The 138815-nt window shown below is 37.9% G+C and overlaps 2 protein-coding genes and 1 long non-coding RNA gene across 4 annotated transcripts; 1 reads left to right on the top strand and 2 right to left on the bottom strand.

Moving 5' to 3' along the window:
* Window positions 1–23723: 23723 nt before the first annotated feature.
* Window positions 23724–30201, bottom strand: LOC139136058 (uncharacterized). Its single transcript, XR_011553079.1, has 3 exons — window positions 29914–30201; window positions 29027–29093; window positions 23724–23874 (listed from the first exon to the last, which is right to left on the bottom strand). It is a non-coding gene; the product is annotated as an uncharacterized lncRNA (long non-coding RNA).
* A 4526-nt stretch (window positions 30202–34727) lies between these two features.
* LOC139136567 (ribosome biogenesis protein BMS1 homolog) lies at window positions 34728–102852 on the bottom strand. 2 transcript variants are annotated; one of them, XM_070704306.1, is made up of 25 exons: window positions 102733–102852; window positions 84833–85034; window positions 82326–82516; window positions 80022–80101; window positions 79345–79676; window positions 78388–78509; window positions 77661–77860; window positions 76055–76188; window positions 72645–72768; window positions 71237–71347; window positions 70022–70574; window positions 69612–69713; window positions 66883–67040; window positions 61355–61436; window positions 55688–55950; window positions 54674–54760; window positions 52000–52101; window positions 46708–46888; window positions 46445–46503; window positions 45001–45123; window positions 41618–41765; window positions 41093–41268; window positions 39815–39985; window positions 38806–38904; window positions 34728–37248 (listed from the first exon to the last, which is right to left on the bottom strand). In XM_070704306.1, the coding sequence occupies exons 2-25, from the start codon at window positions 85003–85005 to the stop codon at window positions 37138–37140; spliced, it is 3882 nt and encodes a 1293-aa protein (XP_070560407.1). In that variant the 5' UTR covers window positions 85006–85034; window positions 102733–102852; the 3' UTR covers window positions 34728–37137. The 2 variants fall into 2 exon arrangements, with proteins under 2 accessions (XP_070560407.1, XP_070560408.1); XM_070704307.1 differs by lacking the exon at window positions 102733–102852 and adding an exon at window positions 101228–101329.
* A 3991-nt stretch (window positions 102853–106843) lies between these two features.
* Window positions 106844–129174, top strand: LOC139136566 (solute carrier family 2, facilitated glucose transporter member 5-like). The gene is made up of 12 exons (XM_070704305.1): window positions 106844–107005; window positions 108816–108917; window positions 109506–109660; window positions 110625–110749; window positions 111355–111470; window positions 111582–111741; window positions 112099–112286; window positions 113983–114096; window positions 114535–114636; window positions 115478–115559; window positions 115897–116024; window positions 125944–129174. The coding sequence occupies exons 1-12, from the start codon at window positions 106922–106924 to the stop codon at window positions 126133–126135; spliced, it is 1548 nt and encodes a 515-aa protein (XP_070560406.1). The 5' UTR covers window positions 106844–106921; the 3' UTR covers window positions 126136–129174.
* The last annotated feature ends 9641 nt before the right edge of the window (window positions 129175–138815 follow it).

The raw sequence follows: 138815 nt of genomic DNA, 5'->3' as shown, positions 1-138815 counted from the left end.
AATTTTGAACACGATTGGAATTAATTTGGGATAATTGGATTTTCATATTTTTCAAATTTCTCAAAATTGTTAGTTGCCTTACTGGATGTCACAATATTAAAAATTTCCCATAAAGACAAATGTGTAACGTAAAAAGAAAAGCAGATAAGCTTACATTTGCAGATTTTAAAGACATTACTTCACCATCCAATTATCCCAAATTAGTTTCAATCGTGTTTTTGGTAAAATTCCGTGTCAAAAGTCTTATTTTTGATGCCGTTTCCACATTTTTCGGCCGAGTGTTGATTGCGGCCCCTCATTTTACAGCTCACATCCTGTCCCCGGCCCCTCCAACTTTGTGACTTTAATGTAACATTCCACATCAGCCTAAACACTTTGGCACTTTTATGTTTGGTCCAGCTCATTAGCAAAATGGCGTCCATGCCTATCAGTGGGGAAGTGTGTGCATCTGAGGCCCGTTTTCAAACTTTGTGAAGTCATTACTCAGTCTTGGCTAAATGTATTAGACTAAACTTTTCACAGGTTACAGTATATTTACAATAGAAAGCCATGGGCTATTGATATCTTTATTATTTTATTTGATCATACTCAAAATATGGACAAATAAAAATGATACAACTGTAGTCCAGTGTGTTCTGAACACATTTGTCACGTCACTTAACAGGCTACTATTATCAAAGTAATTATTTGAAGTCTCCCTCACTTTCACCTAGATGCTATCATTCTTTAACTCTACACTTCTGTTGCCTAATGTATATATTCGCTTATTGTAGAGGGATTTGTCTAAATTCAAGTTTAAGGAGGTTTTATAAAATATGTAAATGATTATTTTATAATTTTCATGTCACGATCACCATTTCGCCTGGCCATTGTCACGTGACTGTATGAAGCAGGAGTGCCACAGAAGTTAAAGGTATACAGTCACCTGTAATCTAAATATGCCCATATATGGTCAAAGGAGCGTTCCTTGGTATTCAAAATGCCCTTGTGAGGGCGGTGTTTTTAAAAAGCGGCCACCCGCTTAAAATCTGTGATTGGTTAGATTCCATGGTAACTGTGGCAAAATTGGAACAGGTGACAGTATACGGACAAGGGCGCTCGGCAGGAAAAGGGTTAATTATGAAACGCACGGACCACAGGCACTTGCGATACTGTCAGAGTTTACAAGCACCAATCAGACGATCAGCTGCGTAATGTTTCTGACTAACTGCGTTCACAATCCCTCTGGAGAGTCAGGGGGACATGTAAACGTTTGGGTACATTCAGAGGACCGAAAAGACTGGGGGAGGGGGGCAGAAAGAGGACTTGAACATGTCATGCTACTGATTTGAAGAACCATAATGGTCCAATCTATACAAAAAGTCCACAAAAATAATTAAAACAAGGCAGTATTGCTGAAGGCAATGAGTACTTGGGCCGTGATAGAGTAATTTTGAGGACAATATATACTACTATTCAAATATGGTCTTGAATTTCCTCCTGTCAATTAGGCATTTGATTAACTGGTTATTAAACGAAGCAATGGCATGACAACAGCAAAATATGTCTAGCAACTTTTGTGGAGTTTGAGGCAGGGGTTCTTTATTTTATGTGGAAATTGCTTAAACTCCTTAAATATTCAAATTACAGCAATTGTTTTTGTTCTCGATGGTAGATGTCTAATATTTAGATGGGCATATTTAGATTTCTACCCTATAGTTATCCCTATATACCAAAAATCCGGACATCCAGCTCTATTGGCTTGCTCAGAATTAGACATGCGCATAATTAATGAGGTACAATATGTGGTGTCATAAGGTGTCCCATCATACCAAATATGAAGGGTGTAGCACTTGTGGTTACTGAGTTGTGGACAAATATATATATTTGAGGTCAAAGGTCATTGAGGTCACGTGACGTCTTGTCAAACAAATCATATCCCTATATACCAAAAATCAGACCTCTAGCTCTATTGGCTCGCTCAAAATAAGATATGCGCATAATTAATGAGGTACAATATATGGTGTCATAAGGTGTCCTATCATACCAAATATGAAGGGTGTAGCACTTGTGGTTACTGAGTTGTGGACAAATATGTATATTTGAGGTCAAAGGTCTTGAGGTCAAAGGTCATTGAGGTCACGTGACGTTTTGTCAAACAAATCATATCCCTATATACCAAAAATCAGACCTCTAGCTCTATTGGCTCGCTAAAAATTAGATATGCGCATAATTAATGAGGTACAATATGTGGCGTCATAAGGTGTCCCATCACACCAAATATGAAAGGTTTAGCACTTGTGGTTACTGAGTTATGGACAATAATGTATATTTGAGGTCAAAGGTCACCAAGGTCACATGATATTTTGTCAAAGAGGTCTGAGATATCTGCGTGAACCGATGGACTCACTGATGGACTCACGGACGGATATGACCCAATCTATAAGCCCCCTGGACTTTATCCGTGGGGACAAAAAACTGTGTCACTGCATCCTTTAGGCAATATGAATACGATGAGAAACTAAAATTTTTATTTTTCTTGGCCTTATACATGGAGTCTATGGAGAACTGCCTTATACATGGGAGTCTATGGAGGTGTAAACTAAAAATTCCTTTAACACGGCCAAATTCGATCGCATTGTGAAACAAATCGACGTGCATCTGTATGGGGTCGGTACTATTCTTGTGCAAAGTTTGAAAGAAATTGACCAGGGCATGTCTGAGATATCTGCGTGAACGGACGGACGGACGGACTGACATGACCAAACCTATATTAAACTCCCCCAGGACTTCGTCCGTGGGCACTAAAAACAACGCAACAGTTATTACACTGCACAGCTACACCGGCGGTAGGTTCATATCCAGAGCCCGTACGGTCTGCCGCCGTCGCTTGAATTTTGTGAGAGTCTGTGATAGACTAAAAGCGCATACGACATTATATTGTTGTAACCAATTATAACCTGTAAATATATTGCTTTGTATGACTTTCCAGCATGTTCAATTCTAGCGGAATGCCGACCACAGTAGGCCTAAGTGATGTTTCCCCAAATGCTCCGTGACTCGTACACACTGAATTGCTCACTTAACTGTAGCAAACATCTCCTGTACACGAAACAGTGCTTGGGCCATATTTCCAAGTTCTTACAGCATTGTTTCGAAGATCATGTCTTTCTGATTTCCTACTTTGATTAATGAGAAGAGCAAATACTTTTGCATTGAGGAGATATCAATTTTGTCAACGGATATTTTTGACAGCAGTACATAATATTTTACGAAAAAGGAAGGATTAAAGCTGCACCTGTGTAGGCAAAAGATATGATATTGATTTTTAATTATCTGTGACATAGAAAATTTACATGCTATACAGATGATATGATGAGACCATAACTCTGCCTTGAAATGTTTGTAATTTGTAGCATCTATAAACATCATATTTTATCGGCTCTTTCAGGGCCGATTCACCTTCCGTAAATTGCTCAGCCGAACTTGTTCAGAATGTTGCGGGTATTTTCAGGTTGTTACCCCCACCCCCCCCCAACACAACAATCAGACTTTCACTGAAGTATATGTGATGGTTTACATTTAGCGTCCTGTATTTTCAATTCCTCCATTTCTTTTGAAAAGTCAGTTTATCGTCTCTATGGCTATAATCATCATCACATGCATGTAAACTGTTGTCCTTCCCAGTTTTTAAAGTATGAGAATGCATGAAATTGCTCACAGTTTTTTCACTGTGAGTGGGTATCCCCTTTCTTGCCATCCTGTCCCATAAGCAAGCTGGATGGATGCTTTAGAGAACCTGGCATTTAAATACATGCTGGATAGTTTGTGCACACATTCACTATGTATAGGATAAAGCCCGAGTACGAGGCTCTTCTGGTATATAAAGTCTAACCCAACGATAAAATGTCGAGGCCGCAGGCCGAGACATTTTATCGTAGGGTTGGACTTTATATACCAGAGGAGCCCGAGTACGAGGGTTTTTTATCCGACTTAAAAACTATCGCCCCTAACTGATATATTTTCGTTTTCAATGTGTTTACGTCAACCGTCCCCTTTGTCAATGTAACATTTTTAGGATATGAATTAAAACTTTTATTTGTGAAATAGCCTTCCAATGTAATGGAACATCCTATAAATGCCCTAGGCACATTAGTTTACGTTTGTACTACCGCAGATTTTGTGTTGCAGCTGGTTTCCGCTGTGTTACAAAATTTGAATATTAGGGAAAAAACGTACCAGATGTCTACAGAATATGACATGCTCACTTTTGATTGGACAGTACTTTACTACGGCGCTGTCATTGGTTTCTGGAATTTGGTGACCAAGGCTTTACGAGTAAATTAAACACCCTGAATTGAGCACTCTGATTGGTCAATCAACAGTAGATAGTTTTTAAGAAGAGTTTCTAGCTCATATTTGGTTTTGTATATGAATACCAAAAAGAGCTTATATGAGGAGTCGGTGGCTTCTGTATTTCTGTATGTGGGTATGTATGTGCGGATGTATGTCCGTCACACACAAAGGCTCCCATACTTCCAAAGCTACCATCTCAGTATTTGGTGTACAGGTAGATGCAGGGGCTGAGATGTGAATTTGTTCAAATGAACATGTCAGTGTCAAAAATGTGCAAATGAGGTAAGAAAAAGGGAAATCCTGCAAATGTGCAAAAGTGATGGCATGCCAGTGACTGAAACAGGCTTGAGTCGTTTCCTGTCATTGTTTATGAACTGTTACATATTAACAGACCTGCTCAAACCATTGACAATTGGGGGAAGACTGTCTATGCTCAAACTAAGAGGGGCTTGTTTCTGCTATGCATGTTGCTAAAGTTGACATCCAGTACCTAAAGTTTCAGACCTTATTTACTTTCGTCATTCTTTTTTTTTCTGATTTAAATATTTCTTGTTGTTTTTCTGGTTGTACTGTGCAGAAATCATTGTCATAACATCAATGCAGAATTTTCCTGCACTGAACAGATAGAAACAATATTTATTGATCTTTGGGTGTTGGGGGGGGGGGGGACTTTAAAATTGTTATGAGTTGAATGGAAGTACTTGAATTGTTTTGTTCCTAGTTTCTCCCTCCCCTCCAGAGGTGTTTGTGAATGCAGCCTTCATCTTCATCACAGCCATCATCTTAAAAAAGATGGCAGTAGTAAAGAAAACGTGGGCAACTGGGATGAAGTAAGAATTTTACACCCCATTTTATTCATTTATCTACATGAAGCGAAGGAAAAATTAACCATCCATGTAACTAAAGTATGACCCTGACCTATATACGAACTCACGCACGCGCAGCAGTGCATTGTCCTGAACTAAGCGGGGAAATTCCCTGCTGAGCATGTTTATACATGTACGGGAAATTCCGTGTGAGTCATCACCATCAACTAGCCTATATAAAGGACCCCCGTTGTCAGTCCGGCCGGCCGGTCGCGGAGTCTAGCTGATGTTGAACACGAGAGTTCCTATCGGTGCGAACTTGTTCACCTGATAGATAAAATTTTAGTAATTTCCTCTGAACTTAAAATGTGACGGAAGACCATTACTTCAAATAATATGAGACGTTTCAGATGAATGGTACTGATATCTAAAGTGTTCACTCTTTTATCTCTACGTACAAATGTAGTTCCTAAGTCGTTCTCTATTCTATTCCCACCAACAAAACATTCAATACTCATTTCCCCTCCCCGATCTTTATCAATACTTATGATAATATCACAAGTTGTTCTGTTATCTGTTTTCATAGCATAATATCCAACCAAATCGTCAAATTCATCTCCAGTAGCTAACTTTACACATCTAATGAGAACTGTACCATGTTGAAGTATTTTCATATTATCTGTCATCTGTTGATTTACTGTCTGTAAAGTTAATTCAGCTGCCTCATCACCGACACTTTTAAGACCCAGTTTCTTTAAATTGTGTCCCAAAATAATCTTACTGGAACTCCGCTAGCTGTATACGAGCAATAATTCTCCCCCTCGTTTATCCACCTTCTTAATGTATTATCTGCCTTCATTATTGTATTAAGAGGACTAATTTTAAGATGAATTGGTATACCAAGAAGTGCAATGTATGGATTTGTAGGAGTAAGCCAACTACGAAAATCTAACAATTTATATTTGTTTACATTGCTATCAAAATAAATCACATTCGGAGTTCCTGGTGGTTCAGCAACACCTCCTGCAATTTCACTATCCAATATATCTAAGATGTTACGCGGCACATTATAAGGCATGAATTTCTGACTAGCTGAATCCCATGTCAGAGCAAAAGGAGTAGAATCATTCGAAGCCTTTGTGGCGTCAATTACAGTTTCATCAATGTCTTTAAGTTCGGAAAATTCTACAGCATGCTCGTGGGGGGTTGCCGCGGCATTGGCTAAAACGAAATATTTTTCGCGGTCTTTATAACGAAGGACGTAATCCTTATTATGATTAGCAGCCATTTTAGTATTATTGTTAACTTTAACATCACTCAGATCTTCGAGCTCAAGATTTTGCATACGAATTGTACCTAGACCGAAGCCACTTGGATCAGACATACTCCGTAGGGACCTATATACAGTGAAAATTAAAATAATACCTTGTAATATACAATACACAGTCATGGCTTCAGCTATAGGAATGACAGTTCTCGGTGCTGTATTAAATGCAACGGCATTCACAGGAGGAAATATTATCGGACAAAAGCTTTCTGGGAATGGTGATGCTCTTATTGAAGAGAAAGTCCGACATGATAAAGCATTAGAAAAATTTGAACATGATCGCAACGTCTGGTCAGAAAAAAGATTACTACAGGCTGATTGGGAAAGAGAAAATCAAGCAAAGGATGCACATGCTGCGGCAGAATTAAGAGATACAGATGCAGAAATCCTGGAAGAAGCAGAAGCGGTGCAAAGCAACTCTACGTCAGACCGTCCGAAGGGGCAGTTCAATTCTCAGATTATTATCAACCCAGCCCTGAGCAAAAGAAATATGAGATGATCTATATTGCTGGAGGATTAGTCGTGGGATGGTTTATCTTCCGATAGGGTTACACCGGCCCCGCTTCGAAACGACTACAGCAATTCAATACAAAAGCTAATTGGCCAGTTATTGAAATCGATCATGTTCCCATCCTGATCTGTTATCCAGATACGAATTGAATTCATGTAATCTCCCCCTTTTCTCAATGGCATAGAAATTGCTCCGTTTTTAAAATCGTAAGTAACCTTTTCACTTATTTCTCTCGTATCCCGGATGGGAAGTATTTGTAAACAGTTCGATACTTTCCCCTGTATGTATCCTCCGGAGGCACCCGAACCAAATGAAACATAATTTCCAGTAACATCGACTACATCTGAATGAACTATATATTTAGTGACTGTTAAGAAATCCACTTTCTTCGGACTCATAGTACTTTTTATAACTGGGTTGTTCTCAGGTTTATCTGAAAAGCCGACGACGTTGGCGAAGCTACCTGTGGCATTGAAATAGACTTTAATATCTTTAGCCAAAGTTAGATAAACATGGTTTGTCGGCAGATGTTTTTCAAAATTAATTTTTTGCTTCAACCCGATTGCTTTGTTTAACGTATCGATATTGTAGTTACCTGGACGTATTGATTTAGTCTTCTTCGGTTGGTCACCTTCTTGATATTTTATTACATTATTCGTCGATGTTATGTTATGCCATGAATTATATAGTCCGCACTCTAGCAGTCTTATCTTCGTAAACTGTGTCGTGTCAATACAAGGGTAAAAATTAACAGTAACAGGTTCACCTGTTTGACTTTCAATCAAATGATCATCGTTGTACGTTGTATGTATATATTACTAAGTATAAATGTTCGATGAATATTATTATTATTCCGAAGGTGCCCATTACGAAGTATAAGGTTCTGCAGGAATAATATTTTTCTGTTCAAGGAGATCTTTGGTCGCAACCGCGGCAGCAGTCGCACCGCCTAATTTTGCCAATCGAGTTAAATTTGGTCGACTTGGATCGCCAACCTCTATTTTAGAAATTTGCTGGAGATCATAAGATATCCCATCGCAAGTCCTGCGATTACAATACCATCGTACATTGTGTTTACAACTGTTTTAATATCCATGATTGCTGACTAGTATATAAAATAAAAAATAAAAATAAAAATATGGGGAGTTAATCCATCTCATACAATGTAGAGGAGCTGGCCCCCGGAGCCGCTACTGGCTCTGTTTTTTCCGCTTTCTTATTTTGGGGAGGATCTTTCCGATCTGGACTCGATCGATTAACGGGACAGGGGGTATGCCGAGCACGCCCCCAATATAGCCCTAATGCAGTCAATGAAACTCCCACAATTCCTAAAACAAGATAACATTTATTATACCAGCTATCGCTGAATTATTATCACACTGTTCTTTCATTGTAGGCGGTAGGTCTGCTACCGCATCACTCCCCTCCCCCCCCTCCCTCTCCATTGCTTTTAGTTTCTTCTCCTTGTTTTTCCTGTTCCATTCCGCTAATTTCTTGCCCGCAGCAACTCTCCCTGGATGCTTCGGCGGTAACGTCACTTTCTCTATGTTGCGCTGTGGCGTAGGGAAGATCGTCCCTGACGGAGTCGTTTGCGGTGTGGGGGTCGTCGGCGGGGCTTCTGACGGAGTCCCTGGCGGAGCCGTTTGCTGAGTCGGCGAAGTTGAATCCATTTATTTCAGGTACTATATTAAACCCGATTTTTTTAAAATTTAAATGTTTACCCGTAATTAAACCGGTGGAAATTAGAGCAATCAGGGGCCCCCACGTGTACCCTATCCGTCCTGATAATCGTTTTATTTCACTGTTTAGAATAAAATCCTTTTTAAGATCAGTGGCATAGTTATCTCGATCATCGATTGGAACTACCTGACTGATTGCGCGGGCTCCTAGATCTATGAAACTTTGAGTGATGGTATCACTTATAAGAGAACTGTATTTCGCTTCATAGACTTTAAAGGCTCGTGTTATGAATTCATCTTTCCACGTTTCCACTTCTCTAACTGTAAACTCCTTACCAAAAAATAACTTACTTTGACCACTTGCGATGACACAGAGTATTTTTTCACGTTTGTCTCTATTATGGATTGAGCGTCCGACGCTGCAGTTGGCCCTTCGGAATGCGCTGTCGTATTTGGCGCTGCCGATGACTTTATTAAATTCTCCATTGTTTGCAGTATGTTATCTATTCTTAGTAAAAAATAAAAAATTCGTTTAAACCTGAATCCGAAATAAAGTATTAACATAGTCTGGAATGTTAGTACCCCTAACGTTCCGACAGGGATTCCGGGAAAATTCTCCTCCATTTAAATCTATATGTATATAGAAACACGAATAATGAGTACAGACTTATTCCCAGTTGCTTTTCAATTGAATAAGACGAGCGTACCGACAGTACAGCATGCTGATACCCCCCCTTCCAAACCGGACGGGGGAATAAAACCTATTCTCATGGACTTAGAAATATATGTAACGCCGACAGAAAAATTTACTTTTCATCCTCGGGATGGTTCAAAGATAACGTAATCACTCATCGATCAGCTAAAGAAAGTAATGTCTGGCTGGGCAGCCCAAAGATGAAATACTGGGACCAGCAACTGAATTTCGCTGTATGGTGTAGCACTACTGGTTGTGGTATATCATTCGCCCATCTCTTTGGTTCCGAAGGGGGGATTTCCTCCGCAAATACGATCATTCTGCCGTTTCCATGTATATTTTACAATACGTCGTATCCTTCAGAAATGGGCGTTGCACTTCCAGACGATACCCCCACCTTCAAAGCGGGCGACAATCCGTACAATCTCGTCCAATATGAACTTCTCTGTACAGAATTTGGAAATATAAGCCCAACGAAGTCCGACTTTCGTTATCGAAAAGGTCAAAATAAAGGTCTTGGTTATGGTTATGAATATTACACTAATCGTGGTCCCGTTCGACAGCCAAAGCGATATACAACGGTCATGACTTTTTCCTCTCCGCCGACGGAGGCGTTTTCTATACACATACCATTTTTGGAAAGAAAAAACATGTACTGTCCGACAAAGACAGACCGCACTACTATTTCTTCCGAAATGATGGATCGGAGGGACAATATAATAGTTTTCATTCCTCTGACAGGAGACTCGGGACTAACAAAGGCCGGTCTCGCCCGCCTCAATGAAAGCCTTGAAGCCTACGTATATTGCATACTTGGCGCACAAGCGAATATTCGCAGTACCATAGTAGGTGATACTGGCAGTGCAGAGCAAGTCCGAAAAGAATTCGGCGTTCTCCTCGAAGATGAAATTCGTAATACCGACAAAGTAATTAGTTATAGGCGATATCAAGACACAATAATGAATACTGGTGTCAAACTTGATATGGCAGTCTCACCAAATTTACTTCTCTTACCGTCTGAGATGGTCATCCTTTCAGGCCCGGCAATCTCAGGTTATAATAATGAACTGCAATACGCAACAGAATCTATGTCCTTCGGGGTGAACGGTGATATAAACACGGAAGTTCGAGAAAGTGCTGTACACGAGATGGAAGGAGGGGAGGAGGGGGGGGATCCCGTGAAGTGGCAGGACGAGCCCGGAGAGTCACCTCACAATGACACGACTCGGATTCCGAAGGCAGCAGCCGTGACCGGCGCAGACCCTATTCACGAATATGGTAAAATTGGTTTGTTATCTTTAGCAATATTCATTACTATTGTAGGTACTGGAATATTCTAACTCGAGCCAGTAACTTAAAAGAACTAGAAGAGATTCATTAATTTACAGTATATAGATCCGATCCGATGGAAATGTTCGCAACCCCACCATTCAACATGATTATAACTGGACCGATAGGTTCTGGCAAAACAGAATTTGTAATGGACCTCCTCACCGGTCCGTACTTAAGGAAATTCGAATATATAGTTTTCATTTGTCCGACATTCATGAACAATGAAACGTACAATAAAAGATTCATTTTTACAGATGACAACGTATTCGTGCTTCCGGTCGAACACGATGCTGTGGAAGATACACTAGCCTTCGTACATAAGGAATGGGCCGGTACAAACACTTTAATAGTACTCGACGACTGCGCCGCGTGCAAAGATATGAAGAAGCGCAGTGACAATTTAGTCAAAATTGCTTTCAGCTCAAGACACGACAGATTATCTGTCTGGGTTCTGACTCAACAATATACTAGTATTAGTAAACCATTCAGGGAAAACATACAGATGTTAGTACTATTTTTCACACCGAGCGAGATAGACATCAACTCTATTATAAAACAATATGGAATGAGGATGTCAAAACAGAAGGCAGATTCACTAATCAGTCGATTGCAAAATACACAATTCAGTAAACTAGTATTTCGATTACGACATCCGTACGGCATAAAATTTTTCGTATAATATAGCAATTATGGAAGCTGAAGAAGGTACTCTTAGAGAATTATATTACAACCCGAAAACTGGTTTTGGAGGTGTACAAAAATTGTATGACGCAGCACGGGCCAGCGGACTGAAAGTGACCAAGAAAGAGGTGCAGGACTGGTTAAAAACTCAGCTAACTTATAATCTACATAAACCGGTACCTCGTTCTCATGCTACGGGCGGCCGACGCGTTTTTGTAACATCGATAGACTCACAGTGGGAAGCGGATCTCGTGGAATTCCCTTCATCATTCGCAAAAGAGAATCGTAATATTCGATACATGCTAACAGTAATCGATGTGCTCAGCAAATATGCATGGGCCAGACCGATACAGTCAAAAACAGCGGATGATACGTTGCAGGCGCTACAAGACGTGATTAAGAAATCCGGGAGAAGGCCCGACAAACTTCAGACAGATGAGGGGCGGGAATTTACGAACCGAAAAATGCAGGGGTGGTTGGAGGAGGTGGGAATTCACTGGTTTCACACCTACAGTGACAAAAAAGCTAGCGTCGTTGAACGTTTTAATCGGACGCTTAAGACGATGATGTGGAAATACTTTACATACAGACAGACACGTGAATGGCTTTCTATTTTACCAGAACTTCTCGAGAATTACAATAACACCGTTCACGGAAGTATCAAAATGAAACCCAGGGACGTAACAGAGGAGAACGATTGGCAGGCATTTTATACACTATTCGGTCCTGAGTTAGCAGCCGGGGGAGTTAACCCTGAATTCAAGCCGGGAGAACGGGTTCGAATTACAAAATACAAGACCACTTTTAAGAAAGGATATTTACCAAATTGGACAGAGGAGATTTTCGTGGTTTCAAAAGTTGTGTACGCAGCTGGACTAGGAACGCCACCAGTTTACAAAATAAAAGATCTGAATGGAGAGGAAATACTTGGCACTTTCTACTCCGATGAACTTCAGAGCGCACCTTCAGAACGCGACGAGCTGTACAGAGTAGAACGAATTTTGAAGACGAAAAAAATTAGAGGAAAGAAATATTATCTGATAAAATGGAAAGGTTATCCAGAAAGTTTCAATAGTTGGGAGCCAGAGGAAAATGTTATTAGAACTTCGTAAGTTCCTGTCCATGGTACTTGTCAAGTACTACGTAAGTACTAACGTAAGTATTTACGAAAGTTATTCAATAAGTACCATGGAAAAAGTCTAATTTCTTGAAAGCCGAAGTGTCAGTTTGCCACCCCACTTCCACCCCCCACCTGGCCAAGTATTTATCATGTACTGTCGTAAGTAATGTTCACTTACTGCATCTTTTTCGGCTGTATGTGGATGAGGTGGTACCCCTCGGTTCCTGAACATATTAAGTTTGCAAGATCTTCAAAACGACTTCTCATGTTACCACAGTCCGTTCTTTCGAGTCCCCCTTTTTCAGCTTTATCTATAAGTTCTGGTTGAAGTATAATGTACACAACTGACATGAGCCATAGACAAGTAACTTCAAAGTCCGGTGTTACAGAACCGTAGGGTTTCATAATGTCAAGTGCTCGTAGGTCAAACGAAGCATTATAAGCACACACAGATTCACAAGCGTTAAGAAGTTTGTGTAGGTTCTTTAGTGAGACTCGAGGTTGTTCTAGTTGTTCTTGACCAGGTGGGAAGTACGCTTTTTCAAGTTCCTCCTCCTTGAAACCGTCTATTAAAAATCCCTGGCTGCCGCTATCGCGTGAGCTGCCCCATGCAATTCCAAAGTCAAAAGCTCGTGGATATTCTACTGGCCCGACTGTCTCGGTATCAATTGTTGGATTAAGTATATTCTTGAGAACGAGGGGGGTAAGAGCGTTCCGAATTACCAAACATGGAAGTCTGTAGTCGTGGCAAATTTCTAAGAAAGTCTGTTTGAACTTGTTGTGAATCTCTTCTAGTTCTTCTAAGGCGGCTATTTCGTACGACCTGGCTCGAGTCAACACATTCCGCCTGCAATAATCCCAAGGCATATCTTTGAATATGATAATGAAACTGGGTAAATGGTCAAATGCTCTAGAAACAATCTTTTTTTCTTCCGACTCCGTGGAAACCCCCGGATTCGAGAAAAAGTCAGATGTTGAATTATGGAAGAGTCACAAATAATGTATTGTTCTGAAGGGAGGGCCCCCTCCCCCTCCCTCCTCCTCCCAGCCTGACATTGTAAACTAAGCGTATGTTCTATAAACTGGTTCTGAAAATCAGCAATCGAAACGGGGGTGACACGCCCATTATAAAAGTCGGCAATGTTGCTGGAAAAACTAGTGTCAAATTCTGGTACGTGATACGGATCCAAATTTACTGCATCGTAACTCTTACCACTTCCAGTTGGTCCATTTATGAATATGTATGACATTTTGGGATACTATATCATAGAAATTTTTTTAAATTTTTTTTTTATTAAGATATATACGATAAGACAATGACAATCCTTTCTATTTCAGATGCAATAAAAATACTTGAAACTGGAGAAAACATCAAAATTGATGATGGAGGCAAATTAGTATTTGGTGAATATGTAGATCCTTTCATATACGTAGACAGTGAGCTAGAAGTAGTTTTCAACATCGGACCTAAATATGGTTCTAAAGATCCAGCTACATGCGATGAAATGTGTATTCGTTGGCAACCGAGTCTTCAAAAGTTTACTGATTTAATAATATTCCGTACCCTAGGTGAAAGTTTCGATGCAAGCGGGCTAAAAGTTATGCTGCAAGCCTGGCCGCTCACTCCAAGAATAATTCCTGCGGATTTTACAATCCATCTAAAGTGTATCAGAAGCGAGGGAGCGAGGGTCTCAGCCAGTTGCGTATTTTAAATTTCAGTTTAAAAGAGGGAGAGGGAGAGGGGCTCACGATTTCGCTACATGTATTGATATGGTTCAAGAAATTGACTGTGCTTTTAAAACAGTGAGCCCGTTACTACCAGTCCGAGAAAATCCTGCTATTGTACCTCGTAATATCCGAAAAGGTAGTAAGATAGAATTCTTAGCATTTAAACCGCGCTTAAGTAAGCGTGCTCTTTCTTTCACTGTTGAGAGATTAATATTTTGTGCTGCGCCTAATAAACCAGAAATTCAAGATGCGGAAGAACTAGTCGACTTAGAAAGATTAGGCGAGATATATAAACAAATAAATGCTGCCAAAAATATTATAGTGGATTTTGATGACCTATCATAGAATAATTATTTTTTAATTTTAAAAATTTTAGGATAGTATATATCATAAAGATGGCCCGTCGATTACATACAGCATTCAAGGGAGCAGTTTTACGAAAAGAATTTCCTGAAGTCAAGCGAGTCAAGGATATCGGGGAGCTGGTGGATATTGAAGGTATGGTCAAAGGGACCCGAAAGATGTACTCTGTTTATACCGAAATGGAAGTCAATTATCGGATCCGAAAACTGGTAATACACAAGCGCGTTCATTGTATGTTAAATTAAATGATACATACACAAAAGATGTAAGAGGATCGGGATTGGATGTGGGGCAACAATTAATAGATCGCTACGATCGTATGCTTGATACAATTGAAAATGTTGAGGGTTCTGGTCTCGTTCTCGAGGAGATACTTAATTTTGAAGTAATTCTAGTAGAAGTTTTACTCGGGGCTGGCCCGGGGGCTGGGATTCAACTTCCCGGATGGTTAAAAAATAAGCATTGTGTGAGCGATCTGGTGCTACCTTCGGGCAGCGAGAACTGTTTTCAATACGCCATCGTAGCAAGTTTAAAGTTGGCCGACCCCGAGTTTCGTGAAAAGAAATGTGGTCAGGTAAGGAGAAAATGGAATACGTACGCCCCATTTATGGCTGACTACTGTTGGGAAGGTATTCCCACGCCCACGCCCGCCGATCTGACTGTATTCAGGCGCTTCGAGCAGCAAAATCCAGGCATCAAACTTCAAGTATTTCAGATCTACGAAAATGATCCCGCTCCCCCGTCCGACATAACTGTGTTATATAGTGCCCCTGGCGGAGCCGAAGGTGAAGCCCGTTCCGAAGGTGATAGGAATCAAATAGCAAATATCTTACTGATAGTTGGTGAAGACGGCGGCCGTTCTCACTTCGTACCAATTACTGCGGAAAATCGCCTTCGTAATTCTCGTACTAATCGAAAGAATGAGCGCAGACGGAAGTGTATTTGTATGGTTTGTAAAAGAGGTTTTAAGTCAACAGAAGAATTAGAAAAACATCAGGTATACTGTGGAACAGACACTGCCCAGCCAGATTTTCCTAAGGAAGTGTGTCAATTTGAAGGACATCGGAAGAAGGTTCCTTCTCCCTACGTCGTCTATGCAGATACTGAGGCAATTATTGAGAAGGGGACCGGCCGGCACATTCCAATTTGTCTTTCGTATGTTATGGTGGAACGGGGCTGGGAAGTTCCTCTTCGGAACGAGGCCCGGGCCGACCCACTGTTTATGGTAAAAGAACATTCACAGGTCTCTCCTGTGTTACAGAATTTCTAAAGGATATGAAAGAACGGGCCGAGTATTATTCGAAATCGTATTATTGGAAAATAATACCGATGAGGGATCCTTCTAATTACCGGCGCGACGGATGTGATCCAGTCTGTATTGCATGTGGAGAGCCGGCAGGATACGGAGTAGTGAAGGAGGAGGCGACCTTCTATTGCGAAGGATGCCGGCCGTCGAGAACCATTCCTATCTACTTTCACAACCTCAAGGGATACGATGGTTCTTTTATTTTGAAAGAATTACATGAAATCGACGCCGGAGGGGGACCAGAGCCTAAAATCATAGCTAAGACGAGCAATGGAGGAATTATGGGTCTCTCGAAAACATTTATTTTTCACGCCTCAATTGTTGTTTCCGGAGGGAAGAGGGAGATAAAGAGACGTTTCTTTTCTATAAAGTTTATGGACAGTGCTCAGCTGATGATGGGGTCATTGGCGAAGTTGGCAACGACTGTGCCGGACCACGGATGGACGACAGTACCACTTACGTACCCGGACATTCAAAGGGCGAAAGGTTTTCTTCCCCTACGAATATTTAGACTCGGTTGACAGACTGGGAGAGGAGGAGCTCCCGGAGAGGGGCAAATTTTATAGCGAATTGACGGAAGAGGGAATTTCGGAGTCCGATTACGAACATGCTTTGCGAGTATGGGTGAAGTTGGATGTAAGACGATCCGTGATTATATGGAATTCTATTGTGAGACGGACGTTCTACTTCTTGCAAATATATTCGAAAATTTCCGTGACACATGTTTAGAAGCATATAAGTTAGATCCGCCCATTACATGTCAGCGCCCGGCTTGACATGGGATGCTATGTTACTTTACACGGGTAATAAATTTAAACTCATTCAAGATGCTGAGCAGATGACTTTCGTACAACGGGAATACGAGGAGGTATCAGCCAGTGTAATATTCATTATTTACAGACAAATCATCCGGCCGTCGCCGGCGGAGCTGGCGGGAATACGATCCAGAGAAGCCGGTGACCGAAATAAAATATCTCGATGCAAACAATCTCTACGGCTGGGCAATGAGTCAGGCAATGCCTACGGGCGGACTTCATTGGATGACGATGGAAGAGTGGGATGAATGGTATGCCCGAGGCGGAGCCGGTGGAGCTGGCGGGGCCGGTTCCGGAGGGTGGGGACCTGGTTCCACCTTTCCACCAAGTTTTCTAGAAGTAGATCTAGAATATCCGGCCGAATTACATGAAGAACACAGCGATTTGCCATTAGCACCGCATCACTATGAATTTCCGAGGCAGGGCGGTCGACTGATTACAAGTGTGATGGATAGAGAGTCCTATGTCTTACACTACAAGTTGCTGGAATTCTATCTTCGGATGGGAATGAGATTGAAAAAGATTTATCGGGTGCTTGCTTTCGATGAAGCTCCATGTCTCGCGAAATATATTGACTTTAACACTAAAATGAGGCAAAGGGGAGGACAGATTTCGAAAGAATTTCTATAAGCTGATGAATAATGCAATGTTCGGTAAGACAATAGAGGATGTTCGAAAGTACAGAGACTTTAAATTTGTTTCGGACTGGAACGGCACGGATAGTGGACGTAAAAAGATTCAGAAGTATAATCCAAAGATGAAACATATAACTTTCATAACTTCCGAAGAGGATGGCGATTCCTGCGACAGTGCCCTACTGGAACTGAAAACGGATGAGCATAGATATGTAAAACCAGTTTTCATCGGCGCCGCAGTACTGGAACTTTCTAAGCTGCTTATGTATGAGACGCATTACAATTACTTTCGGGTCACAGTTCCCTGGAATACGATTAGCCTACATGGATACTGACAGTTTTGTTTACAGTGTACCGATCCCGAACGCCTCCCCGGACCCGGACGGCTCACGCGTCAGCACTTTCAATGATATAGTCCGAGAAGATGTTGAAAAGAATGGTGAGAAGTCTATATATGATACTAGTGGGATGAGTGGGGCCCCCAACTTTCCGAAGATTAATAAAAAAGTGATAGGTAAATTTAAAGATGAGTTGAATGGTGAACCTATTCTTGATTTTGTCGGCATACGCTCGAAAGTGTATGCTTTTCGAACTCCAACTTCGGAGACGAAAAAAAATAAAGGGGTGAAAGATGTTTGTGTTAGAAAACATTTGAACTTTGAAGATTATAAAGATCTATTTGAAACTGGGAAGAAGCCGGAGCCGGCACAGTTTGTACAGTTTGTACGGAAAAAGGCTGGAGAAATCCGTAGTGAAAAGCGTAGTAAAATCATGATGGCGCCAAATGATATCAAACGTGTGCAGCTATACAATCCAGACACAGGCGAATGGTTGGCAGAAACATGGCCGATAGGACGGACGACGGGTCATGGTTAATATTGTAAAGACATTAATCTACTATTTTCAACAGTGACCTGGGCATCACTGATAACATAAATGTGGGCAAATATATTATCATTGTGAGCGTCATCGCCACCCCACGCGGTATCTTTCTTCAGAATTTCAAGTTGAATTCCGTCCTTTGTGTTCATTACTTTTAAACCATTTCCATGAAACTCAATATCTTTAAAGCTACGCAGATCGATAAACAGACAGAATTTATTCTTCAAATAATCGGCCTCATCTATATCAATTTCACACCAATCTTTATCTTCAGCAAAATACCGTCGCACCTCTCGCCAAATTGTCTTGGTATCATCTTCTGAGCGTACACTTTATTTGCAATGCCTTCGATTGATACAGACACAGATTCAATGGATGGGTTAAAGAAAAGTTCACTGTTCAGTTCTGCCTGATTCTGATTTTTAGTGAAGAGTATAGCGATACCTCTAATGCTACGTCGTGGTACATTTATATTTTTCATTGATAACCGTGTCCGATTCTTTGAATGGGATTGTTCTAAAATAATGTATATGCTCGTAAAGGTAACTTTTTCCACCGTTGTAATAACCAGCAGTTGACCTCGCGAGATCGAGGTCAGAAATTGTTTCGTATTCCATTTGAATGTTTTTTAATTTATAATTGGCTGTAACAACCTGATTACTGACAAGTAATTGGGGGCGGGTGCTAACGTAATTTCCCATTCAATATGACTCCCTAACGCTTTTGGATATGCAACTCCATGACCTGTTATTAGGGGATGAGTAAGACGAATAGCATATTTTGTTCTATATGTGTTGAGAAGTAAAATATCACCCACGACGGTAGTGTCTGCATCTTTCGCAACACTTCTCAATTTTCTTAGATTTTCGTTCTGAATTCCGTACAGTGTCATGTTAGTTCTCTCCTTTTTATGTTTGAAGAGATCGCGATAACATTCAATAAGGTTATATTTGTTCAAATCGAAAAGTGTCTGACCCTCAAATGTGAGTTTCATACGCTCCACCAAATTTTTTGCAACATTTTGTACTACTCGGTTATATTCATCTCCCATTACTTCGAGATCAAAAACCAGGTCGAAAGTATCTGGAACTAAGAGTACTCCGCTTTCTAACTTCGGACATCGTATGATAAGTGTCTGGCCTGGATCTGCCTCACTTGGATTATGAGCAATCACGTGATGAGTTCTTTCTGACTTCGTTCCATTCGGTATTCGGTTGGTGAAAGTCGGTGATAATGTTCTATCGTACCCCATTTTTCGTGTAATGTATATAGTAGAAGAAAAAAGAAAATAAATCACATCTTTACATAAATATTCCGTCTGCCTGAAAGATAAATCGATTGCCTGTGTCGCGAATCAATCGAAGAACCCAATATTCTTGGAGATGATGAGCCTCCTGGTCATCCTCAGTATCCTGGAATACAGCTATGAATTCTAATCGCTTAAAGAAGTTAGTCTTCTGACATTCCTTCACGAAAGCTAAAATGTTATGATATAGATTATCATCTTTGAGTCGGACACCTGGATTTGCTCGAAGTATATGTCGATTTACTCGTCGGAGTTTGCACCATTCCAATTCGACAGAGAAACCAAACAGGTCTTTATTTTTAGAAAGAAACTTTGCAATATTCTTTTCACCAAACATGTTGATGCCGTATTAATACATAATTTTATTTATAATGACTAATGTTAATCCAGTTAAAAATATCCATAGCTGTTCTCCAACAAATCCGACCACCGATCCTGCTGTTTTTAATAGAAAACTGACAAGGGAGCCGATTAAACCTGGTATTGCAGCAGCACTTTTTGTGGCCAATGTTTTTAACCATTCGCCAAATTGCTTTACAATTTCTTTCGCTTTTGTATATACTTTGGGCGGACCTGAACCTCCTGCGTTTGCTCCTCCTCCCCCTGCTCCCGCTCCTCCCCCTCCTCCTCCTCTAGTTACAGCCAGGGCAATTGTTGATATTGTCATTCCAAGGGCAGTCAGTATTGCAGCGATTGTTATACCATTTCGTTTAAATAACTCTGTCAGCTTCAGTCTCAGTGATAATTCTGGATCAGAAATTACATCACGAAGAGACCTAGTCGTAGCCAGTCTTTCACGTGCCCCACTGATCATATCATGTTGTACTTCAATTCGATCATCAATTTTAGCTAGTCTTGTTCTGAGTTCGGGTGTAAGTTCTGTCTGCTCTAACAGATTTTCTCTTTCACTGTAAAGCTCATCAAGACGCATATTTGCCATCTTTAATTCATCAACAAAAGCTCTATATTCAGGGTTTAGATTGTTCCATTGGTCGATTTTATTTTCAAAAGCTTTTATTTTATCTGCATTACCAGAAGCATCTTGCCGTAACTCTGTCAGTTTATCTTTGTATATACCCATGTCTTCTGGCGTCATCTTCTCAGCCGGTATTTTATCGTTTTTCACATCTTCAGAATACAATGTACGACTCACATATTCGGGCTCTGCGCTAGAGCGACCTCCGAGTACATCTCTCATAAATTCATGTCCTCCTTTTTCTCTCATTAATGTGGTGAGCTTATAAAATCCACCTCCTCTATCTTTAGACAGCTTGAGGTTTTTATAATACAGCTTTCCATCCCTAATCTCAGATTCCGTAGCCAATACATTTAGTGCATCCGGATCAGTAATTTTATTATAGTCTAAGAATTGTCTAACCTTATATATTTTGCTTCCTACTCTAAGTTCATCCAAACGACCCACCTGCGGGCTATCGCGTGAGCCAGCCTGGAAAGGATCGGCTTCTGCAAGGGCATTATCATCATCGAAAAAAGTTGTTTCAGCAGTAGCGTCATCATCATTTAAATTTGCATCATCGAAATCCTGGAGTGGTATATCTTCTCCTCCTTCTGCCATATTGTCTTTCTATATTACTACAATTATTTTTTATCCTCCCTTACATATACAGTAAAAATGCACATCTCAGTTGTTGAAAGCGTTGAACAATTGGCCGACTATATCGAAAGAACTAGCGCTGCATATCGACGAAGTTACAAATTAATGGGTCGAATTGATATGGCTCTCAATATTACTAAGGGAATTCTTGTAAGTTCAGCTGTAATAGCGGCAATTCCTACAGTTCCAGTTCTTTTAGCTTTAACTCCTATACCAGGTGTTATTATTGATGTAATACAAGGAAAAACGGGTGTAGCAAAGAGACGAGAGAAATATAAACATTATTATGTTCAATATAAACAGCTGCTTACACAAATACAAGAAAAAGGTGCAACCCTTCGGAACGAGGAGGCTCCGGGGTCAGAACTTATCAGAACATATTTCATCAGGCGCTAGAAATACAAAACAAGAAGGATTTAGTCCGCCGCTGGAGCGATATCTACGATATTATGGATTGAATGGATATGAAAGTTAGTTCGTACCGATAGGAACTCTCGTGTTCAACATCAGCTAGACTCCGCGAGCCGCCGGCCGGACTGACAACACGGGTCCCTTTATATAGGCTAGTTTGATGGTGATGACTCACACGGAATTTCCCGTACATGTATAAACATGCTCAGCAGGGAATTTCCCCGCTTAGTTCAGGACAATGCACTGCTGCGCGTGCGTGAGTTCGTATATAGGTCAGGGTCATACTTTAGTTACATGGATGGTCAATTTTTCCTTCGCTTCATGTAGATAAATGAATAAAATGGGGTGTAAAATTCTTACTTCATCCCAGTTGCCCACGTTTTCTTTACTACTATGGCGATTTGTAGACATGAACATGAGTATTACAAAGTGTTTCATCGACATTTACCGAGGATTTTGTCTTGATGCATCTGTTAACACTAGTCTGCAGCTATAGGTCATAAAGGAAAGTAATGGTGGAAGTGTTTGAACTATTTATTCCAAGTTTACCAAGGAACAAGGTTAATACATGAACATTCGCTTGATGAATATTCAACCCACAACCAAGACAAGCCTGTACATACTTTGATTTACGTCTTTATTTTCTGTAATTAAAAGCCTTCGTACGAGTATTTTCTGGTATTAAAGCTTTGCAAACATCTTTATGTAGGCCTACTGTGGTTTCTTCTCTTACCCCGTAATTTTCAATTGCTTCAATGATCTCCCACTTTAGCAAAACGCGTTATCTCTCAAGGCTCTCCAGAACAAGGTCAAGATTAGTCAATTGACAAATGATAATTCTATAAAAAGTAAAGACCTTGACCATCGCGTTCAGAAGGTGAATTCCTCTAATAATGTTGACCTTATTTTTGAAGTGGAAAACCACTCCAACAGAATGCAATCGCCTTTCGTAGGTAAAAGTTTCAACGCAAAGGGGCAACACTTGTAATTCTCAAAGTCACGAGTACGCCATCTAGATCGGCATCTTTTTGTATAAAGTGCAATAGTTCATGCCCTTTGACCTATCGAGGCAAATTGAAGCATTCACCGCTATGAGGGTTCTGAAACAGACAATGCACTGCAGTTCATCTTGACAGTTAGGTTTGCATTTCGAACTGAAGATTTGTACATACGATGGTCAAATAAGTCTTTCACTTCAAACACTAGATGAAGTTTCAACAAGTGCTTTGTCAAAATCCCTTATTTCCTATAAATATTTAAATATTTATTTCGTCCCCGCTCATATCGTAAAGTGCATAATAAAAAGTCCAATCCCTTGCAGTTACCCCCACAACAATGCTCAGGACTTTAGCCAGCTTCTAAAGTGTGCAAAGGACTGCTTTCTGCCCAAGTTATTTATTTTTATTAAATTATCCCAATTTGTGAAACCGCTCAGATTTTCTCACTATCAACAACGACATGGATTTCAAAAATGTCCGAAAGTTTTTTTCCATCGTGGTCAAAGATTTAAACATTTCGTTTTACGTCCAGTAACAGCTTTCAGAGAAAATACGATCCTGCTATATACAACGCAACACAAATGGAAATGGGGTCCTGTATTCCGAAGTCTTGCATTGGAGGTAAAATTCCGGAATTTTTTTTGAGTATCGGTCAAAATTTGACATTAAGGTGTAGAGAGTTTCGAATTTTGGGGACTGAAACAAACACTCGAGAGGGGTATCCAAAGAAGCAGCTTGGGTCTACACGTAGTTTTAAAATTTTATTCGAAATAGTTAAAAAATCCTTTATATACAGGGCTAGGGGTATATTTAATTGTTTTGAGATTTAGGGACATATTTGAAGATCAATTGCTGCACAACAGGACTTTCTAACCCTTACGGGATTGGCTATGTCCACGCACCGTGGATGCTACTCAAAGAACATTAATCTGCTAAATTTCTTAATTAGATAAACACTAAGGATGTGGGTCTCTCCTTTCTCTACATCTCAACCAACCCCGCTTGTTCAGTCTCATATATTCTCCTTTATTTGGAAATGAGAGAATGCACTTTTTGAAGCATACTTTGAATATCTGGTTGAGTGAAGGGCCAAACACCACTCTCCTTGTTCACACCGTACTTGCATATAGGGAAACCAAATTGTGTTCTTTAACATGTACTTGAAACAACAACAACCAGTTAGTGTTTTTCAATTTTTATTAGGAAATCCCTCCCGTAATTACTACTTTCCCTGTGTTACACTTCAACAGTATGCATACTTCTGTGTGTGATGCGTTCCATGATGATATCTGCCTGCAGCTCTACTTGATAGTGTCGTGGTAGTGCTGACCTGAAAAAGTAAAGACATTAACACTGAGAAGATGAAGATGAAATACTAACTTTTTAGACTTTTTATCAAAAATATGTTGAAGGTGGTATTATTTTTTGTAGCTGCTAAACTGGTCAGTATTTTTCCAAATTGGTGAACTCTGGTAATTGATCTTAAAAACTGCTAATAAAAAGACGTACACGTGGTACAATTTAAGGATATGTCTGCGATACAAGGTCAATGCAAGTCAATAGCTTTATTGATGTATGCCGATTTCACCTCCGACAAACAAGACTTAAATCTGGTAATAAATATGATCCAGTTTCTATAGGGCAATCTTCTATTATTGAGCTACGTCTCAAAATTAAGTCCTATGAACAAAAGAAACTACCCAGAAAACAAGTTTACTGTTCGGGGACTCGCAAGTTCTGCAATCTTCTTTAAAAATTGATGACAGCCAACATCGTAAAAATAGTCAAAGTTAACAGAAAACGTTTTAATATGCAATTGTTTTGTGGAATTCCGAAAAGTATCTACGTTTTAGGGTATACTGAATCCCTTTAATTAAAACATTTTGATGTGAGAGTTTTTTTGCAAACAAATCGACAGTGATCAGGAATGCAAAGTAAAACTTGAATCTGGTGGTGCTAAGCAAGACTGTGTAAGATTGTCATCGGCTTTCATTAACATCTCTAAATGACCTTTAAGAGGAAGTCGCCAATAATATGAAAGAGCATTGTGTTTCAAATTGGTGATATGCAAAAAATGTATCCAGTGAAATCATCTGATTTTCAAAAGATTACTACAAAAAATGCAGAAAGTAGAATATTGTATAGCAGTCAAAAAGAACAAATCGACTTTACACAACAAGAAATGGGGTGGAATTCTAACAACTCTTATTCCTAGAACCATAATACAGTGAATTTAGTACATGTGGTTGGAAAATCTTATATGCACAGTCTCTGAGACTTTTTGACTGACATTTATTGATATCATTGCATTGTAGTTTTTGTAATTGACGTGTATGTACCCTCCCACTACTGAGATTGTAAACGATTTTGATGACCTCAATTAAAAAAATGTTTAAAAATGTATCCAGTGTGTAAACAGTCTGATTCCTGGTGTCAGAGACTGTAGGTTGAGTACAATGATGTTTTAATAAACTCGCGTCTAGCCGCAAATTGTGGAAGCTTGTTTGAACTCAAAAAAGGTTTTAATTTTGAGTAAAAGTAAAATTCTAGTAAATGATATCAACGTAAAGAACAGTAGACATGAAGTGTTGTCATCCAGGTATGGATTAGACAAATCGAAAGTCAAATGAACCGAGCTTTATCATGCATTTATCATTAGGGACTTCTAACATTTAGAGCTTCAAAGAGATTTCAGCCTAATCGTCTTAGAGTTTTCCATCAATGATTTTCACAATCGGTTACCTAGGATCAAACTATTTATATATTCATTAAAAATGGTATCTTGAAACTAACGGCTTATTTATAGGTCTTCTTTGTAATTTCTGAACCTCTAGATTTACATCGATATTAAATTCAGATTTAATGCGTCTTCAAGGCTCAACTTTTTAAAAGACCAGTCTGTAATCTTTGAGTGATAATTTTATGCTATGTTTGGTGTTATTGATCACAACTTGACAACACCTGTTCTAGTTTCTGCTAAAAATATATCGCTGTTTGGCAGTGCAACTTGTCTTTGCCTATTATTGACAGGTCATTGCATGAAAGATTAAAACTTCTGGCAAGGAATACAGCACATGATACGCAAATTGTGTAGGTCAGCAAAATTGACTTGACAAGAATTTTCGACAGCCTGTCCGGAAAAGAAGTAAATAGCTAAAGACCAAAATAAATTTTCAAAGGTTGTCAGCTACTAAATCTGTAGTTCGGAAATAATGTTGTGTAGATGTCAAATAGGAAACAGGGCACTCAAATTATTCAATATTCTTCCACCGCATGGCAAAAGGGAACATTGAAAAGAGACGCTGTCCTAAAATATTCTCCCGAAGGGCTCACCGATGAGTGCCTTCGAAAGTTGTTCCGCGCTACTCTGCCATATTCATTATATCAAGCAATCTGTTGCTATATTATGTCATTGGTGATATCTGCTCGGAAACTTCTTCCAAAAAATCTCCAAGATCCTCTCAATAATATCACAATATCCACTCCTAGATCAGGAATGGAAGACTTTCGAAATTGACATCTACACCACCACTCTCAGCTTCCTTAGTCTACACAGCTCTTCATTTCGTTACTATAAGTAGAGAGACAGTTTCATGGCTGGAGTGGTATATTCCGCTTGTACTCCAGTTTAATATATTCGGAATTCAGTACTGAATATATCCACCAGGGCGCACTGACAAGCAAAACTTTTAATATTAAAAAAGATTCATCTTCTCTCAAAAAGCTTGACTTTGAATGCTTTCAGTCTCCCATTCCAAAATCTGTTTGACCATATAGGGTAATGAAAATGGTTAATTACAAAGGCTAGATAACCGCTGCTCCTGGGAAATGTAGAGTGAGCTTCGAATGCCTTGGCTCGTGGACGAAATATTGCAGCCATATCGAAGTATCCAACTCTGTACTCGTGAGGGCGTACTTTGATCAGAGCATCCTGGCACAGTACTACAAATTGCCATCAATTCTTTGATTTTTAACATTTAAGGTTACTTTTATCTTAAATTATTTTCGATTCATCAAAAGTAATGTGAATAATCTAAATTGTTTAATGACGTCCAATTCAGGTGGCGTTGCACTTGACAAACTTTTTTTCAAAGGGATATTTCTCATCTAAGATAAATTTAGTATAGTACAAAATAGTTTGCTCGAAGTTTGCTTGAAGGGTGAAGGGTGTACATATTTGAGGGAGAAAACTAAGTTTGGTATTAATGATAAAAATCGATTTTAAGTCACAAACTTGTACTACAGCTTTATTAAATTTAACATCTCATTTGAAACTACAGTATATGTAGAAAAAAATGACGAGCTTGTTTTGCATTATCTGTACTCATAACTGGCAGGGGTTGAAAAGACTGACATTCAAAAAGTAATCAACATCATGACTTATTCAAAGTATAACAACTTTATTGCCAAACTAAACTGTCGTTTGGTTTATGGTACTTAAAGAACATAATGTGAAAAATTCACGACTTTTGACGCCACCAGAGTGGAGTTACAATATTTGTAAAATGTCGAAAACTGGAGAAAAAAAGAAGCCAGGAAATCATGTGATTTGCATAAATTTACACTTTTTTCTCACCAAACTTACCACTATTAGTCATGCTATAAAGTGAACGCAACCAATATTTTAGCCATGGGTAACAAATTAATGATAATTGAATAAATCTTTGCCAACGGATAATGATTTTTAGCAAAATACTCTGTATTATGAGCAACACCACCTTAAATTAATTTGAAATGGTTCACTTTCGACATCAACATTACTGCTAAATAGCTATAAAAGTCACGGTCTGCGGGTACAACAAATGCCATACCTTCGGAAAGCAATCATTTCCAACTGAAGTGGCCAATCTCTCAGAAGCCATAACATCTAAATGGATTTTGTCACATCAAGTTTCAGAAATCGGTACACTTTCATTTTTGCTCAAATAGCTACAGGTGCACCTAGTCTCCTTACGTTTCAGGTATTTCTATATGAGCACAATTTTGTTGGAAAATTAAAAAAAAACCGGCATTTCTTTCTAAATCAAACATTTTCACCAAACCATTCAAGATGGTGATTAAGAAGAATGGTATACATTAAAGTGAGTTTTCAGCGTTGATAAAACCAGTTTGTAAATGGTTCGATACATGATAGAGATGCTAGATTTCACTAAAATATCCAATGGTACAATTCAGGGTGGATCATGGGATGTCTCCAGAACTGTGTGTGATATACCAACTTAAAAATAGTCACAATAACATTTATTTATTTATTTATTTATTTATTTTACTATTTCTCATTCAACAGGCATTACCCAATTACAGGATGAGGTACCCATAAACCCACAGTTGCAAATGTAGCAATGAGGAGTAAAGTGCCTTTCTCAAGGGCACAACACCGTGATTGAGTCTCTAACTCACCATCGATATCCCTGCATTTAATATTTTTTAAGGACAGATGTATAATAAGCACAGATATTCGGGCAACATTTTTGCAATGTTTCGTAACAAATTGTAAGAACTTGAAGTCAGGCTATGGCAGTGACATTTTCAAGGTGGTGTTTCATAAAATTAAAAAAATTGACCGCTTAGGGTTAATGTGTGAATAATGGCAATCTCGGATACCAAATATCCGTCAATTGTGGACCTTTCTTTGATTCCAAATTTCGTGCAGCGAACCATGGTTTTTATTATTGATTATTAAAGAGAATGTTGTAAGTTTTCTTTAGGGAATTAAGTTTGAGCTTAAGTTTCACACAGTTTTGAGATGAGTACCAACATAAAGAGAGTTGCAAATACAAAAATACAATGTATATTTTTTACTCGTGTCTTGATATTTATATTAATTGACGAAGAAAAGTCGGAGATACTTTGTTTTTTATTTCCCATTCAAGGAACCGATCATATCAAGAAAGCCTATATAGAACTTGCTTTAAAGCTGGTATTCAGACGGCATGTACGGTGAAATGACTTCACAGAAAGAAAATGACTATCGCATCTATTGATATTTTTGTTCACTAAAGGCTGTTTAACAGGGCCTAATTATGAACGCAATGGGGTTTCCTTTGGGGCCTCCAACAGTTTTAAAACTTTTATTTGTAAAATTGTCTAGTGTGGGCGAAGCCTTCTTTAGCCTTACCTTCTGGGTGGACAGTTTTGAAAATCAGGTGACCCCTTCTGTGTTCAAAAGGATAAAAATAATAAATGAAATCGACCCGCCTGTTTACAGTCTCTTTTAATACCAGATGACACCCCTTGATTTTGTCGCCTCCTCATATCGAACAGTCCCTAATTTAGCAAACCACGGCACCCCATCCCTAAAAGACAGACTCGTATATATGTAGGTTATGTTACACTGGGAGGTATAAAGTTAGATGTTGCCAACAAAAATCAAACTAAGAATATTTACTTCGATAAAAAAGTGGTATAATTAAACTATTCTCTGCGCAGACTATACAGAGTTTCTAGTTTCCTCTGTGACGTATTCATAAATGTAATATTACCTTGTCTCAGTGGTTTATGCATTGTCCATCCATTCCAGTGTTCTTAAACACACGAGGCGACTTAACCCTAAAATTTAAACAGACATAAAATTTTTAGCATTCATCGATTCTGGAAAGAGGTAGTATGTTTTGGAAAGATGTAGTCTATGTTTTCAAAATGACTTTGGTGAACCCCGTTTTCAAACGGTTTTAAATTTTTTGCCTTCTCTGCCATTTCGTACTATTTCTATCAGTGTCAATCAGTGCAATTCAAGAGGCCACACATCTACGTACGATAGCTCGTCTCCATCTACAGTTCAAAACATTTGCAGGAGTAGAAGAAGACCATATACAGACCAAGGCTAATATTGAAATTCATAGTTTTACTATCCTGCAAGCTTTTCCTCGTGTTCTGGACTACCTTATTGTTCAGCATTCGAAGCCTAAAGCTACCTGCTATGCATTTTTTATCATGCCGTCGACAATTTACCGAATTGTGTGACAGTCTGAATTCTTGTCTATAATTAGAAAGCGACTTGCAAACATCTCAGACGTAACGTTGGGACCCGCATGTCAACTGACATAGTGTGTTTGGTATCTTTTGCCGTTATACTCAATGTAGAACTACAAATGTCAAAAAAGTTCGAAATTCCTAGCTTTAGGATGCCATAGCTTTTTCCGTGTTGTCAATTGAAATTGCATTATTATCTGGTGTTTGAAGTCCAAACCACCTGCCGCATGTACATATCTCATGCCATCGACAATTTGCCAACTTGTGACAGACTGGGTCCTTTTCGTACCGTATGCCAGCCGGTAGAGTGTTCAGTATGTATTTTCCCTAACAAGCACCAACATAGAACTATAGACTATGGTAGCATTGTGAAAAGTTCAACTCTGTGGACACTCACCTTACTGCAGTACTGAAATCAATGAAAACACATTCGTATGGAGGATCCGAGTGATTCTTGACTTCGGTGTGTTTTTGTACCGTGTTATCGCAAATTTCTGCCAAATTACTTTCCTTTGTAATGTCTTCAAACCTCACGTGTGCTGCTCTTTTTTGTCATTACGGGAATTAGAATCTATGTCCATTATTGCGAGGGACATTAAAGGACGCCTCTCACCAACCATTCCGTCTACACGTCTGAAACACTGCCAAGACTCAAGCAACGTCACCAAAAAACAAAATGCTAATGATAAGACCAGTAACAAATTGAGTCCTCCAATCAATTCTGTTCGTGCTGTATCCTCTACGCATCTGCCATGTTTCAATATTCAAATTTTGAGAGCAAAAAAGGAGAACTAACTGGTACACGTGGACTACCTTGCTACAAGTATTCAACATTGGATGCCTTGCCATTTTATAGGAATTCTTAACTGAAAGATGGAAATTTTAACTATTCGTCCTGAAAACATTTAATTGGCTGACAATTCGGTTAAGCAATAAAAAGCAAATGACAAATATTAAAGTTTATTTGTAAGGTTTGTGACTTTTTAACTCGGTTAAAGAAAGGCCTGCGGTGTCGGCAATTCGCAGCCGAGTATTTTGTCCGACTCGCAGCTTGTTGAAAGATCGTCTAAGAATGAAACATATTAGAACCAATCACAGTCAGTCATGCCGGAGTAGGCCATCCACTTTTTTCACAGAGACATGTGTTGATAACTATCTGAACAGAGTGGCATTTAGATAATCTGTACGACCTCTTTGCTCTACACGACGCAAACGATGTCATTATTTCAACGGACCTTGTGAAAACCTAAAAATCTTGCATGAATTTTTCGTTGACTCTGCTCGACTACTTTCTTTTTGCAGAAGCTGTGGGTGTAAAAGTTAACAAAGCATATCCTCTGCTGGAATCTTCAGATCTATTCATATAAATGTCATTATGGGCTTTTGATACTATGATTTTGCCATCATTGGTTTGGTTCAGAAATCTGAGACTTCCCCGTCTTCCATTCAATTTAACAGAAAAACATGGCAAAAGGTGGTGTTAAGCTTCCTTCCAATGTACATTGAACATTTTGCTTTCCTAAAAGATATCCATATTCTATCCACTAGTTTTCCTGTTGGGCAAATATAGGACCAAGTATTGTTTTCCAAAATCCTGTCAATGATGGTGAAATACCTTTAGACTAGTGATAATGTACACTAATATACATTCAGAAACATGCATTGTAAAAGTAGAAATCGTACTGGGATTGTGTTTATTGTACTTGGGCCTCAGCCCAAGTACATTTGTTTTCATTCCGTGGGAAAAAACTCTGCAAGGTATAACCATTCCTGGCTGAGACCAGGGAGGGCAAAATGTCTTGGCTTCATCTTTCTTGGCATAATAAATGGCGTAATGATGTTAACTGAATGGAAGTGCTGCTCTCAGCCAGTCTTGAATAAGTGAGATGTGAATATTAATGCTTCTCTATCTGAGTTTTTGCCACAAAATCTTCTGAATATCATCAAAATGTGCATCGAAATGCAACAATTAATGCACCCTCCGTTTCCTAGGCGATGGCACGACCTTGCTACACCCACTGGACGAGCCAAAGTGGGAGGGGTAATTTCAGTTTGGTCGAACAAGAGGGCTCGAGACCAGAATTTAACATTTAAACTTGAAACATGTTTAATCGCTGACAAGATGTGGACTAGTGTTAATCGAAGTAAAATTGTGAAAAGGAAAGGTTTTATATCCCGGACACAATGAAAAACATTACGACTGGAAACTGTACCCCCAGTTGAGAATAGTAATGCCCACAGCGATGGAGAACACTTATCCTTGAGCTGAGAAAACCAGACCATCATTTCGAAATAGAGCTGCAGATTCGAGAAGCTCGTTCAAAATAGCTAGGTACACCCCAAAGGGGTGGTTTCGAGTTTTGAGGGCAAATTTCGCCTCCTTCATATAGAAATCGTACGTTTGTTTTTCCAGGAGAACACACCATTTGACACAAAATTTGCATGTAAAGGGGTCGCCAGTAAGCACGTGGTCAAATCTGGCATAAGAAACAATATGAAATGTTGGGTAAAGCCAGTCCAAAATAAACTGATTTGAACTTTTGTGTTTTGTAATTTATACCACTGCAGTAACATTACCTGTTTTTGACAACATCACACAATGTAATACGTTTTGAAACTGAATACTCCGACGTATTCTGTGTCTCCTTTGCTAAAAAATACGGTATGCCGATTACCATGTAAGGAGATGATGACGTCAAGACAGATTTGTAGTGTGTTTGGTCCTGGATGCTGGTGCACGAAGTTTTGTCAAGGTAGCTTGTGTATTTATTTCCTAAATGGGAGAGATTAGGGTCGATCTAAACGAAGGCCGAAGAATGTTATGATCCTCTAAGCGAGCTGAACTCTAACGCGAATGTTGGATAATTTGGAGGATGTCTAGAATGATCTCGTCTCATTAAGATTATTTGGCGGTCAGTATTGAATTTCAACTGCGTCACAAGTTTGAGAAATGAGTATTCCGTCGAACGGTCAACGAACGATATTTTAGAAATCTGGAGACATGGCACATCGCATTTTTATTTTAGTATTTTATATTTTACAAAAGATGTAAGAAGCAATGATTTTGTCGAAAATTCTGAAAAAAATATAGGAAGATTAGATCGCGAACACATTTTCACTTGTGGTCAACTAGCTCTGCGTACGATTCTGTGTGTTCCGCTACAGCTAATCGCCCCGCTCACCACAGCCCTGCAAAGACCCGTACGCGTACGTAGGGTCGGTGACTTCAAATCCATTTTGGGACTTGACGTAAAAAGCCAAATTACTGCCGAAATTCAGCGTTCTTGGGCCCAAGTCGTATCCCAGCCTACCTCAGCTACTCGATCGCTTCCAAAAATGACAGTCTTTTATTCACTTCTCGTAAATAACCGTCGATGTCGGCAACTCTCTCGCTAGCCCTGCGTACGATGCTGTGTGTTAGCTGTAGCACATAGCATCGTACGCAGGGCTAGGGGTCAACATGGGGTCGCAGCCATGTTGCCTCAAAACTTATTTCTGTCTGCACTCAAAACTCAAAATGTCGGATATGAACCTGAAAGATCGATGCAATTTTGTCAAACTTCGGCGAAATTTCAGCATATAGACAAAATTTCATCTAGGTAAGGTAAATTTACTGAAATTTGATCGACAAATAATCCCGAGCTTGAACATGACAGCTCGCCTTCTCCGGGAAGTCAATCATCCAGCTGCTCATACACAGTTGCCCATATGGCCAGGTTTATGAGATTGTTTTCAAGCGACGACGGCAGACCGTACGGGGCTCTGGATATGAACCTACCGCCGGTGTAGCTGTAATAACTGTTGCGTTGTTTTTAGTGCCCACGGACGAAGTCCTGGGGGAGTTATAGGTTTGGTCATGTCAGTCCGTCCGTCCGTCCGTTCACGCAGATATCTCAGACATGCCCTGGTCAATTTCTTTCAAACTTTGCACAAGAATAGTACCCAACCCCATACAGATGCACGTCGATTTGTTTCACAATGCGATCGAATTTGGCCGTGTTAGAGGACTTTTTAGTTTACACCTCCATAGACTCCCATGTATAAGGCAGTTCTCCATAGACTTTCATGTATAAGGCCAAGAAAAATAAAAATTTAGTTTCTCATCGTATTCATATTGCCTAAAGGATGCAGTGACACAGTTTTTTGTCCCCACGGATAAAGTCCAGGGGGCTTATAGATTGGGTCATATCCGTCCGTGAGTCCATCAGTGAGTCCATCGGTTCACGCAGATATCTCAGACATTTTGACAAAATATCATGTGACCTTGGTGACCTTTGACCTCAAATAAGTTAACAATATAATTTGTTTGACAAAACGTCACGTTACCTCAATGACCTTTGACCTCAAATATACATATTTGTCCACAACTCTGTAACCACAAGTGCTACACCCTTCATATTTGGTATGATAGGACACCTTATGACACAATATATTGTACCTCATTAATTATGCGCATATCTAATTTTGAGCGAGCCAATAGAGCTAGAGGTCTGATTTTTGGTATATAGGAATAACTTAGCAATACAATTATTTTGACAAAATGTCATGTGACCTCAATGACCTTTGACCTCAAATATATATATTTGTCCACAACTCAGTAACCACAAGTGCTACACCCTTCATATTTGGTATGATGGGACACCTTATGACACCACATATTGTACCTCATTAATTATTTGCATATCTAATTCTGAGCAAGCCAATAGAGCTAGATGTCCGATTTTTGGTATATAGGGATAACTATAGGTAGAAATCTAAATATGCCCATCTAAATATTAGACATCTACCATCGAGAACAAAAGAAATTTGCTCTAATTTGAATATTTAAGGAGTTTAAGCAATTTCACTATAAATAAAGAACCCCTGCCTCAAACTCCACAAAAGTTGCTAGACATATTTTGCCGTTGTCATGCGATTGCTTCGTTTAATAACCAGTTAATCAAATGCCTAATTGACAGGAGGAAATTCAAGACCATATTTGAATAGTAGTATATATTGTCCTCAAAATTACTCTATCTCGGCCCAAGTACTCATTGCCTTCAGCAATACTGCCTTGTTTTAATTGTTTTTGCTCAAATTTCTTACAAGGACTAAACCTAGACTGAAAGATCCGTCGCTAGAGGGCGCTCTGGAATATAGAGGCATTGACCGATCTTTCAGTCCAGCAACAAGACAAAAGATGCATGTAACTTTGAGGCAACATAAGGATAATCGAAGTTAGACTTTCATGGTCAAGGTTTTATATGGCTATGACGATGAAAAAAAGAATACAATGTACTAGCAAATGTTTTTTCTGGAACTTACTTTAAAAGCTGTCCAACATAGGAGAAAATATACGTTTTGACCAAAAATTGAGAAACTTGCCCTAAAAGTTTACATATGCAAATTCATGATATTTTTCTCAAATCAATATTAGGTCACCATTGAGGAACCTATGAATAACCTTTGAAAGCTATTACACTAGCAGTCTGGGAAAATTTGATGTTTTGACCCCCAAAAAATGACAAAATTGGGCTGAAATATCAAGTATCAAAATTTCATCACTATTCAGACATATGATAATGAGGTTATCTCACAGAACCTACAAATAAAGTTTAACACCTATTTAACCAGTGATTCCTAAAAACAAAACGGTAAGAAATGAAACAAATTCTCAAAAATACAAATATGTGAATTTTTTGCCAATTTGAATAAATACTGAATGGCTGCATGCTCTCTACCAACATTTATACCAAATATCAAAGTAATAATGCAGTTATTAATATCAATTTTTGAACTTCATGAATACTAATAATATAATTGTTTTCTTAATTGTGCAGGTCACATCTCTAAGATTCCACTCAGTTCTAGATGATCACCAAAACATTCAACAGACCAAAGCTGGTCACATGTGGTCTAATAATTTTTAAGATATGAACTCCACAAATTTGGCCGTCTGACAGACTGACACATGGACACACAGACACATACAGACTGAGAGAGTAATAACATTGGCCTGCTTGTGTACCTTTGGCACATGAGTGCTAAATATAATACGCTGCCATAATACCTGATTTACAGCTCAGTCCACAATGCAATGAAGGACAAGTGACAGTCATGTGACACTTTTGACCTTTGAACTACTGCAGACGGAGGTTGATTTAAAGATGGCTAAAGTAGTTTCAGAGGCTACGACTGACTTACAAAGCTTCTAAAATGGAATGCAAGTTACATAGGAGATCGAAGTTGCAAATACAGATTCACTTTATAGATACAAAATTTTCTGAAGAGTGATCTTGTGGCTCAAGTGACATTTAACACTATGGTTTTGAAAGGAGCACCAAATTTTGCATTTATTCTGGTTTTAAATTGAAATGTACACCTAGTTCACTGTACTTGTGTTTTGACACAGGCATTGAAATTTCTGTAATACAACAAATGCAGAGTTTTCTACATCTATTGTATTCTACACTCTATGAATCTAAAATGATTTCACAATTGGCACATGAATATGAAGATAGATGTTTTGTTACACCAGCTGCTAAAAGTAACAAGTCAATCAGCCTTTATGACAAGGCTGGAAGATTTGTTGTTTGAGGGCGCTCCTTGAGTAGATTATAGTGTGTGGTCACATTGGATATGCAAGTCACCAGGGTTGGTCAAAGATTATTGTGAGAATTCGGTTTTGACAGCAGAGCTTCCTTCCAGAAGCTTTACATGTCCATGTCACATTTTTGTTTGGATCAACATTCATACAAAAGATTTACCATAACAACCATATGAAATGAACTTATCCATAAATTTTCGGTTAAATACACCTATCCATTTAATACACTTGTCCGTTACATACTCTTTCAGAAATTGTATCAGTGTGATGTGAGGAAACATTTCTCAAAGCCTAATAAAGGACTCAATGCATTCTCTCTTGCTGATCTGCCAATGTGAAAATTATACTTTCAATTCCTCATGTTGTTCATACATCAAAACCTGTAATATTTTGTTGTCCCATATTTAGGTAGAATTTTGACATGCTGACATGGTTTTTGGAGTGACAGAGGTAGCATCTTTAGATTTGAAAAAACAATTATAAGATGGACATTTACTACTGAAAAACAGTTTTGCTTGTATTGGTAGCAACAAATGCAGGGAAACATGGCAGAATATCTTTGTATGAATTCATCAGATGATTTTCAGTTCAGTACACTGACCCAGTGTTACATTTAAAAATTCTACTAATTTGCATTTTAGTGATGTCACAAAGTTTATAGCTACCAATACCATGTTTGCTTATAAGGTTACACTATATCTAAGGTTACCATATCGCCTGGATATAAGTTCCCCTAGCAACTGTTGCCTAGCAACCCACGCCCTTTGTTGTCCTTTGTTATCATCAGAAAAGAACAACTCTGAGGAAAAAAATTGACTTAATTCCACTTTTATCTTCACATCTTTCATCTTTATTTCCTTGATTTGATTCACATGACACTCCTAAGGTGAGTTTCTAAATGATGTATCCATGGAAGGAAAGTGTATCAGCAAATGATAACCAAGCAGTAGTCTGTAACGTCATGGCAGTATACTTTGTTTACATATAAGTTATCCTGCAAGGTATACAAACAATTCAGAGTGTTGCTTTGCACATTCAATCTCTCTTCTGTTTTTCTTTCTTTTTCTGTAATTTTCCCATCAGTCGGAACATTTCTTTCTTTTCCTTTTTCTGTCTGCTCATCAGTTTGTCTTCATGAACTTTCACCTGAAGATAAAAACATCAATATTAAAAAAACTACCACAGTATATGCACTGAAATAATAAGGGGCAGATTTTGATTTGTATTGGAGTATCTGTGCATGTTTAATAGGATATCAGGTCACTGCCAAGGACAAACATAAACATTAATTCAAGTTCTGTCACAAGAACAATTGCTGACATTGTCATATTCTCCTTCACAACTGCACTGAACTAATGCAGTGACTTCTTGCCGGCTATTTAAAGGGTTTGTTGAAGATGTAGAGTGAGTACTTTATAAACTAATACATGCATCAGTATTTTATTGACATGTGCTGTATACCAGCAATGTATCATTCCAAATGCCACAGTAAGGGGGATTAGGCCCTCCATCCCCCAGGCAAATTCCAAGAGGGCTTTGGAACTATTAAAGGTATACAGTCACCTGTAATCTAAACATGCCCATATATGGTCAGAGGGGCGTTATTCAAAATGCCCATGTGAGGGCGCTGTTTTTAAAAAGAGGTCACCCGCTTAAAATCTGTGAATGGTTAGATTTTCTCTTTCTATGGTAACTGTGGCAAAATTGGAACAGGTGACAGTATACCTTTAAGGAATTGAAAACTATTGTTTTCACAATGAAAATGCACTGAACGAACCAACCTGCTACCTTGAACTGTTAAGGCTAGTAATTGTAAAAGAGTTGCTATGACAACACAGTCTAATTGTGTTCATTCTGACAATGTATTACACAGTAGTCTTTACAACTATCTGATTGTGTTTTAATCAGTGGTACAAGAGTCTGTTGGGAGGAAATTTCAGAAAATAGTAACAAAATCCAAGAAAATTATTATTTTTGGTCAAGAGTTGTAAATAGTATGTTTAATATTGTTGCCAGGCTGTAAGTGGGCACTGGCAAGTGTACAACACAGTAATCATGACGTGGCATTGATAGGTGTTATCCCATGCAGGTTTAATCTCCTTCAGTGTTTGACAAGCAGTGCATGGCTTACTGAATTGTTGGGATCCTGTAATTCAAAAGCAAAGATGAAATACTAAAGAAAGGAGTTGTATGATGGTAGAACTAGAGTGTTGCTCCATGGTTTGACTTCACCATGTATTTCCAACATCATCACACAAAGTAATCCAAGCAGAACTCTTGTACCAGCAACAAACAACATCTCAGTTTACCAAAGACTAGACTCAAATTGTACAGCGACCGTTCACTTCCACATCAATTCCCCTCACTGTAGAATCGTCTCCCAAATGACATCCATACAGCACCCAATTCAGATATCTTTAAATCCAGCCTCAAAACTCATCTTTATCATCAAGCATTTCTGGGAACTCGGAGCGTCATCTTTGCTATGGATATTAGAGGCTATACAAAACTATTAAACAACATGCATCTATTTACTGGCAAAACTGTACTTGACAATCAACAACTATATGCTAAGACCTGTAAGAGCGCAATTGATATTGTTATTCCCTCAACAGATATCTTGGTTGAGCTCCTTTTTAATAACATCCTACTTTGGAGCCAGTGTGTATTGATGTTCAAACAGGTAGATGTCTTTGCACTTACCTGTTTCCTGTGTTCTAACACTCTCTCTTTCATTGCTTGTTTTTGCTTTCTCATTTTGTATTCATTCATGGCTGATAACTGTCGCAAGAGACTTGCCACCTAATTGAAGAAATCAAAACAATGCTTTGTTAACCAGGAAGAAACGTTGGGCATGATTTTCTTCCTTCCCACCCCTACATAACCAGCATTTGGTATGTTCCATGTGTTTAAGTAAGATTAGAGGACCAATGAACAGAGACATAGGGGTGAAATGTTGAGTATGATTCATTTTAAATATGGTGATGATTTTGTATTAAAAATGAGTTAAAAAATAGAGACAACACAAGATCTATCAATAACTTTACACAAACAATTATTCATCACTGACACCAAGTTTATATGACATGTACAATACAATGAAATCAAGGTATAGTAGTCACTCTTAAAAGTGTAGACACAGAGACTACTATGTAGAATGTAGTGAAGTTGGTGTGGAAGTGCGATGTACCTATTGCATTAGTGGTTTACTGACTGGTGAATATGGAAAACAACTGGTTTACTTGCAGATGTGTATATTGTGATCATGCTGAGAGTTGGGATATTTCACATCTGGGACAGCATTTCCACATAGGCATTTGAAAATCAAAATTCAAATTTATACATTGCTTTCATACTGATTCATTCAGTGTGACGTGTTGATTTCTATACACAGTGCCTGCTACCAAACTAGTGCAAGTATCGGTGGCAGGTGATTACATATTGATCTGTGCTGGCTGCTCTGATGAATGTCTGTGACGTGTCAAATCTGGACTGCCTGATGTCGTCTGAAGTGCCTGGAAGTGACCGCTATGGGCAGTTGAGTTTTCTGTACTTCAGAGTAAAACGAGGTAAAACACAGAAAGATTTCACAAAAATAAAGTTGATGTGCTTGCACATCATAAACTCATCCTGGAAAACTATCCAACGTCCATTTGATAGTTTCATTTTCACAAGAAGCAAAAGTCATACAAATGAAAAGAGTATTGCTTACTCTTTGTTCTTGAGGTTCTCTGATGACAACTCTGTGTTTTTCTAAGAGTGGATCTCCTTTCTTCTTCTCTCTGATGGCTTCATTCTTGGGTTTGTTCTTGAAGGGCAATTCCTTTTGTAGTTGTTTTGGAATTCTCACAGGATTGAAAACTCTTGGTTTCCGTGCAATTGGCTGTCAATACATTGAGATTTTGATTTGAGTTCATTCTATCCACATTCCATAAACACTACTATCACTACAACATCAAGATTTTTCACATTTTATATGCCTCTTTGATATAGAATGTTTCAAAGATATTTAATCAATGGTAGATACTCTATTGACATTATGATGACAACCTTGCTAATGTATAGGCTGCAATATACCAGTACACACTAACAACTTTGAACTTAAGGGATTTTCTGTTTTTGTCTGAGACCTTTTCAAAATTGGTATTTGACTTGTCTGACAGTTAGAATGGTTTGTTTGGATATTTAAAATAGATGCGACAGGCTGGTAGGTTTCGTTTCGTTTTGTTCAGTTTTTGGTTTTATCTTTTTATAATTATAATAATTGACAGGAAAGTGAAGATTGACAGGTTTTCTGATGGCCATTGTGATTTGTAAAAACTGAATAAAATGTCCCAAAGACAGAAATATCATTACACATGATTTTGTTTCAAATTCTGTTTCTGAAAGGATTCAAAGTTTTTATCACTTGGACATAGGGAAGAATAAGGGTACTTTATGCTTATTCCAATAAAGTCAGTGTTTTCAAGTCTAACAGTTCCAATAATGTCAGTGTTTTCAAGTCTAACAGTTCCAATAAAGTCAGTGTTTTCAAGTCTGACAGTTCCAATAAAGTCAGTGTTTTCAAGTCTAACAGTTCCAATAAAGTCAGTGTTTCAAGTCTAACAGTTCCAATAAAGTCAGTGTTTTCAAGTCTGACAGTTCCAATAAAGTCAGTGTTTTCAAGTCTAACAGTTCCAATAAAGTCAGTGTTTTCAAGTCTGACAGTTCCAATAAAGTCAGTGTTTTCAAGTCTAACAGTTCCAATAAAGTCAGTGTTTTCAAGTCTAACAGTTCCAATAAAGTCAGTGTTTTCAAGTCTGACAGTTCCAATAAAGTCAGTGTTTTCAAGTCTAACAGTTCCAATAAAGTCAGTGTTTTCAAGTCTAACAGTTCCAATAATGTCAGTGTTTTCAAGTCTAACAGTTCCAATAAAGTCAGTGTTTTCAAGTCTAACAGTGTTCCAGCAAACTAATAATGAATTTTGTGATGAGGAGGACAAAATGCTAACCTTATAAAGGGAATCTTCCTGTGGAAGTCTTGTAATGTTTCGTTCTTTCCTGAGTTGACCGGTTGTTTTCATCCCAATCCATCTATCCTTGCGATCTTTCGGCAATAGCAGTGAAGTGACGGGATTGTAGAATTTAGGTACAATCACTGGGTACCACGTCCTCACAAAGACAATATCTGTTATGATGTAAGAAGGGTAAGATTAGTCTGATACGAGTTATGAAATTGTCTTAAAATATTGAGACATTTTTAAAAATTTTACACGATATATATATATATATAGCATGTATTTTAATAAGCAGTTTCTGCCTTGTCATAGTTTTTGTGTTTGCTTCTCATTTTACTATCTTACTTGATATCAATTTCTTGACATAATCAACCACTGTTGCCATTGACCTTGGGCAAGATTGAAATATACTGTGAAGGATAACACTATGACAGAATTAACAAATCCTGGTCTTTGAAGACAAATTCAGAATGATTTTTAAATCACATTTAACTAGAAACAATATACACCATATCTTACCACTCATTAAAAGCCTGTCTTCAAATGTAGCACGGAAAGCGCCATCCGGTGTCCGCACAGATTTCTTTATTTGTCCTCGGATCCCACTCACAGAACGTATGGCTGCACCTTCAAACTTGACTACTTCCAATGATGAGCTAAACATTCCCTGCGTGCAACAACACAAAAGCAATAATTATTTTGCAATTTTCTTATAAATGTATAAATCTTAGCAAAAACACAAAGTGGCTTAATGGCAGTATTGAAATGGAAATCAAGTCAATCATTAACAAGCAAATCAGATGAAACCAGCTACAAAAGTCTATGGTTGAAACTTTAGCTACAGTTGAGTATGATGTCGTTGCTAGGTGACTGGGTGACGTACATTGTGAGTTTGAATCCTATTGAGAAATTACTGTGGACAGAATTGTCCCCGAGGCTGTCTTTTGCTCAGTTAAGGTGGAGCTGCATGTTGCCAACACAGTTTTTTCAAAGCGATAATTCTCATCAAAGATGACAAGGAAACCCCCTCATACTGGTATGTATTTTCAAAAACCAGAGAATTTGCATAAATTAACACTTCTTTATCACACAACTTACAACTGCTTGGCAAGCTCAAAGGTAATTCCAACCAATATTTTAATCGTGAGTTAATAAATTAACCAAAAGTGAATGAATATTCGCAAAAATAGTGATTTTTGAGCAAAATATGCTCTGTTGGGTGCAGTGCCCCCTTAAGCAGTGTATTAATTTCTTTGATAACGTTTGTGTGCAATGTGTGATGGAGAGTATGTGTGTGCGAGTGCTTCATGAACTCTACAGTGTGTGGAAGGGCCACAGTCACAAAAATTGTAACAGCTCAGCTTGTTTATTGAACCACTATTTTTTAAAGGATGGGGATTTAATGGAGTGGTTTTGACTGTGACGTCTTTGCTATTTGAGTGGGTGCTGTATGTTATGAGTTCAAATCCGATCCAGAATTCACTGAATTTACCATATAATGCACTGTGGTATAAAATTTTGCATTTAGGAAAATGTGGTTACAACGCTGAAATGTACTCAAAAAATTGAGTAACATTTCTGAACTAAGTGTAACCATAGACCTTTGAGGGTCTATGATTGAATATGTCCCTGATATACCGTTATAATGTTTGGTCTTGGCAAGTAATATTTACAAGAAAGATGCTATCAGCAGAATTATTCTGAATTTGACCATAATAAGAAATGCTATCAGCAATACTGACAATGACAATGATCTCAAGGATACATTGCTGGCAGTATGCAAATACTGTTATTACATTGCTGGCAGTATGGAAATACTGTATATGTTACATTGCTGGCAGTATGGAAATACTGTATGTTACATTGCTGGCGGTGTGCAAATACTGTATGTTACATGATGTACATATGTACAAAGCTTTTAGTACAAGACTTTATGTAGATATTAGTTAAGGTTCCAAGACAAGAAATTGACCGTTTTTAATCTAACAATTCTCTGGTGGTTAATAAGCTCATAATACCCGTAAATTATACATTTTCTGAAAGCCTAGATACAGGGGAACATTTGGCTAACCACAGTGTCACCATTGTTTACATAACTATCACATGACAGGTAATTTGCATAATCTTTCAAAAAATCTGTTTTCTCTATGTTTTGTCTCAATACTTAAAAATTTCTGACTCTAACTTGCTGGAGTGCAAGCTGTCACAACGCTCTTCCAAAGTGTGTCTCAGATTTTTTATATCTTGCTCAGTTTTTTTTTTTGGAGTACAATTTTAAAGAAATCAACTAGGCTTAAATTCACCGCTCTTGAAGTTTTTCTGGCATAAAATTTGTTTAAGAAGGTTTAAAGAAATTCTGAGACACACTTTGGAAGATCCTTAGGACAGCTTGCACTCACACAAATTTCAGCCACATATCTCAAAGCATTGAAACAAAATATAGGGAAAACCGATTTTTGCAAATTACCTGTCACATGATAGTTATGTAAACAATGATCTAGGCTTTCCAAAAATATATAATTTACGGGGAGGTCTGAGCTTATTTACCGCTAGAGAGTTGTTAGGTTAAAAAAGTAAATTTCTTGTCTTTGTGTTCTTTCAGTTGGCCATTGAGAACAATGCCCACTGTAGTACTCTGCTGAACTTCTATCTGTGAAAACATTGATGATTGACTTTTAAGGTAGCTTAAATGTTTGTAACAACATTTTAGGATGTACATGTGATTTGATTCTAATAATTATCAGTCTTCAAGACGTACATGTGTTTGCAACTATTTCTTTGGGTTTTGGAAATTTCTTGATGGGACTACTTGTTTCAGTGTTGGTGAAATCTCATGGTTTTACAATAAAATTTCAAACCATATTTTGTCACTTTTATGTTATCTAGGTCAGACCTACATTTTTAGTGATCCAAATGTTTCATTGAATTCCATATTTGACAGCAATTATAACATGTTTTCATAAGGACAACTTCAAAGGTTAAATCAGGATTTTTATTTAATCTGTGCAAGGTTTTACTGTCTTGAAATTATATATTTGATTGCAATAATAAACTGTGACTTGGTTAAAAGGCATAGGGGTAGAACTACATTGTTCCATTTCTGCCAGTGTTTAAGGAGATGTAAAATGTACATTTAATAACCGTGCGATGTTAACAAACATCAATTTTGACATAATTTCAAGTCAGACTACACATTTGGTGAGTGGCAGAGGTATTGCAAACTTCAAAAAAATGTTTGTTTGTTTCTTGAATGGAATGTTTGCGTCCGGAGGTGAGGTTGGTCCATTGACACTTCAAGGAACTACAACTGCTTTTGATCGATCTAATCTGTTGATTTGTTTATGATTCATGAAATGTACTAGATACAGCAACGTACTAGATACAGCAATGTACTAGATACAGCAATGTACTAGATACAGCAATGTACTAGATACAGCAATGTACTAGATACAGCAATGTACTAGATACAGCACTGTACTAGATACAGCACTGTACTAGATACAGCAATGTACTAGATACAGCAATGTACTAGATACAGCAATGTACTAGATACAGCACTGTACTAGATACAGCAATGTACTAGATACAGCAATGTACTAGATACAGCAATGTACTAGATACAGCAATGTACTAGATACAGCACTGTACTAGATACAGCAATGTACTAGATACAGCACTGTACTAGATACAGCAATGTACTAGATACAGCACTGTACTAGATACAGCAATGTACTAGATACAGCAATGTACTAGATACAGCAATGTACTAGACAGCAACAAGTAGCATGTTCCTGCCAGGTTTGGTACAGTGCAGCACACATCCTTCTGCCATGACAATAACTCGTTTGGTTTTGATTTGCTAGCTCTAATAGTTAGTTCTTTGAAGGATAATTCATCATTACCTTAATAAAAGCAGTATTCTTGTAAATCTTGAATGGTACGCCAGTCAGTTTCAATTTCTTGACAATAGTGACAGATTTAGCCAAGTCAAGGACACTTCCTGTAGCTGCTATTCTGAACCGTGACTGAAAAAATAAAACAGTGGTGTAAAGTTTTTTTACTTCTGTTTATATGTTGTCAACTTTGGGCTATTAAATCTGATAATTAAATCAAATCTCTAAAATTTCAAATGTCATATCAACGTTACTTAGGACAAAAATTTCATCCAATTTTAAAATTATTACTTTATTTGTGTTTGTCTGCATTTTTTTACTAACTTTATGGTTAACTTACAAAAAGCCAGACAGTAGGCTGGCTAGTTATCAAGCAACTTTGCTGATAACATTGAGACTTTGATAGGTGATGACAAAAGAACTAATTTACAGTAATACACCATGAAATCAGACATCAAATCTGGCAGCACTAGCTCCATGGGTGACAATATGTATACACCACCACTTTTAACCATCACCATGGCAAAAACTAATTTGTGACACAGGTTGATGCATTACAAGGTATTCAAAAACTATACCATTGAATATAAAGTGATAAATGAACTGAATATGAAGTAGGGCCAATTTGCACCCACTGTGTACAGAAGTAGACACAACGACCAAAGTCATACAACTTAACTGCTCTGACTTTGTGGAGAACGCTAAGTGGACAGATATTTTGGAAGCAACCATTCTCAGTGGACAGATATTTTGGAAGCAACCATTCTCAGTGGACAGATATTTTGGAAGCAACCATTCTCAGTTGACAGATATTTTGGAAGCAACCATTCTCAGTGGACAGATATTTTAGAAGCAACCATTCTCAGTTGACAGATATTTTGGAAGCAACCATTCTCAGTGGACAGATATTTTGGAAGCAACCATTCTCAGTGGACAGATATTTTGGAAGCAACCATTCTCAGTGGACAGATATTTTGGAAGCAACTATTCTCAGTTGACAGATATTTTGAAACCAATCATCCCCAATATAGGAGGTTATGGGAAAAAGGACAGCAGAAATACTTTAATCAATTTTTATTTTCATCTCAAGATCATGTTTCTATAATGTACCTCATCACTTATTTAATAGTTCATGGAATTATTTTTGTTGTTATTGGTGTAATTGTGAATACTATGTGGTGCATCAACCTGTCAAATGTAGTTTCTTCACCCTGGGAGCTGGCCAATTGATATGGTTGTGTACCTTGAGCTTTGGAATTTTCATTCAAGAAAAGTAAATCTGCACTAAAATCATTAATCCATGCAAAGGACACTGATGCCAAACTTCCTAGACCAATGAGCTTTGATGATTGTTAAAAACTGATTAATATTAATTCAATAGTGAATATCAAGACACGTCACAGACAGAAATGGTGTTATCTGCAAATGAATTGTATTGAATGTAGAAACTTACTGTAACATCTGCCACTGACTGAATTCCTAGAAATCCAGTTCCTTGAGGTGTTATGGGCCCTGAAAGATAAAAATAAATCTTTCCTCATTCAAAACAAACAAACAAAAACAACCATTAAATCTAAATACATTAACCATTTATTTACAACGTAACTGTTTGTAAAGTAGAAGTTGAGGCATTGATGATAACAGAAACAAGACAAGGGTTTATCAATGAAGGAAGATACTTTGTGAAGAATCTCAAATTTTTGAAAGAGTACGTACCCCAGATAGTTGCATGGCAATGTAAATGTTCAGGTGTGTATTTCAATAACCTATGTCTACCATTGTGATCTTGAATGGAATACATCGGCAAAGTTTGGAATCGCCGCCATCCCAGTGACATTATCAGAGGATCTCGTGTCTTCAAAATCCTGTCATACCATCTGTGCTTTTTCAGTCGTATCTGAAATTATGGACAGTGAAATATGATTAAAAGATTGTTTTGGAATGGAAATACATACAGACATACAGACGCCACCGACTCACCATATAAGCTCTCTTTGGTATTTATACAGATACAAAATATGAGCTAAAAAACGATGAAACAGAGAATAAAAAATTTGGCATTAATGAACATCAAAAAATGGTTTCTCTCAACAGATGTATTTTCTTCAAGCTTCAGACAAAACATTACTGCCTCAAATTTTTCCATGTGTAATGTCCAATCCTGCATATTATAACTTTAACTAATGTTATAAGGATGTCAAGTGCACAGGTCTATATAGAAATAACAGGAGATGCGCTGACCATTAACGTTTATTTATGGGCAAGGGTGAGAGGAAAGCCAAAAATAAACGGGCGAGGCTTGCGAAAATTTCCCTTGTGAATGACAACGGGGCCCCGGAACATATCAGGGAGTAGTTGGCGCGCGCTGTAAATATTTTGCAAATCCGGAGATTTTTTCAAAAACAAGTCATTGACAATGACATAGTCCCCACTTGTAATAGGAGTATTAGTCTTGATGGGGCAGGGAAATGTGGTCATTAAGAAGTATCACTGGAGTGTATATGTTCAGATCTATGGACACATAGGTCTATGTCATTGTTCCCAATTTGAAACAAGAGGCATGTCTAAGTTATGGTTCTAAATCGGGGGAAAAAGATCAGACTTCTAGCTGTATTGGCCAGCCAAGAAATACATATGCGCATAATAAATGAGGTACAAGATGTGACATCTTAAGGTCTATTATCCTATCAAAATTGAAGCGTAAATAACTTGTGGTTACTGAGTTATGCATATATATGCATAATCAAGGCCAAAGGTCATCAAGGTCACGTGACATTTTGAAAAAAATTGTATTGCTAATTAATCAATATATGCAAAAATTCAGACCTCAAGCTCTATTGGCTTGCCCACAATTATATATGTGCATAATTAATGAGGTAAAGCATGTGTTGTCATAAGGTCTCCCATCCTACTAAATATAAAGGACATAGCACTTGTGGTTACTTATTTATTGACATAATCGTGTATTTTAGGTAAAAGGTTATCGAGGTCATATGACATTTTGTCAATTTCTTTCCTATAGTCTATCCCTATATACCAAAAATCATACATCTAGCTCTATTGGCTCGCTCAAAACTAGATATGCACATAATTAATGAGGTACAATATGTGGCGTCATAAGGTGTCCCATCATACCAAATATGGAGGGTGTAGCACTTGTGGTTACTGAGTTATGGACAAATATGTACATTTGAGGTCAAAGGTCATTGAGGTCACGTGACATTTTGTCAAAAAAATTGTATTGCTAAGTTATCCCTATATACCAAAATTCAGACATCTAGCTCTATTGGCTCGCTCAAAACTAGATATGCACATAATTAATGAGGTACAATATGTGGCGTCATATTAAGGTGTCCCATCATACCAAATATGAAGGGTGTAGTACTTGTGGTTACTGAGTTATGGACAAATATGTATATTTGAGGTCAAAGGTCACTGAGGTCACGTGACATTTTGTCAAAAAAATTGTATTGCTAAGTTATCCCTACATACCAAAAATCAGACCTCTGGCTCTATTGGCTCACTCAAAATTAGATACGCACATAAATAATGAGGAACAATATGTGGCGTCATAATGTGTCCCATCATACCAAATATGAAGGGTGTAGCACTTGTGGTTACTGAGTTATGGACAAATATGTATATTTGAGGTCAAAGGTCACGTGACACTACGTCAAAAAATTGTATTGCTAAGTTATCCATATATACCAAAAATCAGACCTCTAGGTCATTTGGCTCGCTCAAAATTAGATATGCACATAATTAATGAGTTACAATATGTGGCGTCATAGGGTGTCCCATCATACCATATATGAAAGGTTTAGCACTTGTGGTTACTGAGTTATAGACATATATGTATATTTGAGGTCAAAGGTCACCAAGGTCACGTGACATTTTTGTCAAAGTGTCTGAGATATCTGCGTGAACGGATGGACTCACGGATGGACATGACCCAATCTATAATCCCCCTAGACTTTATCAGTGGGCACTAAAAACTGTGTCACTGTATCCTTTTTGCAATATGAATACTATGAGAAACTAAATTTTTATTTTTCTTGGCCTTATACATGGGAGTCTATGGACTGCCTTATACCACAGGCGACCCATTAAGTATTACTGAGTTATTTCACACAGTTTTCTCTATCATTTTCTCTTCTTTCTTCATGCTCTGAATGATCGGAATAAATAAAATAAGTGATTTATATAACCTAGCCTAGCCTCTGTGACTCTTATTTATTTTACACTCCATTACAAGGACATATATCTCTCACACACACATGCTGTAATTAATTAGTCAACACAACTAATTATGCTAATCCGTGGACTTATCAGGTATTTTACGGGTTGGTCAACATCGCGAAAGATAGGATTGGTACCTTTTTCATTAACATCACTATCTTTCTGATGTTGACCAACCTCTGATAAGTCCACGGATGAGCATAATTAGTTGTGTTGACTAATTAATTACAGCATGTGTGTATGAGAGATATACGTCCATGTAATGGAGTGTAAAATAAATAAAGAGTTGCAGAGGCTAGGTTAGGTTATATAAACCATTTATTTATTTACTCCGATCAGTAAGAGCATGAAGAAAGGAGAGAAAATGATAGAGAAAACAGTGTGAAAATCTCAGTAATACTTTATGGGTCGCCTGTGCTTATACATGGGAATCTATGGACTGCCTTATACATGGGGGTCTATGGAGGTGAAAACTAGTGTGAAAATCTCAGTAATACTTTATGGGTCGCCTGTGCTTATACATGGGAGTCTATGGACTGCCTTATACATGGGGGTCTATGGAGGTGAAAACTAAAAAGTCCTCTAACATGGCCAAATTTGATCGCATTGTGAAACAAATCGACGTGCATCTGTATGAGGTAGGGTACTATCCTTGAACCAAGTTTGAACAAAATCGCTCCAGGCGTCTATGAGATATCTGGGTGAACGGACGGACGCACAGACGCACGCACGCACGCACGCACACACGGACGCACGGACGGACGCACGGACATGACCAAACCTATAAGTCCCCCGGACGGTGTCCGTGGGGACTAAAAAGAAGTGTCTAGACTTAGCCCACAAGTGTTCCATTTTATTTTGGGATTGATTATGATCTTTGTACAAATTACAATTTAAGTTTTAGCTGAAAAGTTACGATGTTCACGATATCATTCATATTCACGGGCACATAAACAAACCATTATTGCGTATTTGTGGTCGGTCACATGGTTCAGCTCGACCAATTAAAATGCGACGGACAGGGCATGGTAATATGATAACATTACAGTTGACCTTTATGAAAATGATGCAGTAACAATATGTAAACTAAAAAATTGTACACACAATATTTGAGTGTTACAAGCGGTCAGTATGTCTACTGAGTGAAGGCAGTGTTGCTTGTAAACTGACATGACCATTTCTCATGAAAGCATCACATGTAAAGAACAGAACACATTGGAGAGCCATCAATATACTGGTATGATATAATATGGATTATATCATACCAGTATATTGATGGTGCAAATACAGCGATCTGATTGGTCGAGACGCGAAAAGAACCGTGGTATATTGGCGATATACCACGGCTGGCATGCGCACAAGCTCTCGGCTCAAGGAAAAGTCCTTTTATGACGATCCATGCCAGAATTTCAATATCTTGTTATGATATAATAGCAATAAATCACACCCAGCGACGGTATACCACTCGATTTTGACCATATCACTTCATATGTACTCGCTATCGCTCGTGCATATATGTCGTGAACTGGTCAAAATCTTGTGGTATACCATCGCTGGGTGTGCCTTATTGCTTAAATATGTACTTTATATGAAACAAACATGTGGCAAATGTACTTCACAAATGTACATTTGACAGCTCTTCCCATGTCTGATCAAGAAGTAAATTTTATTGAGAATTGATATCAGCATGGTCAAACTATTATGCGTTTGTTTTATTGATGACTGTGACTTTGGTTTTGGCCTTCAAACATGCGTTTTTTTGGGTCATAACTGTTTCTTATCAATGGCAACACGATGCAATGTGATGGCAATACACAATCTCATTGATTCTACCAGGAGGCGATGCAGATGCAATGCAAACTACTTCTCATGTGATGTCAAAGTAAGCAGACAAGCCAAGGTGACAAAACTGACGTATTGCAGATGTGATGTGTTGAGGGTGACAAAATTGTGTGAACAAAAGTGAAGTATGTAATTCAGTACACACATTTTGAGTATTGCCTCCCGCTACTGATTTCAGATCTACTTGAGCTTGTGTGTATGGTGACTTTCTATAGACATGATACAAAAAAACCCCAGCCTGGTATAATCTGCAAAACTGTCCCTGATTTTTCAGGGACATTTATGCAAATGAGCAGAACTTGTTGATGGTATGACTAATGCATCAATGCCCATGTATTGATTCCATGACTCATTTTGAATGTACTGTAATGAATGTGATATTAATCCTGTATTGAGATCTAGATTTAAATGCCAATAAAGGTATCAATGAACTTGATTAATGTCTTAAGGAAGACATCACAATAACAATCCAGTAACTTAGTAAAGTATGCACAAAAACGAAGGTACAAAAGTTGACCGATGACTTTGTAATGGTAATGTAAGATAAAGGACCATCCTGGTGGTATTCTTTTGTCTTGATCTGAGGTCACTGCATATTATGAATAGTTGACCTGAAGTCACTGCATATTATGAATAGTTGACCTGAGGTCACTGCATATTATGAATAGTTGACCTGAGGTCACTGCATATTATGAATAGTTGACCTGAGGTCACTGCATATTATGAATAGTTGACCTGAGGTCACTGCATATTATGAATAGTTGGCCTGAAGTCACTGCACATTATGAATAGTTGATGTCAATAGAATTCATATACAATAGAACTGTCAGTGGTAATTTACATGCAGCAGATAGCATACACAGTAACTTGCACGGTAGTAGAACAGCTAACTTTCATATCATAGCTAGGTTATTGAAAACACATTACCTGTACAAAGCCTATGTTTTCTTCACTGTTCAACAATCCACCCAGTATTACTGGATATGCTGGATCAAAGTTGGTCACAAACTCACATGAGACATCAGCAATCTAAAAGAAGAAATGGATGTGAAATGGATGTGAATGTATTGGAGCATTGTGGCTGGAAGACTGCTTGACTGTACACTCTCATTACATCAACACATGTCTCATCAAGTCTGTTCATCAAACACTTTGCTCCTCTTAGTAAAATTAAATCTTTATTTAACTCCCTTTATGAAACTTGATAATTGATCTGAGTATAAATTTTCACATTCTAGGTTAAAAAGCACATTCTAGGTTGGATCCTACAAATTTCCATTACTTGGAACTGAGCCAACAGAACAAACCTTCCTATCTGAACTTGAATCAATACAGTAACCCTTTTCCTGCCAAGTCCATATTTCACCATCAGGTCAAGATGATTAAAAATAATGAAACACAACATATTCCATATGGTGAATTTTAACATAACATTCAACATTTGAAGGCTGTTGAAAACATAAATACTGTAAACTTGATTTTGTGTTACTAAAGACGCTACAACAGACCAAGCCAAGTGGGTGAAAATACATCATGCTTGGCTCAATACCGCTTTTTACTGACTTAGCTGATGTGGAAGTGATGCTGTCTTGCAGGAAAAGGGTTAACAATGTTTTCATCTACTCTGATCCAAAGTGCAACATTTAAATCAGTTCTGCGGTCCAAGACTGACTATTTTCCTGCTGGACCAAGGGTTTGCCGTGCAGATGGTCCTTATGACCAATACTAAATATATGTTGTATACACCTGATTGCAAATATTTCTGAGCCCACTATTCTCACAACCACTAGATTTTGCAATATTTGTTTTTTAAAAGACAGCATTTTCTTGGGATATTTTCCTGTAACTGGCATGGCAAACTATCAATTGTAAGAAAGATTTGACCCCATCAGGTCAGAGATCATTTTCAATATTCTAGGCAGGTAGGCAAATTCAGAACTGGTCGCTGTACAATATATTAGGCAAGGGTGAGAGGAAGTTTTCAAGACTATACGGTATGTCATTTTGCAACAATTTATTGGTACTTTTTGCATTTTTACTGTACATATGTGGATTACTAGTATCTTGTTTTTCTTGCATACTGAGCACAATCAATTCTTACAAACTTACAAGTTGTAGTCCCGTATAACAAACTACCAGTGAACATAACAAATACGTGACTTAAAGCCGCAATTTTCAATCCCAGGTTTTCGCATTAGCGGAATTCTTCTCCCAGTCAAACACCTGGCCAGTACGATGTTTGATTTCTATAACATGAATTACACAAACTGATCTCAACCTTTTGTCACCTTTTGCTAATCCTGCAAACAGAGTTTATACAAGCGTTTGATTGACGGTCGGTTCAAATCGCCAATGGTCATTGATTCACCATCACCAACGCTTGAATTTCCTAAAAAATTGTATAACCACAGAGTTGAATCAGCAGCAACTTCGCGCTGGCCACTTGGTAGTCTGTCTGCGTTTTTGTGGCAGGAAAAAACTAAAAGTGGCATTTTCTGGAGCGTGTGTCCGCGTGTTGCTTGTTTGGTGTCCACTTACACAATGAACGCTGCCATAGCTTGGCGCCCTTTTAAAGGGAGGCTCCGTCTTTAACTGCTTTGGGGACTGGGTTATTTTTAGCAATTTAAATTTTTTTTTTCTAAGTCAAAGCATAGACCAGCTCCCTAGTCCCTATGTATTTATCTGGCTTTTTATTTATCTAGAACTTTGCCCATATAGTGTTCCTATCACATTTCAAATTGGTACTAGTAGGAGTGGTATACTGGTTGCATTCACCACCACAGTACCATCAACACTGATAAATTTTGCCATCTTTTCTGAAATGTGTTTATCATATCACACTGTATATTTTCTAGCTGTGACTGGATGTCAATCACTACTGTTGACACAGATTTAGATAATGGCCAGACACATCAACTCAACTGTGACAGGGAATTGTATGACTATGTATGACAATGTCTTATCATATTCCATGTATTACACAACTGTACTTTAAACTTTTTATGTTGTTTGCATCATACTTAGTTTAAAACAATTCATTAGTCCCTGTCAAACAGTTTTCACAAAGACCTCGACCTGACAAAGACCTCGACCTGACAAAGACTTGAGCTTTTACAATACTCATCATTCTACTGACCTGTAACCTTTCTACTTAACTTTCACACACTGCCCTTGTCTCATAATTGGCATTCTTACCTTTTAAAGCCAACATACTGTAAAACTTCCACATGATGATAAAAATTGTACCAAGTCTATTGATAAATATTGTTTTTGAAAAACGCTGCAAGAGGGCAACAAACCTACAAAATCTGGTAAAAACACCTTGCAAGGTGTTTTTGTTCTGAGCTACACTGAATTTAAACGAGCTTGGAATACTTGTATAATTAACAAAAAAAATTATTTACATAAACAAAAGTTGTGTTAGGCACGACACAGGACATAGACATAACCAGTATTCATATCCCTAAACTTGTTCATTAAGTAAACACTCTTTTATCCACCAAAGAAACATGTAACTACGGGTATCACATGACATACCATGTGACTTGCACATGACGACATGACATACTGACCCACTGAACTAAAGTATTAATTTCTTTACCTCAACTCTGACATACATTCCAGCTCTGTAACCTTCATAGAGAACTCTCACGTCATCATCCATGTCTTCAAACTCAGCCCTGTTCATCTGAAAAAACAACAAATTCACTGTATTTTTCGTAGAAACAAAGCATTGGTCATGGCATGGATTTCTTTTTTAAGTCTTATCAAGTATATTATCTCTCTCAGAAAAAAGATGATATCAATTGCTAGTATTCATTCATGCACTTACAACAATTTTTTAATATTCACCTATTATGGGATGTATAAACGTTTAAGTTTAGGTCACATGATACACTTTCAAAGAGCCTTATAAAAATAAATTTCATTTAAAGTGTATGTGGAGGTCTTATAATCGAAATCTTCCCTAAAAATGATACTACTGATTTCAGAACCAGAAATATCAAATTTTCTTTGCATAACTTTATTATATCATTCATTAATTGATTTGCTGTTTTCTGAGTATTTAAATTACATTCTAGTGGTTGCACTGTGCTCAAATGAAGTATCATGTATTGTTATCATTTTTGTACATGCTTCTGACCAGAAGTGGCAGCACTGTGGTGTTGTCTCCTGTACACTGGCAGTTTGAGGAGAAATCTAACACTATTATGGTGGGCAATTCATATTTTATTTACATTCACAAATTTTCAGTCTGTTAAATCGGTAATATGATGAATTGGTCTCTCACAACTATGTCAATCAATCAGCATAATATTTGCATTGTCCACCATATTCATGGTCTATTTAGAATGAGTATCTAACCCTATTGTGAATTGAACACACCAATGGCAGAGACACAGGCAATATCTTATATCAGCATACAGTATTTTACCTGGGCAATATCTTATATTAGCATACAGTATTTTACCTGGGCAATATCTTATATTAGCATACAGTATTTTACCTGGGCAATATCTTATATTAGCATACAGTATTTTACCAGGGCAATATCTTATATTAGCATACAGTATTTTCCCTGGGCAATATCTTATATTAGCATACAGTATTTTACCTGGGCTTGCTGATCAAGCTGTTGTTTCAATTCATCATAATATGATGTTCCACCATCCTTATCATCATACTCCGCATCAAAAGCTTCTTTCATCTTTCTTTTCTTCTCCAACCTCTTTTCCTTGTCACTTTTTTCTTTCTCCTCTCTTTCCTGATCAAGTTCATCATCCTCTTCATTATCACTGCCATCACTCTCCCCACCTTTCTCATTTGCAAGGTGCTTTTCTCCCGTCTCCAGGTCTTCAAAGTCACCGTAAATTTCATCTGTGAAAAGGTCAAAGTGAAAATAGAATAATATCAAAAGGAAATGACAGGGCTTTACTTAACGTTAGTTATGGTACAAAATGTTGAAGCTAGAAGGAAATGGCTGCCACTTTTGGGATCTTGAAGTCCTCAGTGCTCCATGTCTCAGAATTTTGCAGGACTGAGAACCTAAAAGTAACCACTATTTCCTGTTATACCATTCTCCGCTTCGTGCCCATTGTTCTAACCATGCTCTCTAATTTCCATAATAGAATATTTTATTATATACCACCTGGCTTTCTTTTGTTTAAAAAGTGTCCGATTTTCAAGTTCTTTAGTTTAAAAGTGTCTGATTTACTATTAAATCGGACAGTTCTTTTGTTAAAAACTGTCCGGTTTACTAGTAAATCGGACACTTTCAAACAAAAGAACTTGTAAAATGGACACTTTTTAAACTAAAGAAAGTCACGTTGCAACGAGTAAAAAAAACAAATGCGAGACATTATACCAGAATAAATTTATTTCACCATTAAGTACAGAGTAAAGACACTTTAAAAGAATCACCGGACTGAATTAATTTTGCATGACTGTACATCTCAAAATCAATTACAGGTCACCGTGAAATAACAGTATTGATTGCAAATATCACTTCTGTGTTAAGGTTATTGTTATCACGATCATTCGAAGCTGAAATTTAAGACTTCAGAGTCAGTTATCAACACTGAATGTAGAGGTTTCAGTCGCCTTTGGTAAAGTTAAATCTAGCTAAAGGCAAACACACACGCAGTACCACAGTCATTGTGGATCTACACGTATTTTTTTTGTACTTGCAGTTTCTGTTGCGCCTTTCTCTGACGTGGCTGTGTAGCTTGGTCTTCCGATTAGGGCCATTAGCACTGGCGTGACAGGGGGACTTTTCTTTTCCATCTTTGGCTTTGGTAGTTAAAGTGCACCGGATACAGCTTTCACTTGTACTTCATCCGCCATATCGATATACGTAGAGCGACTCGGCAATTGCGTGTATGCTGCTCAAAGTTTTCGACCCAAATGAGCAAAGCGTGACTCTAATGTCGATCTGCAAACACCTTTTCACTTCATTCAACCAACCAATCAATCAAACATAATTCATACAATTCAAATCAAACCAGGTGCGCAACCACGTCATCGCACTACAATAGCAACACATGTCAACTATGTTTTATCCAATCATGGGTTAGTTTTTTATACTTTCGTTCAACAAGGTGTCAAAACGCGTCAATGTTTTCCTGCCAAAGTTTCAACTTGCACTGCACTAAAATTACAAATAAAAACTTTCGGCGGGCAAACAAGGCTCTAAAACTCGGCAAATTCGTGGTATAACACATCCAGCGAACTCGTAGTCGGCGGTTTATGGAATTTAACGGTACAGTTTGCCATAAAACTCCTCGGCCCTGCGGGCCTTCGAGTTTTACTGGCAAACTGTACCGTTAAATTCCGTAAACCGCCTCCTACTCGTCCGCTTACCTATAGTTAACCTTCAAGTACGTGCTATAATGAATCTGTACTGCGAATTCAATAAGATTTGTATGACATTATTACAGAAGATACATATTTAGAGGTTATTTTATAGTAAGCAATATGAACAAAAGCAGAGGACAATAACCATGAGATGTTGACCAGTCCATGACATACATGTATATGCATAGGCAATAGTGAGCGCATACATGTAGTGAACTAGTCAAAATAGATTGGTATACCTGTCGCTGAGGTTGTTTATTGTTATTACAACAGTGCCATCAATATATTGGTGTAATGAAATACATATCACCTGTTCCTGTGTCATATCAGCATGAGTGTCATTCGTGATGCCTCAGACAAGAGACAAAGCCAAGTGTCTGAAACAGCACATATTCTGATACTGGGAATAGGTGACAGTGGGTAACAACTGATTTATCATATACCCAAGCCCATATTTTGGAAAAAACTGAGGGAAATAATGATCACTGGTTTCACTTTAAACGATCTCATTTATTCCGCTGCAGGCATTGATTTAAATTCAATACAACAATGAAAAAAGGCACCATTGATACACATGCCACAGTACAATAAATTACCCACAATTCTCTTTGATTTGTATCCTTGAAGGTTACTTTTCTAAAAACTTTTTCAGTTCTGCATGTAAGCACTAGTGTGCAGTATCAGAATAATTTTTAAATAATACCTAGTAAAAGTACGTTTAGATATTTCAGTAAAAGTTTCAAAATAACCACTAAACAACCATAAAAGTCACATTCTTTAGGTACTACAAATGCCTTGCTTTTTGGGCAGCAAGTTATGACGAACTGAAGGGGTCATTCTCTGATCTGAGAAAACTTAACATGCAAATTTCTTTTTCACTTCCATTGCAAAAAAATCAATATCCTTTTGTTTCATAAAACAGGTGCAACTAGTCTCCCTACTTCACAGTAAGTGAGGCTACCCACAATCCTCCATGATCTGTACACACGGAGATCACTCACTGAACTGAAGCAAATTTCTTCTGTACACAGAACAACTCGGTCCATATTTCAAAATTCTGGCAACATAGTTCTGATCATCATAATTTTCTGATTTCTCACTGTGAATAATGAGAAGATCAACCCTTTTTCCGCGGAGGAGATAGCAATTTTGTAACTTTGTCGACATAGATTTTTGACAGCCATACACAATATTTTCAAGGGAACTAAGGGAATAAGTTGCATCTGTGTTGGCAAAAGAAAGGGTATTGATTTTTTTTAATGTTTGTAACAAAGGAAATTTGCATGTCTGACAGGTGGTGTGATGAGACCGTCTTAGTTGCTGATAACTTTATCTTGACAAGTGTGCAATTTTTAGCACCTCCAAACATCAACTTCTCATTCAATTAACTCTTGAATTTTAAACATAATCAATAATTTTGGAACATAGTCTTAACAAATAATCCTGAACTTAAATTGTAAGTAACAAATCGTTAAGAAACTGATAAAATTGAAAAAGCCTTTAGCAAAAAATGTCTGAGTGAACAAAACAGGGGGAATTGTGGGTAGCCTCACTTACTGTGTACTTTCCATCACATTATTCTGTATGGCTGAGGACACAATCTCTGGCAAATTCCACAAAAATGCTATCTTCTATCTCAATTATGCATAATTTTCCAAATTATTTAAAATGAGAATTGAGAAAAATGGTGTGCATAAAAGTACGTTTTCAAAATTTTGATAAATAGTCTGTGAATTTGTCTACACATGGGAGATATGGTAGCCTTCACTCAGGTATCTCTGAGGATCTGTGAGGATACAAAGCATAATGAATTCTGGGTAATCTACAGTACTGTGCATGCCTTTACAATGCACACAATAGGACTGGGAAATGGTAAGCAATACATCAAATGTACTTAAAGTGAACTTTGAAAATCAATTAATAAAGCCAAAGGCACTTAAACGTGAGAGTTATTGTGTCCACATCTATTTATTCTTGAGAATTTTCAGACGTTGACGATGTGTCATAGATAACTGCCAGACGGTGCCCTTTGAACGGAGGAAGTCATGTCGCAGAAGATGGTCCAGTTGTCCCATTCAATACGTAGATGTTGAACAAGGTGTAATAAATCACTGTCCTACTAAATATACTGACTGTTGATGCTGTTTCCATCTGACATGTATTTGAACTGATTGAATCTGTGTTTAACTTGCAATGCTTGATTCTGAATGTTAGTGGATGATGATGATGATGATGATGATGATGATGATGATGATGACGATGATGAAGAGGACCATGATAAAGAGGACTGTGGAGCAAGTATGGTTGACATTTCTTCTTGTTGTTTTTAGAGAGGCGATCCCTTGGTTGTTGACAGACTGAAGTTCACTGTATCCAGACAGATGTTGAACTTGCATTGGTGGACTATTGGAATATTGGTGAATGATTGATAGCCAGATAGAAGGGGCTGTCTGGTGTGTTCATTTCGATGGAGTAATGATTCATGAATTGGTGGTACAGTATTTTGGACATGTATTGGGTTTCTCAGGAGTTTCAAAAATGTTAGGGTTGTATGGTCTCTGGTTTGCTCCAGCCTGACCAAATCTTGTCTTTGTTTCTCTTTCATTAAGTTTAAAGTATTCTTGATTGCCAGTTGTTTCTGTAACTAATTGTTGCCCTGTTCCAAGTCTATGTTTTCTTGGCCTCCACTAAAACCTACCATCTTCATGTTGTTCATCCAAACTGTGTAGGACAGAGCTTCAGGACTTGATTGTCTGGCAATACCCTTTTCAATCAAAAGCTTTATATTTTCTTTTATGACTATAGTGGCTTGCACTTTGTTTCCTTTTCCTTGCTTTTTCAACTCTACTCTTTTTGCTGTAGCACATTTTCTGGAGCACTGAAACTCATTGTCATGTATGATGGAAACCAGGTACCCATTGTCAGGGAGGAAATGATCAATTCCATGCGGATAACTTGCAAGTTTTTCCGGTTCATATTCTTTCCCATTTTTTTAATCGAGTTCCAACAAAATGGGCAGAAAGAATACCATTGAAGTAGTGGAATTTGAGCAATGGGGCGAGTTTTGGAAGGACATCACTGACAACCATTCTTGGAATTATTGTAATGCCGTGTTGGTACTTCCAACAGTATTCTTCTTATTTTGTTGGTCCACAAACTCATCCAAATCTGCCTGGATCCGGATTTTTATTTTGTTGTCGGAATGAGTTAAATTACAATACACTGAGTGTCAAGGCTAAAATTACCAGAAAATTTGAGAAGGACAAGTGTTTGATGATTTGTTGTCAATAATCAAGTTTTTCTGTTTCAACCAAATGACCATCAAGGTGTGGCAGTAAAAATAGTGATTGTCTGAGTGGGTACTGTTCTATATGGGTAACCGCTAACCGCTACAAGCAAGCAGTTGAGGTACATAAGCAGTCCATAGGTTAGCAAAGTAATATCATCACTTTACCATGTTGATATTTTCAAGATACACGCTCTGTTCCAACCCAACTCCTACATGTGCTTAAAGCCTGGTGGGACTTAATCCAAAAATCTGGCAACATATTTGTATAATGATTGCAATTTCAAAGGAGAACAAAAGACAGAAACACCTTACAAGGTCACGAAAAACAAAAAGATTGTTTATCATCCTAGACATATTGCAAAATTGATGCGGTGACGTGGGGTATTTTCTTCTCCTTTTTTTATTCTTCAACTAATAAGAACATGCGCAAAAAACAAAACCAAACATGAAAACAACATAGCAATGCATGCAGAGAGAAATTCACAGCAGAGTTGTATTCTATCCCTGACTTAGCAATTAGTTTTATTTTTCATAATAAATTTCATTTCACACGGAAACTGCTGAGTTCACCTTTTGTTCATTTTCTTTCACATAACAATACATACCAAATATGAGCTAAAAACAAAATAGCCAACCTACCATCTTCTTGTAGTAACTTTTCTGCATCATGGCTGTCATCCCATTTACCAGTCACAAAACAGTCTTTGATCTCTTCTCTCACCTACAATACAATCAAAGAAACTGATTACTTGACCTGAGCAAATTTCTGAAAAAAGTTACATGCAAGGAATATCAATATTGTTTATGTCTTGAAGAAAGTTATGTCAAAGGTGAACTTGCTGCAAGATTTCAGAGGCTGTACAATGGTAGTATGTGACAGGTGCTAGATCAAATACATGTATGTCTGAACATTTGATTACTGAGTATCACCAGATTGCTTTGATGACATGATTGCTGAGATGATATCATCAGATAGGTTTGATGACATCATCAGCTTGCTTTGATGACATCATTGGATTGCTTTGATGACATCATCAGATTGCTCTGATGACATCACCAGATTGCTTTGATGACATCATCAAATTGCTTTGATGACATCACCAGATTGCTTTGATGACATCATCAGATTGCTCTGATGACATCACCAGATTGCTTTGATGACATCATCAGATTGACAATATGGAAAACAGTTGGTGAGAGACAATGAAAGCTGTATGACCAAACGCATTGAAACAGACAAATAAAACTTTCCTTAACTCATGTGGCATGGCAAAAACTTAGCAATCAATTTTAATGACACTGTACTCTGTAGATATATTTGTTTCTTTGTTTATTTTACGGCGAGCTACAATGAACTTGTCAGGTTGCACTTTCCTTATCAAACTTTTCTTTGTAGCAAATTTGCAGCAAGTTTATTGTAAATTGGCCATTTGTGTGTAATATGAGGGAGAGAGTTTGCAGAATTTTGAAACAAGTCATACACTAATGGAGAACTGAAATGAATAAAGTTGCAATAGGATATGTTTTACAATAAGCTTGTGGCAATTTCATGGTCTACCATAAAAGTTAATTTCTATTTACAGGAAGATTTTCCACTGTAATCAAGATGTTGTGTAAATTCAGTCTAACTATGTTATTTTGTAAGCTACAGGGATGTAAAAAATTGCCAGCAGCCAGCAAAAACAACCGGCTGTTAACTAAAATTTGCCAGCTGTGAAAATTTAGTTTCAGTAAAATATCAGGACATTTTGCACAAACTGTGCACTCACACACCACTTGCAACTGCCTATACTTTTATTTTTGCCACGTATAACCAAAATTTTCTACATCCATGGGCTACATTCCCTACAAACTGAGGCGCAAATATGTATATCAGTAACAATACAAAATCCCATGCCTTTTTTAACATTCAAAATGACATGACAGATACAAAAGACATGCAAAGTGCAGGTACACGGCTGGATAAACAAGATAGGGAAGGTTGTTTAGGGTAACTGAAGCTTCTTACTGTTTGCTGGAAACATTTGCAGAGTGGGAAAATGGGGGTTGGGGATATAGGGATATGAGGGTGAGAATATTCAGCAGCCATTGACCAATGAGATACTGAGGGATAGTTTGATCCACAAGAAATGGTCTGTGCTTGCCAGAGATGGTATCAATGATGATGTATCAAATGCCCTTCTGTCATAAAGTGTCAGGTTATATGTGAATGTAAGATGTTTCTCCTTTGCCAGAAGTTATTGTAGAATTGTACATAAGAAGACAGATAAAACATTTGAAAGGTTCCAAGGGTTTAGGAAGACACATAAGTGCAGTGGTGAACAATAGAAATTTTGTGGCAGTTGCAATTTACATTTTATTTCTTTAAGTCGGTCAATTTGAATTTGAGTATCTTGCTTCAGTTAAGTTTAGTTTAATTTTGTGTTTTTTAATGATAAATGATTTGTCATATCACCATCAAATACAAGAACCTTGTGATAGGAACAAGGTTTGATTATTAATTTATTTATTTTTTGTGACAAAAGACAGGTGTGCAGCATTTACCATCCATAATTCATTACAGTGACTGGGACGTAGGACGTGAGGCTCACACCAAAGCAATTTAAATCTCAATTTCAAGTACTTCATTGAATCTGTTTTTTGTAAAAAGTATCACAAATGTATCCTCGACAGGACATATTTTAAGTTGTGCAGATTGTTTTGGGTGACAATATACCGTGTGCTGAATAAATACCTAATTACGGTAAATATGTGATGTTGTTTGCCTCTGCTAAGGGATGAAGACAAAAAAGCTTTTATGTGGCTTAAAAATGTGATTGCATTTTTCTCTAAGGCCAGAGAAAAAAATCTTGTACATCGGATTTTTGGACCAAGGTTCAGGAGCAGTGAGTGAACATTTTTTTAAAAATTTTTTAGGCCAAAGGTCACCGCAGTTTTTTTTTATAAGTTGGGATTCCGTATAGGCACACACTATCCTACGATAAATACGCATTATGTCCATATCGACAATGCATTTTATTCGCATGCAACACGGACGATACTTGTCAAAAAATACCTGCTGCACTCACACAGTAAATGGGTCAAGAGTTCAAATCAAAGAAAACATAGGGCCAAAGTCCCTGAAGCTACTATAGACATGGATACAAAATTAAGTATTTCCTTACTGTATGAAATTATCTCACTAAGGTCATCCTACGGACAAGTAAACTAAATATTAAAGCTGTCTGACCAGCGGTTTTGAAAGAACAAGCAACTCAACAGTTGACAGAGCTCTGTTGAGTTATGTAGAGAATAACCTTTTGTGACACATGTATTGATGAAGAAGGTGGATATCTTTGATTAACATTGTGAGTTCTGTTTAATAAGTTGAGACTGTACATACTCAGAGAAAGCACACTCAAGAGACAAAGGTTTGAAACTTAAGAAGTTCAAGGTCATCAAAAGCATTATAAGGAATCATGTTACACTTTCATTGCACTGTTTACACAGATTGCATAATTGCTATAAATAGCACATGAGGAATCTTTATACAGCCCAGCTTTACCATAAAAAACCTATCACTTTGACCACTCTTTTAATTGACCACTCTATTTTTTTCCTCAAAAAGTAATTTTATTTTATCCTTACCAAGTCAACCATAAATGGAAATTAGAACTTTCTCTATCTCTATCTCTATCTCTATTGACTATTTTGAGCAATTTCTTTTAGATAACATACAGGGCACAATAAATGACGGTTCACAATATGTCAAAGTTGGGATTCAGGAAAGTTGCCTTTACATGTTTTAATCCTCCAAGATGGTAAGCATTTCACTATGAACTGTCAAAAAAAGTTGAACTTTCTGATAATTCTACACTAAATTATTTTGGCTTTGATGATTCCTAATTAATTCAATTATTTAAAATCATATTAATTATTTTTTCTGGGTGAATTGATAGGGTTTATACAGTACAAGAATTACATACAATGTAAGTCAAATTTTGACCAAAAATGACAAAAAAATTCCTTAAAAATACAGATTTGCATATTTCATCACAATTTGAACAAGTCTAAGTTGGGTTACCCCTAGGGACCTGTATACCAAATAACAAAGCTGTCTGACCAGCGGTTATGAACGAGAAGATTTTTTACCAAAAACACCTTTTTTGGCATTAATTTGCCTATTTTCAACAATATCAAAAAATTAAAAAAAATAGTTTCTCAAAATCGTATTTTTCATCTACACAACAAATATCAAATCAGTAAGTACTGCGGTTCTCAAGATATTTGAGTGGACGGACGCCTCACAAACGGACATACATACATACATACATACATACATACATACATACATACATACATACATACAGACTGACGACGGACGCCGGACGGATACCCATCCCAATAGCTTCTATAGACTATAGTCTATAGTAGCTAAAAAGTAACAAATTTTTTTCGTAAATTTACATAAGAACAATAGTCCTGGCTTTTTTGGCATACTAAAAATAGATTTGTCTCATTCTGTACCGCATACCATCGGGACATTCAGTGGTGGACACAGTGAAGTTATAAGATCTATTTTTGATGGATAATTTGGACGTTAATTGTACCAGAAAACAAGCAGTTTTAAAATAATCCAGACTTGCGATGACTGCAACTGTGATGAACAGTTGTGCAGATTCTGAGTGTGTTGCCCGATGCAGGGAGAGAAGGACGCTGACACCGCTCGTTGCATTTGATGTCAAATATCGTCGCAGTCGCCAGGAGTCATCCCATTGTTATTTTGAACTTCTTGGTCTACATCGTTAGGACATCCCGATCTGTTATAGCCCAAACTTTGGTAAATAATATCTGACATACCGTTACTGTGAGGAAGTGTCAATTTATTTGTGTATGAACGAATACTATCTTCATTTTAAAGAGCGGTACTAGGATATATCGCGTCTCGACTCCTGCAATATCAAGCAAAGTGCACGGTGCGCTGTCGCCCTAATATTTGTGTGCATCATACCCCAAACGTGCTGCTTCAGAGATGTCTTTCATCATCGATCCCAACTTATTTACACCAAGAGGTGAGTTACAGACCCACACTTTATCTGTGTATCAAAATTTGGTCTTCGGTCTTTGAAACAAAGTGGACTGTTTCGGTCTTTCTCGAGGGTCTATGGTTTAGATAGGTACGTTCAAATGCACCGACCGGGCAATTTCCAAAAATGCTGGTTTAGAGGCCCGTTTTAGCACTGCTATCAGTGCTAAAACAGTATTTTAGCATTGATGCTGAAACAGTATTTTAGCATCGGTGGAATGAGCTCTCGTCCAATCAGAATGGCGCATGGTAGCATGATATAATATAATTGATATATTTACCCACAACAGTGCTTGGGAACAAAGAAACAGGAGCTGTTTCAAGACCAGTGGGTGGAAGGACTGTGCTTTAAGGATGTACGATCGGTAAAATTAAAGTAATGTCATTTCTCTAAATTGTCAATTTTTGGATTCTCCTTTGTAAGTATTATCAAAATGTGTGATAAAATATAGGGGTCACCGCGCTCGTTTGTGAGATAAATGACCATGAATTTTGCCATTTGTGAGAAAAAATGCTGAGTCAGCATTTTTTCACCAATGCATTTCTATGGACGAAATAATTCAATGCTGTTTATCTCAAAATTTAGCGCGGGTGACCATATAATTTTATTTGATCAGTATTATTTATTTCTCTAGACTGAGCTTTGTGCAAATTTTCATGAAAATGACATTAGTAGAAATTGATTTTCCAGCAAATTTCAATGTAATCCTATGGGAAGTGACAAATTCCACGCGCGCGTACCGCTCGTACATCCTTAAGCTTGCTGTAAACTGATTGCAGCACAAACAAGAAACCTACATGTAATTTGCACTGGCAAAACTCAGAGTAAATTTGCTAAAACTAGTTTGAAAAATTGCTGCAACTCTAAAGTGAATTTGCATCTTTGGGTTTTTTGGTAATCTGAAAAAGGTATATCTGTTTAAACATTTCTGTAATCTTGACTGGATCAAGAGATGATACATCATTGTGATACACCTCAGCTACCAATAATATGAAACTACAACATTTGAACAGAACTTATCACAAGGTACGGGTTAGATAGACATGAATAATCTTTCATTTACATGTGTGGCTGCATACAACAATAGTAGTTCTTGCTTACCTCCTCAAGATCCCAGTCGAGAGTTTTCCAGACATCAAATCTAGAACAATCTAAACCATTAATGGATGTAGAAGTTGACTGCCTTGTTGCCTTGACAACTGTAAAGAGTCCTCCAACATCCTGTGACTGACTATCTTCATCATCTTCAACATCCATGACTGAAAAACAGATGAGATGATATTAGAAGTCTGTTTCCAAGACATTTTAATCGTAGAGATGAAATCCAAGCTATATGACAAGCACACTTTCTGATATATTATTTCTGTCTCACAACACTAGATGATTATTGTGTTGTGTTGATGATTTTGGCAAATAATTTGGAAATTGGAAACAATGGTGTCACTTCTGCAGTCTGCATTGGTACTGTATACAGGGTAAATTATAGCAGAGTATATCTTACATATAAATAGACAGCTAATTGTTCAATTGTGGAGACTATACAAGTCCATGGATTAAACAAATACGTATGACAATTGTAAATTGGTGGGTTGAGACTTTGCTGGAATGTAAGCATAAACAGAAATGTTGATAACAACTGCCCCTGCTGGAAAATGCACAATATGCTGATAAGGTATTTCATGTGAATCTGGAATAAAAACAGACAGAATGTTGGTGATTGAAGACAGTTATCGGTCTTGAAAGCAGTTGTTGATTTCACAGCTTCACATTCTCGCGAGCCAGACCATAATTTCCGCTCCGCTGACCTACGCAAAAATCAAGCTCTGGCAGATTACGCCGGGAAACTGGGGAAGTATGAATGGGGTTAATTAGTTATTCATGAGAACATATCATCAGAATTAACCAATCACGAATCCGTTTTACAAAGTCAACATACAAGCTCCTCATTGTCTGTGTGTACACAATCGAGCTTTCAGGGCCTGAGATCCTCTGGTTCCGTTGCATCTCTTCCGATGTATGTTGCATTAAATCCGACAGCTTTCAAAATTTTGATAGCTTTTTTCTGTCATGATCGAGAGCAACGGCGACACCATGTGAATACTATGGCTTCGGTATGTACACAGACTACGGCCAGCAACAAACCCAGCCCGGTCCCACTGAGAGGTCGTCCCCGTACACTATCTCAGTTTTTGGACATTTAATGACATGCTGTTGTTGTACTCACTTCGCTCCGTATTGATAGCGTTTTACAAGTCATGATACCACATATTAAGTCAGGTGACGCTGCTGTCCCGTTTTGAATAGTTAGTTTTTTCGGTAGAAGCTATTTCGGGCTACAAACTTCGCGAAGTTAACACACCGTACGGATACAACAAGGTGTCAAAAGCAACACACAGAGACAGCCCATGTCCGATATGTAAGCACCATACATGTCGAAATATAGTTGCGTCGTCCATGGATTGAACGTAACTAATTTATCACAAAATTTTTACAAACAGTTTTCTAAACACATCGAAATTGAAAATCAAGGGTTTGAAGTTTCAAAATATCAATATTTAGCCCCTATAATCACATTCTAAATACGACGTCCGATTACTGCGATAGCAGTCCGATTACTACGCACTCACTATGGAGTCAACAATTTGGCAACTTTGACCCCTAAATACCACTTCCGTCCTGTTAACAGTTTTAGGATAAACACAATAAAGTTTCGAAGGGTATGGTAATAAGATTTCGTACTGCTGCTCGTCATTTGTGAAACGGCTTTGGGCGAAATTCACTATGCCCTGTCCGAAAACTGTCACCAGGTCACACTGAGCGAGTGTACGCATATATGTGGTCGCACCCGGCTGAACTGCAAACCATGGAACAAACTAAACCTCTCTTGGTTTGATTCCTTTGTTAGCGTAACTTTTGTGATGAATTAATGAAACATAATCGGACTTGAACAACTACGCAATTTTCCGAGGTCTGTGATTTCGGCAGTGTTTAGAAGATCGGGAGCCTTGCGTACATTTGTATCGTGGAGCAGATGCACTACCACCAGCTCGAATGAAAGGGCCCCAATATACCATTCATACGTTTCTAGCTCCCTGTATACCCACAGCACGATAAGAAAGCTTTTAGTGTGAACCTAAATGAAGAGATCGATACATAAACGTTTATAGATAACTTGTGGTAAAGTAAATTTATGATCAATAGTTTTGACCAACGGGTTTTACACAGCGGTGTTGTTCTACGCCTGGGTCGGACAATGTGCACAGCGAGGCGTGGGGCCAGCTGCTCCAGTTATGCGATACCCTTCGATATAACGCTCGTGAAACACGATGGGCCGGGACGGCCTGCCATGCCTGGTAGCATACAGACTTGCCACCGCTGGTCCTCGTGCAAAGAAACCCATCTTTTCCTTGTAAAATAATTATCAATGGCGTCTTTTTGGTGTGAATAGAGCAGTTGAGTCCAAAAACATTTAACATATACTCATTGCGCGCTCTTCGTCGACAGTGAACGCTGTGTGTGTGGTGGTGAGCACCAAGATCAGTCACCTCGTTGTGTATTGCTAATTACAATAATTTATGTGTGTTTATGAGACCTACTTTCTGATTGGCTCCGTTTAGCCAGCGCTGGAAACCAGCGATAGATCTGCGAATCTCTGCGTAATCAACCATGGTCTCTTAACGGGTAGCGCTGAGTTGTTGCCGTAAAGAGGCGCGTGGTTTATGACAATGCAGCTTCATTGTGATGTCAAGGCATGAAAAAAAAACAACACGTTATCATGAATCATGGTAGTTCAATATGAATTAATTCAAGCTGAGTTGTACAACACATACCTTGTCCATAGACCAGTTTCTTTAAGTTTTTACTGTCAGATTGTCTTTCCAGGAATGCATTTGAAGCTTTCTGACCAAGATTATCTTTCCATTTCAGATGTCCTATATTTCAAAAGCAAAAAAGCAAAAATAATAAACAACTTATGAACTGTGTCTTTCTTGAACACAACAAACACAAGAGCATTTCAAACTTTATACATTCATGTTTATTTGCTGTGTAGTAGAGTACACCACCATGTTCCTCTCTCTTACAATTGATGGAAAACTCTCTGTGTGTTGAAAAACCTATGAAAAAATCACAGCTTTCATTAACAATATTAGTTGAAAATTTTTTGAAAATATTCGAGTCCATGAAAGAAAGCATATATGCACAACAGAAGTATTCAGAGATATTGTATTTGACTACATACCTTTGCCAAGATTCTCTTCTTGTACTGGTAATTCATCTTCATCTGAGTTGCTTGTTTCCATGGAAACTTCATTTTCATCCCAGTTATCTTCATTTTCAATAAATGTTGCATGTTTTTGTTTCCTCACTGTACTTTCTTCTTGTTTCTCACTATCTTTGCTATAAACATCCATATCTTCATCCTCCTCCTCCTCTTCATCATCCTCTTCATCATCCTCCTCTTCATCATCCTCTTCATCATCCTCTTCATCATCATCATCATCCTCCTCTTCATCATCCTCTTCATCATCATCATCCTCCTCTTCATCATCCTCTTCATCATCATCATCGTCGTTGTCGTCATCATTATCATCTACTGTTTTTTTCCTTTTAGCTTCATTTCTATCAATGTGTTTCTTTCCATCTTCATTCTTTGTAACTGCCTTCGTTTTATCTTCTGTCAATTTTTGTTTTGCACCATGGACACCTGATTTGAGAAGTTCATCAGGATCTATGTCAAAAAGTTCAAGTTCATCATCACTGTCTGCATAAGCTACACTTTGTTCACCTTGGACCTGAAATCATGTAAAAAATTAAAAGTTTGTCAAAAGACGACTTTGAAAGAACCAAAGCAAATGTTGTGAACTCTGTAATGGAACAAAGACATCGTGTTGTGAAGAGATGGAAGAACAGAGTGAAACAGCTTACAAGGATAAAGATAGTTGCCAAAAATAACAGGCTCAGCAAACTTTGCCCATTAATTTTTTAATTTCCTCTCACTCTTGACCATAAATAAATGTTAATGGACATAGAGTTTCCCTTTATTTCTACAGTGTACAACTGTTTACTATCACCTATGAATCAATAGTACCAGTAACTTAAAGCTATTGGCTCCATCTTTGCAGACACTGGCACATAATATTGCATTGTCCAGTTTCCGCGTCGCTGACAGCGGAACTAAAAAGTAGCAATGATCTGAAAATTCAAACAACATGAGTGTTATCAATAATGAAGATGACTACTAGTAATCTCTCTAGAACAACTCTGGGTAATGGTCAGCATAATAGAACAGAAATTATAACTTTCAGAGTGTACATTGCAATGGAAGGGGTTTCACAGCTTTCATCGTGTGGATTGTTATCCCTTTGTAATGCCTATCTTCAGTTGATAACATCACATAATAAAAATCTGTTCATTTGTATATTATGACCTTTGATCTCATAAAATTTAAACTTACACTTTTTAGTTCCTGCTGAATTTCTGGTTCATAATTTCGTTCTTTGTTTCCACTGTCCATTTCAGCCCCTTCCTCATCATTATCGGCTCCATCGTCATCATCACTTTCATCCTTGTTTGAAAGATAAAGTGTACTTTAAGCAGTGTTCAGTACAGTGTCATTGTAAATAACTCATACAGTGAAGTGTTGAAATTACTGCCAGCCAACACACAAAAAGTCAGGTACTTTGGCATTGGGCTTGAAAAACTCAATCTTACCAGACTGATTGTGAGGAAACTTTAATACCTGGAAATGTTTTATATATCAGTCCCAGCATCAGTCTTTCTTGATGTCTGACAGTTTTGACGGACAGATACATAAAGTACTGAATTTAAAACCATCTTGATGCAATGATGTGGAGGAAGAACAATTTCTTTATACATTACAGATGTACTAGTTTCATACTAACACTTTGATTCCATGTTTTTCAAATTGGAATGACACTGGTGAAATTCTCAATGTCAGATGATGATGCTGAAATTCTCAGTGTCAGATGATGATGGTGAAATTCTCAATGTCAGATGATGATCTTTATTCTGCAAATAAAGAGTCACAACATCACATGCAGCTTATCACGTAATTGATTTATTTTGAAATCAATTCTTACCGTCTAACTTTGAAAGTACCAGTATTGAAAGTCTTGCAACTTTCTGGAAGGGTGGGGGCGTGTAATTTTTGAAAGTTACCCGCCTTGATGTCTGGTACACGATCTTGGCAATTTTCCAAACAAGTGTTATCTATAAGTCATATGTGGTGGTGGTGTTTTCATGGTGAATTCACAAAGACAATTCTAACTACATCACCCACACACGGTACACAAAGATAATTCAGTGTATTTTTAGATTCATGTTGAGCACCATATGTTTCAGTGTTACAAAGTCTGACTGAAGTATAAATACCAAATTTTATATGGGATCAGCAAAGATTATAAAAGTGTTCAACTGATTGTCGGAGAAACAGATAACTGAGAAAGTATGAAGATAATACTTGTCACTTCTGTTTATGTTTTCTTCAGCAGAGGTTGTCAAAAAGAGTGTTTACTGTGAAAGTAAGATGCGTCATCCACTAAAACTTACTGAATGGTTGAAATGTCATACTTCAGATAGTGAGTACTCGTACCTATTTTCCCTTCTCAGTTTAACAAACAGGTACTCATGTCATGCATCAGTCAATCAACAATCAATCAATCAATCAATCAATCAATCAATCAATCAATCAATCAATCAATCAACAGTAGTTTTTTAAAATTGATGATTCAAAATACATGAAAGTCAATATTGAGATGTGTGACACCCATTTCAAACCTTTAGATTGGTCTGTTCAATGTGGGTCAGAAACAAAGTATATTTCAAATTATTCTAACACTTACCTCATTCTCACTGCTGTCATTCCCAGAATCCTCTCCATCACTTTCTGCATTATCAAATAAAACTTTCCTTCTTGTTCTTCCATCATCTTCCATGACATTCTCTGTTGGCAACGTAGAGGTATCTCTGGAAATGCAACAAGGAAGACATAGTAGCTATCTGTGCATGATTTTGTGCCAAAAATTGAAATACAGTTCAGAAATCAATGTATCTACAGTCCATGTTGTTCGGAGAAGCAACACAAGTATACACTGACGTTCTAAATTAAATTCATCATCTTTTGACATTATCTTACATATAAAGATATTTCTTTCAGTTTGAATTGTTTAAAATTCAAATATTTTGCTTCAAGAAAAATGAAAGTTTTGCTTGAAAATTGTTGTAAAGGCAATTCAGAGCAGAATACAGTGAACATGGTCAGTTTCTGCAGTATTCTACCAAAATGGAAAATACATACCAACAAAAAATACAGGATGTATGGTAATGAAGGGTCACAACAATGGCTAGTTGATTAACCAATGAAAATTAACACAACTACAATTTCACATGGTAATATCATAGTTGCTAGAAACTACATCCTATCAATCAGCAGCTCAAGGGCATATTAATACATAAAGCATGTATGTTTGTTGACTTGTGATTTCTTTACTCAATCTATGATAAGTTAGTACTTATATTTAAGATATGTCAATCTGTACATATTTAACTTCTATTGAACAATATTTAGGGGTTATTACACGAAGTTTGGGCGATACTGCGTCGTATTCGAGTGATGTGTCCGTATTTTGATGAGTTGCGCAGCAACAAGTCAAAATGCGGACACATCACGAGAATACGACGCGGTATCGCCCAAACTTCGTGTAATAACCCCTTTATCATACATGCATGCTTTGGTTATGATTTTTTTTCCTACGGACGTTCCGAAATCAGCGACGAAATCCATTGAAATCAACCTTGCTTGCTCATCGCTGTACTGATAAAAAGTTGGTTGCTAAGGAGTGATGACAACCGTATCACTTCTTGATATTATTCCGCTGTTGGGCCATTCCACTTCAAAGGAGGGTTTGTGGCACACTTTTGAAGCGAACAATATAAATATTAAGATGTCGACACAGGTTTTCACACTTGAAGAAGACTTATTTTTAGCTTGAAATGGCGATGGAAGTAAAAAATAGGCTTGAGTGTGTAAAATGAGTGTGTTTTCGTGTTTTGAAACATACACTCATCCCTTCGCCAAAGTTATGAGGCCGACCAAAATCGGGTCAAAATACTCGCGCCACGCCAACGTTCGATTTCAAACTAGATCGAGCAGCTGATCATCACGAAGCTGGCAGCTTTGACATCTATGAATGCACAGTGGATATAATAGCCATACCCGTCAGTTTATCTCCAAGAATTATACATGTCCTCAGTCGTCAAATATGCCGAATTTACCATCTTAGAAAGGAATTTGTGAGCTGATTAGGGAAAACGTGAAGTGAGTACACTGTAAGCTTTAGCGTCGTAACTTGTTCGTGGTTATGTTGCTGTACGAATAAAACATTTCAAAGGTATTTTTATCGTCTGCTCGTATATTTTCCTTACTGGCTTGCCTAAATAGAAGTAATTTTCTTTCACGACAACGTAAACGAAAGTTTTACTTTCCCTTGTATCTTACATTGTCTCCGAAACCCACACCGGTGCCACCGGGCACAATCATGACCTGTGAATCTCACTGACAGACCTGTAAAAATCGGGAATATAATAAATGCACAATGTCTGTCGCGAGTATTTTCAGTGCGGTTGGATTTTTGTGGCTCATTTATGGCAGTAAACGATGTAATTCACCACTCAGATACTGAAACTCGTCGACGTGAAACTTTTCATATAGCGGTTCTGTCAACCGAGATTGTAATCTTCGGCAGCGCAGAGTTAACGACATGAAAATACCACCGTATGGGACTGGACGTGAACGATGACAGGTGTCGGGTCGGCAAAACATACACATTTTCAATGCGTTCGTTTGTATGTTTTTTGTACAACTGTACTTGTACCTAAGTGCAATGCCCATGAACTGACTGCAAACAACAAAATTTTGACCATAATCACTTTCACAATGACGTTTCGGAGTGTCACAAGTCTATTTGCTCAGCAGTTTTACATGTATGTGAACATCCCAGCGAAGGTCACGCGTACGCGTACTGGAAGTAGTTCGGTTACAGTGAAAATATAATTCGTATTTTCACTAGTTAAAATATGGTTTCATACTAGTACCGTCTAAACAATAGGAGAATGGCAATACAGGCATAGCACGTATGATAATGGGTAAAATTAGAAGCTTGAAATATCAACAATACTGGGGATCGCTGCTTGTATACTCATGTACTCTTTGATTTGGCATTTATAAAAGTCACAGTATTTGAATACATGTAATAAGACTGTTCTAAATATGCTTCACAAAAAAAAGAATGATTGGGCTAGTCTGACATGCAAGTAAGGAAAATCTATTTTCATTTCCCATACATTTAACCAATTTGACTTTGATAGGAAATGCTTCATTTGTAACCAAGCAGTTAACACTCGACTTCTCTTTCATAGTGAATAGATCTCAGGATTTTCAAAACACTGATAATCTATACTTCTGTACATTCATTTCCAATTAAACAATTTGGATTTCTTCATAACTGACCAATGAGATGACTTATAGGACATTTGCATTTCATCTGTACGCCATGATAATTTGATCAGGTCAACTCTGTATCGACACAATGAATGAAGAAATCAGCAATTATCAAAGAAACAAAATAAACCAATTAGGGAATACAGCAAACATACATTTACTTCTTGATTGGACAATAAACAGAACCTATTTGTATAAAATAGCTTACCAGGCAGCATTAACAGCACCCTCTAGTAGTCATTGCCTTGAGTTGATTTGTTACACACAGTGAACCAACCACAAAGACTTAAACAGGAAGTTACAGGACTGTGGGCGCACAATATGGGGATTACTGATGACGCAGCCATTTGCATACACTGGGCGGGAGTTTTCGAACTCTCATAGCATCGCTTTGACCGTATGATAAATTTGCATAATCATGATGGGCACTTTGGTGACATACGCAAAGGGGGGTCAAATGGTTGTACAGGGAACATCTTTGAAACAAATGCGTTCTCCAACAAAAAGACAGAACATTTTTTTCAGTTTATTTTCAACTCAAGTCGCTATATATTGACAGGTATCATATGCAATACTCAATGACAATGAATGCCTGAAACATGGCAAAATTATGGGATTCTGGGACCAAACACGGCACGTCTGATCAGTGGCATGGCTTTTTTACATTGCATGGATTAACGATAATCTGGCTTTTATAGGGGAAGTTCCTGTTTAAATGTATTGCTTTTTTTTGAGAAGTTAGAGAGTACTTACCCAGTAACCTGCTCTGAGCTGATTGGTTGTGATTCTTGAAACACTGATAATTTACTGGCAGCCATCTTGCTATCAATTGTATGCTGTGTTCCAATGATATTACTAACAAGTTCATGGCTTGGTTTGTCTTCTTCCTGTATGAAGCATATCATATGTCAACTTATCGTAGTGTTGCATGGCACCAGTAATGCATGAGTCCTATATTGCATATCAGTTCAGTTCAGCTCAATTCAGGTGCACAAAAGTTCATGTTTATTTCATTGAAAGGCCACCAGCCCATACAAAAGGAGGTTACAATGTATTGAAATAGCAATCACTCAGTAAAAATGCACATAGTGTAAAGACAACTAACTAGCAAGAATTTGCAAATGATATTATATTTCATTTCTAACTGTAAGTGTGAAATTCAGATGAGACCCTGTTGACTTTATGGTAAATAAACATTCCAATAGTGTTGTGCTGGATTTTGTGTGAAATTGTGCCAATAATATGAGCACACATTAGCGGACTTGACTGCTTTTGTCCTATTTTGCACCATGAATTTTAAGCCACTCCACAATGTAGTTTGTTTTGTATCACCATCTCATAACAAGTTTTCTCTTCTCTCCCGAACTTGTTTTGTCTTCTTCCTGCTTTACACAGGAAGAAGACAAAACAAGTTTGTGAGATTTATTTATTTATTTTTTATTTATTTACACTTTTACTGAGCGGCCAAGTCACAGAAATAGTAATTTTCATCGGGGCTCATACAATTTTCGAAAATGGAAAAAAAAAACATCTGTCAATACAAGAAAACAAAAGTATATTAAAGGGGAACATTTCTTTTAAGATATTCTTTCAGTTTACATTTGAATATGTACAGACTGGTCAAATTTTTCACTTCAATCGGAAATGAATTCCAAACTTTCGTGGCACGGAAATGAAAACTATGTTGTCCAGTCCCTAGAACACATCTTGGTACATGACAATTCTCACGCATTTAGGGGGAGGGGGTTTGGCTGTATTTTGATTACCGCATACAAAAATCACACTACATGTTTCTACATCAACATCTCACTCCAAGTTTTACTGTATTGCAAATATCGCGCTATATTGTTTGGTGTGTACCAGGCAAGTGCAGCATCTGCTACACCATTCTTTTCACATACATGTGGTTCAGTGCATGGTGTAAAATAACTTAATAATCATTTTGGATACACTGTTTCAATTCATTTTATTGCGTCATTGTCGATTTGGCACAGAACAAAGATTGATTTTAGAGGGGGTATGCAAGGGGTGTTGGGAGTGTATGCATGATTTGGCCAGGCAGTTCTGTCTGTTGCTTCTCCACTAGATGACTGGATGCTGTATATTGTGGGTTCAAACCCGATTGAAAACACCATATATATATTCATCATGACGTAATTACTGATTGTAGGTATGATACAGAATAGGGCTAGGTTTGATTTTCGCACTTCCAAGCTGTCATTTAGGAGGGGGATTGAGGCCAAATGCATGCATTTATTTGTGTTTACCGTGTGCATGCTTTAATTATCCACGGCCCCTAAGTACATGTATGTAACAACACCGTGTATTTGCTGCAACAAAGCTTTCAACATTTACATACCGTAATATTTTCACTGTGAGCTTTCTTATCTCCAAGCTCTATGTAGACAACATCTTTGTCATAAACAATACCACCAACTCCAGACATTGGTGCATAGATGAGTCTTTCCTTTTCATTCAAAGCTCTCTTTTTATGTTTTTCTGGAAGAGGACACGGATCTGGTAGGAATGAAACATCCTGGACTGGAAAATCTCCAACACCTGCAACAAACAGATTCATTTTAATTTTCCATAAGAATAACACTGCTATTTGGTAGCACTTGGAGCACATGGCATGTTGTAGAAAGCTTAACCCCTCTTACCATCATGGTTTGGCCTAAAGCCATTGTTCTAGCAATGACTGAGGAACTGTTTACAGGGCATTAGGGTGGACAGGTTTAATGTAGTGACAAAGTATGTGATGTGTGATAGTTGTGATAATAAATTCTGTTCTGCTGTAAATGTTATGCAGCATGATACCATTGAAAAGCAATGAACAACTTTCAATATTTGTTTTTGCCGTTTAATATCAAAATTTTTGAAATTATGTCAATTCCTCTCCATGCTGAAAGAAGGAGCACTGAAAATATTCATTATGTCTCAAATACAGCCTCTTGTAAAGTGTGCAGTTTAGTGTCCAATTCTGGTGCTCTTTGCAGAAATGAACTCAAAATTTTTGATGAAGATGAGATATCCATGTATTGTATGTTTTGTAATTTCTTATTTAGCATATTAATTTGATGTCTCACCTGGTATGTGGATGTTACTGTTAGCCTTCAATGGTGTACCACGAACATACCCATACAATGCTACCATCCTGTCACATTTGGAATTCTGACGAATCTTTTCAGCATCTGTCAAGTCTTCCATTCTGTCATTATCAAAACATTATTATCATTGTCATGGTGAAATGTTTAGCATTTCAGCATCTGTCAAGTCTTCCATTCTGTCATTATCAAAACATTATTATCATTGTCACCGTGAAATGTTTATCATTTCAGCATCTGTCAAGTCTTCCATTCTGTCATTATCAAAACATTATTATAATTGTCACGGTGAAATGTTTATCATTTCAAACACACACTCTTTGAAATATATATTCTGTGCTTGCATACTAACAGTGTAGTTATTTCGATCTATCCTTACAACAGTGTAAACTGTTTTCCCTTTATGATTAATACGGTGTGAGCACGTCTTTTCACCCACTGTGGGTTGGAAACTGGAAACAGTGAAGGAACATTTTGTGCATTCATCTTCAAATTAGATAATGTGATTGAAATCATGTTGAGGTTTGATCACAGACAGGTAGATCCCAGAGTAGAGTCAGACAGATAACTTTGAAGGAAAACATCAACTTCTTGACTGTAACCTCTGTTAGGATTGCCAGCTGAACAAAACCGACTTATAAAACTACAAAGATGTAACATTAACTGAAAGATTTAGTCATGCATTGGTCTCTTCAAACACAAACCTTGATCACAACTGAAGGCACAGTGTTTGTTGCTGTGTTGAACTCAAGGAAATGTAGTACGGCTCAAACCTGACAAAGGAGGTTCCTAAAACATTACTGTGTAATTTCTTGGGTAAAAGACATTCTGGAAATAGTGGTGTGTAAGTTTATTTGCTTTGATACACCGAACTTCAAAGCCTTCAAGACACTAGACTGATAGGATGACTTGACAACAATTAGAAACAAGATGACTTACCTATCAGCAAGAACATATGGATGTGTAGATCTCCAAACCAATGGTCTGAATTTCATTACTGATATAAACCTTCCTAAGTTATGTACATCAGTTCTGTTATACTCTCCATGAACCATACCAGAAATGTAAAACAACTTGGCACCCTGGTAAATTTCAGTCCAGAATCGATGCTTCATTTTCTTCTTAGTCTTTTTGAGTACTTTGCTGTTTTTGAAAGTGTCCAAGTGGGTCAACACACCCATGATGCGAGGAAAGCCGTGAACTTGAACAATATTTAAAAATTCAAAAGTCTCCATTTCAAAACCAAAACTGGCATCAATGAGAAGAAGAACCTGTCAGAATTAATTTAAATAAAGATACAATTTACCAAATATGCACGATCAATTGATCACAAAGTTGGCATATTGCATGACAAAAATTGGATCAATTTTATGCTACTAAGTTTCAGATTGAAACATTTGATGCTAGGTACAGTTTATTTCAGTAATTTGGCAGTGAAATGTATCATCAATAAGTTTCTTTTCTGTACAAGAAATAAATCTTTTATTCTTATTCACTCAAAGGAAAGGGGTCATGTTGTGAATAGGCATAAAACATTACCTATAGCTTCTGTCAATCAAATTCACCATTCCAATAATAACTTACAAAGCAGTCTGTAATATTGTAGAGGTACTTACCAAGTCAGCCACCTTTGCTATGTCAATCATGGAATTAATATCATTCTTACACTCTATCAGTGTCAATCTCCGGCGTTTCCCTGGATAAAATTCAAATATGCAAAATAAGTACTAAAATCAAAACTGCACACTACTTGACAAAAAATGATAAATGTTGACTTCACTCTAACTTGATAAAGAAAACTTTACAAAGTAGAGAGTTTTAACTGCCTAAACCTATATCAGATTGTCAACTGAAAAGTTATTGACAGAGGTTTAGTTTTGTGTAATTGCATTCTCAGTCAAAACCACCATCTTCAAACTGTGCAAATATACTTAAAGGGATACAGTCATTAGAAACTGCACTCAAAGGTCGTATGAGACCCATACGACCAATGTAAACACTCTATCCAAGGTACGATGGTGATTTGATGACATTAAAACATGTCTGTCATAATCTTCATCATATAATTTAAATGTTGCAACTATGATGATGAGGTTCATCTAGATATCGTGCACAAAATACATTGTTTGTAAACAAGTAACTCGCATAGATATAGTTCCGACGTCTGCTTCCCTTTAATGCATGCCCCAAAGTAGTCTGTATTGACGCAGAGTATAAAGCACTCTTATCTTTGCTATTCCTGTGTCTTCTCCAAACCACAAATGGTTCTTTGTTGGCTGACCATACTTTCCAAAGATAAATTATCATTTATGTACATTTAAACAGTTTCATCTAGTCAATAGCATTTGTTTGACGAGGTTTGGTACAGTTGCGCCATGGAAGACAAAATAAAATATGAGGACAAAGCTCAGACTTTACAAAAGTATTTTCTGAAGCGTAAGCCACTATTCGTGTACTATAAGGCCCTAAACTACAGACCCTTTAAACTGAGCCACAACATTCATTTTTCCTTGGTTTCCTTGATTTCTCGATTACATCATTATGCTTTGGTCTCTTTAGATTTCTGACTGGTTCTTACAACACTTTCACTACAAAGTGCTATGCCATTTTTCTCACTTAACACCGACTCTTTGATCTTGGAAAGTTTTGAGTGGTTTGTTGGCAATTTGTTCATGTTCAAGTGATATTTGTCAGTCACCTCTGATCAGCTGTGCAAATTTAGTATTAGTGCTAAAGTCAAGAAAAATTAATCATATAATTTTTAACAAATTTTATGATCCCTCCTTGATTTTAAACAGAGATTGTATTGCATTTGATTTTGAACATGGATCAAGTACACCATATGTGTTAGTATTGCTGGCTTACAATCTTTCCATGCATCAAGCACAAACAATGGTGATCACTTTCTGATGTCGTTTGTATCAATGAGATCTCCACGACAATTAATTGAATGCTGTTGGTCTATTTCTTGTCTTCAGAAATGTCTGAGGGATGAATTATCTTTTTAAAACAAGAATATTTTGCTAAAATTTATGAAAATTCAAAAGTACTGCTCAATAAATCGGCATAAATTAAGCATGGCTGTGCTCAAGGAGTTACTCAAGAACAGGCTGTTCCAAGTAATGTCACCTCTACCTTGTGTTGCCCAACAAGAGCTTCTACTTGGTTAATGTACAGCCTTCCTGGCATGTCACACACATGGACTCACACACTGTAAACACTTTGTAATGATATGTCACAACAATGTTAAAGCACTGTGCTGTCGTCTTTGCTGTCACTAGTATCACAGGTTTTTTACTGGGACTATACAATACTCATTACAGAAGTGATTTCATTTTACTGTGCCATATCCTAGTTCATAGTATTTAGAGGTCCCAATGACCAGCATCAAGGCAAAGCCAGTGGCCTTACTGTCTACTTCAATATTCCCTCATTATAGACAGTATTGGTCATTATCTTGTGAGAGGACAGTGGCTGACAAACAATGCTAGGACGAAACATTGATTGGAACACCGAACAGCACACCCTCCAGTGTACAAAAGCATCTATATATTCACATTCTTTGTATTCTGTTTAGAATCCTCAACTTGATCAATTGACTATGACAAAGCAAATTGCCTGGTTTTAGCAGAACACCTAGTTATCTCTTACTTTTTTGTTACAATGTTTGCTGACCAAAACATAACAGTGAAGAAGAATTCTGTATTTGTCTTTGCATTCACTGAGATGAACTGCAGAGTGTAGTCATGTATGATTTAACTTGCTGTGTGTCACAGTAACAGTTGCCATGGTGTTGTGTATGTTTGCACACTGTGTTACTCAGAGTCACAGAATGTCAGGTGTGTGGACTAATGAAATTGTTAATCAGTCCATGTCATCACTGAGATGCTATACAATGTACACCTGTTACTTATACCTACCTGAGACGATAGTAACAGGCCCTTGAATGTTGCATAAATTCTGCCTAGTAAAATTTCTGATCAAGCCTTGAATCAATGTACTTTTTCCAACTTTTGGTGGTCCAACAACTCCCACGACAATTGGTGGTGGTTCTAATGGCGTTCTATCAACCAATGGTATGTGATGTTTCTTGGTCTGTATGTCTAGGGTCCTGTATATGTATATAGAGTAAATATTAACTGCTGAAATTTGACAAAACATATTCACTGCAACTAAACTAATTACATGTTACTACTGTAATGATAGTACACCTTTTCTGAGAAACATTATCTGAACATACAGTTGTAATGATACATGTACAATGTTATATGCCTTGATACATGTACATGTATATTGGCAGACTTCATAATCTTGTCTTTAATTTGATTCTTTGTGAAATGTATTCCATTATATTGGTCAGGCGTGAACACAATACTGTTCATGGGTGTCTTCAAAGACTGACTTGTACAGAAATTAGCAAATATCAAGCTACAAATAGTTCAAGTAGTGCATGTTCAAAATCCTGACACGTTTTCTCCTTGGGGTTATATTTCACAACTTGTAGGTTAAGTTTTGTTAAAATTATCGCTAATATCCTGTGAACACGCACTTAAAACCTCCATACTGTAACTTGCATTTCATTTCATGTGTTGTCTATCAAAATCCAATTTAAACTGGTCGACTGTCAATATGTATTAAGCACTACATGGCTTGACTTCACCATACAAAGTAATCCATGTAGAACTTTTTGTTCCAGCAACAAACAACCACTCAGTTTACCCAAGACCAGACTTAAATCATATGACAATCATTCATTCTCACATTCATCTGCTTCACTATGAAAGCGTTATCCACATGACCTCCATACAACATCCAGTGTGAATATCTTCACATCCAGACTCAAACTCATCTTTATCAATAAGCATTTCTGTGAACTGAGAGTCATGGACATCTTTGCAATGAATATTTGGCATTATATGAATTAAACTGTCAACTCTAATGTGACCCTACTGATATGCAAGCATAAGTGTTAGTTTTTGAATACTGTACCACAGTTGAAACCATGTTTTGACATGAATTTGTATATTGTCTTAGGCAGAGGTGTATGCATTTGTTAAACAAATTTGAACTTCACCAGAAGATTAGCATGAAGTAATGGGAGATGGGTTATGAGATATAACTTCTATTCTGTATGTCACCTTACTCATTTTGGTCAGACAACCAAGCAGCTGTTGGCAAGACATCATGCACATGAATATTTCCTTTAATTGATCAACATATTTGCTGCAAAAGTGTCTTGACAACTTGACAGCATTCTTGTTGTATGACAGCTTAAGCAAAAAACAAACTAAGTGTTCCATCTGATGATTTTACTTTACTTTGCCTGTCTGTGAAATATTCATTATTCAGTTATTCCCTGTTTTGTTTATGATATTTAATGATATTTTCATTAAGAAAAATAAAATATTGATATGGTCATTGTAATACGGTATACCCACTGGTGATACTTTTATTTGGATAAGTTTGTCTGACAACAAACAAAATACTGGTATTATATGTTTACTGAAAACAACCTATTATTGTTATTTTGATTAAGTCATACCTTCTCACAGATTAAGACACACCGTCTCACAGATCAAGACACACCTTCTCACAGATCAAGACATACCTTCTCACAGATCAAGACATACCTTCTCACAGATCAAGACATACCTTCTCACAGATCAAGACATACCTTCTAACAAATCAAGACATACCTTCTAACAGATCAAGACACACCTTCTCACAGATCAAGACATACCTTCTCACAGATCAAGACATACCTTCTAACAAATCAAGACATACCTTCTAACAGATCACGACACACCTTCTCACAGATCAAGACACACCTTCTCACAGATCAAGACACACCTTCTTACAGATCAAGACATACCTTCTCACAGATCAAGACACACCTTCTCACAGATCAAGACATACCTTCTCACAGATCAAGACATACCTTCTAACAGATCAAGACATACCTTCTAACAGATCAAGACACACCTTCTCACAGATCAAGACATACCTTCTCACAGATCAAGACATACCTTCTAACAAATCAAGACATACCTTCTAACAGATCAAGACATACCTTCTCACAGATCAAGACATACCTTCTCACAGATCAAGACATACCTTCTAACAAATCAAGACATACCTTCTAACAGATCAAGACACACCTTCTCACAGATCAAGACATACCTTCTCACAGATCAAGACATACCTTCTAACAAATCAAGACATACCTTCTAACAGATCAAGACATACCTTCTAACAGATCAAGACACACCTTCTCACAGATCAAGACATACCGTACCTTCTCACAGATCAAGACATACCTTCTAACAAATCAAGACATACCTTCTAACAGATCAAGACATACCTTCTCACAGATCAAGACATACCTTCTAACAGATCAAGACATACCTTCTCACAGATCAAGACATACCTTCTAACAGATCTAGCTCTTTTGACAACAGACTGCACAGCAAACGCTTTTGGATTCCTCTGACGATCTGTCAATTCCTGAACATGTTCAATTTTCTTCTTTTTCTTTTCTGCCTTTCGACCACTCTGTCTTGCACGATGAACTTTACTTTTCTGTATTTCATCATCTGCCATTTTCTGAGATGCAAATGTTACTTCTTATTCTATAAATAATTTCAAAGACTCAGGGTCACACTTACAATAAACTGGAAACATTTTGCAAATATACAACTGTTTGGTAACTGTTATACACAGATATCTGTTACTGCGGTGAATACTTTGACTTGTTTACATGACAAATACTGGTGACAAGTAAGAAAGTGCCTTCCTGTAACCAGTGAGTAGCAATCTGCAGCATGGGGGGTCAAATTTTAAAAAATACACTCTGTTATAACATATTTTTTACTTGACATGTTTTAAGCATAGACGCTCAAGAATGAGGGTCTATGTTTTAGGGGAAGACACACATCCTTTACCTTTGACCATGTCAAACATGTTGAGTATATGTGTGTTTTGTGGTAGTTTGTGAATGGTGGTGGCTAGATTGATATGGCCAGTTGTCACTTACATGAATGTTATCAGAGTGATTGGAACTTTAATAGTCGCTTCAGCAACTTACTGACTATGCATGCGCATATTCATAATATACTATGCGACTAACCGGAAGTGTACCCTACCTTCATGTGCGTCGCCATGTGTTTTTGAGTACTCGTAAATAAACAAATACAAAACGTGCAAATTATTATTTTATAGCATGCCATTTATAAAATATATCTTTTGTTAGCCAGTTAGTGTTATTATCCACCTCATCGCTGATATAAAATATCGTTAATATCACGCATAAAAAATAGAAAATGGGAGAAAACTGTTGTGCATATGAACAGGGGCATACGCAAAGAATGCTGGGATTGAATTTTAGAAAAGTGCCCCCTGTGTCAATAACTAGATTAAAACATAGGGCCAAAGTCCCTGAAGCTACTATAGACATGGATACAAATTGAGTATTTCCTGACTGTATGAAATTATCTCACTAAGGTCATCCTAGGGACATGTAAACCAAACATTAAAGCTGTCTGACCAGCGGTTTTGAAAAAACAAGCGATTCAACAGTTGACAGAGCTCTGCTGTGTTATGTAGAGAATAACCTTTTGTGACTGACACATGTATTGATGAAGAAGGTGGATATCTTTAATAGCTCATTTCAGGATGACCTGATCAAAAATGGAAAAAAATTCTGTAAAAATAGAAATTTGCATATTTCATCAGACTATATTAGTCTATAATAGCAAATAAACGAGAGTTAATTACATTCTAATTAAAGTAAACAAGACTTGCTTAAATCAAGATTTACTTCATAGTAAAACAGCCATTCTGTCAGAATATAAAGAATCTTCAGCTGGTGATCTCTATCTGTATTTTCATCCTATTAACCAAGCACATTTTAACTTTCAAATTAACATTGTAAGTAAGTTATGTTGAATAAGTTGAGACTGTACGTACTCAGAGAAAGCACACTGAAGAGACAAATGTTTGTAACTTAAGAAGTTCAAGGTCATCAAAAGCATGATAAGGAATCATGTTACACTTTCATTGCACTGTTTACACAGATTGCATAATTGCTATAAATAGCACATGAGGAATCTTACAGCCCTGCTTTACCATAAAAACCCTATCACTTTGACCACTCTTTAATTGACCACTCTATTTTTCTCCTCAAAAAGTAATCTTATTTTATCCTTACCAAGTCAACCATAAATAGAAATTAGAACTTTCTCTATCTCTATTTATTTGACCACCCTATCATGAAAAACTATTATGAGCAATTTTTTTAGATAACATAAATGATGGTTCAAAATAAATCAAAGTGGGATTCAGGAAAGTTGCCTTTACATGTTTTAATCCTCCAAGATGGTAAGCATTTCACTAAGAACTGTCAAAATAGTTGAATTTTCTGATAATTCCACACTAAAATTATTTTGGCTTTGATGATTTCCTAATTAATTCAATTATTTAAAATCATATTAATTATTTTTTTCTAGGTGAATTGATAGGGTTTATACAGTACAAGAATTACATACAATGTAAGTCAAATTTTGACCAAAAATGACAAAAAAATTCCTTAAAAATACACATTTGCATATTTCATCACAATTTGAACATATCTAAGTTGGGTTATCCCTACGGACCTGTATACCAAATAACAAAGCTGTCTGACCAGCGGTTATGAAGAAGAAGATTTTTTACCAAAAACACCTTTTTTGGCATTAATTTGCCTATTTTCAACAATATCAAAAAATTAAAAAAAATAGTTTCTCAAAATCATATTTTTCATCTACACAACAAATATCAAATCAGCAAGTACTGTGGTTCTCAAGATATTTGAGTGGACGGACGCCTCACAAACGGACATACATACATACATACATACATACATACATACAGACTGACGACGGACGCCGGACGGATACCCATCCCAATAGCTTCTATAGACTATAGTCTTATAGTAGCTAAAAATTGCCAGTTTTTAGACGGAACGCTCTAGTTTTCAGCTTGCAAGTGGAAGGTGGGCAGTGCGGTTACCATTGCAATGATAACGATGGCATAATACGTCCCTTGTTTTTCACAATAGGCTGTTATCATGGTAAAAATTGCCCATTTTTGTCAAACATTTTTACACATTACAGAAAATCTATACATGTACATGTACCTGCACTGCTGCAGGGTTTGACGCTGTGTACCGTGTACATACGTGAACTGCTTTCATCAGAGGGAAACTGGGCATAGTTGTCATACAAACGTATATGAAGTAACAATTAATTCTATTTTATCATGAATCAATGCAAATAACATTGCCAATCTTAACCCCTGGCACGACACCAAGGGCTGAGCCCTATATAATATTAGTTACATGATTAGAGGACATTCAATATACTGTAAAGAATAATTAATTGCAGTCGGAAAATACCTGTGTCATAAAGTTGAACATAATATCAACACTGTAGTGTTTAGAGCTTGTGCAACATGCATGTACACATAACAGTATTACCCGCAGTGTGTCTGTGTGGACAAACTGACACATCACTGACTCATCAGTGTTCTCTTTAAATGCCTGGAAATTTTACACATTTTACACGACTTGCATACGGCTGATGCAACAAATGTCACAAACCATATCTCAAATAAGTTAAAGAGTTCTGAGTTAACAAGCATTTTGAACTATAATGTTCAATGTAAGATTGATTTTTTATCATTTTCACAGTTTTCAAGAATTCAGTAAGTGATGGTCAGATTCCTCTAATTTTTTCATTTATAGTTACCGTAGGTTGAGTTACATAATTTTTATTATTCAATTGTAATTAACGACTTCATTCTTGTAAAAGCATTTTCATTTCATGTTCTTATTTTCTCCATTTTGATGAACAAATATTTTGTCTCAGAAATTGAACAATTTGATTTGACATTTAATTTGCAATTCCCCACAGATGTGCTTATGCATGTATACTATACGGCTAGTTTTCAATCGGGTTCGAACCCACAACATGCGGCATCAGTCGCCTAGCGGAGAGGCCACAGAGAGAACCGCTCGGCTAAATCTCCACTCCCAAAAAAGAGTGGTTATATATTCAGATCATAATGGTACGATCATTATTGTTATTTCTAAGAAATTTGGTGACAGAGCTTTTAGTGTTGCTGCTCCCAAATTGTAGAATGCTTTTCCAAGGAACATTCGTTTGTGTTCAAACTTTAATAGTTTTAAGCGTTTGCTCAAAACCCACCCTTTAGACTTGCATTTTTAAATTAAATTTTTAGGTTGTGATTCTTTCTAATTTTATTTCTGAAATTGCAATTTTGTAAACTTGTTTAAAATTGCTTTTGTATTATTACTTTTTAAAAATGTGTATTTGAAGCGTCTCTGATTGCTGTTTTTATGTGGATTGAGAAGTTTATTCCTTCAGTTTATTCTGTATTGATATTTATATGCACAGAGCTTTGGATCAAGTCTAGCCCAAGGACTGTTATGTATTCTTGTCAGCTACAATAACCGAACTTCACACTGCAAGGTATACTAAATCCCTACCTGGCTTCACTCAACATTTCACAAAAAATTCAGAAAACTTAAGGTTCTGTGATTTTAAACCAAGACCAGTTTGACAAGTGGCTCCCTTTTGATTGGAAGAACAATTCATGTGAGATTATGAACAACATCATAAAACTTGCATCAAATTGGAGGAACCTAAAAATGTCTGAGTTAGTGGACAGACTTAACAAAATTGTTCAGTTACATCATGCACATTGTTGACCCGCTTTGCATGATTAAGGTACATGTAACTATGAACTTGCACCATGGATGATACAGATAAAGGTAAAGAAAGTTCACTGAACCCAGAAGACTGAAGAGAAAAAGGATAAACTGTACAAGCAGTTCTTGTGAGGTGTTCTGCAAAGCAAAGAACAGTTATATCAACAGATAGTAAACTTGTTACACCAAAAACAAGTTTTGATGATGCCCCGCAGCCATCCATCAGCCCATTGGACTACATGTACAAGTGGCATGTCCTTGCCATGGGCATGCCATTGGTTGGTTGTGTTGTGATACAGCTACAAATTGCTAGGATCTATAACACTACCATTCCCTAAGTTTTTGTTTGTCAGAATGCCCCTACAACCCCTGAACTCCACACAGCACAACCAAGGAGTGGTGTGGCTGCAGAGCCCTGTTCATCATCGAGTACCAATACATGTATCAAGGGATGTCGGTCTGAATCTGCTATCTTGGCCAGGTGGGGGAAGACGGCCGAGATTTGCTACAGTGCTGTAGCTCTGATTTGCATCCGCGCCACAAACCCCGGCAAAATCTTGAGCTACAGCACTGCATCTAGGCCAGGATATGATTGCATTCACTTTCTCATTGAATACAAAATCCTTTATCAGCATATGTTTATACACATAAAAGTTAGAAATTTGGTTGTTTTGTGTAGGTAACAGTCAACAATGCATAACTGTCCATGATCCTGAACATATACAGGTATAGGTCAAAGCTGTACTAACCGCCATCTTGGAAAATTCACAGCATAACAGATCCTACTGCCATGCTGTTGCAGGAGCTGACCTGGAAACATGTCACTAGTACTTGCAACATAGCATTCTAGTGTAGACATCCAAGATATTCCACAATTTCTGATCTTTTCTTCTACAGAACTATCATTTCAAGTTAAGATTTAAGTTCTTTTAGTAGTTTCTGTTGTGAAAAAATACTATCATTATCATCAATCCATTTTAGAAGATTTTTGAGGACCAAATAACATCATGTGTTGCTCCATTGCCACTAGGAAGTATCATTTACATGTTTTAGACAAATCTGTTTTTGACAATGTTTAAGCTGAATTTTCGCGATATCGAGGGAGTACGGTCTGAAAAACTACACTGTCAACACATAATGGAGATCATTGCAATCGTTTTGTAGTCTATTTTTTGTATTTTTGTTGTTCAAGACTTAGTCTTTGAAAGGACGCTTTCATGGCTGCCTCAAATTTCACAGCTTGGCTTGCATTTGAATGGAGCCATTCACACTTTCTCTATTTCTCCTATCACTACGTTCGGTAAACTGGTCTACATAACAAAGAATAGGATGTGAATGGGAGTTTTCTCATGCTCTTATGAATTTGAATGCAGACATTCTGCTCACTTGTGGATACTTCAAAACAGTTCTGACAGGTCTGTAAAAAGGGGCGTGGCATATACAGCTGTAACCAGTAACCATCATTGTCAGGCTGCTTGTTTTTATTGTGATAAATGATCAATGATTGATCAAAATCTGACTCATAATTGATTTCTCATTGGAACTAATCAAATGATTGAAGCTAAGTTGCACTGACCCAGTCAGGTTTTGTATTGACTATATGGGCTCAGAAGAAACAAAAAATTTAAAAGGCATCATTGATACATTTGACAAGTCATCGTTGATGACCCAGTCCCCGCTTGCTAATGGGTACTTTGATTACAGGTTCTGTGATAAAAATACTTTGATACAGATGGCACTCAATGGCCAAGAATGAGTTCCATGGTGATGAAAAACATAAAACCAATGTAGGCCACTATCCTAAAGGTCATTAAATGAGTCAACTGGGAATTAGTTGACAGGATGTTGCAAAACATTTTTTCATTCTATCCTAACACTAATAGATAACCGGTACCATATTTCATAAAGTTTAATGTAGTATTTACAACACTATGAGATCAACATCTGTATCAAGTTTCATCAAATTTGACGTTGTATTTGTGTATATATCACTCTAATTAGGAAAGTTCATTACATATGCAATTACAAATTAATTAAAATGACACTGATAAATGTCTTTTTCACTGTTAAAGCAATGTGAGCTTAACATCTGTACAAAGTTTCATGAAATTTGATGCAGTATTTCTGACATATCAACCTAATTATGAAACTTCAATAATTGACATGATACTGCTACATGATGTGAAACAACTGACGAGCATTTATGAAATAGGTCAATGTCCTTGTACCAACTTTGAATGATACTGGTGGAAATACCGGTATGTCTGAGTTATGGCTCAGTACATGAGAAAATCGTAACAAATTTGCCGCCACGCAGCGATATTTGATCTTACTGTTTAAAAATCAACACGTATATGTATTACATAAGTCAATGTCCAGGTACAAACTAATAAAATCAGTTGAGACTTGCTAGAGTTATGGCTCTCGACATGAAAAAAACCATAACAAAATTGCTACCATGTGGCCATATCAGACCATATCGAGAAACAAATCAATGTACTTATGTATACTATAAGTCAATGTCCTTGTACCAACTTTGAATAAATTTGCTTGATACATGTCTGAGTTATTGTTCAGGACATGGAAAGTGTAAAAAAAAATGGCCACAAGGCGGCATATTGGATCGTATCACAAAACAATTCAATGTGCATAAGTATAACATAGGTCAATGTCCTTGTACCAACTTTGAATAAAATCAGTTGAGATATGCCTGAATTATGGCTTTGTACACGAAAAAATCATAACAAAATGGCCGCCTGGCGGCCATATTGGATCATATCACAAAACAAATCCACACGCATATATATGACATTAGTCAATGTCCTTGTACCAACTTTGAATAAAATCTGTTGAAACATGTCTGAGTTATGGCGCTGTACATGAAAAAATCGTAATAAAATGGCCGCCTGGTGGCCATATTGGATTGTATCACAAAACAAATCGACATGCATATATATGACATAGGTCAATGTCCTTGTACCAAGTTTGAATAAAATCGGTTGAGATATGCCTGAGTTATGGCTCTGTACATGAAAAAATCGAAACAAAATGGCCGCCTGGCGGCCATATTGGATCGTATCACAAAACAAATCGATGTGCATATGTATGACATTGGTCATTGTCCTTGTACCAACTTTGAATAAAATCGGTTTAAACATGCCTGAGTTATGGCTCTGTACATGAAAAAATCGTAATACAATGGCCGCCTGGCGGCCATATTGGATCATATCACAAAACAAATTGACATGCATATCTATGACATTGGTCAATGTCCTTGTACCAACTTTGAATAAAATCGGTTGAAACATGTCTGAGTTATGGCTCCGTACATGAAAAAATTGTAATAAAATGGCCGCCTGGCGGCCATATTGGATCGTATTGCAAAATAAATCGATGTGCATCTGTAGGTCATAGTGCTATGCCTTTGTGCCAAGTTTGAACAAAATTGGTTTGGCAGTGTCTGAGAAACTGTTGATGACGGACGGACGGACGGACGGACGGACGGACGGACGGACGGACACACGGACGGGACCCAATCTATAAGTCCCCGCCGGACTTCGTCCGCGGGGACTAAAAATGACAAACTACAGTGAAAGCTCAGCAGAAAAAAGCTAGATCACGATTAAAGAGTGATGTGGCTCTATGAATTGCTGACATTTTTCTACGTGACATCCCTGACTTAATTCTTTAAACAGTGAATTGTTCTGTTTTAATTGTATCTTCTGTTTTATAAATTCAGTCTTTTACTATGCCAAAGTGAGGTTATCACTGTGGTGTTATTGGTTGTAACAGCAATCACAGACACACCTCTCTGAAACATAGATTCTTTAGAATTCTGGCAGTAAAGCCAAAAACAGAGCTGAGACAGAGATAGATCACTCTAATCACACGAGTCCCACCTTTCAGGGTGACTGACAGCACAAGAGTTTGTGATTTGCACTTCGTTGATGGAAAGCCTACAGTTCTTAATCTACTGTCCATATTAAAGATGGTGTCAACTTTTAAAGTCGAGAAGCCATGCAGAAAACTAATACGAACAGAAGTTCCACACCTTGCAAAGAAGAGAAAAACAGAAAGGTCCAGTATGGAGGAAGTTATCGCTGTTCCTGATGTTAATGAAGTGAGGAAGACACCACAGAGTCAGAAACAACAACACAAGGTGACACCTGTTGGTGATTCTGTTTGTTTGTTTTGTTGGTGATTGGGTAGACAAGCCTGAAACTGTTCTACAACATGAAGACATCCAGTACATGGCAAGTGATCGCTCATACCATTTCACCAAAGAGGATACTAAAAATCATGACAATCTCTGTGATACTGAGGTAGAAGATCGTTAAGATGATAGCATCGTATCAAACTTGACTTCATGTAAAATAACATCATACAGAAATTGAAGACAACAATCAAGGCACTGAGAAGTAAAGTTGTGGAGCTACAAACTTTGAACAGAGAGTGACCAAATTTTCTATTAGTGATGTTAAGTGCAGTGGCAAGAAAGATCACCTCTACACTGGATTTCCAGTGTTTCATCCAGAAAATTTAGGGGTGATTTCACCAGTTCGTGTGTTCTACTTGTATCTCTCAGTTGTGACTGGCACTATTTCATTGGGGGGGGGGGGGTGTCTGTCCCCCCCTTGACAAATTACTAGGGGGTGCAAACATGTCAGCAGAGGGGGAATCCTCCGTCCCCTATCTAGATGAAACACTGGATTTCTATTGCATGAAGCATTCCATGTCATCTTTGAGAAGTTCATCAAACCAAAGGCAAGCGAATTAACAATGAACACACGGTCATCAAAGGTACGAAACCCATGGCACAAAAGAGGGGAAAAACCTGGCTGTATGCGCAAGCTACCTCTTGAAGATGAATTTCTGCTCGTCATGATGAAAATTAGACTTGGGCTTCTAGATTGAATTACGGTCAACTCGCACCTTTTGTGGTCGACAACCATTAAAGTTTATTTATTTGCCATGATAGAAATACAATGTATTATGTACAGAATGTCAAGAGTAGTGTAATATTTAAAACAATATACAAAAAATAGGGCCAAAGTCCCTGAAGCTACTATAGACATGGATACAAAATTAAGTATTTCCTGACTGTATGAAATTATCTCACTAAGGTCATCCTAAAGACTTGTAAACCAAATATTAAAGCTGTCTGGCCAGCGGTTTTGCAAAAACAAGCGACTCAACAGTTGACAGAGCTCTGCTGTGTTAAGTAGAGAATAACCTTTTGTGACACATGTATTGATGAAGAAGGTGGATATCTTTAATAGCTCATTTCAGGATGGCCTGACCAAAAATGGAAAAAAATTCCGTAAAAATACAGATTTGCATATTTCATCACAATTTTAACAAAACTATGTGATCCCTAGGGACCTGTATACCAAATAACAAAGCTGTCTGACCAGTGGTTATGAAGAAGAAAATTTTTTACCAAAAACGCCTTTTTTGATGCTAATTTGCATATTTTCAACAATATCAAAAAATTAATAAAAATACTTTCTCAAAATTATATTTTATCCACACAACAAATATCAAATCAGTAAGTACTGCAGTTCTCAAGATATTTGAGTGGACGGACGCCTCACAAACGGACATACATACATACATACAGACTGATGGTGGACGCCTGACGGATACCCATCCCAATAGCTTCTATAGACTATATTAGTCTACAGTAGCTAATAAACGAGAGTTTATTACATTCTAATTAAAGTAAACAAGACTTGCTTAAATCAAGATTTACGTCATGAAAAAACAGCATATCTGTCAGGTTATAAAGAATCCTAATCTCGTTATCTTTGAATATCAGTATTTTCATCCTATTAACCATGCACATTTTAACTTTCAAATTAACATTGTAAGTAAGTTCTGTTGAATAAGTTGAGAATGTACGTACTCAGAGAAAGCACAATGAAGAGACAAATGTTTGAAACTTACGAAGTTCAAGGTCATCAAAAGAATTATAAGGAATCATGTAACACTTTCATTGCACTATTTACACAGATTGCATAATTGCTATAAATAGCACATGAGGAATCTTACAGCCCAGCTTTACCATAAAAACCCTATCACTTTGTCCACTCTCTTAATTGACCACTCTATTTTTTTCCTCAAAAAGTAATTTTCTTTTATCCTTACCAAGTCAACCATAAATGGAAATTAGAACTTTCTCTATCTCTATTTATTTGACCACCCTCTCATGACAAACTATTGAGAGCAATTTCTTTTAGATAACATACAGGGCACAATAAATGACTTTCAGGATATATCAAAGTTGGGATTCAGGAAAGTTGCCTTTACATGTTTTAATCCTCCAAGATGGTAAGCATTTCACTATGAGCTGTCAAAAAAAGTTGAACTTTCTGATAATTCCACACTAAAATTATTTTGGCTTTGATGATTTCCTAATTAATTCAATTATTTAAAATCATATTAATTATTTTTTTCTGGGTGAATTGATAGGGTTTATACAGTACAAGAATTACATACAATGTAAGTCAAATTTGACCAAAAATGACAAAAAAATTCCTTAAAAATACACATTTGCATATTTCATCACAATTTGAACAAATCTAAGTTGGGTTATCCCTAGGGACGGTCCGACCTGTATACCAAATAACAAAGCTGTCTGACCAGTGGTTATGAAGAAGAAGATTTTTTACCAAAAACACCTTTTTTGGCATTAATTTGCCTATTTTCAATAATATCAAAAATTGAACAAAACAGTTTCTCAAAATCATATTTTTAATCTACACAACAAATATCAAATCCCTAAGTGCTGCGGTTCTCAAGATAATTGAGTGGACGGACGCCTCACAAACGGACATACATACATACATACATACATACATACATACATACATACATACATACATACATACATACATACATACATAGATACAGACTGACGACGGACGCCGGACGGATACCCATCCCAATAGCTTCTATATACCCTTGGCATATATATTCAATCTTTCATTTCAGACTGGAATTTTCCCCCAATCTCTAAAAATAGCCAAAGTCACACCAATCTTTAAAAAAGGCACAAAAGATGATCCAGGAAATTATAGACCTATATCAGTATTGCCCCTGTTAAGTAAGATTCTAGAAAAAATTGTCAATGCACGCTTAATTCAGTACATAGAAAAAAACAATATTTTATATGAGCATCAATATGGATTTCGTCATAATACAGCACAAAACTTTCAATTGTAAAGCTAATCAATTATCTTATCAAACAACTTGATAATGGCAAAGTAACACTCAGTATTTCCTTGACTTCTCTAAAGCTTTTGATACAATCAATCATGAAATTCTTCTTTCTAAACTTTCTCACTATGGTATTCGAGGTCTTCCTTTACTTTGGTTCAGAAATTACTTACACAATAGATCCCAACTAGTCTCTGTCAATAATAATGCCTCATCATACCTTAATGTTTCATGTGGAGTACCACAAGGATCTGTCCTTGGACCTACCCTATTCTTACTATTTATCAATGACATTGCCCGTTCCTCCACATACTTCAATTTTAGATTGTTTGCTGACGATACCAATCTATTTCATACTTTCCCTGCTAACCAAGTTAATATAAATTTAAATACTGTCGACATTCACCTCAATACTGTAGTGGACTGGTGCAGGGCTAACAAACTTACTGTAAACTACCTCAAAACAAATTACATTGTCTTCAGAAATCATAACAAACATATTTTCTTGAATGGTACTCTACACATCAACAATACAGTTATCAATGAGGTTGAAGTGACATCATTTGTAGGTATTCACATGGACAGACATCTTAAATGGTCAAAGCACATTAAAATGATTAATTCTACTATCAGAAAAAAGGTTGGCATCCTTTTCAAATTGAGACAGTTTTTACCACGCAATATCCTTATTCTTCTATACAAAACTTTCATCCTACCACACATCACTTATGGTCTTGAAGTTTGGGGTTCAACATATTCCTCACATCTCAATAGTATCTTTCTTTCGCAAAAAATGGCAGTCAGAGCTATAACTTTCAGTGACTTCACAGCAAACTCAGCTACTCTTTTCAAACAACTTAATATTCTCGATATATACAAATACATAAATTACATATCAGTACATTCATGTATGATCTTATAAATAATAACTTGCCACACAGTCTTACAACATACTGTCAGTTGCCTTCTCATTGCTACAGTACTCGTCATAAAATTAATGGTAACCTTTATGTCCCAAGTGTCAACACTTCCTTGGGTAAATTCTCGATATCATATACAGGCTGCATCTATTGGAATACATTACCTAAACAAATTAAAACAAAAACCACTAGAAGTTCGTTCAGACACTCCCTTTCAAGTCTCCTCATACACGGTTAGTGTTTTACATGACGAAGAGTTATATTCAACTTTACAAATATGTATATCATAGATATATAAATATATATTTCACTATACATTTTGTTTTTTGGTTTTTTTGTTTTTGTTTGTTTGTTTGTTTTTTGTTTTTGTTGTTGTTGTTTGTTTTTTTATTTTACATATTTTCTACTTATTCGTAATGTATTTTTGTAGTTGTTCTTATTTACTTAGTTAGTTACTTAGCACTTTCAAGTCTACTTTTACACGATTGTTTTTGGGGGTTTTTTTAAGTGATGAAGAGTTATATTCAACTTTACATATATGTATATCATATTTAAATATATATATATTTTATATACGTTTTTTTTTCTCTCTTATCGTTTTCTTTTTTACGCATTTCTACTTACTCGTAATGTATCTATTTAGTTATATATTTATTTATGTAGTTGTTCTTTTATTCACTTAGTTACTTTGTTACAATTAGGTTACTTTGCAATCCCAACTACTTTCATGTACACTACCCTCGATATACTTCAGTTTTCTTTTTTCTTCTTCGTTTCCTTGCTTTAACATCAAATGGCTTTGGAACGGACTAGACTAGCATTTGCTATTTTCCGTTTCCATTTACCCTTTATCACAGCACAACTCAGATGTACATTCATCATTGAATTGTAATATTATTATGATTAAGGGTAATAAAGATTATTATTATTATTATTATATTATTATTATTATTATTATAGACTATAGTCTATAGTAGCTAAAAATGTAATAGTGACATTCTGCAGAAAAGGTATTGCTATATAATTATTGGAATGTGATCTATGGCTGGAAAGCAGGAAAAGCTTAAGTGAAGCTTGCATCATCTGTTTCCCATTAACTGTTCAGAAAGCAACCAATCACAAACTACAGAGGGCTTTTACAATAACTAAACAAAGTAAACTCCTAAATTAGATGAACTCTTGCAAGGTAAAATACACAATGTTGTACTGACTATAACAGATTGATGTAGAGACTGATGCGAAACATGAATTATCAGAGAAACAAAAAACACGTAACAAAATAAAAAGGATAAAACGTGGCAAGGTAAATTTGGTGGATCACTGATCAAGTAGTATTTTACTTTCGCTTTGAAGCCATTTCTATTGGGTATGTTATGAATATCATGTGGTATCTCATTCCATATTTTGCCACCGTGATAGTCAAAGGAAAATTTGATCTTGTTTGCTAATGGTGTTGTGAAAAAGAAAAATACTCATCAAAATGTAATAATCTGTTATGTACAGAGTTGGTATTTAAACTGGCTGTATATGTCAAGGATACCCACAGATTATACATGTATACTTAAGCTTTTCCTGTTTTCCAGCCTTAGATCACATTCCAATAATTATATAGAAATATCTTTCCTGCAGAAATGTCACTATTACATTGTATATTTTGTATATTTTCCAACCCGATGAGAACCAACTCACCCGATTCCAACTCGCCTGAAACCAGCTCACCCGATACCAACTCACCTGATACCAACTTGCCCGTTGAGTTGGGATGTATAATGTATTATTATACATTTACCATCGAGAACAATAGAATTTAGCGTGCGCTAAAAAAGCCGTACGGAACTCGCGCCCGTTCCGTACGGCACGGTTTCAAGGCGCCCCATTCCCTGCGGCTGTATCTGCGCGTTCACTGTAGAACGGTTTCAAGGGACCCCTTGGACGAGTGCCAGAACAAGTCTCGCGCACGCTCTGTACGTACGTATGTGTGTAGTGCACACACTCCAAAACTTGCAGAAGCGCGTCCGAGGTAGTGTTCCACACTGGCGCGATAAAATCGGAAGAATAATTGTTGACATTGCACGTAAACGATCACTACTCCGACATTTGATGCCTCGATCAGGAATGTAAGATGTATAATAATAAGGTTATTACAAAAATACCGCAAAGGATGCACGAGGTCATTGGCGCCGTGCATCACCCTCCGCTTCGCATCGGGCGATACGCTGCGCCAATGTCCTAGTGCATCCTTTGCGGTATTTTTGTAATAACCTCATATCATCATGGTAACATGTAGCTGCAAAATTGTAGCGCTACAGTGAGGCGGTCGGTGATTTTTTATTTTTGCGACTTTGCTCACCAGTAGCACTACAATGCCGATGGCCCTGGGGAGTATAAAATAAGCGCATCCCACTGGACGAGGCATGTTGATGTGAAATGGTACATATTTACTGCATTTGAACGTACCGATTTATCACTACTGAAGACTTAACACTACACAACACTAACATTGTCGTTTATTGGGCTTGGGATTTGTTCAAACACATCGATCGAGCCGCCATTACCGGAAGTTGGTAATGTCGGCTCCCAGAAACATGGATGCCACACGCTCAACGTTTTTGAACAAATTTCAAACCCCAAAAACGACAATGTTAGTGTAGTGTAGTGTTTAGTCTTCAGTAGTGATAAATTAAATCGGTATGACCAAGTGCAGTAAATATGCAGCATTTCACATCAACACGCCTCGTCCAGTGGGATGCGCTTATTTTGACCTCTACAGGGCCATCGGCATTGTAGCGCTACTGGTGAGTGAAGTTGCAAAGACCAAAAAACACCGACCGGCTCACCATAGCACTACAATTTTGCAGCTAGGTAATATGTAGCTTAATAATATATCTGGTGTTATAGATTCTACCATGGAGGTAGCAGAGACTCTCTTCTACCTCCATGATTCTACACAACTCATGATGTAAATTTACTGAGTATCCACTGACAAGCGATTGTCAAAAATTGGGAGCCTATAAATTGGATATTGACAAGAGGGTATCAAGCAATAGCAGTGCGTTAGCCATGGGGTAACCGGAGAAGTCGGCCAGTTGCAAACTCGGCCAGCGCCGGTGCCGACCAACTCGGCCAGTGGGAGAAGTCGGCCATGAGAAGTCGGCCACTCGCAACAAAGCAATATGATTGCATACGCATTCTCTTCACAGTTGAATATGCCAAACAATTTTAACTTTTTACTACCATAGTTATTGATATTTTGTCGGTTTAATACTACTACGAACATTCAGAAAACAACTCGAAGTTGAAGAGCTCCCAGGCGACGTCCACCCTGCAAAACATGTACGGTCTGCCTCAGTGTTTCTGCAGATCGCCCGCGTACTGTATTAAACATTATGCAATTTCTTCAGTAAAATTCATGGCTTGATGACTCTTAACTAATTTGCTTCACCATCTCCTATGACTTTTTAACGAACTTCAATTGTAACTATGACGAAGGCTGCAAAACTCGCTACCACGATCGCGATACACCGCAATCTTTTACCCAATGGCAATGTGTGTTCATACGTGCGTTGAACTGTGATCTGTGAAGTTTGCAAACATTACGCTCATCTTATGAATGACATTTAGATCGCTTTCGCTATATAACTTTAGTGAGACTTCAAAAAAAAGAAACACTATTATGGAGCATATATTCTAATTGGGTGCATACTTAGCTGCAAAATTGTAGCTCTACAGTGAGGCGGTCGGTGAGTTTTGGTTTTTGCGACATCGTTCACCAGTAGAGCTACAATGCCGAAGGCCCTGAAGAATACAAAAGAAGCACGCTGCAAATGGCATGGCATTTTGATGTAAAATCCCATATATTTACTGCATTTGGTCATACTGATTTATCACTACTGAAGATTCAACACTGTACTACACTAACCTTGTCGTGTATGGGGTTTGGTATTTGTTCAAACACGTCGATCGCGTTCCAAAAACATTTCTTGGAGCCGCCATTACCAACTTCTGGTAATGGCGGCTCCCAGAAACACGCTCAATGTTTATGGAATGCGATCGACGTGTCTGTGCTAATACCAAACCCCATAAATGACAAGGTTAGTGTAGTATAGTGTTCAGTCTTCAGTAGTGATAAATCGGTACGACCAAATGCAGTAAATATGTGGGATTTTACATGAAAATGCCGCACCATGTGTGGCACGCTTATTTTGTATGCTACAGGGCCTTCGGCATTGTAGCTCTACTGGTGAGCGAGGTCGCAAAAACCAAAACTCACCGACTGCCTCACCGTAGAGCTACAATTTTGCAGCTAGGTGCATACTGTACTGGCCGAGTTCGCCGGGGTCCAGACACTTCGCACCAAGACCAGTTCGCCCCACACAACTTCGTCCCAAAACCATTTCGCACCAAAACCACCTCGTCCCAAGTACTACTTCGTCCAATGCAACTTCGCCCAAAGTACCACCTCGAAATAAAACCACTTCGCCCCAAGTAGGCCTATTGTAAAATCAACTCGTCCTAAAACAATGATGCCACGACGTATCATAACGTTATTTTTACCTGCAACTTGGAAATTAAGCATTAATGTGTCAGGACATTTTGGCTACCACGACCCATTTATTGTTGCATGTAACCATAAAAGGTACATTAGAAAAAAGAAACACGCAAACTACTCAATGCTACAACTCAGGTGCGGTGCGCGTATTTCCTCGAAATTTGTACACTTTCAAGATTTCAGTCCTGGGATGACAGAAAGGTTATGAAAACTTCGATGGTAATGGTTGGTTATTTTCAGCTTTGCCGGTTGGCGATAAGTTTGGGGCAAAGTAACATTGTTTCAGTTGTTTTGGGGCGAAATGGTTTGGGGCGACGTGACATTTGGGGCGAAGTGGTTTTGGTAGGAGGTTGTTTTGGTGCGAAGTGGTTTTGCTGCGAAATGGTATGGGACGAGATGGTATGATGCGAAGTGGTTTTGGTGCGAAGTGTCTGGGAACCAGTTCGCCCACTGGCCGACTTCTCCAACTGGCCGAGTTCGTAACTGGCCGAGTTCTCCAACTGGCCGAGCTCGCAACTGGCCGACTTCTCTTATATTCCAACACGGTCCTGCACGTGTATTTTGGCCAAATGTTGTTGTCGATTTCAAGTGTCTTGCAAGTACCCGATCCGATCAATGTACATCTAATTCTAAACGTACGCCTCCTGACGTCAGTGATCACAGGCTCTAGAGTCAATGCAGGCGTCACTGATACAATAAAATCAACACTACTGATGACGGCTAGCGGTTCGCCTGCATTGACTCTAGAGCCTGTCGTCAGTGATCAGGCTAAAACACTTTACTGTTCGGTGTATTCTCCTTGCTCTTTGAGTAATTCTCTGCTCTGAAACTTTGTTTTCTGTATAATGCGGACATGCAAAATGTCATTTACTCACCGCTAAACATCAAAACCACAACCAATATGTGACGATCCGGTTAGATGTGTAACCTCGAAACACGTGTTGAAGTCGACATGGACGTCGCCATTTTGAAATAAGGACGCGTATCGTGAGAGGGCGCAATAGAGACCAGAAAAGGTCATGGGTCGCAGTAATGTCAGCATATTTGGGGGATCTGGAGAGGTATAGACACAGGCGCTCCTTAGCTGGGTAGTCTGCTAAGTAGATCGATCGATCTATTGATCCCGTAGTCGATATGCCCGCCACTGCAACCTAAATACTCACAAGGTGTGCAACACAATCACTCAAAAAACACGCGATCTGGGTTTTCAACTGGCCGTGCGCTCACACAAAACATTCAGAACTACACTCCCATAGGCCTATACCTAGTTGGATCACAAATTTAACCATTTCCTCGAAAATCACGCCGACGTCATATGGTAGAATCGTTCTGCAGGCCGCATTTCACCGCGCTTTGTCTAAAAACACGGCCGATTTCTTCAAGATGACGCAAGTAACACATTCTTCGGCGATATATTTGAGGAGATGGTTAAATTTGTGATCCAACTAGGTATATGGGAGTGTAGTTCTGAATGTTTTGTGTGAGCGCACGGCCAGTTGAAAACCCAGATCGCGTGTTTTTTGAGTGATTGTGTTGCACACCTTGTGAGTATTTAGGTTGCAGTGGCGGGCATATCGACTACGGGATCAATAGATCGATCCGAAAATCGATCTACTTAGCAGACTACCCAGCTAAGGAGCGCCTGTGGGCATAGACCCATAAACGTGTGTACATATGCCTGAGATTCGTTTCTTTTTCTCAGGCATATTATGTACACACGTCTATCGGGCGCATAGACGCAGAGCGGAATAGATCACAAGTGACTGTGATAGACCCTAGAGAAAAACTTTTCTTGAGGGTCTATGGGAGGGATAAAGTATCGACATTGAGAGGAAGATTCAAGTATTTCAGTTGAACTTGTTGGTCTAAATGTACTTGTTCAACCCGGACGAGGAAGCAAATATAATATGTACTGCCATACGAAATTTTAACGATCGGAAAGAAATGCAGGCTATAGATTGCATGGGGTACAGCTGCATCTTTTTGACTCTCTAGTCAAACCAGTGTTATTATGTGGATCAGAGGTTTGGAGTAGTTACTTATTTAGAAAAGTGAATTCAAAAAGATTTAGTGATTACTTTCTGAAACCTAACGATGAATTTGAGATTGTTCAGATCATAGTTGTATTTCGTTTTATGCCAATGTCAGGTATGTGTACACGGCTAAATAAATATACAAAATAACTGAACAAGACAACAACTTACTTGAATCCAAAAGTAAAACAAGAATTTTTAACGCAAAAGCTTTAGGAAACTGCGATTTCTAGAACAAAATCGCCCGGTAACTTTATGATAGAAGGTGGCAACCACCTTCCTTATTCTAATTTTAACAACTTGGTCTATTTAAAAACGTAGATCTCACGTTGGTGTGTTGGTTTCTACGATATTAATATTGTATCTCTTTTTATCAAAAGCGAAAATTGTTGTTTTCTTTACAATGAAAATTTGTAAGTTTTCCTCTTGAAAAGAGTGCAAGTGCAAGTGACTCTATTGCCAGACAATCGTTTTAACAAGTCGACAAAGCTGTTCCATGTAAATAGTTGTCCTTGGGCGGATTCTTCAGTGGCGGGTGGGCGAGCAATTTTCAGGCATCAGTATATTAGGAACGGGCAGGCACGTTTTGATTTTTTCATTAACGTACACAGGAGTTCCATTCTACAGCTCAGACTTGGTAAAGGGTGGGCAGAGAGTTGATTTTCTGTTTTTGTGAGTTTGCCAATAGTAAGTAAAAACAGTGTGATTGAGAAGTGTTACTGGGAACTTAGGAAGTAGAGGACAGTTTTAGGTTTTGATGGGAGGGGTAGCAGGGAGTTTTCCTGGTTGGGAGTAGGGAGAGGAGAAAGCGTGTCGGAAGTAAGGGAAATTTCTTAAAAAGGAGAGTGCGACCGGCTAAATTGTTTCTCCTCCGAATTCACGTTTTATTTCGTTGGAAAAGTGTAATTGATGTAAAAAGTCGTGGGTGAAAATTCCCATGATCGGCTGGTTCGCTCCCCTTGTAAATTCCTCTTATTTTCTTACATGAATTCTCAGGAGTGGATATTGGCGATTTTGTTTGTAAAAAATTTAAATAAAAGAACACCATACAAGAATGTACAAACAATTCCATCAAAACTCAATGATAAAATGTATAGAGCAAGGTAAATGATGTACAGCAGAACACATTCTTGACAGAGGTATAGTTATAGAAACCATGACTTAAATTTTGGCTTGATAAAACCTTGGACGAAGTTTTGGATAAAGTGAAAGAAACGTTAAAGGTTCAAGAAAAAATTGTAGCGTCGTGTTACGGTGACGCTTCAATCTAAAATGTATGTAACGACAACTGTGCTTACTTTCCTGAGACGATGGAGTATGTTATGTACTGAGTGAAAGATGGAGTATGTTATGTACTGGATGAAAGATGGAGTATGTTATGTACTGGATGAAAGATGGAGTATGTTATGTACTGGATGAAAGATGGAGTGTGTTATGTACTGGATGAAAGATGGAGTATGTTATGTACTGGATGAAAGATGGAGTATGTTATGTACTGAATGAAAGATGGATTGTCCTTCGGAAGTCCTATTTTTTTGGTTTATTGTAAAAGCTAACAGATAATTTGTTATCACAGATAGGACTCTGATTTTCTTTTTTTCTATTGCAGGAAAATTCTTTTATCAGAAACGATAAAGCAAAACGACACAACAGAGAGACAACAATTCCATTAGTCTCCTTGTCACTTATGCAGAAATTCAAGTTAGTCATTTGGGATCACTGTACATTCTACGTGTACGAAAACCGTACAGCAAAATCATTATGCCCCTTCAAAGTGTAAGTATGCCTTCTTATTTTCAGGAAAGGGGCATCAATTGTTCGTTTCTGTGTACGTTCTGGACAAAATACTGTCATTTCGTAGCCTTTATTTCGACTGATTTACCTTTTCCATATTTTTCTTCTCAGAACTCGATCTTTTAAACGAGGGATCGTTCTCATACCAGTAGTGACACATTCAACTTTCATGCTGACATAAGTTTCTCTTATCTGTGACTGCCGGCTAAACACATAAAAGCCACCATATTTCATTCCGCTGAAGTTTTATGATGTAGATTTGGATAGATCAAATACTCTGACGGTTCACAAGCGATTGTCTGTGACTGTGTAAAGGTTCTTTGCCACATTTAGTCAATGGTTTTATCTGTAAAATAAAGGTGACATGATATCAGTCAAGCATGACAACAACCGTGCTCAAGAATGTAAAAATCGCTGCGAATGGCACAGAGCAATGATTTTTGGACAGAGGGGAAACAGTGAATAATTAAGGTCAAAGATTTACTCTGTCGACACGTTAAATATGTCTCACTGAGAATACATTATTCTATGCCTCTCACTTGAAACTAACTTTGGACACAAAAATCATGAATGACTAGTGTTTTAAGGTTTTGTTTCACAAAATGACACCACCTAGAGTAACGTCAGACTCGCTCTTTCAGAAACGATGACGAAAATACACTTATTCATCTTTTTCATGATTTTAGTCATATTGGACAATTTTGGAATACTTTGACTGACGCTATAAGTGAACAAACTGATTTTACAGGCACCGTAAACCCTCAAAAAGACATGGCTTTGTGGTCCAGATAACGACATAAAATTATTTATGTTAAGAGATGCAAAAAATAAATTCCTCTATTTACTGACACGTTTGTATAGAATGTCCAAAATATCGAATACAACGCTAATAAGAGAGGAAAACTTAACACCCGTACGTTAAGAAATGGATTAAAATCGTCAAATTATCGGCTCATAAAACGATAACAAGAATAATCCTGTAGACTGCAAATCTTATTTTTAGAATTTTTTTCCTGCGCCGACTCCGTAATACTTCACTTCATTATAAACGACGGGAGAACAAACCATCCCTGAATCTAAAATGTTACTGTCATCAATGCTAATCATTATAGTCTAACATTCGTTGTAATCATTAACCCGATAAATTCCTTGTGACGTCATCACTCTGCACACCTCAATCCACGCACTATTTTTTGTCTTAGAGTGTGACTGACGACATCGTCTAAGACAGACCAAGATGAGAGGATCTAAGTTAAATCTAGCGGAACACATGGAAGATCCTAGTGCAGAGTTCCATGACTCTGATAAACCTTCTCAAAAGGTGAGATACCGTCATTTTAAGTTTTGTCGTTTTTAAGTGTATGGTGTACACCGTTACAGACTCATTGTAAATGTCAGCTTCGGTATCTACTTTGATAACATTCTAACATCTCTTACAAATTCGCAAAACCCACTCTAAAATCGACAGCATCATGAAAAAAGTATTATTAATAGACAATCCGAATTGGAGGAGAAAGAGCGCATTTTTACAACATGTGTATCGAAATGTCCGCAACAAGTTCTGACGTAACATTCTGATGTCGACGCATCTAGTTCAATAAGAGCAGATCAGAGTATCTCTGTTCATCTCACAGTTTAACTTCTAAATAATACAATCCAGAAAAAGGAACAGAACTGAACCAGCTCGATTTTATGGAAACTTACCAATTGTTGAAAGTGCCAACGAATAGACTTGTTTGCATTATAATTTATATTGAAAACTCTTTCTTGAATTTTTTACGAATATCTGCTGTTATCCACTGCCTGGAAGGTCTCTGTTCCATATTCAGTCAACGTGAAATGTTTGTAGACGGGACATTTATTGTTAACTATTACCGGATGAAAACCATAATTCAAGATGGCTTTAAGATACACGGCTTTTATGGGATCTATAGCTTGGCTTTCGTATCCCATACCAAGATCGCCGTCTTTGCCGGTTTGTTGATAGTCGAAAAACTGACACTGTGCTCATGCGCGTTCACGTAACAATTTTTAACCAATCAAAATTTGCAATTTAATCACTCCCTTGACCACACCTCGTCTAGCGCTTCGCAAGTCTAATGCGGAGCAAAGTTGAAACTGGCAAACTATAAGGTCTATATTACGTAATCAATCAGCGGTGTTCGCATTTGATTTGAACTCGATTCATATAAGACGAGAGAGAGAGAGAGAGAGAGAGAGAGAGAGAGAGAGAGAGAGAGAGAGAGAGAGAGAGAGGGGGGTTTATTCTGAGACAGAGATCGACATCGTGTTGTTGTTGTCGATATTCCTTCTCTAAATCTTCTGCAGGTAATACACGTACAATCCAAAGTTTATGTAAGTTTTTTTGGTTAAATCGTCAACCAAGAGTTTCGTGTTTGTTGGAAAGTAATCATTAACTTAAACTGCCTGGTAGAAATCTAACGGTAAGCCGTTAGTGCAAATAAAGTGGCATTTTTATCGCTACGCACTCTGTTCTTGAATTTGATTGCGTAAACCACTTCAAATAAACTCTATGTACCACACCATACACTGAATACCTTATCAAACAAATTTAAGGTCATCTGAAAATTTAATCTAAAACTGTAATCAATTGATAAAAATTAACGGGAAGACAATATTAAAAGTAGCTACCTCGACTCCAACCTCTAACATATGCAATTAGACACAAAATCGTTTGAGGAGATTTTGACATGTTGTGACACTACTCTTTAGTGTCTCTGCTGTAAGCGATTTCGGTTTCATCCCTCTGCTTGGTAAGATAACAAAAAGTACCCTTGCCAACGCCGTGTATGTCATCGTTAAACTAACGTGGTCGATTTTGTCGGAAAACTTGTTGCACACATCTCGACCAGCTGAAAAACGCGCTAAAATTTGCAGTAGAGTTTATTAGTTCCCGACAGAAGAAGTGGACGTCATTTTAAGACTATGAAAGGAAACCTGTTATAATGAAAAACATCAAAGTGTTCATAAGAATTACATTCTTTCAATGCTTTGTAAACGCACTGGTTTTACTTGTTCAAAATACTGAGACGGGTTCTTTGCAACATACACCGTTGTATAACCATCAAATATTGCCTCTACCTTTAATTGATTGTATGTTTATATTACAGCGTGGTCTAACCTGCACTATCGCGTTGGCTACCTTGGTAACGACATTGGGTGCATCCTTCCAGTATGGTTATGGAACAGGTGTTTTAACAGCCCCATCACCGGTAACAAAATTTTAAATGGTTTTCTCCACGCCATGCTTTCAAATTGCATTGGAGAGCGAGCGATGTTTATATATGCATGACTTGGCAATAAAAATATGATGACGAGTCGGTTTTTAGAAATGAATTTGCTTGAGTCAACATATACATAGCCTTGATTCAAGTCTGTGATTTAAGTCGTGTTCGTGTATTTGTGATGATTGCTAGAAATTCAATTTCCTAGCTGCATGGCTTTAAGCCCAACTGTGCAAACTCCACTATGATTGGTTCGCAAAGAAGTACAAGTAATATTTGCACTTATGAAACTCAAATAATTTTACAAATATACGGCACGTTATTGTAAACGATCGAGACGTGTTTCCATCTGCTAATTTGACCGAATTTTGCCGTAAAAGAAAAGAAAAACATTTCCAAATCCAATTGCGTTTTACAGTACGTCCATACTAACATTAATAACATTATAGGGCATTTGATACAGTGCGTCCATACTTACATTAATAATATTACAGGGCATTTGATACAGGAACTGTGTATACACCGTCCCTCCAATTCTCGGTAGGTCATTGTGTTGGATGAATTGTATCGTTTCAGTTTATACAAGACTTCTATAACCAGTCCTACACCAGATATGGTGATTTGAGTACAGTCACACTGGATATTTTATGGGCAACTACTATTTCAGTATACTGCGTTGGTGGCGCTTTTGGTGCATTGGCAGCTGCCCCTATCGGTGATATACTTGGACGGTGAGATATAACGCAAATCGGAAAATATATTGATACCAACCGTGGCAACAATAGCAACATCAATGCCTAGAAACAGAGAAGGGAACATGTGTTTATTAAACACAGTAACAATATACATATCACTTTGAGATCAATTCCCTTAGTACGATGTCGACATCTTTTTCTAAAGTTAACGTAACTTTGAACTACAAGAAACACTTACAGAAGACAAGTTTAAAAGAACGCGTTTCTTTCTTTCGTTGTCATGCTGACATTAAACTTATGTAGTTATTATGCATTTGCTACAAGTTACCCTCTCATCAATGCACCGAAGTCTTTGTCACTGCGTCATAAGGAACTCATCAAATCAAGTTAACATCTACACGTACGTCTTACTGCGGAGGACAAAATGTTTACGATAGCAAAGTTGATAAGTCCCTATCAATATCCACGCAATGTTCCTATCTCCCCCAGCAGACAGCGAGGAACTTAGACTCAACTTAGACTTGTGGTTACTGAGTGTTTTATCTTCCCTCGATCTCCGTGCAATTCCAAAGTAGGCAACGCTGTTCAACCTCGGAGAGTAATTTACCACCACATTTTCACGCGGAGTGTTACAAATAATAAATATATTAATAACCATACGGGATGTAAATAAATGATTGACACACATGATTATCTATTTGAATCATTTCAATAAACAAAGACTGTTATTAGAATGGTTTCGACTCAGAGTAAGGAAAGTGTACGAATATCGAGGGATGATAACATACTCAGCAACCACCAGTCAAAATCCCTCGCTGTTTCCGTCGGCAGATAGGAACATCGCAAATGATATTGCATTGCATTGAAGGGACTTATCAATTTTGCTATCCCATCAAGCATTTTGTCCTTCGCTGTGAGAGGTGACCAGCATCTCAATCTAAAAACGTACCTATTGACAAAAATGATTAACATTACCTTTTCATTATCCCCAAAACAACAGAAAAGGTGGTCTGCTGATAAACAACATATTTGGTATCTGTGCTGCCTTGTTGTTTGGTTTCTCAGAATTGGCTGATAGCTTTGAGATGATAATTATCGGCCGAGTGGTCCTGGGGTTTTATGCAGGTACTCTTGTTAATAATCTTGACTGGTAGCCTCATAAAGAAAATACACATTGTATTCTGCAACTTCTTTGATTCATGCGGGGAACTTAAAGAGGACTGTAATTTATTTGCTTTATCTAAAAGCAACTGGCTAACTTAATAAAAATTTCAATGGAAAGCAAAAGACTACCACAGTGTAAACACTCAGTGCCAATAAGGACTAATGCCAGAACTCGGAATTGACGACTGGTTCTTTAATTCGTTAAACTTAACGGAGCTTCAGCTTCAGCTTCAAGGCATATATAAAGTTTTTGAGGAGACAGAATCGTCGTCATACGAATATTATTAACACAGATATTAATTTCTGAAGGGATTTTGTTGGTATTAAATTTCTTTCAGTAAGGATTTCATGGAAGTTGTATTCTTTGTTGGTATATATGTCCCTGTATCTATGTGCAACAATCCCTGTAAAGGAATAGTGCCTCTGCAATTTGTGTTTTTCTCCATTATATAGGCATGTCGTTAACCTACCATGTACATACATTAGTTATGATAAATAATCGGCAATACCTAAAGAACCGGATGATAACCACGAGAACTAAAATTTTACTCTTTTCACTAACACAGGTGTTGGCATAACGATCGTTCCTATCTTTTTGGCCGAAATTTCTCCGAAAAACCTACGTGGGGCCATCGGCAACAACCATCAACTGGCTATCACTATCGGTATTCTCGTTGCACAGGTTAGTATTCTCGCGTGATTTTGAAACATCACCATTCAACATTTAATAATGATGTACACTATAAATAGACTGGGTAGATATATTACGGTTTTGTATCCCATTGTTTGCAAGGTACTTGGTATATTTGCGTTGAATACTGAAGACACGTGGGTTATTCTGCTGGCCATTCCTGGAGGATTTTCAATCTTGATGCTGCTCTTCTTGCCTTGTTGCCCCGAGAGTCCTCGATGGTTGCTAGGAAACGACAGAAACCTCGAAGGGGCAGAGAAAGGTAAATCAGTCTTGTTTCCACGATGATGATGATTATGATGATGATGATGATGATGATGATGATGATGATGATGATGATGATGATGATGACGATGACCATGACCATGACGATGATGATGATGATGATGATGATGATGATTATTACGATGCGCGATAAATTTCATTGCTCATTCACCGTTATCTAACACCGCCGTCATTGATGTGACTATGGCACTTATTTATGGTGTCTTGATTATAATAAGCAAACTTTTTAAAAGCTTTAATGAACATAAATCCATCCTTTTCTGGACTTGACCTGTTAAATTTTAATATTTGACTGGCGAAACGTATGGGTTTTTTTGTTTCTGCGAACTTGTAGCTCTGATAAGATATTTGAGCACAGATGACGTCACCTGGGAGCTTAAGGACATGAAGAAAGAATTTGCAGAAGAGCAGAAAGAGGCTGCTGTTGGAGTTACAGGACTGTTCACAAACAAGAATTACAGAAAACCGCTGATTATCAGTATATGCATGCACGCTGGACAACAATTCTCGGGAATCAACGCGGTAAGCTAATCTCTGGGAGCTGGCTATATCTTTCAATTATATCAGAATTGTCAATATGTATGTCAAATTTAAAGCTCCAGTGGCTATATTTCGATATATTTTTTGGTATTTTTGTTCTTTCCGAAAAATGCATTTTTGTTCAGCTTCCAAAATAATGTCGAAATGCCTAGCAAGCTACAGTTTGCAATACTAAAGTTTGCTTACTAAAGTTGCAATACTCTTAAAAAACTTATCTTCGTTTTATATAACTTGCGTTCAAGTTTCTCTAACCTTTGGGGTTTTTTTGCTAAAATTTACGTTTTTCAAACCCACGTTGCATTTGATAAGCAAGGTTTGTATCTTTAAAACTTTCATTGATGTCGGTCAAATCGGACATTCTTACAAGTCACGTTACTCTTGCATTCTGCAATTACACTCCATAATACTTGCTTTCGTCAAATAACCTTGGAGCCAGAGATGGCGATACAGTCTAAGGTTATTTTGCAGACGCCACCAGTGAAGGGTCTGTGTTTAACACAGCAACAACAGTCAGGCCTGCCCGGCCCTGATACTGTAGTCAGTGCATTTTTTTGTGTTCTCTTTACGAGTCATATCGTAACTTTATACAAGACAAACGCTGGTTTGAAGAACTACATCGTAAATATGTGTAAGAGAAATATAGCTTTGCAGAAAATAAAAAGAAAATAGGGTTTTTTGTAAAGAGTACTGCACATTTGGCTTAGTATTCAACTGGTCAGTGCAACCTGTATGTGTGTCTAAATATGTGTGTATTTCAACACACTCCATTCAGATGAACATTTAAACTTACAGTTATTGTGATAGGGATAAACAGATAATGACACCGCCAGCTTGAGAGAAATTACTCACGTTATCTCACAATTTAAAGCTAACATGAATTTAGAACATCCAGTCGCCGTGTTCACTGATATCATTGTGAGATCAGAAAGCGCAATAATACAATGAATAAAGTCATGAAGTCAACAATTAAGAAGCAATCTATTTTCCTGCAAATGTTGCGAACGTAATTGGCGAGATGTCAATGTATTTTGAGAGGAACGTAGGCAGACTGTTCACAATGTAATAGCTGACAAGTATATGTATTTGATTTGATGTATCACCTACATTATTGTGCTAATACCTTAACTCGGCGAAGCTACAGACTGAGTGAAGAAACAGCGCCTACAATATGCATGGGGAGCATTGTTCTTTTTTGACAATAGCAATGTCCGGATACAATCATGTAGGAATATAAAAAACTGAGCCCTGTGGATGTAATGGAAACGTTAAGAAGTCAAATTCTTGGTGTTTAATCGAGGTCAGAGGAGAAGAAGAAAACGTTTAATACAACAAACTGTGGGAAACACATGAAACAAAACTACTGACAAACTGTACTTGGACTACGGAATAAAAAGTACAGACAAAATTACGATAAGTGATTAGCTTGTTATATGAAATTGAAACGGTCACAACAATTATACAAAGATTGTATCCGTGTACTAGTTATTTTATCAGAAAGATGCCAGCAAGTGTAAAACTCCCCAAAAGACATTGGCTTGCATGGATTTTGAAATGTTGAAATTTTTAGTAATGTGTTCGTCAAAGATTCATTTACAGTAGGCTGACACCAAAACGAATATACCCAGCTCCGCAAAATTCATACATGTTCGTGAACTGTTCACGTCTTTCAAATCATCAGATATTCTTCTATGCCACTGAGATATATCAGATGATTTGGCCAAATAACGAAGATGCAGTGCTGTATGCCACAGTTGGTACAGGTGCTATCAATGTGCTGGTCACCATTATTTCTGTGAGTAGTGATTCACATATACAGTAGAAACTAAGTTCGCAAGGATTTCTTCGAAATATTGTACATTAACTGCTTCAGAATTTACTGATGACCAATGACGTTACTTGCCAAGGATATAGATTCACACAGCGATGCTGACAACAGAACTAACATACAACTCATGGGTGACTTATATGGATAAACTTTCAATTGAGACCCGCATCCGCACAGGAAAGAGATACCACATCGTACTGCAGTCGATTTTTACGAAGTAATCGTTGGTTGATAAAGTTGATCACCTTTAGATGCAAATAATAATCCTGAATAGTGTTATTTATGGTAATCATAACAAACTTAAGATAATTGAAGTACATTTACATCACAGTCAGGAGAAATAAGCGCTTTTAAAAATTGTGTGAAAACTCGTTTTCCTGAGTCGATTATTGTTCTTACTTTCAGATTTTGGTTGTAGAGAAGGCTGGACGACGAGGACTGTTGCTGTTTCCATTTCTTGGAATGATATTATTTACTGCTCTCATAACAGTGGCGTTAAATTTGGCAGTAAGTTCTGACATATCACAAAGACAAACATAGAAATTCATTGACAGACAATGTGCTACTTACAATGACATTAATTCGGTAAAGCAATTTCGCTGTATCCAAATAATCAGAAAGAGGCTATAGTGAAAGTAACAATTTGGACACAGTCTCATCAAATCCACAACCTGGGTACTGCCCCCTCCCATTAGCACTAATGTCAGATGTCAAATGTCACTGTGGCCGGCCCAATAGGTCAATATTTTTACGAAATTTCTGTCTAAAAAATCTCATAATCATAACTGTTTGTAAGACAAAGAATGCGGAACTTAATATTATGACCAGTAAAATAGTATTGAATAGAAATAATCGGCCTAATTATAAAATCTGCCAGCCCATTAGCACTGGCTAGTATAGGTTGTTGTCAGCCTGCTTATAATAAATTCCAGGCCGTAGGTACAGACGATAACATGGATTATAAAAACTTCCACTCAGTGAGCGCAAACGAGTATATTAATGTTAGTTTTGCCATTTTTCCAACTTTCTCCTAGTAATTCTTGACGTTACTGAACTTGAGTAGAGCGTGTTGCCGGGAATCCATGTACTCCGTCTAAATAATTAATAGAATACAATGACAGACATGCGATGTCATGATAATCTTGGTGTTATAGATGACATTGTAATCCAAACTGTATAAATGTGTATCGAGAAGGGATACAACAGATTCCTTTAAGTTGAGAATGAAGCGAATAATGAAAAAGTTAGTGTCATAGATAAACCAAGCATCATTTACAAAACTCAAATACTGTAATTCCTTCATCATCAGGTGTTAACGAAAATCCTATTTTTTCCGTTATCTTGCAAGGACCCTGCCATCAACGATCCCTGGGACTATGTCAGTTTGGCCTGTGTCTATGGATACATTGTCTGTTTTGCTATCGGACCGGGTAAGACAACATTTTCTCATCTGTCTTGTCTATCTATCTATCTATCTATCTATCTATCTATTTATCTATATATCTATCTATCCGTCTATCTGTCTATCTATCTATCTATCTATCTATCTATCTATCTATCTATCTATCTATCTATCTATCTATCTATCTGTCTATCTGTCTGTCTGTCTGTCTGTGTGTCTCTGTCTCTGTCTAGCTGTCTGTCTTCCTATCTGCTTGTGTCTGTAGATTATAATGGTTTATGGAATGCTGATAAGTGGAATCATGAAAGAAATCTGTGTATGTATTTATCGATTGATATAAGTATTTCATTATTATTTTACCGCAGGTCCAATACCATTTGTGTTGGTTGCTGAAATCTGGTCACAAGGGCCACGACCGGCAGCCATGAGTCTTTCCGTTCAAGTTAATTGGTGGAGTAACTTTATAGTAGGACTCAGCTTTCCTTTCATACAGGTAACGGTCGTACACCTCTTTGACTGCCATATCCCACATCCCCTGAACTTTTCCTTCAGAATGTCAAAGTTTAGACAGTGGAGGGGGGGGGGGAGAGATCTTCTCCCTGTACTGTCTACAGTCAAAGTAATGTGTTGTGTGTTTGTATGGTGTATTGTTTCACCGTGTTCTTTTTAGTGCGAGGAAGAACGAATCGTTGACACTAAAGTATAATTTGGGGGAATGAATCATGACAAGTTTGAAGATTGAAATAAATGGCATAAGTCCTTATTGTCACAAAAAAGTAATCTTTTTGATCAAACTTCAATTGGTCCGCAAAGATCGAAACTGAATACTGCAGCTGAACGGGTGTCGCATTACACTACGTAAATCTTATATCGTTTGCATTTGTTTTGTCCTGTCCTTCTTTATTTGTATTTATCTTTAGCTGACTTTTTTCGGTACAAAACGTGCGTAGGGTGTGATGACTGTCAATGATCAGCAGAGGACAGGTGTGCCCGATAAAGTGCTGGGAATATTCCGTTCATAAAGCACATAAGTTTTAATGGCCATCGGCGGGCAGCAAGCTATAGATACGCCAAGAAAATGTCTGACAATCTTCCGTTCCAAAAGTGGATAACGAAACAGTTGTGGTGACAATCTTTGGTGCCAAGAGTGCGTGCACTGAAATAGCTGTCAGCAGGCAGAAAAATAAGCTTACAGGTTAATAGCCCTGCGTACAGGTCTGTGTGTTCCCGGCGTTATACGGCCCCCACCACAGCCCTGCAACGGTCTATGGAGATAACTGGCAAAAAACGGTCTTTTTGGCCGAAATTCTGCTCTATCGGGGCAAAATCCTTTCCCTGCCTACCTTCAACTCCAATCCGACCCCAGAAAAGATACGATTAACTTCTCCTAACGTCCAAAACCGTTCGTTTTCTGAAACATAGCGTACTCTACAAGTTGTTTACCCATGGAGATCGTCATTTTGAATTTCGCTGCAGAGACCCAGTTATCTCCATAGACCGTTGCAGAGCCGTGGTGGAGGCCGTATAACGCCGGGAACACACAGACCTGTACGCAGGTCTAGCGACGGCTGTGTCCACAAAAGGGTTGACAATGTTTCTTTGTAAAGACCGTGGATTTAGATATCAGTAGACAAGAACAAGTGCCCGAAGTGTCTGAACTAAAGTATAGTGCGTAAATTTGACTGAAGATGGTGAATGATGGCTTACGGCATAACCGGAAGACATCTCTCATCCTCGATAGGTATCGGCGGTGAATTCTTTTGCTGATCTATTCAAGTCAAAGTGTGTTAAGATAAAGACAAAAATGTAAAAATCTTATTCTAAGTCTACATTTACCGCAGATGGTAATATCCATACCCGCAAAACATCAATTTAATTTTCTTTTTGAAAAGAAATTTACCTTTCAATGAGTCAGCAAAAATTAAACGGCGGAAATACGTATTTATATGTGGGTGTGGCACTATTCTGTACATTGATTTTAACATCTGACCGGGGCAGTTGACCGCCGTGCTGATAGACGCTTAAGAAAGTCTAGTACTGCTCTTAGGTCGTGAAAGCACGTCTTGACAGAATGGATGTATAATGTTAAGCATCGGAAAATTGGCGACCAAAGTGCTCGGAAAAGGTTTGGCTATTGCGACAACTAAAATCGGCGATGATTATTTTAGAAAGTCGGGCGGCGGGAATTAGCGACAGGTATATCCATAAAGAGCTGACAATTTTCGGGACATAAAGTGAATAACCATGTCAGGCGGCGGGAGCAGGGTAACAGAAGTGTCCGGTAAAAGACTGACAATCTTCGGTACCAAATGTACGGATATTTGATTGTCGGGTGGCAGCGATTGGAAGACAGGTGGGCTAATTAAGGTTTCAAAACAAGGAATTGACCTTTTTAATCTAACAATTCTCCGGTGGTTAACAAGCTCAGAACCCCCGTAAATTGTACATTTTCTGAAAGCCTAGATATAGTGGAACATTTTGGTAACATCAGTGTCACCATATTTCACAAAAATTATCACGTGACAGGTAATTTGCATAACCATTCAAACATCAGTTTTCCCTATACGTTTTGTCTAAATTCTTCAAAATATCTGAATCAAACTTTCTCGAATGCAAACTATAACAACGCTCTTTCAAAATGTGTCTCAGATTTTCTATATCTTGCTTAGTTTTTCGTAGTACAATTTTAAAGAAATCAACTAGGATTAAATTCACCGCTCTGGATGTTTTTCGGGCATAAAAATTGTTTTAGAAGGTTTAAACAAATTCTGATGCAAACTTTGGAAGATCTTTAAAACAGCTTGCACTCACACACATTTCAGCCTTATAATTCAAGGCATTGAGTCAAAACATAGGGAAAACCGATTTTTGAAAGTTATGCAAATTACCTGTCACATGATAGTTATGTAAACTAAGGTGATACTATGGTAACCAAAATGTTCCCCTATATTAGGCTTTTCAAAAATATATAACTTACGGAGTTTCTGAGCTTATTAACCGCTAGAGAATCGTTAGCGTAAAAAGGTTAATTTCTTGTTTTGGAACCTTAAAGGGGAATCAAATTATCTGTACATTAAGTGCGATGATCGGTATTGCATTCAATGGGCAGCCGGGGACAGGTATGCCGGAAAAGAGGTTGACAATTCCCCGTACGAAAAGTGCGCAGATTGGAATCGCGGTCAACGGGCATCATACCATAGGTGTGCCCAAGGGTCAACATTTACGGTATCAAAAGCCCGTGGATTGCAGCTTCCGAAAGCTTTACCCAAAGAAGGATTGGCAATCTGCCCTACCTAAGGTCGGTGAAATTGAATGACTCTGAGCGGACAGCTTGCGGAAAGTGTCCGATTACGGCTGACCATCTTTCGTACCTAAAGTGCGGGAATTTTAATGGTCACTTACGGGTAGTTGTTGACAGGTATGCCGCAGCAGTACTACCAATCTCCCGACATAAAAGAAAATAAAGACAAAAATGTACAAATTTTATTCTGCGCCTACATTTGCCGCAGATAGTGATATCTATACCTGCCAAACATCATTTTAGAGTAATTTTCCTTTTTAAACGAAATTTAGCTTTGAATGATTCAGCAAAATTTCAATGGCAGAAATGCGTATAGGTGTGTTCATGGGTGTGACATTCTACGGGGATATCAACATCTTCCTCGGGGCAGTTGACGGCCATGCCGATAGGAGCTGAACTACTGCTCCTGCAGTGCTGAAACCTAGTCTTAACAGAACGGGTGTATGTTATTGAGTATCGTGAATTAGGTGACATATGTGCTCGATAAAGGTTTGCCAATACCTGCCACTGGCACTGAAATCCGAGAGGACTAGAAAAACGGGCGGCGGGAATTGGCGGAGAAGTAGCCGACAAAAAAGCTTTCAATTTTCCGCACATAAAGAGCGTGAATTGCAATGTCAGGTGGCGGGAGCAGGGTAACAGAGGTATCCGGTAAATGACTGACAATCTTCGGTACCAAAAGTACGGGCATTTGATTGTCGCGTGGCGGCAATGGACGACAGGTGCACCAATGAAAGGGGTGATAAATTTCCCGTACTTAAAGTGCGAGGATTGGAATTGCATTCAACGGGCTGCCGGAGACAGGTTCGGCAGGGAAGAGGTTGAAAATTTCCCGTACGAAAAGTGCGTAGTTTGGAATCGCATACAACGGGCAGCAGACGTCAGGCGTGCCCGAACATGGGTCGACATTTTCCGTACCCAAAGCCTGTGGATTGAAATAGCCGTCAGCGGGCAGCTGGCGGAAGATTCGCCCGAAGAAGTATTGGCAATCTGCAGTACCAAGGTCCGTGAATTTGAATGACTCTGAGCGGACAGCTTGCGACAAGTGCCTGATGAAGGGCTGACCATCTTTCGTACCTAAAGTGCGGGAATTTTAATGGTCACTTACTGGCAGTTGTTGACAGGTATGCCGAAAAGGTACTACTAATCTCCCGCCATGAACGTAAATAAAGACAAAAATGTACAAATTTTATTCTGTGCCTACATTTGCCGCAGATGGTGATATTTATACCTGCCAAACATCATTTTAGAGTAATTTTCCTTTTAAACGAAATTTACCTTTGAATGATTCAGCAAAATTTCAATGGCAGAAATGCATATAGGTATGTTCATGGGTGTCACATTATTCTACGGGGATATCAATATCTTTCCTGGGGCAGTTGACGGCCGTGCTGATAGGAGCTGAAGAAAGTCTCGTACTGCTGCTGAGTGGTGAAACCAAATCTTGACAGAACGGGTGTATGTTGTCGAGTATCGGGAATAAGGTGACATATGTGCTTGGTAAAGGTTTGCCAATACCTACCACTGAAATCGGCGAGGACAAGAAAGTCGAACGGCAGGAATTGGCGAGAGATGTATCTGATGAAAAGCTTTCAATTTTCCGCACATAAAGAGCGTGAATTGCAATGCCAGGCGGCGGGAGCAGGGTAACAGAGGTATCCGGTAAAAGACTGACAATCTCCGGTACCAAAAGTACAGGTATTTGATTGTCGGGTGGCGGCGATTGGACGACAGGTGCGCCAATGAAAGGTGTGATAAATTTCCCGTACTTCAAGTGCGAGGATTTGAAATGCATTCAACGGGCTGCCGGAGACAGGTTCGGCGGGAAAGAGGTTGAAAATTTCCCGTACGAAAAGTGCGTAGTTTGGAATCCTAGTCAACGGGCAGCAGACCTCAGGCGTACCCGAACAAGGGTCGACATTTTCCGTACCCAAAGCCTGTGGATTGAAATAGCCGTCAGCAGGCAGCTGGCGGAAGATTCGCCGGAAGGAGGATTGGAAATCTGCCGTACCAAGGTCCGTGAAATTGAATTACTCTGAGCGGACAGCTTGCGACAAGTGCCCGATAAAGGGCTGACCATCTTTCGTACCTAAAGTGCGGGAATTTTAATGGTCATCTAGGGGCAGTTGTTGACAGGTATGCCGCAGCAGTACTACCAATCTCCCGCCATAAACGTAAATAAAGACAAAAATGTACAAATTTTATTCTGTGCCTACATTTGCCGCAGATAGTGATATATAAACCTGCCAAACATCATTTTAGAGTAATTTTCCTTTTTAAACGAAATTTACCTTTGAATGATTCAGCAAAATTTCAATGGCAGAAATGCGTATAGGTGTGTTCATCGGTGTCACATTATTCTACGGGGATATCAATATCTTTCCCGGGGCAGTTGACGGCCGTGCTGATAGGAGCTGAAGAAAGTCTCGTACTGCTGCTGAGTGGTGAAACCAAATCTTGACAGAACGGGTGTATGTTGTCGAGTATCGGGAATAAGGTGACATATGTGCTCGGTAAAGGTTTGCCAATACCTACCACTGAAATCGGCGAGGACAAGAAAGTCGAACGGCAGGAATTGGCGAGAGATGTATCTGATGAAAAGCTTTCAATTTTCCGCACATAAAGAGCGTGAATTGCAATGCCAGGCGGCGGGAGCAGGGTAACAGAGGTATCCGGTAAAAGACTGACAATCTCCGGTACCAAAAGTACAGGTATTTGATTGTCGGGTGGCGGCGATTGGACGACAGGTGCGCCAATGAAAGGTGTGATAAATTTCCCGTACTTCAAGTGCGAGGATTTGAAATGCATTCAACGGGCTGCCGGAGACAGGTTCGGCGGGAAAGAGGTTGAAAATTTCCCGTACGAAAAGTGCGTAGTTTGGAATCCTAGTCAACGGGCAGCAGACCTCCGGCGTACCCGAACAAGGGTCGACATTTTCCGTACCCAAAGCCTGTGGATTGAAATAGCCGTCAGCGGGCAGCTGGCGGAAGATTCGCCCGAAGAAGGATTGGAAATCTGCCGTACCAAGGTCCGTGAAATTGAATTACTCTGAGCGGACAGCTTGCGACAAGTGCCCGATAAAGGGCTGACCATCTTTCGTACCTAAAGTACGGGAATTTTAATGGTCATCTAGGGGCAGTTGTTGACAGGTATGCCGCAGCAGTACTACCAATCTCCCGCCATAAACGTAAATAAAGACAAAAATGTACAAATAAATTCTGTGCCTACATTTGCCGCAGATGGTGATATATATACCTGCCAAACATCATTTTAGAGTAATTTTCCTTTTTAAACGAAATTTACCTTTGAATGATTCAGCAAAATTTCAATGGCAGAAATGCGTATAGGTGTGTTCATCGGTGTCACATTATTCTACGGGGATATCAATATCTTTCCCGGGGCAGTTGACGGCCGTGCCGATAGGAGCTGAAGAAAGTCTCGTACTGCTCCTTAGTGGTGAAACCAAATCTTGACAGAACGGTTGTATGTTGTCGAGTATCGGGAATAAGGTGACATATGTGCTCAGTAAAGGTTTGCCAATACCTATGTCAGGCGGCGGGAGCAGGGTAACAGAAGTATCCGGTAAAAGACTGACAATCATCTGTACCAAAAGTACGGGAATTTGATTGTCGGGTGGCGGCGATGGATGACAGGTGCGCCAATGGAAGGGGTGATAATACTCCCGTACTTATAGTGCGAAGATTTGAATTGCATTCAATGGGCTGCCGGAGACAGGTTCGGCGGGAAAGAGGTTGAAAATTTCCCGTACGAAAAGTGCGTAGTTTGGAATCCTAGTCAACAGGCAGCAGACCTCAGGCGTACCCGAACAAGGGTCGACATTTTCCGTACCCAAAGCCTGTGGATTGAAATAGCCGTCAGCAGGCAGCTGGCGGAAGATTCGCCGGAAGGAGGATTGGAAATCTGCCGTACCAAGGTCCGTGAAATTGAATTACTCTGAGCGGACAGCTTGCGACAAGTGCCCGATAAAGGGCTGACCATCTTTCGTACCTAAAATGCGGGAATTTTAATGGTCATCTAGGGGCAGTTGTTGACAGGTATGCCGCAGCAGTACTACCAATCTCCCGCCATAAACGTAAATAAAGACAAAAATGTACAAATTTTATTCTGTGCCTACATTTGCCGCAGATGGTGATATCTATACCTGCCAAACATCATTTTAGAGTAATTTTCCTTTTTAAACGAAATTTACCTTTGAATGATTCAGCAAAATTTCAATGGCAGAAATGCGTATAGGTGTGTTCATCGGTGTCACATTATTCTACGGGGATATCAATATCTTTCCCGGGGCAGTTGACGGCCGTGCCGATAGGAGCTGAAGAAAGTCTCGTACTGCTGTTGAGTGGTGAAACCAAATCTTGACAGAACGGGTGTATGTTGTCGAGTATCGGGAATAAGGTGACATATGTGCTCGGTAAAGGTTTGCCAATACCTACCACTGAAATCGGCGAGGACAAGCAAGTCGAGCGGCAGGAATTGGCGAGAGATGCATCCGATAAAAAGCTTTCAATTTTCCGCACATAAAGAGCGTGAATTGCAATGTCAGGCGGCGGGAGCAGGGTAACAGAGGTATCCGGTAAAAGACTGACAATCTCCGGTACCAAAAGTACGGGTATTTGATTGTCGGGTGGCGACGATTGGACGACAGGTGCGCCAATGAAAGATGTGATAAATTTCCCGTACTTAAAGTGCGAGGATTTGAAATGCATTCAACGGGAGCCGGAGACAGGTTCGGCGGGAAAGAGGTTGAAAATTTCCCGTACGAAAAGTGCGTAGTTTGGAATCCTAGTCAACGGGCAGCAGACCTCCGGCGTACCCGAACAAGGGTCGACATTTTCCGTACCCAAAGCCTGTGGATTGAAATAGCCGTCAGCGGGCAGCTGGCGGAAGATTCGCCCGAAGAAGGATTGGAAATCTGCCGTACCAAGGTCCGTGAAATTGAATTACTCTGAGCGGACAGCTTGCGACAAGTGCCCGATAAAGGGCTGACCATCTTTCGTACCTAAAGTACGGGAATTTTAATGGTCATCTAGGGGCAGTTGTTGACAGGTATGCCGCAGCAGTACTACCAATCTCCCACCATAAACGTAAATAAAGACAAAAATGTACAAATAAATTCTGTGCCTACATTTGCCGCAGATGGTGATATCTATACCTGCCAAACATCATTTTAGAGTAATTTTCCTTTTTAAACGAAATTTACCTTTGAATGATTCAGCAAAATTTCAATGGCAGAAATGCGTATAGGTGTGTTCATCGGTGTCACATTATTCTACGGGGATATCAATATCTTTCCCTGGGCAGTTGACGGCCGTGCCGATAGGAGCTGAAGAAAGTCTCGTACTGCTCCTTAGTGGTGAAACCAAATCTTGACAGAACGGGTGTATGTTGTCGAGTATCGGGAATAAGGTGACATATGTGCTCAGTAAAGGTTTGCCAATACCTATGTCAGGCGGCGGGAGCAGGGTAACAGAAGTGTCCGGTAAAATACTGACAATCATCGGTACCAAAAGTACGGTTATTTGATTGTTGGATGGCCGATTGGATGACAGGTACGCTAATGAACCGCTGTCAACGGGCAGCAGACTGCAGGCGTTCCTGAGTAAGGGTCGACATTTTCGGTACCAAAAGCCTGTGGATAAGATTTGCTTTCAGCGAGCAGCTGGCGAAAGCTTTACCCAAAGAAGGATAGGCAATCTGCCGTACCTGAATTTGAAGGACTCTGAGCTGGCAGTAGGCGACAAGTGCCCGATAAAGGGTCGACCATCTTCCCTATCTAAAGTGCGCAGAGTTCAATGGTCTAAACGGGCAGTAGCCGACAAGTATGGCTTTGGATCTACCGACCTCCCTTTAGCAAAGTAAATCTACATTTGCCGGAGATTGTAAAATATTTGCCAAACATCATTTTAAGGCCTATATCAATGTGCTTTTTCTAAAACGAAATTTAGCTATCAATGAGTTAGCAAAAAATAAACGGGAGAAAACCATATTGACAAGCAGATTTAACAGTGTACTTCGTGGGTTTGAATGTCTGCCTTGGGCAGAAGTTGACGACTGTGATGAAGAAGCTTTAAAAAGTCTTGTACTCCTCTTGGGCCCTGATACTGGTAAAGATAGTGCGTTAGTTTACAGGAAAACTGCGGGGACACGAGGTTGCTGCTGCGCAATGGTCTACGGCCGCTCACCTTGATTGAATCTCATGGGTGATTGTTTTGTTTTTGCAAAGACAACAAAACGTCCCGAAAATAAGAGACAGAGACTTTCTCGAACTTTCATGTGTAATCTTTCAACTATGTTCTTGCCAAAATCGAGAATAAAAGTCGGGGTTACGGTGCAAATTGTGTTAATAGAGCAACAAATTATTACCTAACATTTACCGATATTTGACGTTCAAAATGGCCACCTTTTTCGGTATGAGAGGACAGAAGATGGCAGATTTTTTATTTTTCGCAAGTTGTACAAAGTCTCATACTGCTCTTTGATATCTGTAACTATAAAATGGGGGTAAAATGGCAATGATTATTACGTTGGGTGTTGGGAATTTTACGATGGATGTGCCTGGTAAAGTGTTGGTAATCATTCACACTTCGGATTATAGGTGTGCCCGCTGGAAATCTTGATGTCCGATGTTTTTAAACACGGGCGAATCTTTTTAAGTGGGAACTGACAATGACCGGGGTTTATTGATACAGATATTGCAACTTGCAAGAAAGTATGGATGTAACCAAGAGATCGTAATTCACAGTGTCACCGCTGGTGAATGAAGATTTTTCGGACATTAAAACTTTTCCGTCCTCGTTTAGGATTTCAATCATCGTCCTTTGGCGTATTTTCTTGATATCGAAAGAAGCAGTCTACGGAACTGTGACTAGAGCAAGATTAATTACCTCATGCCTTGTAGCTTTGTTGAAATAGTTGTCATGAAACAAACTTGTTTGTTTTTACAAAAGAAGACAGCTTATTAGAAGTATTCATATATACATTCATATCGCTGTTTGCTCTATCATGTTGTAGTCCATTTTCCACATATCACTGAATACTCTATATGTGCCACACAATCTACAGTAAATATATACCATATTGTATTTTGCAGGGAGCGATTGGAGCATATACTTTCCTTGTTTTCATGTTTTTCCTTTTGTTGACGGCCTTTTTCACCTATTTCATGGTACCGGAAACCAAGAACAAGACCTTTGAAGAAATTGTAGCGTCGTTCCGCGTCGATAAGGATCGCGATGGTAACCTGGAAATGGCTGAAGTGAATGACAATGTTCACAAAGCATAGCAAACCTAAATGAGTACACAACACACTATAAGTAGATTCCTTTGAAAATACCGGCGGAGTCACTTTTTAAACTTTCTGTTTCGTCGTTTGTTTCATTGTATTATTTTACTTTGGGGAAACATACAATTTAAGAACAATGTCTGTTTGATTTCGAATTAACCTTCAAGCTACAACAAATCCACGGCGGTCAGTGACGATAACATGTCCGTCAGCCGAGCTCAGTCACGATACCATTGCCACAATTCAACAATACACAAAGTAGGCCTACATGTATCATTTATCTGTGTTGACGTGTACCGCAATGTCCTTGCCTATTGATATTTCCTTTGATATGTTCACAAACAGTAGCAGCTATTTAGGGACTGGACACAATTTACAGGGGGGGGGGCGGTGTTTTTTGGGGGTGGGTCGCCATTTTTCGCGCAAGCATTTTTGAAGGGTCATAAAATTTTGTGCAAGCCTATGGGGAGGGTCACCTTTTTTCATGCATCAAAGCTGAAATTGCATGTGCACGTTATGGAATACTGAAAAAAGAAAAATACCTCCTGGCACTTTCATTTTCTGCCATTACCATTTTCGGCGCTCCCTTCGGGCGCAAATTTCAGATATAATAAACAATGTATTGATGATCCAAGCAGCCACATTGATTTAAGTTGTCATGATTTCTAGTTATTCAACACTATTGTGCATAACTGTCCCCTATAATAACTCTCTCAATAACAATTCGGGAGATTACTTATTTGACATCATTCTCCCATTGACAATACATTGGGTATAGGTCGGTGTCAAACGTTCATGTCGCTGTATGTACATTTTTTATTTTTTGAGGACATTGACAGAATACAAACTGTTCAGAATAGTGCATAGTGTCATCAATAACAACTGGAAGCTTCAGGTCGAACAACTTTTGAATAACAATTTAGGATCAGATAACCTATGAGTTATTTGTAGTTTCCTCTTAGCCTACAATGTATAGTGAATCAACATTTTGGTGAAATTCCAAAATCAAATTTCTTGCACAACCATTGACTTGAAACCACTCTAGTCTAATCATGAATATTAATACTAATGATTAGGTGTACATAAATGCACAGGTTTACCAAGTTTTGTATTGGAAAAAAATTATTCATAGTTTCATCATAGACTGCCATGTATAGTGAATGGACATTTCAGTGAAATTCCAAAATCAAATTTCTTGCACACCCATTGACTTGAAACTACTCTAGTCTAATCATGAACATTAATACCAATAATCAAGTGTACATAAATGCACAGATTTTCCTATTATTTTATTGGAAAAAAATTATTCATACTTTCATCATAGACTGCCATGTATAGTGAATCGACATTTAAGTGATATGCCAAAATCAAATTTCTTGCACAACCATTGACTTGAAACCACTCTAGTCTATCATGAACATTAGTACCAATAATTCAGTGTACATAAATGCACAGATTTACCTATTTTTGTATTGGAAAAAATTATTCATAGGGTTTCACCATAGACTGCCATGTATAGTGAATCAACATTTCGGTGAAATTCCAAAAATCAAATTTCTTACACATACATGGACTTGTAACCACTCTAGTCTAATCAAGAACATAAATATCAATAATCAAGCATACATAAATACACAGATTTGCCAAGTTTTGTATTTAAAAAAAATATTCATAGTTTCTTCATAGACTACAATGTATAATGGATCCACATTTCATGCGAAATTCCAAAAACAAAGTTATTGTACACAGATGCACGTGTTACCACCCTCTTCTAATCAAGCACAATTATGTCAATTATTCAGGGTCATATATACACAAATAGTGCATATTTTTAATTCTGAAAAAAATTTTTTACAGTTTTGTCATAGACTCCCATGTATAGTGGATCAACATTTTATGCGAAATTCCAAAAACAAAGTTATTGTACACAGATGCACATTTTACCACCCTCTTCTAATCAAGCACAATTATGTCAATTATTGAGGGTCCATATATGCACAAATAGTGCAAATTTTTAATTCTGAAAATTTTTTGACAGTGTTGTCATAGACTCCCATGTATAGTTTGTCATAGACTCCCATGTATAGTGGATCAACATTTTGACAGAAATTCCAAAATCAAATATCTTGTTCACATGTGCACTTGTAAACACCCATGCTAATCAAGTATATCTATATCAGTTATTAAACATCTGTATATGAACAGATATAGCTAGTTTTATACTGGAAAATACACGTTCTTAGTTTTCTTATAGTCGACTACATGTATAGTGAATCAACATTATCGATAAAATCTAAAAATTACATTTTTTGTACAGGCATGCACTTTTTACCTGCCACTTCAAGCAAAGTACATTTACATGAATTATCACACACATATGATTTGATATTTCTTGGACAATGCGTTATATCGGCCACATTTTGCCTTCCTTTCGGAGGGGCGACTTAAAAAGTATAGCAAGTCAGAAGGGGGTCTTTAACACATTGCGGGTTTTTTTGGGGGGGTATTGAGTAACAGGGGAGGGTCACTTATTTTCATGCACGGATAAGGGGGAGGGTCACTAATTTTTGTGCATGAACTTTTGAAGGGTCACTATTTTTTACGCAGCGGTTTTTCGAAAAAACACCCCCCCCTGTAATTTATGTCCAGTCCCAGCTATTTAGTCCCGCTCAAGAAAGATAATGCTAATTGTACATGCTTTCAATCGCGTTGACTCGATGTGACGTTATCGCTTTGGGTGTTTTTTCCAATTTTAGAAGTAAGACATGCCAGTCTATGTTTTAACCCAAATATGATGAAGAAAATAATCCTGATTGCGTAGGTTTTTAGCATTTCTTATGTTCGGTGGCGATCATCATGATATTTAACCTAATTACAACTCCACTATAGCTATCACTTTTAATGTTTTGTTTTCAGTATTTTATTTTGTCTGTAACTCAGTTTCATGTTCTGTTGCCAAAGCGCGTCAAAATGTCTGGTATTCTATATCTGTAATGTCCAGTGTTTTTATTAAAAACTGAATCTCAGTCTCAACTTGAATTCATTGTCAGCCATGACGTCACATTCTGCACACAATCTGTGGTTCTTTCAAGGCCAATACTGTTCATGTCGATATTCTTTGGAGAGAAGTAAAAGAATATGGTCTTGATTTGTAGAAAAAAATAAAGACTGCAAATGAACATGTCGGTGAATACAATATTATTGATACACGCAATGATAACTCTCAATAACATCAGACTTTGTTTTATAAATAATTAGTCAATGTCCGTGACAAGATTCGTATAATTCTGTTTTGATTTACAAAATAAATAAACATACAGTATTCCGAAGAAAATGATTCTTGGAAGCACTCATTCAACGAAACAAAAGGTTGACGTATGTCTCATAGAGTTTTATACTTACTTTGCTTAGGGAGCCGTCATTATTTACGGCCTGGAGGTCAGAGGAATTTCGTCGGAAAGTCCGAAATTTCGAGTAACTCCCTCTCTAACTTTCAAATTTCGACTGACCCCCCTTAGAAAGTTGAATTCCAATACATGTATTTGTAAAGTTTACAAAATACAGCAATAGTAAAGACCTTTCAAATCTTGATGTACCCTGCTAGATTATCATCGGTTATATCATGGCGGTTGAGAAAGGTGAAACCACAAAAAAGAAATTCAACAGTCACAGCGAAATACAGATATAATATAGTATATTGTTTAATTTGGATGGGTATCATGACAGGGTTTTCACTAGGATATCTAATAGGGCAGAATTTGAAAGTACCGGGGACGAAGAACACGCGAGAGGCTGAGGGAGAAAGTATCAGAGGGGGCTATCCCCTATGTTGCATGAAAAATTTCGAGAAATTGATGTATGCAATGGTGCAGTCTGGTGCAATCTGAGAGGTGTTTTTGTTGTTATACCAAGAGCACCAGAGGGGCTCCCTTTCTCGTATCGAAAATTTTGAGAAATTGATGTGTGTAATGGTGCAATCTTAGAGGTGTTTCAATGTATTTTGCACTCGGTAAAAGTGTTTGAAAATGACATTGAACTCACTGATGGTTTTTATTGCATGCCTCGATGTGAGTGCAAATCAGTGAATTGATTTGAATAACAACATCCGGGGAGTTAGCGGGCCGGTGAACGATGTACTAACCGGTTCCCATGGTTACCCTGTCCAGGGAAGCCTTTCGACGTTTTCGACTTCAAAGTAGACGCTTAATTAACGCTATATGTAAAATATTCATGTGCGAACATCAATTTTGATTTTCATTAAAATCTGTTTGATGCTGGTTGATAATGGTAAAATTGTTTGAAAATGCCCTGCATGTAACTAAATGTCATATATGTAATAAAAATATTATTGCCTGAATACATGGGCTTATCTGATAACCCTTTCAGCTGGAGAAAATTTACCCTCATGGCGTCGGGCAAATTGTCACCTGCTCCTATGTATTCAGACAATAATAAGCTTATATAATGTTCCTGCGATAATAAAGGATGAATTCACAACAGTTCTGTTTTGTCGTAGATTCTGTGAAAAAAATTTGAGAAATAGATGCGTGTAATGGTGCAGTCTGGTGCAATCTGAGAGTCGTTTGCAATTGTCATTTACTGTAAAACTGTTAGCACAACCCAAGGGGAAGTGCGCGAGAGGAGATTACCTCCTTCAGGCATTGACAATTTTGAGATATCGATGTGGGCAATGGTGCAGTCCCAGAGGTTTTTCAATTTACTTCACACAAAAAATTGAGTAACCTCCCCTTCTTCATCTTCACATTTTGAGCAACCCCCTTGAAGTTTTCGCTTTTTTTGAGTGACCCCCTCACATTCCTCCGAACCCGACAGTTGTATCAATACAGAGATTGTAAATTATTAAGGTTATACTCATATCGAATATACTGTCATCTATTAATGGTTGTGTATTACGTATCATTCTAATTTTTTTTTTGGTGTTACCATAGTTAAACAGTTTTTGAAAAAGGCAACAGCCCAAACTGTCTTTTTAATGTCTGACCCCCTAACAATGTTGTAAGACTAAATCTCTTGCTATCTACCGACCCCCGTCAAAATGAAAGTTCCCTAAGGGAGCCGTCATTATTTATGGCCTGGGGGTCGGAGGAATTGCTTTACAAACTCCAAAATTTCGAGTAACCCCCCCTGCCAATCATGACGTGTTTGAGTAACCCCCCTCTGCCACAGAAATTTTGAGTGGACCTCCCCCCCCCCCCAAAAAAAAGAGAGAAATTGGGAAAGTTAAATATCTATATAGTAAAATGGATTGCTGCTGCGACATGCCCTGTACAGACCCTGATTTAACCCTGTGGTACAGGTCTGTGTTGGAAAGAGGTTCCATTGCTGTGACAGGGGCTGATGTACACGTCTGTATATAGTGCTCTGATGACATGCAGTATTTTCCGTAGGATTTTTTTACAAGAGGGGGGAAGATGTGGTGCGAAAGCTCCACAAGCGACCGCGCAATGGGGGGAGGTCGGGAGGGGGTGTCCCTTTCCTGCCGTTGGAGCTTTCGAAAAATAGAGATTAAAATGGTGTTATTTGGTGGCACTTGGGGAGTATTTTTTCAGATTTTTTTTTACAAAAAACTCAAAGGAACAGAAATCTGAGACAGTATTCCAAAATTTACATTCCAGTTCACTGATTTCAATGAAGATTACATTTTTTGAAAACGAAAAAATTGCGACAGACATACATTTATTCACATTTATTATTTATTATTATTTTCCTGCAATAAAAGATGGGTTTGTTGTCAAGGCATTCCACTGGTTTTAAAGTTTATAGAATCAGAACTAGCTTGCTTTACACATTTTTCCCTATCGGTAACCTGAACAATGTAGAATATAGAAAGCAGACGTTTCTCATGAATTTTCAGGCAAGTATATCAATCTTTAATCAGGAAATACTGAAAAATGTACTCAGTACTAGCCTCTAACATTAAAGACTTGCCATGTCGAATAGCTGATCATTCTCATTCTCATCTGAAGATCACAATAACGTGAAACACATAGTGTAATGAAATTTTAGTTTCTAATATATATATTATATATTACATATGTGTGTGTGTACATATACCGGGTATGAACATACATATCTCAAGCATACATATTGCTGTTCTTTACTATTATTGTTGTATTAATTCATAACTTCACTAAATGCTTCAGTACATATCAACAAAATTGAGTAGCCCCCCTCTTGTTCTCCACTTTTTATGCAAACCCCCCTTGTAGCTCTCCATTTTTTGAGTGACCCCCCCCCCTCAGATTCCTCCGACCCCCCGGCCATAAATAATGACGGCTCCCTAAGTTGGAATCACGTGGTGCCAATTTGCCAATTCGATTTGCTGGTAACATTGCACAACTAGAGGTTTCGTCTGTAAAGTCGCTATTCGTACTCGGGAAAACCAAATACAATTTAGTATTTTACCCCATTCGTAATTTCTATTTGCATTTATTGGTTAAAAATAATGTTGGCCGCAAAAGATACCGCACTGAACGTGTCATTCTTCATTGAGAAATAGAAGGCTAACAGAGCAAATTCAAGATCGAAATCGGGTCTGATTTTAATGTAAACGGTCAAGTGAACCGATGAAATCATGCCGAATAATGTCACGGATTGTTTTCAACGGTCTATTCCAAAAACGTAACAAATCAAGCTTTCAACGAAAACTTGAGTTATCCCATGTCTCCATTTAAAGCCAACTTTGCTGCATATTTATGTACACCCATGAAATATCTCAATGCTCCATCTTGTATTATATCACAGTTTTTAAACTGACCAAAGCCCCGTATCCCCGCACGGTAGTCTAAAATTGATATAACACAGGAATTGTACAAAGTAGAAAAAGTATTGTAATGGAAATCCTTAAATCTATGGATTTTAGAAATAACAGCTCCTAAAGCTCTTCCAGTTTACTACGTAAGATTTTGTCCGTTACTAAAAACTCATTGAAAACCACACCTATAGATTATTTATACCGAGACACTGTTTCTAAATTCCGTCCCGCATATTTAAAAACAAAATTTGACAGCCTGACATTTTTATTTCTAAAATGAACAATTTGTGTTTTGTTTTCTTTTACTACTGTACGTCATTTCTTACACCAATCTCCAGACACTCAACAGCCTTGGAGATTTTCTTCATTTTCAGCAAGAATGACTATATCATCTGCGGACAGCGTACAGCCTTTCGGTCCCCAACAGGAACTCCAATATGGAGGTTGTTTACCTCTTTCGCAAAACCATTCAAATAAATAGAAAAGAGTGTAGAAGACAGTACATCTCCCTGTCTAACACCAGAATCTGTTGCAAACCAAGGGGAAGGCAACCCATTTACATTAACACAAGAAATGGCTTCTCATAGAAACTCTTAATTGCCTTGTACAATTTGCCTGAAACACCATTTTCAAGTAACTTACAGAAAAGTATATCTCTGTTTACCCAATCAAATGCTTTTTTCAATTCTATAAAAGCTGCAAATGTGGACAAACCTGACACTTTCCTATTTCTGATAATACTTGTCATAAACAAATATGATCGATACAAGGCCCTACCTTTTCTAAAACCATTTTGCTCGACTAAAATAGTTTCTGCATCTAAATTGAACTATGATATTGAACATTTAACATGATAGACAAACATGTTACACTAAATTCTTTGAGCGGAGAGATTGCAAACAAAAACAAAACAGAATTTTCCTCGAATATTTCTAGTAACAGAAGCAGCAAGTGATTCTACCAAATGATTTTATAATAAATAATGGCGAGTAAGTGTACCACAAGAGAAAAACAAATACTAAATAGTTTTCAGTGAAATCATTGACTTTGTAATGAAACTAAACGATTTTGTTGATAAACTGTGTGATTTGAAGTGATAAGTAGCCGCAACTTTCCGATTTTTTAGCAATTCTGTTCTATACTTGGACGTATTCATTGTACAGTATGTGCAACAGCGTAATATACATGATAAATATATGAAACGTAAAACAAATACTTCATGATCTACCAACTACCATCGTCTGAGTCAAACCATTTTGTTTCCGATGGTAGCGTTTGAACGGTATAGAGGATGGCATGATAAGAAGTTGACCGTTTGGAAATGGCAAGTATTCAGATTGCTAACACTTTCTATATAACCACATTGATGCTTGACATCCAGAAGGAAATGCTGACAACGGTAAAAGTATACAGCCAATGTACATGAAACTTCCTGAAAGTGTGGCCTAATGTTTGCGTTTTTTCCGTTCATCCAGAGTACATGATTCTCCTGACTTTTTATTGTCTTGACATTTTTAATTCAAGGGGCTGACAGTACTCCACGGCGATCTGAGTGTTTTCATATAGTAATCTGCCTTGCAATCTATGACAGAAACAACATACTTCAGTTGACACAGTTGTTGTCCTGAAGTAAATTGTCTCCAAGTCACAACTCTGGCAACTATGTATAAGAGCACTATTATGGGATGCATGGTTGCTGTGAAAGAGGCCGAGTAAAATTTCTCAAGTATTCTCAAGTTACAAAGTATGTGCGGCCATTGATTTGAATAATCAATCCAAATTGGAAAAAGTAGAAGCGATGATTCAAATAACAATTTACCAATGTTGTCTGGCCTAATCGTACTAGTCCAACAATAATCAAGCACCTTCATAGCATATTGTGCGTACCACATCATCGGAGTTACTGTAACAATAAACAGAATGATATGAAGTTATGAACCATCTATAAAGTATGGGCATCCAATAGGCATCCAAAAGGCGCTGAAACAAAAAAGACAGGAGAAGTAAAAACACTCGCTGAAAGAGGGCTTGTGATTGCTACGAGGTTCAGGTGAGACGAGTCTCATTATCAGAGAAGCTAATAAGGCATCTACCGAACTAGACTGAACTAGATCTTGTAAATGTTCTACCTTATATTGCATATATGGAGTAACAATACATCCACAGGCTGTTTCGATATGCCGAATACTGATTATATCCATTTTATTTAGTGAACCAAGTGGTTGCGTAGAAAATAAATATTAAAATTGTCAAAAGTCACTGCTACTAGGGCATGAGTGAAACTGAATGTTGACGACATATCTTTAGGATAAGAGATTATTATTTAGAGTATGCAGAATGATGTAGTTTCTTATAAGCAGAGTGATTGAAGAATAATTTAGATCATATAATTTTGAATTGCTGTATTTCCTAGAGTATGCTGTTTTAATAGTTCAATAAAGTTAGAACAGACAGGTCGATTTCGTCATACTTCAACCAACCGTATGCAATGCAAAGATATCAGTTTTCCCGCCATTGCGTTCTCGTCGTACACATAATGTAAACTAGACTCTGTAGAGATGGTACTTAAGTGGCACGGCAACTCCAAAGATAAGATTTAGGATTGTTACAGTTGTCATGTTACAGTTGTCATATTTTGAGGAATAGGCTTCGGTATAATCAGCGAAATAATTTCAAGCTTGAGTTGAACTAACAAAATAGTCATGTGGTCAATCCTATAGTTAAAGACATTGCATCTGACACATGTATTTGCAGTGTTGATTGAAGTATTCATTTTTCAATACGCCCCAGTCATTACTCCATCATAAAATTAAATTCCTTTAGTAGTGACATATCCTGTATATCGTGTTTTTGCGATTAACATTGGTAGAATCACAACTAACCGGCATGCATCAGAACAGTGGCTCTGGTAGCCTCTTGAGCTCGTTGATAGCTACGCGGTGTAGCCCCTAACCCTCCACCCTACGCAGTGTAGCCCCTAGCCCGTCCACCCTACGCAGTGTAGCCCCTAACCCCTCCACCCTACGCAGTGTAGCCCCTAGCCCCTCCACCCTATACGCAGTGTAGCCCCTAACCCCTCCACCCTACGCAGTGTAGCCCCTAACCCCTCCACCCTACGCAGTGTAGCCCCTAACCCCTCCACCCTACACAGTGTAGCCCATAACCCCTCCACCCTACGCAGTGCAGCCCCTAACCTCTCTACCCGCTTCAATTTTATTCGTAGGTAGGCTGATTAAACAGTTTTTCTACGCGTTTGCCTTCGGATTTACTGATTTCGACTTAGAGTACACGTCTGTTACATTTTAGAGATTAGCTCAGTTAGCTTTGTAGCAAACCAGGAGATATGAGAAAGACTGGCACAGCGCTAGGAAAAACAAAATGCACATCAGACTGCCCGTTCAAAAATCGTTCCATTTCTCTGCGAATCTGTGACAAAAAGAGTACTTAAACAACATAATAAATGTCTGGACAAAGACATAATGTCAAAATTACACATATTTTTGAATTATCGAAGACGATTGGACCATATCAGTTTTTCATTATCAGTTTTCCCCTTTAATAGGCGAGCGGCGAATCCACAAAAAGGGCCTTATTTTAGGAGTTTAATGTACCCACCTTACATACGGCCACATCATACATCATTTGAAAGCTTATTATCTCTACTTTAAGAAAATTGACGATGTGGAGCTGCCAAGTAGGGCCATAACCTCCTAATTTGCATAATTAACAAGGGTACCCAATTTGCATAAATGCGATATAATATTTTAAATTTATTGTTAACTTCTCTAACGATACGTTTAAACTATCGAGTGATTTATCATATGAAAGGTCTTTCCATGTAGAATACAAAATGGATATCCAAAGAGATATTGAAATTGATTATACTGAAATATTTTCATGTTTATATTGAAAACAATATTTCCCGTATTGAATAACAATATTTTAAAAATTTGAACACATACAGCAACAACACACAGCCACACCATACGTCATTTGAAAGCTTATTATCTCTACTTCACGAAAATTGACAATTTGGAGCTACGAATCGGGCCATAACCCCCTAATTTGCATAATAAACACGCATACCCAATTTGCATAAATGCGATATAGTATTATAAATTTATAGTTAACTTTTCTAAACATACGTTTAAACTATCGAGTGATATATCAAATGAAAGGTAGTTACATGTAGAATACAAAATGAATATTCAAAGAGATATTGAAATGGATTTCACTGAAATATTTTCATATTTATATGGAAAAAATTAAACCATAGACCCTCCAGAATTTCTTGAGAGTCTATGGTTAAACCTGGGCCTACTAGTAAATATCACACATTGAAGTCAATATCACACATTGCAACTTATATCCAACTCCATGTATAATGTAATGCGTATTCAATCTAGAATTTCTGGAACTAATCACTGTTGCAGCTTCTTTGACACCTTTCTGCCGATGACGTCACAAACAATACATTACTATTTCAGTCTTGCCGCCCTCCATGACCTTATTTAACCAAGAGGTCATCGCGGCTATACTATGTTGACAGCCTAGGCCTCATATTGACAAGAACGTTTGGAGCAGTCGATTATCAAGTCCTATCGTGTTTAAAACATTTGTCGAATACGAGGCAATATGTGGATAAATATTCCATAAGGCGCATTGAAACAGTTTTTGGCGTTTAACTGTTAAATTCGAGTAAAAATATATGTAAATTTCGGGTGTACGTCATTTAGAGTTTGGACGTAGCCTAATCAATTTACGTAACACGCCAATCTTCATAAACTAATTGAAAAGTCACGTGCATTACATCGTGGAAGAGAGCATGCCTTACGTCTGTGACTTTTTTGCTATCACCAGAAAAGCTATTTGGTCGATATCTAAGTTAAACAGATTTGGACATGCTGTGAATTAAAATGATTGCGCAACAACCATCTATCTGATGGAATGATACCTTGAAAAAGACCCGATGCAAAGTTCAGGACAGAAATGATGTCAGGGTACATTAAACGCTGTTTAAAGTGACATTATCACTGTCATTGGAAATTCACACAAAGCTAGCTTAACTTGCTGAAGTGTTGTCGTCGAAACATAGAGAGAGATACAAAAAGCAGTTACAGAATACCGAGTATCCAACACAATGCATAGCACTGAACTGGCAGCTGTTCCATCGAACATCAAAGCTCAGTGTAAAGCAGAGTCAAACCGCATCTGAAAAATCATATCATGCACGATCAAGGTATAAGTTCGTGGTTGATTTGTGGAGACAGCCCGTCTTTGTAATTGACCTGCCAGGAAAATCATTGAATATTTTCTCTACACTGTAATAATCAAAATGTTCCTTCTAAAAGTCTCGAGAAAACTAGCACATACTTTAGCTATAGTAATGTAGTTTGACATATCCGCTCGTCACGTGATCACTGATTAGACTAATGTCGATGCTTTATACAGCAAGTTACATATAGTAAAACTTATGAAAGCGAGCATTTAGACACTGTCCATCCACCCACCAACAAAAATACCCCGATGACATTATGCCGTTACTGCAGGAGTTTGAGGAACTTGAACAATATTTAGGTTGATAAAGCATTTTCAATAGGAAATGCAGCAAAAGGGTTACTGACTGGCCTTATCTAACTTGACCTTGATTCTGAGTCTGAATTTTAACATTAATTCTGCCAGTCTGATAAGTTACCATTTCTTGAACGCTTCTAACGTTCATAGACATGTATTCTCTATGCAACGGACAATGATAAATATGCTGAATATATGGGAATTGCTCCTTATCGTACGCTTTCTTTCAGGAACTTTGAAATGATTCGAAGTTGGATGGAATAGTGAAGGAATAAAGCATTGAAATTCCTCTATCCCGTTCGTCCTTTAAAGCGTTATCTGTGTTAGATGT

This window comes from Ptychodera flava, chromosome 7 (assembly GCF_041260155.1).
Source record: "Ptychodera flava strain L36383 chromosome 7, AS_Pfla_20210202, whole genome shotgun sequence".
NCBI classification, from domain to species: Eukaryota; Metazoa; Hemichordata; class Enteropneusta; family Ptychoderidae; genus Ptychodera; species Ptychodera flava.
The sequence above is the reverse complement of the archived record's forward strand: the minus strand, read 5'-3'. Positions and strand labels throughout refer to the sequence as shown.

Excerpts from the sequence above, each read along its gene's own strand:
- LOC139136567 (XM_070704306.1), bottom strand. The coding sequence starts at position 85,005 with ATGGCAGATGATGAAATACAGAAAAGTAAAGTTCATCGTGCAAGACAG. Across the intron at positions 41,766-45,000 it reads AGAATACTGCTTTTATTAAG|GGAATGTTTAGCTCATCATT; the intron begins GTAATGATGAAT and ends TGTTGCACGCAG. Across the intron at positions 39,986-41,092 it reads AGGAAGATTCCCTTTATAAG|CCAATTGCACGGAAACCAAG; the intron begins GTTAGCATTTTG and ends ATGTATTGACAG.
- LOC139136566 (XM_070704305.1), top strand. The coding sequence starts at position 106,922 with ATGAGAGGATCTAAGTTAAATCTAGCGGAACACATGGAAGATCCTAGT. Across the intron at positions 109,661-110,624 it reads ATCGGTGATATACTTGGACG|AAAAGGTGGTCTGCTGATAA; the intron begins GTGAGATATAAC and ends CCAAAACAACAG. Across the intron at positions 114,637-115,477 it reads CAGTGGCGTTAAATTTGGCA|GACCCTGCCATCAACGATCC; the intron begins GTAAGTTCTGAC and ends TTATCTTGCAAG.